Source organism: Ranitomeya imitator, chromosome 8 (genome assembly GCF_032444005.1).
Source record: "Ranitomeya imitator isolate aRanImi1 chromosome 8, aRanImi1.pri, whole genome shotgun sequence".
In the NCBI taxonomy this organism is placed as follows: Eukaryota; Metazoa; Chordata; class Amphibia; order Anura; family Dendrobatidae; genus Ranitomeya; species Ranitomeya imitator.
This window is the reverse complement of record NC_091289.1, coordinates 49,088,956-49,218,373: the sequence shown is the minus strand read 5'-3', so window position 1 is coordinate 49,218,373 and position 129,418 is coordinate 49,088,956. Positions and strand designations below refer to the sequence as shown.

General features: G+C 43.3%; 1 protein-coding gene across 2 annotated transcripts; it reads right to left on the bottom strand.

Moving 5' to 3' along the window:
* Window positions 1–7,811: 7,811 nt before the first annotated feature.
* LOC138647687 (protein kinase C delta type-like) lies at window positions 7,812–71,035 on the bottom strand. Of its 2 annotated transcripts, none has more exons than XM_069736880.1 (18): window positions 70,729–71,035; window positions 35,336–35,458; window positions 33,083–33,282; window positions 32,914–32,974; window positions 31,230–31,389; window positions 31,093–31,124; window positions 30,518–30,603; window positions 28,077–28,206; window positions 25,671–25,771; window positions 24,422–24,521; window positions 24,180–24,313; window positions 23,928–24,101; window positions 22,962–23,053; window positions 21,797–21,859; window positions 19,567–19,705; window positions 19,290–19,478; window positions 19,064–19,192; window positions 7,812–8,394 (listed from the first exon to the last, which is right to left on the bottom strand). In XM_069736880.1, the coding sequence occupies exons 2-18, from the start codon at window positions 35,448–35,450 to the stop codon at window positions 8,236–8,238; spliced, it is 2,064 nt and encodes a 687-aa protein (XP_069592981.1). In that variant the 5' UTR covers window positions 35,451–35,458; window positions 70,729–71,035; the 3' UTR covers window positions 7,812–8,235. The 2 variants fall into 2 exon arrangements, with proteins under 2 accessions (XP_069592981.1, XP_069592982.1); XM_069736881.1 differs by having other exon boundaries at window positions 24,180–24,310; window positions 70,729–70,860.
* Between the last annotated feature and the right edge of the window lie 58,383 nt (window positions 71,036–129,418).

The following is a 129,418-nucleotide window of genomic DNA, read 5'->3' as shown; positions in this document are numbered from 1 at the left end:
GCTTTATATACAGACTATACCCATGTAGCATGCTCATTACTTCAGTTACATTAGTATTTTGGTGAGAAATACCTCCTGTGTGTGCAGAATATCATCTCCTACATAGAGCAAAGGCTGCCATTTGTCATCGTAACCAATTTTTACCTTGTGCCTCAGTGTCCTCCAGTCCTAAAAATGGCTGCTGAATATAAGTGTAAAAATATGGGAGCGATGTAAAGATGTTTGTACTGTGTAGAACAATCAGATATAATGTCATCTATCTATGTGATAGCCGTAAGGCCACATTCATCCGTCTGAAACTGATCCAGTAAGCAAAAAAAAAAAAAAAAAAAACAGTGAAAGAAAAACAGATGTCTTCTCTTCAGATCCATCACCCATAAACTTCAATGTTAAAATTGCAACTGGATTTTTATTTTTTGTCCGCTTATGATTGATCGCTGCTGGATCCATTTAAAACAGGTTACTGGACGTGATTTCAGCCCAAAGAAGGTGTTCCGTCCGTTCTCTAGTCACTGTACAGAACTCTGAAATCTCTGGGTCTGTCCCTGCACTATCTGCTCTGTGTAAATGTAATTACAACGCTGCTTAGAACTGTTAAATACAATCTATCTCCAACTGTGACGGCTCCGTGTCTTATTGGTGATCATCACATCACATTAATGGTGTTAGGATGATAACATGATGTTACAGGTTAGAGCTGAGTGTCGGGACAATGATCTTATAGAACATCCGCTTCTTCCAGCAATCATGAAGAATACACTTACAGCTGCTTCTCACAAATTAACTTTTTGATGATATTCTAATTTTATTTAAAGTTCTTCAATACAAAAAGTGAAACTATTATATAGAGTCATTACAAACAGAGTGATCTACTTCAAGTGTTTATTTCTGTTAATGCTGATGATTATGGCTTACAGCCAATTAAAACCCAAAAGTCATTGTCTCAGTAAATTAGAATACTTTATAACACCAGCTTGAAAAATGATTTTAAAATCCAAAATGTTGGCCTACTGAAATGTATGTTCCGTAAATGCACTCAATACTTTGTTTTGCATCAATTACTGCATCAATGCGGCGTGGCATGGAGGAGATCAGCCTGTGGCATTGCTGAGGGGTTATGGAAGCCCAGGTTGCTTTGATAGCAGCCTTCAGCTCATCTGCATTGTTGGGTCTGGTGTCTCTCATCGTCCTCTTTACAATACCCCATAGATTCTCTATGGAGTTTGCTGCCAATCAAGCACAGTGATACTGTTGTTTGTAAACCAGGTATTGGTATTTTTGGCAGTGTGGACAGGTGCCAAGTTCTGCTGGAGAATGAAATTTCCATCTCTCCAAAAAGCTTGTCAGCAGAGGGAAACGTGAGGTGTTCTAAAATCTCCTGGTAGACGGCTGCGCTGACTTTGGTCTTGATAAAGCACAGTGGACCTACACCAGCAGATGACATGGCTCCCCATAGCATCACTGATTGTGGAAACTTCACACCAGACCTTAGAAATCAAGGTCCCAGAGTCTGGAGGAAGAGTGGAGAGGCCACAGTCCAAGCTGATTGAGGTCTAGTGTGAAGTCTCCACAATCAGTGATGGTTTGGGGAGCCATGTCATCTGCTGGTGTAATGCAATGTGTTTTATCAAGACCAAAGCACAGCCGTCTACCAGGAAGTTTTAGAGCACTTCATGCTTCCCTCTGCCGACAAGCTTTTAGGAGATGGAAATGTCAAATGTCATTCTCCAGCAGGACTTGGCACCTGTCCACACTGCCAATGTACCAATACCTGGTTTACAAACAACAGTATCACTGTGCTTGATTGGGGTTAAGGTCACGTGAGTTTGCTGGCCAAAGAGAATCTATGGGATATTGTCAAGAGGAAGATGAGACACCAGACCCCACAATGCAGACGAGCTGAAGGCTGCTATCAAAGCAACCTGGGCTTCTATAACACCTCAGCAGCACCACAGGCTGATCGCCTCCATACCGCATTGATGCAGTAAGGAGCTCCAACCAAGTATTGAGCGCATTTACTGAATATACATTTCAGTAGGCCAACATTTTGGATTTTAAAATCATTTTTCAAGCTGATGTTATAAAGTATTCTAATTTACGGAGATAATGACTTTAGGGTTTTCATTGGCTATAAGCCATAATCATTAACAGAAAAACACTTGAAATAGATCATTCTGTTTGACTCTAATATGAGTTTCACTTTTTGTATTGAAGAACTGAAATAAATGTAAACTTTTTGATGATATCCTATTTTGTGAGATGCACCTGTACGTCCCAAACCTTCCTTGTGCATGTTGCTCCTGCTAATGCCAAGTCCTTGGCATCTTCCTACAGACTGACAGAGCGCAACTGCAAGAAAAGGAAAATAACTTTTTCTTAACATTTATCACCTGTTAGAAAACACATGGCCATCCGCCTTATTACAAATCCACAGCAAGCACACTGCTGCTACACAGTTCGCTAATGCAATGTGTGACTGCTGATCAGTGTATAGTGTGGTCTGCTTCAGGTTTAGTGTGGGAAGATCAGGCCACAAGTTTGTCATCTCATGGATTCCTTGTAAGAAGTTTTGAGACCGAAGCAGCAAACTTTGCGAAAAATAACATTTGTGATAGTTTGCATTAACTATAGATTATTTTGAAAAGTAATTAGATGAATTACAAAAAATTGTAAAGCCATTACTTGCCATGAAACTTAATCATAAAAACCCATTTCCACTAAATTTCAACCCAGTCACAACGACTTGCTTACTCATTGCAGTAATTTCACTAGCTCAAGAGAAAGTGTTATCGAGGACAAGGCAGCTGATATTCTGCCATGCTAATTGAATTATAAGAGCAGACTGGTTGCTCAAAGCTGGCCACACACATAAGGCTTCTTTCACACTAGCGTCGGAATCTCCCCGTCGCAATGCGTCGGGGAGAGATTCCGACGCTAGCGTTTGCTGCATTGCACAATGGAGGCGGCGGATGCATTTTTCCGGCGCATCCGCTGCCCCATTGTAAGGTGGGGCCGGAGTTCCGGCCGCGCATGCGCGGTCGGAAAAAGCGGTCCGTCAGGAGCAAAAAAACGTTACATGTAGCGTTTTTTGCTCCCGACGGTCCGCCAAAGCACGACGCATCAGTCGCTCGACGGATGCGACGTGTGGCAATCCGTCGCAAATGCGTCGTCAATGCAAGTCTATGGGGAAAAATTGCATCCTGCAAGCACTTTTGCAGGATGCGTTTTTTCTGCAAAACGACGCATTGTGACGGATTGCAGAAAACGCTAGTGTGAAAGTAGCCTAAGATGACTCTCGGCCGAACAACACTTCAGGCTGACAGCAATCTGGGCTGACCTTCCCATACACAGGAGCGCTCAGTCCAACAAGTGTTCTCTATGAGAGAGCCGCCGAATGACACATCTGATCAATATCTCAATATTATCTGATATTATCAAGTTCATGGGGACCTGCAAATTTCCTGAAATGTGCAGGTCCCCATGAATTCAAACAATTTGATTCGATTTATGACGATTGCAAAATGTAAAAATAAAATGCCTGCCGCTATTTCATACACTGCCGAAGCATCAGAGTGGATCAATGACCTTTTGAGCAGCTGCGCAGGCTTCACCAAAAAGTCCTTGCACCTATGACTTCACATGGCGTTGCGTGGCCAATTGGATTTTAAATCAGACCTCGTATAAAAGACTAGACAGGGATTTCAGCTGCCATTTTTGGACGATTTTGAGCTAGTGTTGAAAAGTTGGAGCTCAGCAGTATGGGGGCAGGGAGACTATCTCAAACATTTCCAAATACTGTAGTCCGTATTTGTAATCAAATGACACACAGTACAGACCAAAAGTTTGGACACACCTTCTCATTTAAAGATTTTTCTGTATTTTCATGACTATGAAAATTGTACATTCACACTGAAGGCATCAAAACTATGAATTAACACATGTGGAATTATATACTTAACAAAAAAGTGTGAAACAACTGAAATTCTCTTATATTCTAGGTTCTTCAAAGTAGCCTCCTTTTGCTTTGATGACTGCTTCGCACACTCTTGGCATTCTCTTGATGAGCTTCAAGAGGTAGTCACCGGGAATGGTTTTCGCTTCACAGGTGTTCCCTGGCAGGTTTTTAATAAGTGGGATTTCTTGCCTTATAAATGCGGTTGTGCAGAAGTCTGGTGGATACACAGCTGATAGTCCTACTGAATAGACTGTTAGAATTTGTATTATGGCAAGAAAAAAGCAGCTAAGTAAAGAAAAACGAGTGGCCATCATTACTTTAAGAAATGAAGGTCAGTCAGTCCGAAAAATTGGGAAAACTTTTAAAGTGTGCCCAAGTGCAGTGGCAAAAACCATCAAGCGCTACAAAGAAACTGGCTCACATGAGGACCGCCCGAGGAAAGGAAGACCAAGAGTCACCTCTGCTTCTGAGGATAAGTTTATCCGAGTCACCAGCCTCAGAAATCGCAGGTTAACAGCAGCTCAATTTAGAGACCAGGTCAACGCCACACAGAGTTCTAGCAGCAGACGCATCTCTACAACAACTGTTAAGAGGAGACTTTGTGCAGCAGGCCTTCATGGTAAAATAGCTGCTAGGAAACCACTGCTAAGGACAGGCAACAATTAGAAGAGACTTGTTTGGGCTAAAGAGTCACAAGGAATGGACATTAGACCAGTGGAAATCTGTGCTTTGGTCTGATGAGTCCAAATTTGAGATCTTTGGTTCCAACCACCTTGTCTTTGTGCAACGCAGAAAAGGTGAACGAATGGACTCTACATGCCTGGTTCCCACCGTGAAGCATGGAGGAGGAGGTGTGATGGTGTGGGGGTGCTTTGCTGGTGACACTGTTGGGGATTTATTCAAAATTGAAGGCATACTGAACCAGCATGGCTACCACAGCATCTTGCAGCGGCATGCTATTCCATCCGGTTTGCATTTAGGCTGGTTTCACATTGGCGTTTTTTGGGGTGCGTTTTTGCGGTAAAAAATGCAAAAAACCGCATGGTGAAAAAACGCATGTAAACGCTGCGTTTTTTTGACGCATGCGTTTTTGCATGTGGTGAAAAAAAACGCGGCGTTTTGACGCGTTTACATGCGTTTTTACATGCGTTTGCGCTTTTTAAACGCATGCTGAGAAATGTGTGACAGCTGCCAATCATCAAAATAAAGTAAAAAACCCACTATAAACAGAAATAGTTAGGGGTAGGGTTAGGGGTAGGGATCATAACCCTAACCCTAAAGGGATCCTACCCCTAACCCTAAGGGATCCTAACCCTAACCATAAAGGGGTTAGGGTTAGGATCCCTTAGGGTTAGGAGTAGGGGTAGGGTTAGGATCCCTTAGGGGTAGGGTTAGGATCCCTTAGGGGTAGGGTTAGGATCCTTTAGGGGTAGGGTTAGGTTCCCTTTATCACCTTTATGTTGGGGGGTGGCATATCAGTGTGTTTTCTGTTTTTTAATAAAAAAGCATGCGTTTTTTACCGCAAAAAACGCATGCACCAAAAAACGCATGCGTCCCCATTGACTCCAATGTATTTTTTGACCCCAAAAACGCATGAAAACGCATGCGTTTTTTTTTTTGGTCCAAAAAACGCTTCTAAAAATACTACAAGTAGCATTTCAGAAAATGAACGCATGCAGTAAAAAAACGCATGCGTCACAAACGCGTACACAAAAAAACGCATGCGTTTTCAATGTTAAATATAGGAGAGAAAAAACGCATGCGTTTTTTTTTTTAAAAAACGCTGCAGACAAAAACGCAAGTGTGAAACCACCCTTAGCTAGACCATCATTTATTTTTCAACAGGACAATGACCTCAAACACACCTCCAGGCTGTGTAAGGGCTATTTGACCAAGAAGGAGAGTGATGGGATGCTACGCCAGATGACCTGGCCTCCACAGTCACCAGACCTGAACCCAATCGAGATGGTTTGGGGTGAGCTGGACCGCAGAGTGAAGGAAAAAGGGCCAACAAGTGCTAAGTATCTCTGGGAACTCCTTCAAGATTGTTGGAAGACCATTCCCGGTGACTACCTCTTGGAGCTCATCAAGAGAATGCCAAGAGTGTGCAAAGCAGTCATCAAAGCAAAAGGTGGCTACTTTGAAGAACCTAGAATATAAGACAATGTCAGTTGTTTCACACTTTTTTGTTAAGTATATAATTCCACATGTGTTAATTCATAGTTTTGATGCCTTCAGTGCGAATGTACAATTTTCATAGTCATGAAAATACAGAAAAATCTTTAAATGAGAAGGTGTGTCCAAACTTTTGGTCTGTACTGTACGTCCTCCTCACACCAGGACAACCGCTCAGAATGTCTCTCTTTCAGCTAGTTACATTGAATGAGATTGGCTTTGAGCAAATTCACTGCAAATCAAATTTTTAGGACAAATTGGCCAAACCTGAAATTCTAATTTTAAATGATTCGATCATCTCGATTTGGGACATCTGCAAGAACAATTGTCTGGAGAAGAAACGGTGAGCGCTACCATGAGTCAGTCCTGTGTCATACCAACAGTAAATTCTCCCGAGACCACTCGTGTGGGGATTTTGCATCCATGCAGGGGACTCACTCACAGTTATGTTAAAAAAAACTCTGCCATGAATAAAGAATGGGATCTAAACATTCTTCAAGAGCAACTTCTCCCACGATCCAGAAGGAATTTGGTAACGAACAATGCTTTTTCCAGCTTGATGGAGACAAAGCAGAAGGGAGCACTAAGCGACTCTGAACAAAACATTAAAATCTTGGGAAACTCTCAAATCTCAATCCCATTGAGAACCTGTGCTCAATCGTCGAAAACCAGGTGGAAAAAATAAAACACAGAAATTGTGATAAGTTAACCCATTCTCCTCTAATCAGTGCTTGGAGTTTGTCATTGGTCAGGATTTGGCCCAGAAGCTGAAATCCAGCTGCCAGGGCGAAAAGTCTGGAAAAATAAGGGTCAACATTGGAAATATTGAGTCTTTACATAAATTTAATAAATTTGTCAAAAGTAAAAAAAAAAAATGAAATGCTGATAATTGTACCTTAGTGACCATAGAAACATCAGAGTAAAAGATCTAAAAACAATGAAGCAACAAACTGTGAAAAACAAAATTTGTATTGGGCTCCAAACTTTTGACCACGACTGTACAATGTGCAGCTTTCAGACTATTAGAATACTAGTATCCTTAGGGGTGCAAATCAGCACCCGACTGTGATTCCACTAGGAAAACTACACAAAAATGTTGAGCAAAATCCAGAATAAAATGGCCTTAAAGGGAACTCGTCCACCCCAAAATGCATTTTAAATGGCCAATACAGTGTTGTAGGGGACTTAGCCTTTATAACAACCATACTAACACTGCACCTGATAAAATAATTCATACTCTAATAGGGAGGCTTCCATGCACCCTTTTGGTGGCCAGTAGCTGGGTGCACTGTTACACCTCCTTATTTGCATAGTGGGGCCCGTCTCCTGCTTCTGATGACAGTGCTCGCTTCCCAGGGCGAACAATGTCTGAATACTGATTGGGCTGCATGTGTGCAGCCGCACGAGTTCGCCTCCCTGCCTCCTTTCTTCTGACGCCGATCGCTGCACTTCCTGGTGTATTGGTGTTCCGAGCAGCGGTAGGAGACTGGCAGGAAAATGCCCCCGATCGTAGCGCATGTATCCAGCCGCGCGTACACCGCCAGCATTCAAACAGTGATCACTCTGGGAACGGTGCACCAAACTCTTAGTCACGCCAGACTCCCTTTTTTCATATATAACCCTTGTTGATGACAAGCTGTGACTGGATAATAATGATGTAAAACATGACCACTTAGACTGGTAAGGTAGATAACCATTTATTTTTTATGAACAAAGCTGGAGTGGACTGTAAAAAATATTTTAATCCAAGTCACTTAATTGCCCTAACCCTTCTGCCCATCTACAGCAAGTTTACCCCCGTAGCAGTATATACAGCAAGATTCATATATATATCCAATATTTATATTTTTTAGAACATACAAACTACATTCAAGTACAGTGCCCAGAAGGCATGAAATATTTACGCTTCTAATAAACCATGTTTGCAGCTGGAGTGATCCGAATATTAGGAAAAATAATATTATAAAAGGAGCTTGGCGACGGTCGGTCTATTCTACAGGCCGGTATTCACACTGAGGCGACTCTGGATGTTGTTCCCTTTAGTGTAAAATCTATGACTACAGTTCAGAGGTAAAAAAAAAAAAAAAAGGAATGAAGAGCTATGGTCATTTGTCCAGCATTCGGTCCATTTTGGGGTTGATGAATGAGAATCCTTGGAATGCCGCTTGATCCATGGAATCGATAAGATTTTTGTCACTGAAGGACAGTTTTGGTTTCTCACTAAGGAACTCCCGGTCAAAGTTGCTGTGATCATTGGGAGATTTCTACAGAAAGGTAAAAGAAAAACAAAATCTTTCATTTGTAAAGGAAAATTTCACACACAAAAAAAAGCAATTCATAATTTACATTTTAAGGCTAAGTTTAGACAGGTGTATTTTCGGTCTATGTGCTGTCCATGTGCGCAGTACACAATGCACGGACCAATGTGAGCCTATGTTTTATTGCACAAAGGCGCAAGTCTGGCAGCTGCACCTGACACGGGCCGTACTTGTAAGTCTGGGGGCGTAACTAGGAAAGCCAGCGCCCCAGAGAAAACTTCTGAATGTCCTTTGTCCATGTGACGTAACTTCCTGATGCCGACTACTAATGTGCAGAGCGGTCGAGGCAAATACCATATTATTTTTTAACTACAAACCTCACCTTACTAATACACACACCCCAGATATAGATAATCAAACAACAGGGAAAAACAACGTTTCCTACTCATTAAAATTTCCTGGTGTGTAAGGAGATGGAGGGGTCAATACCACTAATGTCTGTTCCAGGGGCGGACACAGACTGCAGAGGTCCCCTGTGCAAGAAATCTTCCCGGCCCCCCCCCCTCAATAGCGCAACAAAGTTATGTAAACATATAGGTAGGGGTGGGATTCAAATTTTTAACAACAGGTTCTGTGTTTGTGTAGGAAAACCACAGCCATTTTTAAGCCACACCCATTTACACACACCTTTTCCTCAAACATATACAAGTAGGGGCGCAGTTAAACCATACCTCCCAACTTTTGAAGAGGGGAAAGAGGGATAAAGTTTGCAGCGCGCACAGCGAACCACGGCAAATTTTAAGCCACGCCTCTGACCACACCCATTCATAACTAGTCACACCCATATCCACATCCCAACCACAGCCATTTAGCATTGCTGATTGAACTGTTTCATAAACAATAATTATAAACAAAATATGGCCACACAGTGCTCCATACTGTATAATGGCCACACATGATGCTCCATACTGTATAATGGCCACACATGATGCTCCATACTGTATAATGGCCACACATGATGCTCCATATTGTATAATGGCCACACATGATGCTCAATACTGTATAATGGCCACACAGTGCTCCATACTGTATAATGGCCACACATGATGCTCCATACTGTATAATGGCCACACATGATGCTCCATATTGTATAATGGCCCACATGATGCTCCATACTGTATAATGGCCACACATGATGCTCCATACTGTATAATGGCCCACATGATGCTCCATACTGTATAATGGCCACACATGATGCTCTATACTGTATAATGGCCACACATGATGCTCCATACTGTATAATGGCCACACATGATGCTCCATACTGTATAATGGCCACACATGATGCTCCATATTGTATAATGGCCCACATGATGCTCCATACTGTATAATGGCCACACATGATGCTCCATATTGTATAATGGCCCACATGATGCTCCATACTGTATAATGGCCACACATGATGCTCTATACTGTATAATGGCCACACATGATGCTCCATACTGTATAATGGCCACACATGATGCTCCATACTGTATAATGGCCACACATGATGCTCCATACTGTATAATGGCCACACATGATGCTCCATACTGTATAATGGCCACACATGATGCTCCATACTGTATAATGGCCACACATGATGCTCCATACTGTATAATGGCCACACATGATGCTCCATACTGTATAATGGCCACACATGATGCTCCATACTGTATAATGGCCACACATGATGCTCCATACTGTATAATGGCCACACATGATGCTCCATACTGTATAATGGCCACATAGTGCTCTATACTGTATAATGGCCACACAATGCTCCATACTGTATAATGGTCACACAGTGCTCCATACTGTATAATGGCCACACATGATGCTCTATACTGTATAATGGCCACACATGATGCTCCATACTGTATAATGGCCACACATGATGCTCCATACTGTATAATGGCCACACATGATGCTCCATACTGTATAATGGCCACACATGATGCTCCATACTGTATAATGGCCACACATGATGCTCCATACTGTATAATGGCCACATAGTGCTCTATAATGTATAATGGCCACACAATGCTCCATACTGTATAATGGCCACACAGTGCTCCATACTGTATAATGGCCACACATGATGCTCTATACTGTATAATGGCCACACATGATGCTCCATACTGTATAATGGCCACACATGATGCTCCATACTGTATAATGGCCACACGATGCTCCATACTGTATAATGGCCACACATGATGCTCCATACTGTATAATGGCCACACATGATGCTCCATACTGTATAATGGCCACATAGTGCTCTATACTGTATAATGGCCACACAGTGCTCCATACTGTATGATGGCCACACAGTGCTCCATACTGTATAATGGCCACACAGTGCTCCATACTGTATAATGGCCACATATGATGCTAGGTACTGTATGATGGCCCTACATGATACTACATACTGTATAATAGCCACACATGATACTGCGCACAGTATAATTGCCACGCATAGTTACTCCTACACATGCGGCTCCGCTCCGTACACCTCATACACACACGGCTCTGCTCCGTACACCTCATACACACACACGGCTCTGCTCCGTACACCTCCTAAACAAACGGCTCTGCTCCATACACCTCATACACACACACACAACTCTGCTCCGTACACTTCATACACACACGGCTCTACTCCGCACACCTCATACACACACACGGCTCTACTCCGCACACCTCATACACACACGGCTCTGCTCCATACACCTCATACACACACGGCTCCGCTCTGTACACCTCATACACACACACGGCTCCGCTCTGTACACCTCATACACACACGACTCTGCTCCATACACCTCATACACACATGGCTCTGCTCCGTACACCTCATACACATGCTTGGCTCCGCTCTGAACACCTCATACACACACACACGGCTCCGCTCCGTACACCTCGTACACACACACGGCTCTGCTACATCCACACTATAAACAACTCCGACCCCACACATAAGCTTACCGTCTAGCACCATGACAGAACAGCAGAGTCCTGCAATACACGGAGGCCCCTGATCATGTGACTCCTGACTCCTCCCCTCCTGTGACCTCATCACAGGTCCTGAGCAAGCTTCAGTGACTCACTGTGACTGAGAGGCCCTCCCCCTCCGTCCTCTCTTCCTGGTCCAGCGTCTGCCACCTGTCACCTCACCGCAGACCACAGCAGTGACAGCCGGCTGGACAGCAGCATAATATATGCTAGCAGGTGAGGAGGGGGGCCTGTTTAACTGTCATATCACATGCGTGCAGCAGAGCGGGCCCCCCTGCTTCTCCTGTTAGCAGTAATACTGCCGCCGGCTGTCATTCACCTCCTTGCTTGGTATGTCCGTCGGGGGCCCCCTCCCGCTCTGGGCCCCTGTGCGGTTGCACAGGTTGAACAGGTGGTATGTCCGCCCATGGTCTGTTCCCTAAGATAGGATAGGGAGGGCAGAGCTTACAGTAAGCTTCTTTAAATGTTTCTATGTAGCATGAGCATTTAACGCGCACAGCTCTGCAGTATTCACACTATACATAAACAGCTCAGCAGCGCACACAAACACAACACTATTGTACACACAGTAGATACACAGCTCTGCTACATACATACACAGTATATATATACACAGCTTTGCTACATACATACACACAGTTCTGCTACATACATACACACACAAACACATCTCTGCTGTTACATGCACAGACTACTCTTCTGTATGTATACATACAGTCGTGGTCGAAAAGATTGGCAACCTTGAAATTGTTCCAGAAAATGAAGTGTTTTTCACAAAAAATTATTGCAATTAACCATGTTTTGTTATACACACTTATTTCCTTTGTGTGTATTGAAACAGCACAAAAAAAAGAGAAAAAAAGTCAAATTGGACATCATTTCACACAAAACCCCCAAAATGGGCTGGACAAAACTATTGGCACCCTCAACTTAAACGATTGCCCACCCTCTGGAATAAATAACTGCAAGCAATCGCTTCCTATAACCATCAACAAGCTTCTTACACATCTCAGCTAGAATTTTGGATTACTCTTTTGCAAACTGCTCCAGGTCTCTCATATGTGAAGTCGCCTTCTCCCAACAGTAATTTTAAGTTCTCTCCATGGGTGTTCAATGGGATTTAGATCCGGACTCATTACTGCCACTTCAGAACTCCCCAGCACTTTGTTTCCGTCGATTTCTGGGTGCTTCTTCAAGTATGTTTTGGGTCATTGTCCTGCTGGAAGACCCATGACCTAGGACGCAAAGCCAGATTTCTGACACTAGGCACTACATTGCGCCCCAAAATCCTTTGGTAATCTTCAGATTTCATGATGATTTGCACACAGTTAAAGCACCCTGTGCCAGAGAAACAAAAACAACCCCAAGACATAGTTGACTATAGGTACTGGGGTAATCTTTGTAAGCCTCCTTCCATTTTCAGTAAACAGTACAATGATGTGCTTTACCAAAAAGCTGTATCTTGGTCTCATCAGTCCACAAGACACTTTCCCAGAAGGGCTTTCGCCTACTCGCGAACATTTTGGCTAACTGCAGTCTAGCTTTTTTATGTCTCTCTGTCAGTAGGGGGGTCCTCCTGAGTTTTCTGCAATAGCGTTTAATTTCATTCAAATGGCGATGGATAGTTTGCACTGACACCGATGCACCCTGAGCCTGCAGAACAGCTTGAATTTGATTGGGGCTGCTTATCAACCATCCAGACTATCCTGCCTTGCAACCTTTCATCAATTTTTGTCTGCTGTCCACATCCAGGGAGATTAACTACAGTGCCATGGGTTGTAAACTTCTTGATTATGTTGCACACCTTGGACAAAGAAACATCAAGATTTCTGGAGATAGACTTGTAAACTTGAGATTGTTGATATTTTTCAACAATTTTGGTTCTCAAGTCCTCAAACAGTTATCTTCTCTTTCTGTACTTCACGCTTACACACAATACAAAGATTGAATAAACTTCTCCCTTTTTAATCTTGTTTCAGGTGTGATTTTCATATTGCTTACATCTGTTACTTGCCACAGGCGAGTTTGAACAAGCATCACATACATGAAACAAAGTTATTTACCCACACTACTCACAGTTAGGGATATTTGGCTTTCCTGTGTAGTTTATATAAAACGTTAAAAGGTCATGCTATAGTGATATTTTTTTATCATTAAAGTCGGGCATTTGAGTAGAAGCATCAATGGCAATTTCTTCATCTCCAACAATTTATTGAATCAAAACCAACAGCAGCAGTGAGTATATCCCCAAAAATGTCACTGTTTCAATAACGTTCGATGTGGCCTTGAACGTCAATTACAGCTGACCACGACACCTCCTGCTCCTCACAAGTAAAGTTATGGTCTGCTGAGGCATGGCATCCCACTCTTCTTGAAGGGTGGCCCTCAGGTCATTGAGGTTCTGGGGTGCAGGGTTACGAGCCTCTATATGGCAACTCAGCTGGTCCCATAGGTTTTCTATGGGATTCAGGACTGGAGAAAGTGCAGGCAACTCCATTTAAGGCACCCCAGTCTATAGCAGCCGTTTCCTACTGATGTGACCTCGACGATCTGGAGAATTGTTGTCCATGAAGATGAAATTAGGCCAGTGTTGTTTGTGCAGATGCCCAATGACTCGATGTTGTTCACGTAATATGGGTTTGCCACAAAGTGCAGGGCTGTCCTTTATTGACTAGACACACCTGCCCATACTGTAACACCACACCACCAAAGGCTCATCTAGTGACAACAGTGGCTAAGTCATAGCGCTCTCTTTGACGTCTCCAACATCGTTGGCGGCAATGATTTCTGCACAGTGTGAATAGACTTTCATCAGTGAACAGCCCTGAAGACTACTGGTCCCTCGTCTAGCGTAGATCCTTGATTGCCCATGCAAGACAATGACTCCTGTGCCTAGTGGTGTGGTCAGGTACCTTGCAGGTCATACTGATGTAAACAGTTTTGAATGGTCTATCGTGACACTTGGGAGTCTCTTGCCTCCCTTACATGTGCCTGGAGTTGTGTTGGATTAATCATCCGGTTCCGAAGGGCATTGTTTACAATGAATCGGTCATCAGTGTGGCATGTGGCCAAAGTACGCCCACTTCTCTGCCTTTCTGTGACTCTTCTAGTCTCTCTCCATCTCTGTTGCAGCCAGCAGATGACTGACATTCTAAGCCCAGTGGCCACTTCCGTCTGAGAATGTCCTACTTGAAGCCTCACAATGGCGAGGTCCTGTAGATCAATTGTTGGGTGTCGTCTTGGTCTCATGACGAGGAGGACTGTTTAATACCAATTCTAATTCAGTTTTTATGCTATACACACTGCTCTGTTGCACACATATACAGCTCTGGAAAAAACTAAGAGACCACTGCAAAATTTTCAGTTTGTCTGATATTTTTGGTTATAGGTATATTTTTGAGTAAAATGTAAATTATTCTTTTATTCTATAAACTACTGACAACATGTCTCCGAAGTTCCAAGCAATACATTTTGTATTTCTTTTTTTTGAAAATGAGAAATGGTCAAAATAACAAAAAAATGCATTGCTTGCAGACCTCAAATAATGCAAAACAAAATAAGTTCTTAAAACATTAGTATTGTTGTTTCTAAATGACTAACTCAGGAAGAGTTCAGAAATCAATATTTTGTGGAATAACCATGATTTTTAATCACAACTTTCATGAGTCTTGGCATGCTTTCCACCAGTCTTTCACACCGATTTTGGGTGACCTTATGCCACTCCTGGTACAAAAATGTAAGCAGTTCTTCGATGACTTGTGACTATCCATCTTCCTCTTAATTACATTCCAGAGGTTTTCAATGGGGTTCAGGTCTGGAGATTGCCCTGGCCATGACAAGGATTTGATGTGGTGGTCCTTCATCCGCACCTTGATTGACCTAGCTGTGTGCCATGGCGCATTGTCCTGCTGCAAAAACCAGTCCTCAGAGTTGGGGAACATTACCTGAGCAGAAGGAATCAACAGTTTTTCCAGGATAACCTTGTATGCAGCTTGATTCATACGTCCTTCGCAAAGATTAACCTAACCTTCCCAATTCCAGCCTTGCTGAAGCCATCCCCAGATCAACACCAACCCTCCACCAAATTTCACAGTGGGTGCAAGACACTGTGGCTTCTACGCCTCTCCAAGTCTCCGTGTAACCATTAGATGACCAGGTGTTGGGCAAAGCTGAAAATTAGACTCATCGGAGAAGATTCCCTACTCCAGTCATCTATGGACCAATCCTTATGGTCTTTGGCAAACTTCAGCCTGGCTCGCCTTTGCTTCTCATTGATGAAAGGCTTTTTTCTAGCTTTACATGACTTGAGTCCTGCCTCTAGGAGCCTGTTACAAACTGTCCTTGCCGTGCACTTCACCCCAGCTGCCATTTGCCATTCCGTTTGTAGGTCACTTGATGTCATCCTGCAGTTGCTGATGACGGTCATCCAGGACAGCAGAGAGTCGTTTTTGCCCTCTGCCGGTCTGTAGCTTTGTTGTCCCCAATGTCTGCTGCTTGACCTTGTTGTAATGGACTCCCGTTATAGAAATTTTAAGGATGGAGTCAACATGACGCTCACTGTGTCCATCTGCTAGTAAAGCCAGAACTGAGCCCTTCTTTTCCTCACTCAAGACTTTTCTTTTCAACTCCTTTGGCATGGTTAAAAGTTATTTTTTAATTCCTTTTACTTTTGGGATATTACTAGCACTTGTTTTGCCATCCAGCTTGTCCTATTGTAAGAGGATTGTGAACACCACAGCAGGGTTGTTTTATACTTTCCTCAGTTACATAAGATTTGGTTCAGGTGATCACCTAATCAGAAGCACATTAAGTAGAATGAGGTGTACTCTGATTGGAACTCAACTGACACTGGAATGGAATGGCTGTCAGACATGTAGAGAAGCTGATTTATATAAAACTGTGCAGTGGTCTCTTAATTTTTGCCAGAGATGTACATGTACATATAAACATACACAAAGAATTCCATTACATATACCACATATACACTGCTTTGTTGCTTAACTCCTTAACGGCCGCCGATACACCCATTAAAAGCGGCAGTAACGGGTACTTATGCCTCAGAGCCACTTTTTAACGGCGCTGAGAAATAAGTGTATAGCGCCCCCAGAATTGGAATTTCTCCGGGGTCTCGGTTACCGGGGTAGCCGAGACCCCAGAGAACATGATTAGGGTCGGTTTTTATCAACCCCAGTGTTGCGATTGCCGTTATTAATGGTATAACTGCAAAAAAAAAAAAAAAGCCCAATTTCCCATTTAATTTCTCTCTCCTTTGATGTGATCGCACATCAGAGGAGAGAGAAATGGGGTCCCCCTATCCCCCACCAATACCTCCAATGTCCCTGCATCCCCCCGTGAAGTCCCCTGGTCCGCCGGCTTCTTCTGGTGGGTGCATGCGCAGTGCACCTGCCGAGATCTGCCGTCCGACACCCGGCGACAACAGGAAATTTTTCCCAATTAAAAAAGCTTACGCGAAACGTTTGTCTGGGGTCAGCCCCTGGGAAATCTGTGGTCTGTGCACCGGCACTTTACAACAGTGGTAAGTGTATGCAGCCGTTATAACTTTGGTACGGGCAGTATATTTACTTTATGCCCCTACTTTCTACATTATCAGTTTATAATTAATGGTCGATACTCTCAGCACAAGCACTTTATGATTGTTGCAATATTACTACTTTTGCACTAGGAGAGTATATGTTTACATGATCTTCCAATACTGTATACTTATGTAATTTGTGGAACCGCCTCTTACCCCAATCCCTTATTCCCAGGGCTTCTATTGTGGATCCTATCTTTTCCTTCCTCAATTTTTGTGTATAAGATTATGTATGTTACTTATCACTTTATCAATAAAATCATGTTTAATTTTTGAAGTCAGCTAGGGCTAAAGCTAGGGTTAGGGTTGGGCTAAAGTTAGAGTTGGGTTAGAGTTGTGGTTATGGTTGGGATTACGGTTAAGGTTGGGATTAGGGATAGGGGTGTGTCGGAGTTAGGGTTGGAGTTAGAATTGGGGGGGGTTTCCACTGTTTAGGTACATCAGGGGGTCTCCAAACGTGACATGGTGCCACCATTGATTCCAGCCAATTTTGCATTCAAAAAGTCAAACAGTGCTCCCTCCCTTCTGAGCCCTGTCATGCGCCCAAAAAATGGCTTTTCCCCCACATATGGGGTACTGGCGTACTCAGGAGAATTTGCACAACACATTTTATGGTCCATTTTCTCCTGATACCCTTGTGAAAATTTTTAAAAAAATTGGTTCCAAAGTAAATTTTTTGTGAAAAAAGTAAAACTGTTCATTTTTTTCCTTCCACGTTGCTTTAGTACTCGTGAAGCACCTGAAGGGTTAATAAACTTCTTGAATGTGGTATTGCGCACCTTGAGGGGTGTAGTTTTTAGAATGGTGTCACTTTTGGGTATTTAATGTTATATTGACTTCCCAAACTCACTTCAAATGTGAGCGGCTCCCTAAAAAAATGGTTTTGTAAATTTTGTTGGATAAATGAGAAATCGCTGGTCAACTTTTAACCCTTATAACTTCCTAACAAAACAAAAAAATATGCGTTCCAAAATTGTGCTGTAGTAAAGTTGACATGTGGGAAATGTTATTTATTAACTATTAAGTTTGAAAATTGCCAAATTTTCGCCAAATTTCTGTTAAATAAATAACGCAAGGTATATTGAAGAAATGTTACCACTAACAATATGTCAAGAAAAAACATTCTCAGAATCATCAGGATCCATTGAAGCGTTCCAGAGCTATAACCTCATAAAGTGACAGTGGTCAGAATTATAAAAATTGGTTCTGTCATTAAGTACCAAATTGTTCACTTGTAGTTGAAGTTGTTCTCCAATTGTACATTCTCGCTCTTGCAGCTGATCACATGCCTGAGACATGATGGATAGTCCTATAACTAGATTAAACCTGAGCAAATTCTGTTCTCCTCGTCCAGTTCTCGGCTTTGGAGGTGGGAGAGAGACGTGTGCGGCTATCTACTGCCCAAGTCGGGTTGTCCCACCCCTGCACCCGCCGTCCCGGACCCCTGCTGCTATGGCTATAGTTCCACTCCTAAGCATGTCCTACAATGGAAAGCCATTAAAGTAAATGAGGCTACGCTGTAATGCCACACACAATCTTTATATTTAGAGGATCAGTATTTTAGTGGATATAGTAGCTACATGTACTAAACATCTCCAAAAAAACATACAATACCTCAATGCATGGACAAACCTACATCAACCACATACACAAACTGTGAGCTCCAGTCTTGGGCATAAAATGTGCCTTAAAATTATTTAAAGATTTATAAGATTTGAGAAGACAACTGTGCATGGTTTACTGGGAGGGCGTTATTAATAAGAAAAAAAAATGGTGCAAATTCTGGAACAAATCCATACCTGTTAATAGCATTAAAAATGTGTAGAAAATAACCATCTGAATAAGGCACAAATCTGTCATTAGTAACTGGAGTCAACAACCAGACCCCACAGGAGGGCAGAGTCCAATAGATGATAGGCGTCTATGGTGACATTAGTGGTGGAACATCTTTGCTACATCAGAACATATCATTTATATAAGACCCAACATACAAGGGTGTAGGGACCCTGAAAGGACTGAAGCACCTACCACTTTAGGCTTGAAGGGTGGTTCCACTTCTTTTTTTTCCAAAGCAGTCCAGTTGATGGTCTTGAAGAAAGGATGTAGTTTGATGTTCCCAGTCACACCAAGTCTTCTTGTGGGGTCTCTATCAAACAGCTTAGCGAGAAAAACAAACCACAATGAGCAATTAAATGGCAGGTGCTAAACAGAAGATGTCCCCAATGTAGCTGGAAGTAGAGAGAGACATCTTTACCTTTTCTAGGAGGTCTTTGGATTCTTTGGTGATCCAGCGTGGATAGTGTGGAGTGTCTGCTCGAATTGACTCAAACAGTTCATCCTCATCGTCGCCATGGAAGGGCGACTGTCCTATCAACATCTCGTACAGCAGGACGCCAAAGGACCACCAGTCTACAGAAAAGGTGTACTTGTGCCCCTGCAGAATCTGTAGGGTTACAGCGCATGATACGTTATCACATATTTAACGTGCTACTGTATACACCGAGCACAACAATCACCGTCGGCGATCTCACCTCTGGAGCAATGTAATCTGGGGTCCCGCAGAACGTGCTGGCTTTATTATCGGCAAATACATTTTCTTTGCACATTCCAAAATCTGCAATCTTGATATGGCCATCCTTGTCCAACATTACGTTGTCCAACTTCAGATCCCTATATTTTAAAAAAATAAATAAATGTTGCAGGGGTCCCAAAATGAATATTTATAATAATAGGAAACGAGGCGGATGGACACATTAGGAACCAACCAACTGCTAACTGTGTCACTTAAACTCTGTTCACATTACATTTCATCTCTGGGAAACAAAAAACATTATCCATACGGGTTAATGACCAAGAGATGCCAAAACGAGTGCCCCCTTGCCAATCACTTTTCATAAAAGTACAGAAATGTGTAGCTGAATGTACAAATACATCTTGCAAAAAATCCTAAATCCTGAATACCAGGCATTATGCTTTTCTTTTTTACCCATTATGGAAGCCCTTTTGTAATATCGGAGATATACATTGGGGAAACCTTCCTGACATAAGGCTAACGTGTAATGTGAACAGATCCTTAGTATTTAGGTAGACTAAGGTGCCTGCATCCCCCAGCAATAATTATAGTCAAATCTATTTTGTGGCGTTCTAAAATATTTAAAGAAAACCTGTCAGCTAATTTATGCTGCTCAAAACACAGGCAGCATTAATCGGACACTGGCTGCGTTATTGCAGCCATGTAGGTTTTACTCTCAGATGACTTGTCCGAGGTAAGTCCTCAGCGGCTTCTTCCCACCCTGCTCTCCATAACTGACAGGTGTCTCCTTATAAACACATGCCTATCAAACATAGGGATCATAGCGGGGTGAAGCCCTTGGACTAGTCATCAAATTTGTATAGTGCCCGAATGGCCTGTCAAAGAATATTTTCTCTGAAATGCTCCAGTGTTACCGCGGAAAACATGCACGGCTGCTATAAAGAAGGCAGACTCCAATTCATGATGCCCCAGAGTTAGTTGACAGGTTCCCTCTGTGTGTTGCATAATGAAAACCGGGCGTGATCCCACCCAACTAACAGTTGTGCCCAGCTTGTGGACTGAGCCATGGTCAATGACTACGCAATCATGTAGATAAATAATTATCAATGGCTTTGCAATAACCTGTGAGACATCTTATCTTGAGTCAAATAAGAAATCACTCTTCTATCCATTTTGGAACAGTTACAGCTGCATTGAGAACTCAATGCATGACCCCAGCTTTACACAGAATCTGTCAGTAGGATCTATATGGACATGTAGGTCATGGGAAGATGAATAAAATGATACCTTGATATCTGCAATCTGATGTCTTATTCCAGAAAAATCCAATTTTTTTTTTATATGTAAATGAGCTGTTAAGATCTATGGGCTGGACATAGATCTCCCTGAGAATCTGCCTCCAGAGATTAATAAAAATTAAAGGAAGGAGTTACCAGTGTGATACATGTAACTATAACAGAACAGTAGAACTGAACTTTGTCTCCTCACAAACACATTTGCTGCAGCTCTCACAGCACTGCTGTATTACAACCTTGTCTGCCTGTGAGATGGAAACTAAGAGGAACCTGCAGATGTGTCTGGTATAATCACACACAGCTCTGCAGGGAGATCAGGAGAGCAGAGAGCGGCCATCACATTGGTAATTCCCCTTCATGTAATATCAGAAAAACATGGATTTCTTTGGAATAAGACATTGGATTGCAGATATCAAGATATTTTATTCAGCTCCCTATGACCTACATGCCCAATACAGACGACTTAGGCTACTTTCACACTTGCGTCGGCACGTTGTGAGATTTATGCACGAAGTGGGCAGCGGATGCAGTTTTTCAACGCATCCGCTGCCCACTCTGAAGTCCGGGGAGGAGGGGGCGGAGTTTCGGCTGCGCATGCGCGGTAGAAAATGGCGGACGCGAAGGACAAAAAAACGTTCACTTGAACGTTATTTTCGTGCCGACGGTCAGCCAAAACACGACGGATCCGTTGCACGACGGACACAACGTGTGGCCATCCGTCGCGATCCGTCACTAATACAAGTCCATGGGAAAAAAACGCATCATGCGGGCAAATTTGCAGGATCCGTTTTTTTCCCAAAACGACGGATTGCAAAAAACGCACGTGTGAAAGTAGCCTTAGGAGGGTTCATTCTACTGACAGATTCCCTTTAAGACACATTCAATCATTTGTTTTTTATTTCTGCCTATGAGAAAAAAACGGGTCGCCCTTACCTATAAATTATGCCCTTTGAGTGAAGGAACTGTAATCCACATATTATTTCGGCTCCATAAAACCTGCAGGAATAAGAAGTGGCATGGTATTAGACATTTATTCATCTACTTGGCCACAGACGTGACTTATCACAATTCTTTTATATATTTAAGCACTGTGAAATAAAATGTCTCACGACAGCTGCCCAGTGATGGACTTCAATGAAATTGTAGAGGGTGAATGCAGCAATTTAATATGTAGGACAACGTGGCAGCAGGTTTACGCGTTCTCTAGTGACACATTCACTGATTTATCAGCGGCAGGGTATCAAAACTACAGCAAGTAGCCCAGTAAGTGACACACAGGTGATTAAGGGTCTCTGCCACTACATCATGCGGATCCGGCAGTCGAATTTACAATGGCTGATCCTTTTATTTATTGGTGAGAAAAGCCATTACCAGAGAAGTCTGGGGGCCTGTCTCTTATAAAGAACAGCTGTCTGATGTATAGGGGGAGGTTTAAGGGGTTATCTACTATAATAAAGTTATAGGTGATAAGTTACTGATCAGTGGGGTCCAACCACTGGGACTCGCACCGATCAGAACAGGAAATTGTTATTCCTAGAGGGACACCTTTATCCTCACTATAGAATGGGGCAGCGAGTCAAATACCCAACCGCTGCCCCATTCATTCTCTATAGGGCTGCCGGAATAAGATTACAGGCAGTGTTTAGCAGCCCCATTGGAATGAATGTAGCATCTAACCTGCCGCACCATAAAAGTGCCCCATCTTAGATTAACCAAAGAAAAAAATCCCCATTCTGATGATCATTGCGAGTCCCAGTGGCCGGACCCCACTGTCATCAGTAAGTTATCACTCATCCTATGTGCAGGTGATAATTTGATTCATCGGACAGCCCCTTTAGGAATGACTGAGCAACGCTTACTGGGCAGTTCCTGAAGCTCTCAGTTGCAGTGGATGGGTGTACGGATTTGATGACCCGCATTTTGAAGAACCCTCTAACTCTATAGTCACACATGGAAATTTAAGGCGACTTGTACACTGGATCGGATCAGGCTGCTGAGTCCCCAAGCACAGACGTGGGGTTATAGGACTGTGGCTGTACTGTAAACGTATTGCTGTCCCCTTCTCTAGTGACTGACGCAATGTAAGAAATATACTCACGTAGCCCTGAAAAGATCAAACCGACCCTTGTCTTGTATGTGAAACATCAGATCTCCTCCATTCAGAAACTCCATCACAAAGAACAGATGTTCCTATTGGAGACATAATGAAAAAAAAAACAAATATTAGAGGAATTGTAGAATAAGATTCACATCATGGAAAAATTGCACCCAAAAATATTTGTTGCAAAACCCTTAGGTGTTTTCTGCATCTCCTCTATGAGTCCGAATGGCAATGATCCATGGGAATAAAAATGCAAATTAGCTCTCGCCTGAATGGTAAGAAACGGTGTCACTAGTATCCCATATTGGAGGTGGCGACCCTGTAAGGTCCGACTCAACTAAAAAAAACACACAAAAAATGTAAAAAATTTGGGAGTTTTCATTTATTTTTCTCTTCACCATCTCGAGTTACATTACCGTACTTTCTATTTTAATAGATCAGACTTTTGCAGATTTGGCTATACTAAATAGGTTTAATGTTCAATCTCTCAACAGAGCACAAAGATGGTGGCACCGGGTACCTTTAGCAAAACCATGCCGTCCATAGAAATCCAATCAGCCACCTGGGAACCAGCGTATCACATAAATGACGCTGTCAATCAGCAGGTATCGGGGGTATTTGTCAGTGACAGGCAATGGCTGTATAGCACATATATATGTATATGTATAGTGGACGTTGGCCAAGGGGGTTAGAGGGTTAAACTTCCAGGATAGCTATGTCCGACATTGGGCACTAGTAACACAGTTTTAATCCTACCACCAGACAGCTAATTTATACCCCTGGAAAACTGCTCATCAGTTCAGTGATTGGTCCCTGGCTGCCGCCAATTTCCCAGATAATGGCACTTGGGCCTAGAGGGCACACTAGAGTTGTAGGGTCAAATGCAATCACTTATTTCGAAGCCGGGTCCCGCGCGAACCCGCCCGCAGACCCTCGCTTATGATCCTGATCTCTGCTCATTACCTTGGTCTGGAAGCTGCAGTAAATGTGTGTGAGAAAGGGATTTTCCCAGGCCAAAGCGAGCACCCGTTTCTCTACCATAGTACACTCCACATCATCATCGATCAGAACTACGTCCTTCTTCAGGGCCTTTACCGCAAAGAACTCGTTCTTGCCCTTCAGCTCGGCTAACAGCACCTAAAGAGCAGCAGCCAGGAGAGTCAGTGGTGCACGCTGCCGAAGACGGAGATACTGCTGAACGCCACAAACTATTACCTTGCCGAAGCTGCCCTTCCCAAGGACCTTGTGAAAAACGAATTTATCTACGGTTACTCGGTTTCTGAGGCTTGAGACCCTGACAGTTGGCCGTGGACTGCTCCCCTCCCAGAGCCGGTCATACTGGTTGTCTGCTGACCCAAAAAATGAAAATCATATATATTTTTTTCCATGTACATTACTAAGACTTCACTTAATGTGAAAATAAAAATCTTTCCTTCTTCTCCACGGTTTGTACTTACCTGTTGTATCCAGTCCGGGTCCGGCAGCACCTGGGCCTTTTGGAATTACACCCTGGTATATGGCAATGTTCTCTAAGCCGGAATCGGATTTCCTGTTTTTCTTAAAAAAAAAAACAAAAAAAAAAAACACAACATTTAGAGAGACTTGGAGAAAGAGCAAGAGGAAAATAGCATGAGAGCAAAAGCAAAAGGGTGAGCGCAAGTAAGAGAAAGAGTTGGAGAGCCAGAAAGTTAAAAAAAAAAAAAAAAAAAAAGAAGGAAGTGAAAGAAGAAAGCAAAAGAAAAAAAGAGAAAGCACAAGAAAAAAGAAAAAGGAGAAAGCAAAAGAGAAAGCACAAGAAAAAAAAGCAAAAGAAAAAAGAGAAAGCAAAAGAAAAAAGAAAGAAAAAGAAAAAAGAGAAAGAAAAAAAGCAAAAAAAGAAAGCAAAAGAAAAAGCAAAAAAAAAGAAAGCACAAGAGAAAGCACAAGAAAAAAGAAAAAGGAGAAAGCAAAAGAGAAAGCACAAGAAAAAAAAGCAAAAGAAAAAGAAAAAAGCAAAAGAAAAAAGAGAAAGCAAAAGAAAAAGAAAGCACAAGAAAAAAGAGAAAGCAAAAGAAAGAAAAGAAAGCAAGAGAAAGCAAAATAGAAACCGAAAGAGAAAGTAAAAAGAGAAAAGAGAACAAAAGAGAACTAGAGGAAAAGCGAACAAGAGATCGCAAGAAAGAAAGAGAAAGCACGAATGAAACAGGAAGAGACAGAAAAAGAGAGAAAGAAAAAAAGAGAAAAAGTAGAGAGAGAAAAAAAAAACACTCCTTAAAGACCTTAAAGGGTTTGCAAATAGTGATCCTTACCTCCGTTGTCTGCGCCAAGAGCCGTTCAACCAGTCACAGGACCACTAAAGTCTGTGATAGGCTGCAATGGTCAGATGATTTAAACCTTTCAACTCAAGTCACTTGACCGTTGTAACCAATAGCAGGCAGCTATGATCCTGTGGCTGGTTGGATGGAGCAGCCATGGCTTCCAGTGCCGAGTCCAAGTGGGTGATGTCAGGCAGATGGGAGTTATTTTGTTATCTATAGAGAACCCTACCGCCAGGTATAAAACACCTTTTGCCCAGGCTACCCCTTTAACACTGCCATCAGGAATGCAATATAAGCATGTGCCCTCTAATAGCCGATATACCCAATATAATTAAAGGGATTATTCAGATCACACAACCCAAGGATCAGCTGGGTTTGCTCCCTGCACATGTTCTAGCTCATTTCTTACCACGCTGACTTGGGTCAGAGCTTCTGCTAGAAGTTTCTGGTTGATGCCACATAAATTAGCCACTTTAGTCTGACACTTGTGATGGACGTTCATAGCGCACTCTACAGAATAGAAGAGACAGACATATTATACATGGTGTGCGCTCTAAATATCATGAGAAAATTCAGTGCTTCTGCCGGTCTGTCTTTCCCTCTGTGGTAGGACATTCTCAGTGCAAGAAACCTCATAGAATACTTAAGGGCTTAATAGTAATTTAACATTGGCTAAAAATATATATATATATATATTTTGACTGCACCCTCTTAAATTAAATGTCCACTTTTAATTATAAAGTCATTTTCAAATTCAAATGAACATGCGCATTAATATATCTTCATTCTGGATTCCGAGCCATTTTTTCCCCAAGCACCAAATCTCCGGCATATACAAATTTAAACCATAACATTTTGACTGGCAGCAACCACCACTAGAGGGAGCTTTAGAGCATACTGTATACATTAGGCACACCAGCTCCCTCTAGTGGCAGCCAGAATGTTAGCTTTGCTATTTATCCATTTGATTTGGAGCTATGAATTAGGCAAATAAAAATACAACTGCTAAAACAAAATATTGAAAAATTAAATCAGCACAAAATTTGGGCCTTTTTTTTAGATATAAAAAAAATGACTGTGTGTGGAGGATAGGGAAGGAAGGTACCTTTATAAAACTTGTATAACAGTCTGACTATAAGGAAAAAAGGGTTATAAGAAGGAAACAAGTGACCAGAGTCATTGGGGTTAATGATTAAGTGTCCCTTTGAATGTGCCAGTGCTTCACTGTATTCCCTTAGCACTTGGCCACAGTACGGCATTAAAAACGTCACGCATCACCTCTGGTCTTGGCACAATACAACGGCAAAAGGCAACTGAGGACAAGAGGGGAAGTCTACAACTGAGATAATATCAATACACAAAACCACAAAAAATTACTATGTCTTAAAGAAATGAAAGATATACCAATTTTATTCACAAAAATACATATAAGATGATGACACCTAAGTACCTCAAAGCACAACTATAGACAACCAGGACAGAGGCGCACTAAACAATCAATGCTACACCCCACACATAATGACCCAGGTTTATAGTTGATAATTACCAATCAAAGTGAACCTTAGATACAGCATCAAATGCAACCACTGGCATCAAAAGCCTAAGTGGGAGACAAGCTGAAGGGACACTACTATAAGCTGTATACATAACCTAAATCATATAGGAGCGGTGATTAAAAGTGCCTATGTAGGTATATTACCTGTGGCATTCCCAAGCCTAGGTGAACGTCCCACCCCGACGCGCGTTTCGCCAGTTCTTCTTCCGGGGGCGCCCGTCGGGCGAAACGCGCGTCGGGATGGGACGTTCACCTAGGCTTGGCCACGCCACAGGTAATATACCTACATAGGCACTTTTAATCACCGCTCCTATATGATTTAGGTTATGTATACAGCTTATAGTAGTGTCCCTTCAGCTTGTCTCCCACTTAGGCTTTTGATGCCAGTGGTTGCGTTTGATGCTGTATCTAAGGTTCACTTTGATTGGTAATTATCAACTATAAACCTGGGTCATTATGTGTGTGGTGTAGCATTGATTGTTTAGTGCGCCTCAGTCCTGGTTGTCTATAGTTGTGCTTTGAGGTACTTAGGTGTCATCATTTTATATGTATTTTTGTGAATAAAATTGGTATATCTTGCATTCCTTGAGCCATAGTAATTTTTTGTGGTTTTGTGTATTGACATAGTTCTACGGAATGGGACCAAGCTATGTTTAGCTTAATATGTATGCAACAGAGATAATATGCTGCACAGATACAAAATGCAGCACACAGGGCTCATACATCTGCTTCTGTGAATTAAAATTAAATAAAAGCTATTAAATGCCCTGAATGTCATAGGTAAAGGTGTGTTTTGCATCCCCTGGATCCTTTATGGCCAGTTATATAGGATTAGTGAGATCTGCCTAAATGGCTCATCCACTAACCAACAAGTATCATTCATCCCCAGAATATATGACAACCATATGATGGCTTGGGGTCTAACAATTCATCATGAGACCACCGCTCTCATAAGCAGTGATTGGAGAGACTTAGGACGTCTAGTCACAAGGGTGTAGGCCCCAACCAGCAGTAAGACCTGTACCACACCTTATGTTGTTTGTAGCACAATCCCTTTAATACACAACGTATATGGGAGCTACTAATGAGAACTCATGGGAATTAGACAATTACAATTTCCAGACCATTGCCGTTTCCTCAGTTGAGTCTTTACAGAAGTTGTGCAGGTTCTCGTGTGAAGATCTCCATGTATCTGACCTGGTCTTACTGCAGCAGAAGCTTGAGGTAAGACATTAGAGGAACTAGGGTCGGTATACTCACCATCACATTTTAACCCTTGTTTTACCAATCCCCATAGCAGGCTGCCGCAGTGATCGCAGAAGGTAGGGCTCTTATAATTGTACACTTTGAACCGGTGAGGCATATCTATGTTAAATCTTTCCCTTTGGAACTAAAACACATAAAATACCAGTCAATTCAAATAGAATCCAAATCTAAAAAATATTACAGCAGAAAAAAAAAATCATGCAGTTTTCCTAATGGCCACTGGGGCTTTTTTAGACTAACTTCCTGTTTCAGGAAACAACCTGTGTATATAGCCACAATATTCAGATCTCAACCCTATATTTTGTTTTGAAGCGTCTCATGAGAGTGTACAAAGGTCACTGTGAAAGCAGGGGGAGCAGGTAATCTGTGATATCCCCTATTGTAAAAGGCGGTCTTGTGTTATTAGCTGTGTAAAAAGGTGTCCTGCCTCTGGTGATAATGAGACGTCTGAAAAGTGATTTGTAAAGAACAGGAAGTACAAGTATAAATAGCCCATGTGGTCTGTGTGAAAAGTGCACAATTTCTTACTTTTATATATAGATTGTGATATGAAAAATACATATAACACATAACATAAAAACACAATTGAAATGGCAAGTTGTTTTCTGATAACACAATCCTTTAAAAATGAAGTCATAAAAAGGTGGCAAAATGTAGGCTCAGAAAGAAAAGCTTGGGCATTGTGGCAAAGGAGGGGTGGTATTTGGCTTTGTGCAGCACTCATGCTTGTTACTTACATGGAGACATATCAATGTCATATAAGTTGTACACATGGCTCATGTTTCTGGAGAGGCCACATAGCCATAGGCCAAAGTCAACTATTTTAAGGGTTTGGCCCTTTTCTAAAAGAGGAGCTACCCATCATGTGGGTCCCTACAATGAGCTGCTGCTGCCGCCAGGGGGAAGACCTGTGCAATATGTGGTCGCCCCAAGTCCTCCAGACCACAAGCTTCTCATTACAGCAGCTCACCAGTCTGGATAACAGAGGACAGGTCCTAGCGCGAGAACCCCTGTAGTGAAATCTCTATGTCCCAAAAAAGCCGAAGGACAGCGGTAACAGCCTTTGTGATAGAGTGGGTAAAAACAATGCTGATGGGGACAACACAAATCGGGTTCTCACACTTCCTTAATTCACTAACTTCTTAAAAATATTAAAAGCACAAAGTGTTAAAAGCGATAATTGAGGGTTGTAGAATCAGTTCTTGTATCACTTTCACACATGTATATCATCCTGTTCATGTATATAGTCACAAGATTCCTCCTGATCTGCCTCTAGTAAGCTGCTCATTCTCTAATCTGAAGAACAGATAGAAATATCGGTTTGACGTTTCAAAGAAGAATCCGGACTATTGATTTCTTAATAAAACGGTTATGGAAAGGCCAATGAATTATATGACTGCTGGCTCAGCCAACCTAGTTATTGGCTCATTCAGATAATAGTGTCATTTACCAGAATGCTGCATACAAAAATCCTTTATAAAGGGGTTATCCAGGCCTTTATTCCATTTTCTTTAACATGTGCCTTAAAACTAAGGTTGCTTTCACACTGCATTCTGGCACCCATATGTTAGTCCAGATGGGGCTTACGTGCGACCCAAAACGGATTTTGCGTCAACGGTAGCATAAACTATAATGGTGCCAACAGAGAGAACGTACACTCTGTCGTGCGTTATTTTTGTATATGCTTACTGGAGGTGGAGACACAGATGCATTATACTACACCTCTATGTCCTCCTCCAGTAGGCATACACTCCCAAAAATGATGGGCCCCGATGCGACCAACAAAAGGGTGCCAGAAGGCAGTGTGAAAGCACCCTTACAGATGAGTAGTGGCCATCTACCTTCCTGTTCTACCCGGCGTTGGCAGAAGGCCGGTCACTGACCACTCCTGCCGGTGATCCAGCTGCTCAACATCCAAAGGGCAGCTCTTCTTCTTCTGGACTGTTCTGTTGACAAAGCAACTGATGATGTCATGCTGATTGACAGTTGGATCTCCACAGCTAGGCAGTGGGAAGCTGGCTGTCAATCAGCATGATGTTGGCAGTTACACCCTGTCAACAGAGCAGAGGGGAAGAGAATCAGCTGCTCTGTCGATGCAGCGTCATTGCAAATTGCTGAATCACAGGCGGTCCTTGACTACTCTGTGCCGGCACAGCACAACATTCAGGTAGGTAGCCTGTTTTTTTTTTACTTTGAGGATAAATCTAAGTCATGTTTAAATCCTTTAACAACAGAAGGGAAAAGTGGATAAAGTGAATCAGAAAACTTCCACTTGCGAGTAAATGTCACATAAAATACCCTATAGACAAAAGAGGCCTATATATAATTATCTGGATCCTGATAAGCTGCCTATCATATAGGGTATATACTGTATGCATCCATGTATACTAATAATGCAATGTTATGCATTAGTTTAGTGGAGACGGCTCACTCACCATGGTGTCCCGGCTGTTGGCAGCTGTGCCCGTACACCTGCCAATGATCTTTTCAATGCATTTTTTATGTATGGCAGCATTGCACTCTGCAAAGAGAAAGTTTTTATCCATATCAAGAGACATCTAGTTGGAAGCTCTCAATGACCTCATCACCGAGGAGGACAGAGACTGAAGACAAAGAAAAAATATGCAAAGGAAAATGGAAAATCGCAGCAGAACAAGAAACTACGTAGAATTATTCCTTGCAATGGAGAAAGGTAATGAGGTAGAAAGAGCAGAGACCTATGTGTGGACAATAGGCACCTGCATGTTGTAGGTGAGCGGCTGAATAAAATGGCCAGAAATGGAGCTTGAGACCCAAACTCCAGACTCTCAGCCCAAAAATGAATCCAGTGTTCAGAAATTGAAGATTCTTGCTGGATACGGCAGAATCTGATCATCCAATAATGATTATCTCGCTAGTATAATGCCGCTCACTGAACAATATCAGTTTCCTCATCCTGCACAGCATTGTAGAGTGCTCGGGATATACAGAAAGCTGTACAGATAAGCAGTAGGATAGTTTAGCAACTCACGTCTGCACTTGTATCCTTGCTTGTTCAAGCCCCTGGAGGAGGAAGAAGAAGAGACGAGTGATGAGGGGGGTGGCAGATGGCCAGATTATCGGTCGTATATTCGGATGCCGCCAGTAACGGAGGAGAGGTTTCCTTACCACACAAACTCTCTACAGACGGAGCAGAATGTTGCCTGGCCAAAAAAGGTGGCAATGAATTCATGGCTCTTAATGTAGTGTATTTTGGCCTGTTTGATGGCTCCCCGTCGCCTGTTGATGGTTTGGAGACCTTCAGATTCGCGCACAGACTGTTTGCAATCTGTCGGGAGAGAATAATGAATGCGATGAACATATCCCGAGTTACGGATGCAGCGCTGCTCAGCTGTTTCCTTAGTCCGACCACCTGTGGCTGGATCAGAGACGGATAGTCTTATCCCAGCCATGACTACTAGGATTACTACTAGTGTTTATATGCAGTTGTGCTGTAGCAAATTATCAAAAAATGCTCAAAACAGTGGAGAATTAAAAGAAATGCAGAAAAAAATTAAGAAGCAACAAACTATATAAATGATCGACTGGAAAAGATAATCTTAGAAAACACACCGCACACATGAACAGAACAGGGCTGTACACGCACGCACGCACACCGCTGTCATTCCCTCACTGTCAGGCATGCAAAGTGTGCTGCCCGACGGTAACATGCAAGCAAGCAGCGCACTGACCCCTCCGCCGGACAGACATGGTACCCTGTATGGCAGCAGAGCTATCCTGGGACTGGAATCAGCATGAACAGGACACGGACTGAGGACCTGTTCTGTGCAGCTGGGATGTGTATGAGGGAGGAGGCTACACTGCAAAAGGGAGGGAGACGAGCGAGTGCGAGGGGAAATGCAAAAAGGAAATACAGAAGATGCACCGGCTCTATATTTACTACTAACGACATATACTAATGTTAGCGCCTCCGCGGATAGAAATGCCATTCCTGCGCTGCTGCAGGCACTGTCTGCTAGGAATGTGTGTTAGCACATGGATCCGTATCTAGTATAACAGAATCCTTCATACTGTCCATTTTTTTTACGCCTTTCTATACGTCCCTAGACTTTATGGGGATACCCAGGTTTGGACTGAGAGTCTGAAATCACTTGGATTCACATCACATGGATTCAGCAGTGAAAGCGGGTGGTCTTGAGACCACAAGTATGAGATGTGAATACTTTCGGCCACATGCAGACTAGATGGGCTCGGCCTTACTAAATACAAATGAATTTAGCTCGGCCGAGCACGTCTAGTCAGCATGTGACCGCCCGCTCTAGGCGCCAGAGAATCCTGGAATAAGCGCACTGTCAGGATTCAAAAGTATGAAGTCACATAAGAGCGAACTTCATCACAAACCTGGGCAATCCCTTTAAAAAAACAAAAAAACCTGTATATAAACTGATCACTGGTTTTGCATACCTCTTTTCTCTTGCCCTTCTTCCTGTATATAAATTGTATACAGAAATGACCTCTTATCTAACCACTTGTCTGTTCTAATGACGGCAGATCTCAGTCTGCCTGAACGGCTGTGTATGATGTATGGTTTATAGCACTGATATAACATGAGACCCAAGCGTATTCATTCTGCAAGGCACCAGTCCAGCTATGGAAGAGTTACTACAGACCGTGCGGTGTCCTCCATCAACTTCCCACTGATAGCTGAGCCACATGCGAGGCGCGAGATTGTTTGCCGAGAAAACACTCGCACATAGGAGACAGAAATGAGAGCGCAGCACATCACACATGGACGCTCTGCTCCGAATCACCCACTGCACGCACTTATACAAGTGTCCTTAGGATGACCTACCCGCGTCCTCAAGGAAGTACTGCACGGACATCAGCACTTTGCCCTGGGGCTGCAGGTCCAACTGCAAAAAGACAAAACGCTCAGAGCAAAACCATCACAGACTACAAGACCGTAGAAATCCCACTAATGTAACCAGGTCATTACTCCGCTGTTTTGCTTTTTTACATACCCAGAACTCCGCTTTTCCGTTTCCTTTCTTGCAGCGCTCAGCAAGCATAGACACCCCAACTGTGGCTTCAGAGAGGGGGTCTTCAGCCGCCTTCATAAGCACGATCTGGACCACCCGACCTTCGAAGATGTGAGCATCAAATGAAGACTTCCATTCTGGATACATGGTGGGCTTCTTCTGGACAAGGGTCTTTCCTTTCTCTGTAACATACGGGATATGAAACAGAAATTACTACCGTAATTGGAAAATTGGAGCAGAGTCAGATAAAAGGTGTAAATAACAAAACTTATGGCTCCTTGAGGAGAACAAAGACCCATGGTCTGCTAAAAAAAAAAAAAAAGATGCATTGCTGCCTGTGATAAAAAAATAATAATAATAATAATAATTCAGAAGTCACTGCACTGCAGCTTCCTATGTACTTATCTACTTAGTGTAAGAGCCCGTGCTGAATTCTGTCCACTACAGAAGGTGATGTCTTTGGTTCAAAGTTGAACACTTGTTTGTTTTAGCACTTTTAATACTTTCTTTTTTTTTTTTCCTTCTTCTAACTAATAAATCAGCTAATTTCATAACAGAGACAAACACCAGGCATTATACTAATTAATCTGCACCACCATGAATGGGCACATGATCCCCAGAGGTAGACCAAGGAGACGGGGAGCAGCATGTGGACGGCCGTTGTGTCATTTACCTTGGAAAGAGATGGCACCAGGATGTATTATAGGAAGAAAGCAAGCTGGAAATAGAAGTCTGATTGCCTGGTCAGTGTTGTACTGGGAAGACATCTTGTGTCCTACAATTTACGTGGATGTTACTGCACCTTTATGGCTTAATGGCAGTGGCCTCATTTAGCCGGATAATACACCCTGCCACACTGCCAACATTGTTTCAGGAATAAGAGTTTTAGGTGACGACTTGGCTTCAACGTTACAAGAATTTCAATCTTGATTGAGCATCTGTGGGATTTCCTTGAAATTCAAGTCTGATCCACAGAGACCTCGCCGCGCAACTTACAGGACTTAAAAGAGAACATAATTTCAGAAAATGACCAATTTTTTTTAAATCAGGCTTTTGTGTTCAAGTATTTTTAAGCATATTTGGCAACTGTATTTCATTATCACACTCTGCATTTAACAAAAGAAATCTTTATATTTTCCTGTCACCCATAACAGCACCAACGAATATAAGGGTGCTGTCATGGGTTACGTAAAAACACATTACCGGTAAGTAATATACGTGTTTTCCTGGCACCCATGACAGCACCCTTATATTCGTTGGTGCGGTCATGGGTTCTATAAAAACGCATTACCGGTAAGTAATATACGTGTTTTCCTGGCACCCATGACAGCACCCTTATATTCGTTGGTGCGGTCATGGGTTCCGTAAAAACACATTACCAGTAAGTAATATACTTTTTTTTAGCACATTTTAAGCTCCTTCTTCCTGCTACATTTCAGCAGTTGCATTATCATTACAGACAGGATTACAACGACTCTATACACTGCTGATAAAAGATCCACCAATCACGACAGGCGATGTCACAGCTACCAAAAAAAAAATTGCACTTGCTCATTAGATGCTTCAATGCAAAAGATGGTGTCTGAATCAGTGCATCGCCACCAAGATTTTTAAAAAAAAATTTAAATACAGATTGTGATAAGAAAAAAATATTTGTAAAAAAAATGTCTAAAAATGTTTAAACATTAAAACCTGATTTAAACTGAACTTTCATTTTCCAATGACATAATATCTGACTGCTAAAGTCAAGGTACCAAACACCACAGAACACCTTCACAGGTCTTGTAGAGTCCACATTTCAATGAGTTAAGAGTGGAATCATGAGGGCGGCTTGCCTAATATTAGGCAGGGTTTTTTTTTTTTTTAAAGTTATGGCTAACTGGTACGTAAAAATCTTAATGGAAAAAAAATATTCTTGCATGCATCCTTTCTTTACATACATGATTATATTTTTGTGTAGATGTAATATATGGAGACTATTGGACGACTAACATCATCCATAGATTACTGCTCCTTATGAGGTAAGAGGGTCTCTGAATCAGCCCCGATACCTTGGGACACCTGCCAAGATTGGGCTGATAAATCAGTGCCTAGTATGACGCATGCATGGACCTCAAAGGTTTCGGAACAAAATAAAAAAAAAGTCATGGGAACCAACAAGAAGCCTGGCACGGATAATAAGAGTCTAGAATGGAAGGGGTTAACTCGTGAGCAACAAGTCAATTCTCCTCTTACCTGTAGGGAGGGATTCCTTCACCTTCACGGCACAGAATGGCTGGCATTGTTCAGACTGTCCTGGCATAGGTCCCAATTCAAAGGCGTTAAAGGCAATCCGCAGGAATGGAGCCATGGTGCACCCTACAGAAGATACACAATCCAGTGAAGGTCAGCGTTGGTTGTGTAGGACAACCGCACAGATGTCTATAGGTTTAGCTGAAGTGGCCACTTTCTGATTATTTCCCACTTTTTGGAGACAGGGAGATGTTCCATTTCACATATTTCTTGGCAAAACATTCGGTCTCCTGAGACCAGTGGTGCATCAGGTTTACTCTGGACAGATTCCTAATGGATAGATGAGTGCCTGCGTTCATTAAACTCCCTGGAATAAAATCCTCACCGTTTATATTGCAGCTACATAAACAGAAGAGTAAAAGCCACCTAAGTATCCACAACCCCAGCGTCCAAACCTGGTCACATCACGGGGCCGATACACATCTGTCATTCCGAGAGTGAGCCGTAATGCGCTACACCAAATCTACCCCCCCAGAAGGAGACCACACGGGGCACGCTGCATTCCTCTACCCTCCCCACCCCTCTATATATTCTCTTTACTAGGGGCAGTAATGAAAACTGCACAAATAAAAGGGTGGTTAGTACTGCAGCCTTGCAGCGCTGGGGTCCTGGGTCCAAATCCCACCAAGGAGTTTGTATGTTCTCCCCGTGTTTGCGTGGGTTTCCTCCGGGTTCTCCGGTTTCCTCCCACACTCAAAAGACATACTGATAGGGAATCTAGATTGTGAGCCCCAATGGGGACAGTGATGATAATGTATGTAAAGAGCTGTAGAATTAATGGCGCTTTATAAGTGAGTAAAATAAAAGCATAAAACACATTTTGTGATCAAGACACAAACCTAATGGCCCAATTTACCATTTGTGGGTTTGTCTTGTGGCATTTGAGGTTTTTTGCACCAAATTTTTCACAATGGCACACACAGTTTGATGAACTTTGTGCAAAGTCAAAATGCTCTTTATTTTTCTCTTTAGAAGGGAACCATACAGCTGACATATGATCCGCGATGAGCGTGGATCAGGCACTGGCTGTATGATCTCAGTCAGGTATGTCTGACACTGTAGGGTTAAAAAAAAACCAAACATACGGGAACTAGTCAGACAGGCAGGTCCTCAGTGGTTTCTCTCCACCCGCTGACAGTAAGTGACAGGTCTCTTCCATGCATGCATGTATGTATAGGAACACTGCCATATATTGCCCATAACACCATTCAGTGTCCAAATAATACTGCCATACAGTGCATGAGAAATACTCCCGTGCCTTAAAGAGACAGCGCCCAGAGCAGGTGTAATTTACCAGTTGCACCATTATCTCTAGTGCTTTCCCCGCCATGCAATGTGAGAGCACCCTGCAAACTATTGCAATGGCCATAAAACAAAATGTTTTCCAGCTCCACTCTTAAGATTTGTTCACAATTTGCGTCCACCCCATGCGTTTTTTGTGCCAGAGAAAAAAAAAAAAAAAAGCAGCAGCGTTTTACAACACCAGCAAAGTGAATGAGATTTCTGAAGTCTCCTGCAGACGATGGTTTTTCCCATACAGATCTGAACCATCAAAGTTGTTTTGTTTTTTTTTAAACCTGCAGCAAATATCAATTCTTTCAGTGTATTTCAGCCATATAAAATGAAAAAAAAAAAAAAAAAGACCCACATCAAAATCATGCAGATTTTACGCATCGTTTTTCAACACTAGTAATTTGCAGCAGAAGCATTTTCTGCAAATACCGAAAGTGTGCACACAGCCTTAGACGGCTCTTTGAAATCATCTTCTTTGGGAACCCTAGGAAACTGCCCAGTTTGCAACTTGGCCCTAAAATTCTGAAATACACTAGAAATGTAAACAATATCATTGGGGCAGCACTTAAGGCAATGGCAGATAATTATTTTTTTGTAACAATAGACAACCTAAGTATAGCTACAACTTTTCATGAAACTTTCAGAAACCTATTTTTTTTAGGGGACGATTCATTTCTCAAGTGCAGAAGGTAAATATATTAGAAGCCCACCACAAATTCCAATTTTCTTTTTTTTTTTTAAATGCACTTCCTATACACTTATAAAATAGTCTTTAATTGGACTGTTAACCCTTCAGGTGCTTCAAATGATCTAATACAAAGTGGAATAAATAATTATTTTTTTTTTATTAAAATAAAGTTTTAGCTCCATTTTTCTATATGAGCAATAGGAAAATAATAATAAAAAAAATACATTTTTATACAATTTCTATGGAAATAACATCTACAGTTGTATGAAAAAGTGTTTGCCCTTTCCTGATTTCCTATTCTTTAACATGTTTGTCTCACTTAAAGTTTTAGACAAAGATAACACCAGTAAACACAAAATGCAGTCTTTAGTATTAGGCCTCTTTCACACTTCAGTCTTTTGGCGTCAGTCTAAAACCGCCATTTTCCTCAAATAGCGGATCCGCCATTTTTTTTGTCTACGCCGAAATGGCGGTTCGCGACGGATCCGTCACATCCGCCATTCCATAGAATGGCCGCCTATGGGCGACGGATCCGTCGCGACCGTTATTTCGGCGGATCCGCCGCTCCAATCCACTTTTCCAATTGCGCATGCTCCAAAAAGTAGATACTTTTCCCTGACAACCCCCAAGTAACGGATCCGTCAAAAAAACGGATCCGTTAGAACCGTTTTCCCAACAATTGTGACGGATCCGTCACTATGTCAGAGCAGACTGACGCCAAACAACTGAAGTGTGAAAGAAGCCTTAAGGGAAAAAGAAATCCAAACCTTCAGGGTCCTGTGTGAAAAAATGATTGCCCCCTAATCCGAATAACTGGTTGGGCCACCCTTGGCAGCAACAACTGTAATCAAGCGTTTGCGATAATTGGAAATGAATATTTTACAACACTCTGGAGGAATTTTGGCCCACTCATCTTTGCAGAATTGTTGCAATACAAAAACATTGGAGGGTTTCCGAGCATGGACAGTCTTCTTAAGGTTATGCCACAGCATCTCAATCGGATTAAGGTCAGGACTTTGACTAGGCCACTCCAAAGTCCAAAGGCATATTAATCAAGTTTTATCAAAGCTCAGAAATAGAAAGTTTCCAAAATAACGCAGTTTTATTTAAAACATTACATACCAAGAGAAAATGAAAATTGCAGCTGAAAACACAATAAAAACCTTTCTTTAAAAAAAAAAAATGCATTAAAAAAAGCACAAGTAACTTAATTTACCCAATGGGTCTAGAGATGCTTCATCAAAAACTCACTATAAGAACGCAACCTAAAGAATGAGAACAGGCACAGTTGGAACAAAGTACACAGCAAAAATATAAATCGACGGTAGGAGTTTTCCAGGCTTGAGGTTGTATTTTTGCCAGTGCCAAGCGTTGGCGGGCTCATCACTGCAACTATGCAATAAGAATTAATGCGGTCATGTGCCGACTAGATGTGCACATGCCGGGACTACTCCTTTAAGATAGGCCATTACAATAGAGCACCTGACATACTGCCCTCTGCTGATGAAGCCTAGTTGTGTCTGGACATAGGATTCCCCCAGCAGGGGGCAGTAGACATATAATTATAAGCTTGCAGATAAGTAAACTAATGCGGTTGTATTGTTACATCACACAGGAATTTGTGGTGTGTGATTTTGTGGAGGAGGAAGTGCAATAACAAATATTCTCACAGAATAAATAAATAAAAAAAATAAAAAAACACATTATAATGCAAAGTTAGGCCATTTGCTTCCCCTTTAAATAGTGCGCCAGCCTCAGCAAGTAAAATATAGCTATACAGTAAAAAGTTTGGCAATTTCCTAATATACTTTGTGCATCAATTTGCTCCAGTTTTCAAGCTCTCTGCTTGTAACCCTTGCCGGACACTGGGCAGGGCTGTGACCACTCCAGCTCTGTGATGTGAGGAGACAAGTCATCCTACAGTCTCAGCCTGTCCTTGACCCCGCGTCTTCTGGATTCTCGGCCTCTGATGGCTACTGAACTATGTTCCTTGTTGTCACGCTGTTTAGTTACTTTTAATAATCTTCTCCTATCCCAGATGGTGAGCGATAGTCAATATTTGCTTTCTGGGTTTGCCGCCACTATGGTGTTATGGGGACAGATCCAATTATTTATATCTTAGGCTTCACGTCAGAAGATCGATTGTAACCTGGAGAATCGCATGATGGAAATGTAAAGATACCCGGAATCTCAGCAGTTCGCAGCTCGGCAGAATAATGATTGTACGGTAACAGAGGGAAATAGAAAACTGCTCATAGAGTAGAAGAGCAATCCCCGGAGAAGATGGGTTTATTTAGGGCAAGTTCAGCCGCGTTCACATTACAGCTGAGCCTTCCTCTGGACGTGTACTTCAAGCCTACAGACTGACGTACCCCTCCAATAAAAGCCTACACTTTCCATCTCCACATGCATGAGAGATTAATCCGCATCCAAATGGAATATTAATTAGATTTTTCACTAAGGTCTCAATCAGCCAAGTGCAGTTTACGTCTTTTTACTGCCAGGATGCAAAACGCATAGCATCCTGACCGTACACTGTGCAGTGCATTAGTTCTCCTATCTGCCGCATATATAAAAGGAAACGCTTCTGGACGAATGATTTTTTTTTTTTAGTTCAATGAAACAAAAAAACAAATGTCAAATGTACACTCTACATTTTTACTGGATCCACTGTAGTAGTTAAAAGGGTTTTCAGAAAGTTTCTTACTCTTAGGTACATTTTAAGAAAAACTAACCAAAAAAAAAAAACTGTGCCTTACTCACCCTCCCCAGGACAAGAGCCAAGTCTCCGCTGCTGCTCCCAGTTTCTGTTTTTGTCGGTACCCCTGTCGACGCGACGGCTCTGCGGCCCGTGCTGTCCATTCGGGCCAAGCTCAGTTAGGTTGACGTGATGTCAGACACCTGAAGCAGCAGCAGAGACTCACCTGGGAGGGTGAGTAAAGCACAATCTGTATTTAACTAACTGCAGCCGAAAAACGTTTTCCCAAATTAGATAACCCCTTTAACATAGGATATTGTATTTAACCTTTCATATTTTTTTTTTATTAAAAGGGAATATCCAGGACTTTGGGTTTTTATTTTTAGCAATGGAGCAAAAAAATAAATAAAAACCCTTACCAGCAGGTACTTAACTACCTGTCAGTTCTGACTTGGGGCAATCTGTCCCAGCTGAGGTTGCTTATTCTCTGGTTTCTACATCAACCGAACAACCCTTTCTGCTCTCTCTCTTTGGGGCATCACTGCCTACGTTATGCTGATTGACAGCTAGCTCCCCGCAATTAGGCAGCGGGGAGCCAGCTGTCAGTTAGCATGATGTCGCCAGTGATGCCACATATACAGAGTAGAGAGAAAGAGAAGAAACTGCTCTGTCAACTTGACGTCACCACAAGCAAAAGTTTGCCAGTAGGAGAGGTCCATGACTGCTCGGAGCCGGATCATCGCAAAGCAGAACCGGAGGATAGTTTAATAAAAAAAACTACTTGCTGTTACATTCGTAGTCCCATCGCCAAAAAAGAAAAAAAAAAGGCCTGAATAATTCCTTTAATGAAGTATAAAAACAGAAGCCATGCACATATCATATGGATGTAAAAACATTTTCCTCCAACCGCCAGAGGGATGGGATAAGGAGAAGTACAGATGAAACGTCTTTCGATATTTCTAGATGAAAAATGCATGACTTTACATGAACACAGTCAAACAACGGGCGACCCCGTTTGTAGATCTATGATGGAGCCACGTGAAACTTAACGTTGAACATGGTAAACCGGCTTTCTGAACATTTTTCATATCAAACAGCAAGAATGTTGCAGATCCCAGCAAATGATCGGAGCTGCGTGACACGTTAGCACATGATATTATGGGACAGGTTAGCAATAATGTGTCAGGATTTCCACAGCTCTCTTATCATTGTCCTGATAACACTAATCTCATCTGAAGGAAAAAGGTCAAGATCCACCCTAATGTTCACCATTCCCCAAACAGACCGTGCTATCCCCTGTGAGTGTTTCGCCACGGTGTAGCCCCTGGCGTAAATCCCCCATAGCCACAAAAAGATTGGAGAAATGACAAGACACGGACAACAGAACTCATATCCTTTCCAAAAAGTAAAAACCCACAACATTTAGCATCTAGATTTTTCACTTTTGAAGCTGAACAGTCCCAGGCCATCGTTCTTTTATACGGAGCCCTGGTAACGCACCTCCTTTACTCTTCTCGCGGTTAGTTGGCCATCGATGAAACTTAACCCGCCTTGTATTAGTGCCTAGTATAAGGAAATTATCCGGGTGAGTGATAAAATCCATCAGTCACATAAGAGATGAGCACAAATGTTTCCTGCCTCAGGGTACACAATGCATATTTGTTCAAAATGTCCTCAGATTATGCCGCAGGAGCTATGAGAGGTATGCAGGTGGCGCATCCAGGGACTAAAGAAAAGGATCGTTCTGTCACATTCCAAATGGCGAAATCTATCTCCGGAATTAGATTAGACTATTCACTGCAGTCTTAAAAGGGATTTTTTTTTCTTAATGGGAAAACCTCTATCCCCGGCCTGCAATTTGTTTAAAAAAAAGAAGAAAAAAAACACCGCCTTAATCTCCCTCCCCGATCCGGTGCTGAGACTCCACCACTGCACCCAGTGTCTGTTATTGTCTGCAGCGCTGACGTCATGTCGACAGACTACCGGAATCCGTGAGCTCAGTGACACCGAGAGGCTTGTGCCATCAACTTGGGCAGAGCCACTGAACTTAAGGTACCGTCACACTCAGCGACACTGCAGCGATATAGACAACGAGCCGATCGCTGGAGCGTCGCTGTTTAGGTCGCTGTAGAGACGTCAAACACAGCAACTCCAGATTGATGCAGGAGCGATCCAGTGACGTAACGGCGACTCACTTATCGTTCTCGCTGGTTGTTAGCTCCATGTAAAACATTTGCTGGCATCGTTGCTTTTGCTGTCAAACATGACGATACATGCCGACTAGTGTTGAGCGATACCGTCCGATATTTGAAAGTATCGGTATCGGATGGTATCGGCCGATATCCGAAAAATATCGGATATCGCCGATATCCGATACCAATACAAGTCAATTTGACACAAATATCGGAAGGTATCCTCTATGGTTCCCAGGGTCTGAAGGAGAGGAAACTCTCCTTCAGGCCCTGGGATCCATATTCATGTGTAAAATAATGAATAAAAATAAAAAAATATTGATATACTTACCCTCGGACGCACCCTGGTTGTCACGGCTGCAACCGCCATGGTTCCCTTTCTAAGAATGAGCGCGTTAAGGACCTTCGATGACGTCGCGGCTTGTGATTGGTCGCTAAGCGGTCACATGACCGCTCAGCGACCAATCACAAGCCGCGACGTCATCGAAGGTCCTTAACGCGCTCATTCTTAGGAACGGAAGCATGGCGGTTGCAGCCGTGACAATTAGGGCGTGTCCGAGGGTAAGTATATCAATATTTTTTATTTTTATTCTTTATTTTACACATGAATCTTAATCCCGATACCGATTCCCGATATCACAAAAATATCGGAACTCGGTATCGGAATTCCGATACCGCAAATATCGGCCGATACCCGATACTTGCGGTATCGGAATGCTCAACACTAATGCCGACCTGACGATGAAATAAAGTTATGGACTTCTAGCTCCGACCAGATATATCACAGCGGGATCCAGATCGCTGCTGCGTGTCAAACACAATGAGATCGCTATCCAGGACGCTGCAACGTCACAGATCGCTGTCGTTCTCGTTGTAAAGTTGCTGAGTGTGAAGGTACCTTTACTGATTGTCTGCAGAGCTGCAGATAATAACAGATACCGGAAGAAGTGGCAGAGACTCAAAGGTGAACCTGGGGAGGGTGACTAAAGCAGGCTAAAAGAAAATCCTGCACTCAAGTAACAAGGGTTTTCTGAGACAGCAAGGAATTATAGAGTTGGAAAAGTAGTCTGGTATCATTATAGAACAGGGCCAAGTGTGCAGACTGGTATTTTGGAACAATGGAGTTAAGAAGGCAGACAGGCACCTTGGCATATCCAAGCTGACAGCTCCTTGGAATAGCAGAGCCGTGTATGCAGCTAAAGCAGAGCCAAGTATGTGCTCAGGAAGAGAAAGCTTTGTGCCTGGAGGTACACTTTGTGGAAACTGTAGCAGATCCCAGTGATAGTAGAGCTGGGTTTGAATTGTGGCTCAGCAGTGATGGTAGCAGCAAAGGGGAACAACAGCCCAGCCCTTGAGCCAGGACAGGCAAGTTACACACTGCAACATCTAGTCCACCATACTGGTAAGTGAAGCAGTTTGGCTCCTTTCTACCTGCCCTAGCTAGCTGCATACACAGTATACAGAATTTGCCCTTATGGGACGTTGTCATCAATGTTTTATACTGAGCCATCAGCTTTTTCTCATTCTACACAGCCTTTGATTTTTTCTTGTAGATTGTCATAGTATCCTTAACAAATTTGATTAGTAATTAGCCATGACAAATAGAATCAAGAGACTCTTATCCAATAGATGCAGAGACTTCATCACTTCCAATTAATGGTAATTGATGACTCAACTTTTCTCTCTCCTCCATTGAAAGGTTTGTCTTCCTTTGCCCGCACTGTACACGGAGAGGATCTATAGCCCTGCTATTCTGCTTCGACTCATCCTGGGATTGCTTTGGTTCTGGACGTCTCCAACTCACGTAGCAGTTCTTACAATTACTGTGCACTGTTATGTTACACACCTTTATAACCAACTGCTCATAACGTGTATATGACAGCTATCCAATGTTTTTATAAGAGCAATATTCTTTACTGCCCTGATTTGTTTAGCATTGTGTAAAACATTCAAATGAAAAATAAAGACCATGTTTACTATTATTTACCACCCACTAATATAGCTAACCAATAAAATGATGCTACGGTATATATATACAATTCAGACCTAACAGGAAAATAATGATGACACCCTAGAAGATTGACGTATTGGTTTGGGCTACATGGACACATTTTGTGCAGCTCTGGTCCAAAAGATTGCATTAAGCTCAATTTAGTCCTCTGGACGGTAGCTGTAAGCAGGAGCTTGTAATCAAGGGACAGGGTGTTTTATATGCAAATCTTGATGAACAGGGTGCTGGAGTAAGATGTGCTAAATTCACTGAGAAGCGTTCACCTCTTGATGAATTTGGAGAAGCCTTCAGCTGCAGTGGCGCTGGAGTAAACTGATTAACTACATATAAACAGTTTAACAGTTCTAGTAGGATTTTCCTGAAATTTTCTTAGTTGCATTTTATAGCAAAATCCATGATCCCTAAACAGATAACACAGCAAAGGGATCTCATTGTTGAAAGTTATCAGTCAGGAGAAGGGTACACATTTTTTTCCCCAAGGCATTAGGCCAGTCTCACACATCCAGATAATTCCGGTACCAGAAAAATCGGTCCCGGAATTATCCGTGTCCGTGTCTCCGTGAGCTCACGTAGGCCATCCGTGTGGCACACGTACGGCACACGTGTGCCAACTGGGTACCACATGGAGCGTGCAGGAGACAGCACTAGAGATAAGCGCTGTCCCCTGCATCTGGTGCTGAAGCGGCCATTCATATCTTCTCCCCAGCAACGTTCGCTGGAAAGAAGATATGAAAAATCCTTTTTATTTGTTCTCGTGTTTAAAATAAAGATCCCTGTCCCCACCCACCTCCCACCCCCTGTGCGCCCCCCCCCCCCCCCCCGCTGTTAATAAAATACTCACCCGCCTCCCTCGCAGCGTCCTGTCCTCGCCGCACCTTCTCCTGTATGAGTGGTCACGTGGTGCCGCTTATTACAGTAATGAATATGCGGCTCCACCCCTATGGGAGGTGGAGCCGCATATTCATGACTAATCGGCGGCACCACGTGACCGCTTATACAGGAGAAGGTGCGGCGAGGACAGGACGCTGCGAGGGAGGCGGGTGAGTATTTTATTAACAGCGGGGGGGCGCACAGGGGGTGGGAGGTGGTTGGGGACAGGGATCTTTATTTTAAACACGAGAACAAAAAAACAAAAAAAAAGGATTTTTCATATCTTCTTTCCAGCGAACACTGCTGGAGAGAAGATATGAATGGCCGCTTCAGCACCACATGGGGGGACAGCGCTTACAGTAGCGCTGTCTCCTGCACGGCACACGGACAGCGTCCGTCTGCGGTACGTGTTTTACACGGACCCATTGACTTTAATGGGTCCGTGTAATCCGTGCGCTCCCACGAACACTGACATGTCTCCGTGTTTTGCACACGGACACACGGTCCGTGAAAACACGCTGACATGTGCAGTGACACATTGACTCACGTAGACACATTGAAATCAGTGTCTCCGGTACGTGAGGAAACTGTCACCTCACGTACCGGAGCCACTGACGTGTGAAACCGGCCTTAGATATACCATGGAACACTGAAGTCAACAGGAGTGGCTAAAATTTGGCACAACTGTGACATTATCTAGAACTGGACATACTCAAAAAATGATGAAAAGATAAGAAGAAAGAATAAATAAATAGGGTGTCTGAAAAAGGAAGATTGTAGCCTGAAAATTAGGCTACGTTCACACACATACAGTGCTTTTTGCTCAGCTCTTTGTTAGGGTTTCAACTCCCTCGAAAAACTGGATTCTGACAAAGTCCCTTTCCTTTTTTGTGATATTAGTTGTCGTTTTGAGCTCAAAATTTATCAAAATGACACATGTGGTTCATGAATTTGGCATAAAGTTAAAAATAGGATTTCTTTCTACCTTGAACTGTTATTTTTGTGACTTTTGGCACCAACAGTCGCACATAGGCATATGTGTAAAAAGTTTGGTGTGCTCAAAAATACACCAGGGTGGGGGGAGGGGAGGCGGTAATGCAGTTGAGCAAAGTTTAACAACTTTTTAAAAAGTCACAAGTGATGAATCAGGCAAAAACATTTGGAATCGCTAAACTCCACTCACAATGCAAAAAACAAACCAAAAATAAAAAAAACAAACACAGGTGAGCACGTATAAAATAAGACTTAAAAAGGCACAAAAATGATGCAAAAGTAGACAACAAATACACAAACAACACAAAGGCAATGATGAATCAGGACCTGTGTCTTTTTAGGACAAGCACAAAAATGTGGCGGTTTTCGTGAATGTCTGATAATGACAACCTAGCATTAGACATCTTTTGCATGGAACAAAAAAAAAAAAAGTTGTACTTTATTATTATTATTATTATTATACATTTTTATAGCGCCATTTATTCCATGGCGCTTTACATGTGAATACGGGGCAAATATAGACAAATACATTAAACATGTATTTAACTTTAGCTAATAAAAATTATTATTATTATTATTATTATTTATATAGCGCCAACATATTCCGCAGCACTTTACAATTAAGCGGGGACATGTACAGACAATAAATTCAGTATAAGTTAAGACAATTTAAACAGTGACATTAGGGGTGAGGTCCCTGCTTGGAAGCTTACAATCTACAAGGAAATGGGGGGACACAATAGGTGAAAAGTGCTTGTTATTTCAGGTCTGGCAATTATAATAAATAGGGATTTTCATATAAAGCTGCATGATCTGGTCATCAGCCCGTGTGTTTAAGTGCAATAGTCAAGTATCAAGTGCAGTTATCATGTGCATGGAGGGTGTGGAGACAGATGAGTAGTAGGGTGCAGATTCACATGCAGATAATATTTGGAAGGAGGGAACAGGACAAAATTAGTTTACTGAGTAGTTGATGTGGTAGGCTTGTTTGAAGAGATGGGTTTTCAGAGCGCGCTTGAATAGGTCGGGGCTAGGTATCAGTCTGATCGTCTGGGGAAGTGCATTCCAGAGAGCTGGCGCAGCACAAGAGAAGTCTTGGAGATGGAGGTGCGAGGTTCGGATTACGGGGAATGTTAGTCTTAGGTCATTTGTAGAACGGAGGGCACGTGTAGGGCGATAGACGGAGATGAGAGATGAGATGTAAGGCGGTGCAGAACTGTGGAGAGCTTTGTGGGTGAGAGAGATGAGTTTATACTGGACCTTGTAGCGAATGGGTAGCCAGTGTAATGACTGGCACAAGATGGAGGCATCGGTGAAGCGGTTGGACAGAAATATGACCCTGGTTGCCGCATTCAAGATGGATTGGAGAGGAGAAAGTTTGGAAAGAGGGAGACCGATTAGAAGAGAGTTGCAGTAGTCCAGACGAGAATGAATGAGAGCGACAATAAGAGTCTTAGCAGTTTCTACGGTGAGAAAAGGTCGGATTCTGGAGATGTTTTTAAGATGCAGGTGACAGGAGCGAGTGAGTGATCGGATATAGGGAGTAAAGGAAAGTTCGGTGTCGAATATGACCCCAAGACAGCGGGCATGCTGTTTGGGAGGTATGGTTGAACCCTCCAGGGTAATTTCGATGTTGGGTAGAGTGAGTTTAGTAGAAGGGAGAAACACAAGTAGTTCAGTTTTGAAGAGATTTAGTTTCAGATAGAGGGAGGACATGATGTTAGAGACAGCAGACAGACAATCCTTGGTATTTTGAATTAGGGTAGGGGTGATGTCGGGGGAAGAAGTGTATAATTGGGGGTCATCAGCATAGAGATGGTACTGGAAACCAAATCTGCTGATTATTTGTCCAATAGGGGCAGTGTATAGAGAGAAGATGAGGGGGCCCAGGACTGAGCCCTGCGGAACCCCGATAGTAAGGGGACGAGGAGAGGAAGAGGAGCCGGCAAAAGATACAGTGAAGGAGCGGTCAGAGAGGTAGGAGGAGAACCAGGAGAGGGCTGTGTCCTTGAGGCCTATGGAGCGAAGCATAGTGAGAAGGAGCTGGTGATCCACAGTATCAAATGCTAAAATACAAAGTGCCGCAAACTAACCACAACTGAATTCTGTAGGCGTGACCCTACACTTACAGGATAGAAACAATGAAGATTTTTATTACATATACACAGAAAGTGACAACTTGTGGTTCTGTGCACTCTCGAAAAGAATACACTGAACTGAAAGTGACATCTGAAGGGTTATTCTCAAAAATATTTATGTAATACTACTACTAACAAGACAAAGCAAATAAAAATTCCCCGCGGTGCATGAAATATATTTCCACTGACTCAGATATAAACAACCCGTTCCAATGAGTTCAGCAAATTCCAGCCCTAAAGTTCCATTGTCTGTTCTGCCAAAACATTAAAAAAATGTTTTCTTTTTTTTCTTGCAACTTAAACACACTCACAGTAAAAGGTAGTTACCAAACAAAAACACTCAAAAAGATAACAAAAGTAACTTAAATAATCACTATACCCCGTCCTCTAGATCCAAGAAGAGAATACATGTAGATGTGGCATTGTGCGTCCCACTATATTCAATTCTATGGAATTTAGAAAAACACCAAATAAATCTTGATTTTCCTTTATGGGAAAACCCTTTTAACGCCCATTACTCAAGTGCCATATCAAAATATACATAAGCGTTCTAGAAATTATACCTTTATTGGCTAACAGAAAGACTATTCTAGTTTGCTAATAATTGTATCGCTCCTATAATACTCGTCTTTTTACATAAAGGAACTAGAAAAGATAGAAGGTAACAAACACAAAAATAGGGGCTACATAACCACAAAACTTTTTTGACCAACATAGTCAACAATGAATAAGTATATATGAGGCCTACCACGATCAGGTGAGAAAACTCGCCGGCCAGTCTGGGTATCATGATCTGTACTCGGACCGTGTTTTATGGATGACCAAATGTGTAAAAATCTAAAAATTAGTTATTAAAAAGAAAAAAAATAGTGCTGGGTGTTAATCATTAGACCCCAAGACATGATTTCCTCTTCACTCCCATAAGCACAATTAGTTTTAATGCAGTGGCGGTGAAGCATGTGCGCTGCCACTCCATTTAAAGATCTTTAGGTCGTCACTTAAGGTGGACTCATCTCCAGAAGAAGTCAACCCCCTTTTATCAGCAATCACCTCCACTAAACGGTTCCCTGAAATTTGCCCACACGGAAATTTGCCCACACAGAAATTTGCCCACACAGAAATTTGCAGCATCACAAAATTTCAGATCTATGATATTTGAGGTGAAAGGTGAGGATGTTCACATGATGTGTGATCAACTTGTGATTTAATGCTGACCTAGTGCAAAACTGCAAACATGCTGAAGATCTGTGGTTTGTAGCAGTCTGTCATTATCAGCAATAGATAGATCTAGTCTGCTCTCATCTCTCACTGATTCTGCCTTACTCCTCCCACCAGCCCAGAACAGCAGCACATGAAGAACCAGTGGCAGTGTGACCCAGAGGAGCCATCACTGCTATCAGTACTCGCAAAAGAATCACTATTATCTGTGGAGTTACATGGGACTGCAGGTCAGATCTAATACATTATCATCTCAGTGGGAGCCCACCAAAAGCAGTGTGCTGCGGGCTGAGATAGATATGGTCCTGGAAGCCCACAAGGCACCGCAGAAATTCTTTATTATTCTTCTGCCCTGCAGAGCATCTCATGTATACATGCATATACTATTCCCCTGTACTACAGAGCATTTAACCTATAATTCAGCCTGTGGGCAATTTTCTGTGGGCATTCTTCACCTTGCACCTCAAATATCATGGATCTGAAACTTTGTGATGCTGCAATGGGCAATTTTCCGTGTGGCCAATTTTCCGTGTGGGCAATTTTCCTGGTCACCAAACAGAATATAGGATCTGATATCAAGATGTAACATAACTTAAGAGATCTCCAAGGATGTGTCTTTACTAAGACCCATGGATCACAATGGGACGGTTTACTTTCCAGAACAGAAGTAACTTTGCAAGTGTAATCAAGTGCCAAAAAAGGATTTACGGTAATTGAAGAAGCTACACACAGACCCCCGATGCGAAGGATATGTGCCATTATTATAAATGTATACGGTAATTTGGGAAAATCTCTTGACCACAAACATTTCAGTAATCACATAATAGATTAGAATCTGTTCTCTGCAATAGCCGGACAGTTTCGGGAGCGTGCACGACAGTCAGCAGAGTTTCCTCTCTGGCCAAGTTGAAGGCAATTAGCCGAGATTTTCCTTCCTGGATTGTCCTCCAAGGACATACTTGGACACAAAGCCGGAAGCTCTAAAGTAAATGGTTTCACAAGTAGATGTGACCAAGTCTATGACAATGTGGCAAAGATGGAAAATGGTTTCACATGACTAAGAGAAACCATGAGGTCACCGTCAGTCAGCACCTTAGCATGTCCCTGTATTAATCGATGAGGGACATAAGTAACCTATAAAAACACAGCAAAACAAAAACTTCCTGCTGAGTCACAAAAAAAAAATATTCCACTTTCGAAACGAATGTCCACAGAGTATAAAAGGAAACCAAGACCATGTTTCCACATTGCGTAAATGCTGCATTTATTTCACTGCTGTTTTATTTTGAGCAGAAAATCTGCTGCGTTTAACAGTCCTTGCAAAATGTATTTGATTTGATAAAAACTCAAGAGCTCTGTGCATTTAAAGACGATGTTGAATTGTGTGTTTTTTTCTCTATAAGCTTATAGGAGGAACAGGAAAAATCCCATGTTAAAAAAACAACAACAATTGTGTGTTTAAGTACAAAAAAGTATCAAAGGCAACAAATATACGTGCATGTACATATGATAATGTATATGAAGTTTATGTTACATGCATAATCTTAAATGCATATATCTTAACTAAGTGTACATATATGTATTGGACAATGAACATGAAAGAAAGGGACACTCGGTATATTAACAAGGAAGACGAGAGAGAACAGAAAACGGAGATGTGGTCACATTAATGAATAACCATAAATATAAAATTTTATTGCAAGATATACACATCAAGATATCGGCAGTGGATATGCAACAAAAAGCTGAAGGAGGCACGTGTCATGTCAAAAGGTAAAGATAAATGTAAAATAAAAAGTATAAAGCATGAAAAAAAAGGGTGGGGGGAGGGGAAGCTGCTGTCAGGTAATATGACTATATGTGTAGTTAATGTGTTGCTTGACCGTACATATAGAATGCTCAAAAAAAGACTGCATATAGAATGCTCAAAAAATTACCGTGCATACAGAATGCTTAAAAAATGACCTTTCATATAGAATGCTCAAGAAATAAGCAATGAGCATACATATAGAATGCTCAAAAAATTACCTTGCATATAGAATGCTCCAAAAATGATTGTACATACAGAATGCTCAAAAAATTACCGTGCATACAGAATGCTTAAAAAATGACCTTTCATATAGAATGCTCAAGAAATAAGCAATGAGCATACATATAGAATGCTCAAAAAATTACCTTGCATATAGAATGCTCCAAAAATGATTGTACATACAGAATGCTCAAAAAATTACCGTGCATACTGAATGCTTAAAAAATGACCTTTCATATAGAATGCTCAAGAAATAAGCAATGAGCATACATATAGAATGCTCAAAAAATTACCTTGCATATAGAATGCTCCAAAAATGATTGTACATACAGAATGCTCAAAAAATTACCGTGCATACTGAATGCTTAAAAAATGACCTTTCATATAAAATGCTCAAAAAATAAGCGTGCATATAGAATGTTCCAAAAATTACCATGCATATAGAATGCTCAAAATGACCATACGTGCAGAATGCCCCAAAATGCAGAAACTAATGCAGAGTTTATTGCAAAAATAGCATACTGGTTCTAGTGTGTTGGCCAGCTGTGATTAGTCTAGTCTAAAGGTACCGTCACATTTAGCGACGCTGCAGCGATCTAGACAACGATCCCGATCGCTGCAGCGTCGCTGTGTGGTCGCTGGAGAGCTGTCACACAGACAGCTCTCCAGCGACCAACGATGCCGGTCCCCTGGTAACCAGGGTAAATATCGGGTTACTAAGCGCAGGGCCGCGCTTAGTAACCCGATGTTTACCCTGGTTACCATTGTAAAAGTTAAAAAAAACAAACACTACATACTTACATTCCGGCGTCTGTCCTCTCCGGCGCTCTGCTTCTCTGCACTAAGCGCCGGCCGGAAAGCAGAGCACAGCTGTGACGTCACCGCTGTGCTTTCCGGCCGCTGCGCTTACACAGTGCAGAAAAGCAGAGCACCGGAGAGGACAGATGCCGGAATGTAAGTATGTAGTGTTTGGGTTTTTTACATTTACACTGGCAACCAGGGTAAACATCGGGTTACTAAGCGCGGCCCTGCACTTAGTAACCCGATGTTTACCCTGGTTACCAGTGAAGACATCGCTGAATCGGTGTCACACACGCCGATTCAGCGATGTCTGCGGGAGTCCAGCGACGAAATAAAGTTCTGGACTTTCTGCGCCGACCAACGATGGCACAGCAGGATCCTGATCGCTGCTGCCTGTCAAACTGAACGATATCGCTATCCAGGACGCTGCAACATCACGGATCGCTAGCGATATCGTTCAGTGTGAAGGTACCGTAAGTATCCACATAATGATTACCAACACAAAGACTGAGCAAACAAAAAGGAAAATATTAGAGCGACACACTCCAAAACTAATCTACCAACCTACATATGAAAACGAGTGCACACAAAGGTCTCATAAAAGCTAACAATTTATTAAATATACTTTTAAAAAGATTTAAATACAAAAGACATACATATACCAAAACAGAATGTTCCTAGAAGTGGCACCAGTGACATGTACAAAGTAAGAGATGTAAAGTAACAAGACAAATTCCACATAGGACAAAGAACCCCACTCACACAATAATTCAGGCCAACTAATAAGTGTCATGACTGGTACTAAATACACTGCTCAAAAAAATAAAGGGAACACTCAAGTAACGCATCCTAGATCTGAATGAATGAAATGTTCTCATTGAATGCTTTGTTCTGTACAAAGTTGAATGTGCTGACAACAAAATCACACAAAAATCATCAATGGAAATCAAATTTATTAACTAATGGAGGCCTGGATATGGAGTCACACACGTACAGTAGTACCAGTCATGAACCCTGGCACATTCTGTGCGCTCGCTAATACTGCAAGGAGACATGGCTTTATCTCAGAAGCACTGGATGTGCCAGCCAGCTTCAGAGCAGTGCTTGCAAGCTCTATAGCACACAGCTTGTAAGTGCTGTGCTCCTTGCTTAGGCAGTCACCTCTTAGGATATGTTCCCATAGTCTGTAAACGCTGCGGGTTGAACGCTGCGTACCTCCACAGTGTCCAACCCCCAGCGGGCAAATGTTACAGCATAGTGGATGGGATTTCAAGAAATCCCATCTCCACTATGCGTGCATGGATGCCTCCGGCTTACCTGCGTATACGCACATGCAGCCCATCTTTCCAGACCACAGCATGTCTATTTATCTTGCAGAGACGCTCAATTTCCGCAAGATAAATATCACCGTCCAATGTATTGGGCACGGTGATTCCGCATGGTTCAATGAACACATGCGGAATCACCTGCCTCAAAAGCCAGCAACACTTTGGAAGGAAGGAGCGGACACGTGCTGCGTCCAAAGCGCTGCCGATTACTGACCGTGGGCACGTAGCCTTATAGACTGAAGAGGTAACCAGTAGGGTTGAGCGAAACGGGTCGGTAATTTTAAGAAGTCGCCGACTTTTGGCAAGGTCGGGTTTCATGAAACCCGACCCGACCCCCGTGTGGGGTCGGCCATGAAGTCGGCGATCTTCTGAATCTGGAATCAGAATTCCGATACCGATTCCCGATATGTTTAACATATTGGGAATTGGTATCGGAATTCAGATTTAAGTGTAAAATAAAGAATTAAAATAAAAAATGTCGCTATACTTACCCTCTGACGCGCCCTGGTACTAACCGGGAACCTTCCTCCTTCGAATCAGCGCTTCCAGGACCTTGCGGTGACGTCCTAATAGGAATATACTCACCCTCGGACGCGCCCTGCTTCTTTCCGGCAGCCTTCCTTCCTAAGAATCAGCGCTTGAAGGACCTTCGGTGACGTCACGGCTTCTGATTGGTCGCGCGAGCGGTCACATGGGCGGCCGCGCGACCAATCACAAGCCGCGACGTCACCGCAAGGTCCTGGAAGCGCTGATTCGAAGGAGGAAGGTTCCCAGTTAGTACCAGGGCGCGTCAGAGGGTAAGTATAGCGATATTTTTTATTTTAATTCTTTATTTTACACTAAAATATGGATCGCAGGGCCTGAAGGAGAGTTTCCTCTCCTTCAGACCCTGGGAACCATGGAAACCCAATGCACTGCATTGGGTTTCGAGTTTTGGCCGACCCCGACTTTTTTATAGGATCGGCCGATTTCACTCGACCCGACTTTTGAAAAAGTCGGGTTTCGTGAAACCCGACCCGATCCTATAAAAGTAAAGGTCGCTCAACCCTAGTAACCAGTAATCTAGGTAACAAGCAAAATAATTTAAAAAAAAGTCCTTTACGTTATAAAGAACGGGGGGATTTTTAAGAGGGGCAAGATTGCAAAATTGCTTGTTTTTATATGCAACTTTGCAATTTCACCCATTTAAGAAGAAGATGAGACAACCCCTTTAATATACTTCTGATTTTTTTGAGACATAAAATCTGCAGTATATCTATATCACATGGCAACGTCCCACGAGCTGCTACAGTATAGAAACCATACTGTAATACCATGAAACATGCAAAAGTGCTAGGCAATTCTAACAATACAATAGCCAATAAATATATCCCTTTATTACGTCAGCCACAACGCTGAATACATTCTCCTCTCTTTCCTACAGCCCTATCAAATCTTTTCATCTACATTGTATGCAGCTTTATCTCGCAGGACAGGATTTATCACTCGCTATTGCCTCATATGTGAAAATAAAAAGGTTAATGCAAAGAAGAAAAAAAAACTTACAGGAGTCTTAAGAATTCAAAGTCCAAGAGCTTGAGGAAAAGGAGAGTTGTAATAAATAACCAATTCATGAATGTAGCTGAGAGAGTGAAACACATGGAGAGAAATGTAAGAGCAGTGTGGTTATGGTCATGGCCTCGACATGATACTCGCCATCTTCTAATCACAGCACATAAGCCTTATACGTGAGAACTGCACAAATACGGTACCTATAAAGGATATTGTAAAGAAATATGACTACATGACGGCGGTGGATTGGTCTGTCGTGTGGTCTCCAGTCACTGGAGAGAAAGAGAGCACTCAATAGGATAATAAACGAGCCCATTACTTATTATTACTATTTTTTGTTTTCCGCGAACTTATGAAAACTTCTTTTCGACAAATGAGTTATGTATAAAAAAAAAAAAAAAAAAAAGTTTTTGTTACCCCCTTATTTATACATGCTAAGATCCGTGATTCTGGAGGTAAAATCAAGCAAAGCGCATCACAAAGGGGCGGTCTGTATGGCAACCACCCCCAAAGTGGGAAGGTTGGGAACGTCTTTGAGGCGGAGGATTACAAGTGGGAATAATCTTCTTTTGCACTATGTATTCCTAAGACTGGCTTAATATATCCGACATTCATGAACCGAACACGGATGGGCTGCAAGTCTCCTAACTGGACGTCAGCACATATGAATCTGGCGAGTTTGGGTCCCTAGCCACCAGGCAACCCCCACATATACTTATGCTGGCTAACAGATGTAAATCATTCAGCTGCGGCAAGAAAAACTAAATCTCCGAGCACTAAAAAAATACTCGGAGGACCCCCGAGCGTGCTGGAGAAATCTCGAGTAACGAGTATATTCGCTCATCACTAGTCAGGAGTCCCGTGGTCAGCCACCTACATCATGGACTTTACTCAGATATGTGAGCTCCGCTTAACCTGGTGCCTGCACCCTCTAATGAATGAACAAGTCCGTCCTGAGATAGCATGGGATGGGGAGACATATGAACAGCAGGGAATGCCACACTTCACCAAGAATCCCAGACATTGTACATGCCACCTAACACAGAGATCTGAACATTAGACCAGGCTGCCATCAAAATCCTGCAAGTATTTACAGTACAATGGCAGTGGATAGCCTTAAAGGGAATCTGTCAGCGGGATCAACCTTCCTAAGCCATCTATATGGGCACGTAGGTCATAGGAAGCTGAATAAAATGATATATTGATATCTGCGATCTGATGTCTTATTCCAGAGAAATACACTTTTTTCTAAATATTTAAATGAGCTGTTAAGATCTATGGGCCGGACATAGATCTCCCCGAGAATCTACCTCCAGAGCTTATTTTAAATTAAAGGAGGTGTTATCAGTGTGAGACATGTAATGACTGACACCAAAGAGAAGGGCTGACAGCACTCACTAAGTGTGGACGCTCGTTTCAGCTCCAAGGAACCCACTTGGAGAATCAGCGACATAAAATAGAAAGAAAACAGCGCCCAATCCCAGGTGATGAATTTCAAAAATCAGGAAAAGTTTTATTTCGCCATCAACAGGTCTTTATTAAGTATACAAAAAAAAAAATCACCAAAGGGCTGGCTTATATAGTGTGGAGACCAAGTCTACACCAACCACCACATAGACGGCTTAGTAGAATGTTCCATATGGCATCCATTTTTTTTTTTTAATTTACGCACCTATAGACTTGTATAGGCAGTCCCGTAGGAGCCTTGAGAGACAATAGAGCATGCTGAATTTATTATTTTTTTTTTTTTCACCATGACCCTTGGTATATGTGAAAAAAAAAAGTAATCTATGTAACCCTACTGAATAACATTGATCAGTGTGCTGTGCAATTTTTACTTGGACAGCACACGTCTGTCTAGTATGCTTGTCTGTACGAGCCCCTAAGCATTTAATCATTGTATTTTGCCTATTATGGGCTTCCAGGGGATTGATATTACAGCAGTGCCTCTCGCATTGCGAGGGGGCCCCCTGGTGAGACGCCTGCCAGTTTTTGGCTGGATGTACTTTTGTCAGAAGTGATCATGTGCTGCGCAGATTTTTCTTCGGCTGCATAAATCTCTGGATTGGTAACATATTTATATGCCTATTGTACTGGAATCAGGAGACAATATAAAAATGCTGAAATTATTAACTTTATGTGTGTACACTATTCCTGACCAATAAATGACTTGTATCTTACGTTTTTCACCAGTTTTCCCCTCTGCTATCTCTCTATAATTTTCGGTGCTCCCTGAGCTGGTATACGGATACTGGATGCTCTTTGTAGCACGCACAGAAGCAGCAGCATGAAAGACATTATAGAGCAGTACTGAGACGTGTGGCTGTGAATCCAGATCTGGAGTAAGCTTAAAGGGAATCTGTCACCCCAAAAATCATATATGAGCTAAGCCCACCGGCATCAGGGGCTTATTTACAGCATTCTGTAATGCTGTAAATAAGCCCCCGATGTAACCTGAAAGGTAAGAAAAACAGGTTATATTATAGTTATCCAGGGATGGTCCCGCTGCGGTCCGGTCCGATGGCCGTCGCAATCCGGGTCCAGCGCCTCCTGTCTTTCTGCCGCGGCTTCGGCACCGGGAAAGGTCAGAGAAGCCCGGCGCCTGCGCACTGCAGTACTTTGCTCTGCCCTCAACAGGGCAGACAAAGTATGCCTGCGCTGGAGCTGCGGCGTGAAGACAAGAAGAGGACGTCATCGCATTTAGATGGGAGGCAACAGACCCGGATCGCGACGCCCATCGGACCGAACCGCAGCGGGACCGCCCCTGGGTGAGTATAATATAACCTGTTTTTACCTTTCAGGTTACATCGGGGGCTTATCTACAGTATTACAGAATGCTGTAACTATCTGAAGATTGAATTAACTCCCACTGTACACGACAGGAACCACACTTCAAACCTTTAAATTTTTTTTATTGCTCATTTTGTATACTGCATAAGGCCAGTCTCACACGTCCAGATAATTCCGGTACCGAAAAAAATCGGTACCGGAGTTATCCGTGTCCGTGTGTCCGTGAGCTCACATAGGCCATCCGTGTGGCACACGTGCGGCACACGTGTGCCACCCGTGTGCTGACTGGGTCCCACACGGAGCGTGCAGGAGACAGCGCTAGAGATAAGCACTGTCCCCTGCATCTGGTGCTGAAGCCACCATTCATATCTTCTCTCCAGCAGCGTTCGCTGGAAAGAAGATATGAAAAATCCTTTTTTTTGTTGTATTTTCATGTTTTAAATAAAGATCCCTGTCCCCACCCCCCTCCCACCCCTATGGGAGGTGGAGCCACATATTCATGACTGTAATGGGCGGCACCACGTGACCGCTCATACAGGAGAAGGTGCAGCCAGGAGAGGACGCTGCGAGGGAGCCGGGTGAGTATTTTATTAACAGCGGGCGGGCGCACAGGGAGTGGTGGGGGGGGTGGGGACAGGGATCTTTATTTTAAACACGAAAAAAAAAAAAAAAAGGATTTTTCATATCTTCTTTCCAGCGAACGCTGCTGGAGAGAAGATATGAATGGCGGCTTCAGCACCAGATGCAGGGGACAGCGCTCATCTCTAGCGCTGTCTCCTGCATGCTCCGTGTGGTACCCAGTCGGCACATGGGCGGCACATGTGTGCCGCACGTGTGCCACACGGATGGCCTACGTGAGCTCACGGACATGGATAATTCCGGTACCGATTTTCCGGTACCGGAATTATCTGAACGTGCGAGACTGGCCTTATACAGGAATACTACTGGTCTTCATAGGTCCAAGATAACGGCGTTTGGGGCCTTCAACAGGCCCCTGGCTGACACAGCCACGCATCGGCTCTTTGCAATCTAGTTGCCAAGGAAGCTAAAGAGCGCAGAAATAAAGTTTAATGATCACAAATTTCCTGTTTAGGCACAAAAAAAAAAAAAATGTACATTTTCATCTTTTACATTTTAAAAATTGCAAAATGGACCAATGAAAAAGTTTGGGCACCCTGCATAGTTAATACGTTTGCAAGTATCACAGCTTGTAAATGCTTTTTTGTAGCCAGAGAAAAGTCTTGTTTGAGGAATTTTCATACATTTTCCTTGAAAAATTCTTCCAGTTCTGTGAGATTCCTGGGTCGTCTTGCATTCTCTGCTATTTTGAGGTCTAGCTGCAGATTTTCATTGATGCTCAGTTCAAGGGACTGTGAGGGCCATTGTAAAACTTTCAGCTGCACATTTTGAGGTAGTCTATTGTGGATGTTGACGTATGTTTTGGATCATTCTCCGTTTGTAGAAGCCATCCTCTTTTCAACTTCAGCTTTTTTACAGATGGTGTTATGCTCGTATCAAGAATTTGTTGAAATTTCATAGAATCCATTCTTCTCTATATCCGTGAAATGTTCCCCGTGCCATTGGATGCAACAACCTCAAAGCTTGATTGGTCCACCCCCATGCTTAATGGTTGGTGAGATGTTCTTTTCCTGAAATTCTATGTCCTTTTTTCTCCACACGTAGTTTTGATCATTGTGGCCAAAGCGCTCTTTTTACCTCGTCTATCCACAGGACTTGTTTCTGAAATGCATCAGGCTTGTTTAGATGTTCTTTTGCATACTCTGATGCTGAATTTTATAGTGAGTACACAGAAGAGGTTTTCTTCTGATGACTCTTCCATGGAGGCCATATTTGTGCAGGTGTCTCTGAACAGTAGAACAATGTACCACAACTCCACAGTCTGCTAAATCTTTCTGAAGGTCTTTTGCCATCAAAGGGGGGGTTCTGATTTGTCTCTCTAGCAATCCTACGAGGTTTCCTGACCTTATCTTGATCTCCAATGTTTCTGTTAACTGCCATTTCTTAAATCACATTTTGAACTGAGGAAACTAAGGGCAAATTGAAAAAGCTTTGCCATCTTCTTATAGCCTTCTCCTGCTTTGTGGGTCTCCATCATTTTCAGAGGGCTAGGCAGCTGCTTAGAAGAACACATGGATGCTGTTTTTTGGCACAAGGTTAGAGGAGGCTGGGTTTTCATAAAGCTGGGAAGGTTGCATCACCTGGCCTTTCCTAACGATGATACTGAACAAGCCATAACCCTAAGGGTATGTGCACACGCTGCAGATTTTGCTGCGGATCCGCAGCTGCAGATCTGCAGCAGTTTCCCATGAGTTTACAGTAGCATGTTAACCTATGGGAAACTAAATCCGCAGTGCACATGCTGCGGAAAAAAACGTGCGGAAACGCAGTGGTTTACATTCCGCAGCATGTCAATTCTTTGTGCGTATTCCGCTGCGGTTTTACACCTGCTCCAATAGAAAACTGCAGGTGTAAAGCTGCAGCGGAATCCGCAGTAGCAACCGCGATAAATCCGCAGGAAAAACCGCAGCGGTTTTGCACTGCGGTTTTTCCAAAAAAATCCGCAGTCCTCCAGAATACGTGTGCACATACCCTTACAGGTTAATTAATGTCTGTAACCTTGGTCAAAGTTATCTGAGAACACAAATTTCCAAGGATGCCCAAGCTTTTGCATTGGACCATTTTTCATTTTTATAATTCTTAAAATGAAAAAAAAAAAACACACTATATATTTTTTATTTTTTTACCTAAAATACAAACGAAATGTGTCATCTTTACCTTTAGGCCTTTAATAGTTCATTTCATCCTCAACTTGCCTAACTATCCAAAATAACAGTAATTTTGACCAGGGGTGTACAAATTTTTACATGCCACTGTACCTGCAACTAACACGTCCCACTACTGGACACGATCACTTTTGAATGCTCCTAGTGTGCTGTATGAAAGCAAAAAGCACTCAATGGTCCAAAAATGTGATGTTATCCAGCACCAAAGGAGAGTGGCTAAAACTTAGCCTTAGATTTAACAAAAAAAAAGGGCGGTATGTGCATGTAAAAAAAACAAACAAAAAAAACAATGCTTACGCATTTTGGAAAAACTCTTATTCATAGCTGTGAAATAAGAAAAAAAAAAAAAGAATACTTACCGGTAACTTCCAAAATGGTGCCGCTCCTCCAGTCCGCGTGCTGTGAAATGGTTATGTCTGACGAAAGTGGGACTGCTGCAGCCCATCAGTGGCCGCTGATAAGCTGCAGCGCTCATGTGACAAGATCTCTGGGGGACACATTAAGTGGACAAGAATGCTTTTTTTTTGGGGGGGGGGGGAGGGGTTATTTCTTTTTTCAGCACAATGGGGTCATTCAAAAGGTTTGTCCTTTAATGTGTCTGATCCTAAAGAAAACAAAAAACCTTTAAGAGTGAACTATTTTTCATTCAGAAACTATAAAATTCAAGCAAGGATTGATCACATAAAGTCCAAACTTTGCTCATACACCGCCAAGAATATTCAGATATTAAATATTAATAAAATTTACAAAATAGACTTTTTATTAATAAAAAAATATATAATAATAATAAACACTTGGAAGGTCTGCACACCTTATGTGCTACTGTAACAGAATCTCAGCTATGACACCCACTGCCATAAACAAAGTGAAAAACAGAGGCCAAACTGGTTAAACCGGAACCCAGCTTGCTACATGCGGTAAGAAAGGAGGACAGGAGACAATTTCAAGTCTCCGCTTGCTCACTGAAAGTCAAACAAAACTTCAGAAGAGGGAAGTGAGCAGCAAAATCAGGACGCTGATTGCAAAGAAGCCAAAATGAAACTATGAAACTTTTAAAAGGAAGGCTGAAGAAATGATCATCTGACGAGCTGAGGAACAGAGGTGCGATTATGCCACAGTACGGTAACACCAAACTGTAGGAAGTTACAAAAGCCAGACAAGATTACAGCCTGGGACTTACAGTATATCCGCGCCCACATTACTGCTTGACTTTGCAGAGTGCTCATAAGTTACACGGAGTCCCTATGATTTATTCTTCCTTTTTCATACAATTTCCTCAAAAAATGAAAAATGTTGACATGCTCCGTCATATGCCGATGTACGGCTCACATATATATACTGTGAGCCCTAAAGGACCGGAGCAAAGAGACCCTCAATGAGGGATTCCAGGCACAACAGAACCCATGTTACAGAACTGCCCCGAGATCTGGAACCTTTAAATGAATAAAAGATGCGAAATATAAATTTTCCTGTATGACAGAATCACCTAAATATGGACTATTTCAGGAGTGAAACTTTCCCCGAGCTCCAGCGCTATCTAATAGTGAACTCGCACCCTTTCAGTACATGTCAGAGATAGAAGTTGAAGGATTTTGCCAATCTATACCTTCGACGGACGCCCGAGACGTTCCTTTGCCATCTGTTGTGCGAATTTGGGCATATGGACGCATTTTGTGTATAATCGGAGCATAAACTAATATCACAGTCTGAACACACCCTCGGGATTCGTATGCATGGCAATGCCTTGCAAGCAAATAATCTACTGACGAATAAGGGGTCTGTTATGATAGACACACTTGGGGGGGGATTTATCATTGCTTTTTTAAACTGGTGTAGGTGCAAACAAAAAAAGAAATAAAATGATGGCACACGACATATCAGTCATCACGATGCTTTATAATGAGCGGATAATCACCCTCCAGCCACAGAACGGTCAGGAAGTCTGTCCCAGACTGCAAATTTCCATTACTCCAGGGATAAAGCTAAAATAAGATAATGACCAGAACTAAAGCAACAGATCAGATAAGCGGCACATAAAGCCTCCATAAAAGCGAATCTTCCGTTCCTTTTGCAGCCATCCAAAAACAATAAAAAGTAAATGACAGAGACCTCCATCCATTTCCTCAGCGGGCTGTGAGCGGAGATTAGTCCTGACTGACTAGCGGGCTCTTATTTTCCTACTGTGTGTGAACAAGAATAGTATTTTCCTACTGCTCTTATCCTCGTACTTCAATCCACCTCGATACGGACTGTTTGATTTGCTGCCATCTAACAGGAGATTAGATTACAAAATAATTCAAACCTAACCAAATCTGATCTCCTACTTTGCACAGATGAGGGGAAAACACCCTGAAACACGTGTCTGAAAAATGGAATTTTTAGTTTGACTTGTTATCCTAAGTCATGTTGCAAGTTCCTTTAAAACAGCGGTGGGGAATCTCAGGCCCACGGGCCGTTAGTGGCACTCGATGACCTTTTTTTATCCAGGGCCCCCCACCCCCACCCTCACCCCCGGGCAGAATCCCATGGACCACAATGCTTGAGCCGGCAGCTGTATTTTGATGGTCGCCGGCCTATTAATTTCTTCTTGCTCCGTGAAACCTCACAGACTGAACGTAGATGCACGCGCAATGAAAGATTACGTTCTGACACCAGTGTCCGCGTAAGGACGTACCTTGTGGGCAGAATTAGTGCACAATTTGTACAGTCCCCAAAGGATGGTAATAAATATCCAAATAGCCCTTGGCGGAAAAGAAGATTCCCCATCCGTGCTCAAATGGGTGAATAGTGACTCTTTGGATTGCTGCTTCCAGAGGAGCACTGCATGGCCTACAAGTCTCCTTACACTGATTTGGTACTCTCCACAAGGGAAAACTTTAGCCTTTAGTCCCCCTGTCAGAAGCCTCTCACCCAACCAAATCAGATCTCCTGGTTTGGACTGATGCAACCGGAAACACATACGAGTGTCTGGTTTGGCTTCTCAACCTAAGTCATGTAGCAAGGCTCATTAAAGGGTCGATATTGACTTTCCGGACGCTACATCCCATAGGTGGCACTAGAGTTTGTCCTCTTCCTTTCTGAAGAGGCTATTTGAATATTAAAAGATTTTAACACTGCAGGGTACAAGTTTTAGTTTGGATGACAAGCCACTCTGGGTGAAACGTGCTTGCATTAACCACAAAGTCCAAATCTAGGACATCTTTCCACATAATGTTATATTGTGTTGATCCTGTTATTTATCTTAGAAATGGTTTTGTTTTGTTTTTGTTTTAAATCCAAAGCATAATTTTATCCTGTGTATTATCACTACAGCATTTCTATAGCAAAATCTGTAAAGTTTCCACAGCGGAAAAACCGCAATAGCAAAAACTGCTGCAGATTTGAATGTGGTAATCCCGCAGATTTGCTGCCCATCTCACCCACTGTATCAGCAGCATACATTGACATACGGTAGATTTAAAAAAAATCACAGTTCCAAGGGGTTGTAATGAGATATTGTGACAAACCCATTAAAAGAAATACCCATGAAAAACGTTTTTGAAAACAGCATGTTTGTTGGTACGGCTACAATAAAAACATCATCAGCCATAATGATGGCACCTGCAAATGCCCCAGAAGTCTGCATACCGTTACTGTGGACAGAACAGCTGCTACTGAACTGCCAAATTTTATTTGGCAAGGGCAGAAGACATTCCTTTTTTACAACACGCTGCTTCCAAGGTAATACACAATGCTCCCGACAGATGCCCAAACAAAGAGCGAGGAGTTAATAGCGTAATTACAGCAGCGCTGACACCCCATTCTTTTGCCAAGCATAGATCCCCCACCTATAGCACATACTCATACCCATAGATCCCCCACCTATAGCACATACTCATACCCATAGATCCCCCACCTATAGCACATACTCATACCCATAGATCCCCCACCTATAGCACATACTCATACCCATAGATCCCCCACCTATAGCACATACTCATACCCATAGATCCCCCACCTATAGCACATACTCATACCCATAGATCCCCCACCTATAGCACATACTCATACCCATAGATCCCCCACCTATAGCACATACTCATACCCATAGATCCCCCACCTATAGCACATACTCATACCCATAGATCCCCCACCTATAGCACATACTCATACCCATAGATCCCCCACCTATAGCACATACTCATACCCATAGATCCCCCACCTATAGCACATACTCATACCCATAGATCCCCCACCTATAGCATACACTCATACCCATAGATCCCCCACCTATAGCATACTCATACCTATAGATCCCCCACCTATAGCACATACTCATACCCATAGATCCCCCACCTATAGCATACTCATACCTATAGATCCCCCACCTATAGCACATACTCATACCCATAGATCCACCTATAGCACATACTCATACCTATAGATCCCCCACCTATAGCACATACTCATACCCATAGATCCCCCAGCTATAGCACATACTCATACCCATAGATCCACCTATAGCACATACTCATACCTATAGATCCCCCACCTATAGCATATACTCATACCCATAGATCCCCCACCGCTCCTGCATCCTGCTGGTCGGGTCCCCCACTTGGATGGCGCCAATTATTGACCGGTCCAGAAGAGAAGGCAAGATCTGCAGGGAACGGGTCAGCAGGATGGAGGAGTTGGGAAGTATCCATCAGGGAGTTGTTTTTTGTGTTTTTTTTTTTTTTTCTTTTAAAAAGCACACTTGGGCCATATGGTCACGGTTCTCCAAATACTGGTGGAAAATCCCTTTAAGTGTTCATCTTAGAGGCCAGAGCTGCAAATGGGTGACATTTTTTATGTGCTACCCTCAAAGCAAACTGTTCTACATGGAATTCAGTTTGTAGGTTTCCAGCAGATTACATATCCCTTACCTTATATTTGAGTCAGCAGGTAATAGTTTTTTTTTTGCACGGGGCCAGAAAAGAGCAGCTGGATACTGGAATATGATTATCGCTCATTGGCAGCTGTCGATCTGCGGATCAATCAATGCTGACACTCAAATGGTTAAAACGCTAATCAAGGAGTAAAGGCTTTAGGCCAGCGTTATACAATGAAATCATTCTGCATATGTAACCTCCAGCGCCCCCTCTGGTCAGAACTACTATTACAATAGTGGCCTTTAGTCTCAGGCACATCGAGCTTCTTACAGCCCAGAGCAGAGACATGATATTTAGCATCAGAGACGGATCAGATCTGATCCAGAGAAAGCTGTGCCGATCTCTCAGGAGACATAGATCACATGTACCGTTCATGCATGGAGTTGTGCATGAGCCCCAGACCTGCAAAACCCAGCAAAAATCTTTCAGATGTTTTCATTCTGTACTTGATGGACGTAAAAAAATAAATAAATTAAAAAATCAGGCAAGCACTAAGCTTTATTAATCTGAGATTAGATGTCCGTTTCATACCGGGACTGAATAGGACCAGAAGAAGCACAGACCAGTGCGAAACTGCAGTATCCTTTAACTAGCTTTTTTTGCACTTTATTGGAAGAAAAAGTCTAATTTTTTTTTTTTATTGGCGAGCGCCATCCCTTTCCTTATTCTATGGAGTAATCTACTATACAATTGTCTAAGGGTCTCTTCCGTCTTTCTGTCTGTCCTTTTTTCTGTCACGGATATTCATTGGTCGCGGCCTCTGTCTGTCATGGAAATCCAAGTCGCTGATTGGTCGTGGCTGTTTTGCCGCGACCAATTAGCGACGGGCACAGTCCGGAAGAAAATGGCAGCTCCTTACTCCCTGCAGTCAGTGCCCGGCGCCCGCATACTCCCCTCCGGTCACCGCTCACACAGGGTTAATGCCGGCGGTAACGGACAGCGTTATGCCGCTGGTAACGCACTCCGTTACCGCCGCTATTAACCCTGTGTGTCCCCAACTTTTTACTATTGATGCTGCCTATGCGGTCTCGCGAGACTGCTAAGTCATCTGGGTAATTTCTCAATGTATCCTTGGAACGGAAGATGGCGGAACCATGCGCGTATCGCCGGAGCTTCGGTGGATCCTAGGGGGTGAGTATATAACTATTTTTTATTTTAATTATTTTTAACAGGGATATGGTGCACACACTGCTGTATACTACGTGAAAGAGAGCAGTCACGTAAATAGTAGAACAGAACAAGAAAAAAATCCAGCTTCCAAAAATAGTCCAATTTATTGAGAGTAAAATGCAAAGTCCAAAAACATGGTGAACAACAAGAGAGTGAGTAGCAGCAGGCTACGCGTTTCGAACAGTGTGTTCTTTTTCGACACACTGTTCGAAACGCGTAGCCTGCTGCTACTCACTCTCTTGTTCATGTTTTTGGACTTTGCATTTTACTCTCAATAAACTGGACTATTTTTGGAAGCTGGATTTTTTTCTTGTTCTGTATACTACGTGGGCTGTGTTACATACTGCGTGGCTACTATATACTACATAGGCAGTGTTATATACTGTGTGGGCTGTGCTATATATTATGTGGCCACTGTTATATACTGCGTGGGCAGTGTTATATACTGCGTGGGCAGTGTTATATACTACGTGGCTGCTATATACTGAGTGGGATGTGCTATATATTACGTGGCCAGTGTTATATACTGCGTGGCCTGTGTTATATACTACGTCGCCTGTGTTATATACTACGTCGCCTGTGTTATATACTGCGTGGCTGCTATATACTGCGTGGGCTGTGTTATATAGTAAGTCGCTGTGTTATATACTGCGTGGCTGCTATATACTGCGTGGGCTGTGTTATATAGTAAGTCGCTGTGTTATATACTGCGCCGCCACTGTTATATATTGTGTGGCCTGTATTAACGCATCGGGTATTCTACAATATGTATGTATATAGCAGCCACATAGTATATAGCACAGGCCACGTAGTATTTGTCTGCTGTATACTACATGGCTCCTATATACTACGTGGCCTGTGCTATATACTATGTGGCTGCTATATACATACATAAATACATATTCTAGAATACCCGATGCGTTAGAATCGGGCCACTATCTAGTTTTATATATTGACTGTAGGGATTTAAGTACCGCCTTCTAAAGACCATACCTTTTTCCTATGCAGGTTAGTCAGCCTCTTTACACATGTGGTCTCAGATTTCTTTGCAGTGTAGCGCCATCTTGTTTCTTATGCTAGCGCACTGTTCATTTATTCTGAGATGATATTGTTACATTGTATCTCACAGCCCTCTGACCGGACAGTTCTCACACACTCAGAGACTTGTATGTGACTTTTTTCACATATTTTCTGGGGTCATTAATGGGGCAGTAAAGGTTTGCATGGTGCATCCCTGAAATGCCACATTAGAATATTTCTGGAATGCAGGATCAAAGTCTGATCGTTTGATCCCCTGATCAATCCCCCAAGCATGACAAATGTAATAAAATCCTATGAGAAATAAAAAAAAGAAAGCAAATTGCCAAAAATAAAAAATCCTACAACTGATTATCACTAAGGTTTGTTCTTCGTCTTGGTGCAGCAGGGCCGTCCAGATTTTTCTAGGTAATTGCTGCACTTGTTCACTCTCCTCCGGGCTGCTGTAAAAAGCACCAAACACACAAAATCTCAGGAATCAGCTAAAACAATGGAAACCTTGTCAAGAAGAAGAAATACTCAAAACAGGAAGAAGACGGAACACAGACGTCTTTATACAGAGGTTTCCATTACACAACATGGGTCATCCAATATTAAATATACATTAGTTATATCATCAGAGCGGTCACACGAGGGACACAAAGTATAGGAGCAAAGTTACGAGAACATGAGACACTTCTCCTTCTGACTTTTAAGATGCTGAGGATCATCAACCTGATTACTGTGTTATTTTACAGCATTCATTGTACAGTCCGCAGGTGGTTATTACACTATTAACCCTAATAACTGCCGACACGCCTTCTTACGAATCATTAATGGGCTTTATTCTAGAGCACTGTGCTTCTGCAGCACTTTAAAGTAACGGGTGCAAGGGAAAATTAATGCTCTCCTTATCGTTCTATGAACAGCACTCCTCATATGAGGGATGTGTAAGCAATGAGGGCAGCAATGCTGCCGCTACTTCCACTGATCCCATTAATTAGTGGTGACTTGCCCAATGACGACGCTGCTGGATCTAATGATGTTGCTGGATCTAACTAGACCCACTTGGATGGTTTCAATGTCTGCTGTCCCGAACACGACCACCTGACACACGCCTAGGAGAGTGCTGAGCTCGGGTCAGGAGATCTACGACCTATCCGTGATTCACAATTCATACTGTGACCGGGAAACACAAAATGTGATCATAAGGAACAGCTTTGTAACAAGGTGTTATAATGAGGGCACCTGTCCAGGTCCGATCACTTCTGTACGTGGGATCTGACCCTCCGGAGATCTGCTTTACTATGTGCTCGGATTGGAAAATGTGGCTGTACACGTATTCTGCAGACAGAAGCCAGATCCAGGAAGACAAGCAGCTTCTGGGAGCCGCTTCACCCGGCACACCACACCTGGCAATGCCCACCACACCTGGCAATGCCCACCACACCTGGCGATGCCCCACCACACCGGGCGATGCCCCACCACACCGGGCGATGCCCCATCACACCAGGCGATGCCCCACCACACCGGGCGATGCCCCCACACCGGGCAATACCCACCACACCAGGCAATACCCTCCACACCTGGCGATGCCCACCACACCTGGTGATGCCCACCACACCTGGCAATGCCCACCACACCTGGCAATACCCACCACACCTGGCAATACCCACCACACCTGGCAATGCCCACCACACCAGGCGATGCCCACCACACCGGGTGATGCCCACCACACCGGGCGATGCCCCACCACACCGGGCGATGCCCCCACACCTGGCGATGCCCACCACACCAGGCAATGCCCCTACACCTGGCGATGCCTCGTCTCTGCTCCCAGTCATCTTGTTCCTTAGATCTGACCATCACCCTGTCATACTACACCAGCAAAACAACACAAGGGCTGCGGAACATGGAAGAGGACCATTATTATTATTATTATCAGTCTACATGGGGAATGCTCCATCCTAACAGATCCCATTGTCAGCACTCAGCACAGTGCACGCTACATGTCCAGAGTGGGAACATTTACTGATTTTGGCCGAAATGTATCTTGTGAGTTTTGCTGACCACGAATTTTCCTCCTTTTCATCCATTGCTACCGTCCTCCTCCACTCCTCTTCCAACCTGCTGCCGTCCTCCTCCTCTCCCTACCTCTGACTGCTGCTGTCCTCTCCCTACCTGTTAAGGTCATCCTATTCTCCTCTCCCTACCTGCTGCTGTCCTCCTCCTCTCCCTACCTGCCGTCTTCCACCTCCTCCTCTCCCTACCTGCCGTCTTCCACCTCCTCCTCTCCCTACCTGCCGTCTTCCACCTCCTCCTCTCCCTACCTGCTGCCGTCCTCCTCCTCTCCCTACCTGCCGTCTTCCACCTCCTCCTCTCCCTACCTGCCGTCTTCCACCTCCTCCTCTCCCTACCTGCCGTCTTCCACCTCCTCCTCTCCCTACCTGCCGTCTTCCACCTTCTCCTCTCCCTACCTGCTGCCGTCCTCCTCCTCTCCCTACCTGCCGTCTTCCACCTCCTCCTCTCCCTACCTGCTGCCGTCCTCCTCCTCTCCCTACCTGCCGTCTTCCACCTCCTCCTCTCCCTACCTGCCGTCTTCCACCTCCTCCTCTCCCTACCTGCCGTCTTCCACCTCCTCCTCTCCCTACCTGCCGTCTTCCACCTCCTCTCCCTACCTGCCGCCGTTCTCCTCCTCCTCTCCCTACCTGCCGCCGCCGTCCCCCTCCTCCTCTGTGGATACTCTCTGGCACTTCCTCGTCTCCTCCCGTGCTCGGTCTCCCTCACCCCGGTCCCCCGGCGCCACTTTCTGTCACTTTGCTGCCCCCGTACCTGCAGTGTCGGCGGCCTCTCCAGGTGACGGCTCCGGTCCGGTACTAGTCGGGGGATCCCCGGGGTGACGGCGCTTCCTTATTCCGCTGTGTGTGAAGTGTCCGGGCTCTGCCTCCTCCTCCTCCTGCCGCCGCTGCTGCCGGCTACACCCTCCTCCTCCTCCCGGCACCTCCCCGCGTCCTGTGCGGCCCCCAGTCTCCGACCGGCGCGCGTCTCCTCCTGCTCCGGGCTCCGTCCTGTGTAATGGCGCTCCTGTCACCTCAGCGGCATTTCTACAGCCTCGTTATTACACGAACTCCATTTCCTTACTTTTACCACAGAACCTTCCTCCTGCCCCGCACTCCTCCGCCGTCCTCCTCCTGCCCCGCACTCCTCCGCCGTCCTCCTCCTCCTGCCCCGCACTCCTCCGCCGTCCTCCTCCTGCCCCGCACTCCTCCTCCTCCTCCTCCTCGTCCCTTTTTGCCTCACGGTGTAAACATCTCGGCACCTGAGGGAAGCGCCGTCCGTGCGCTGAGCTGTGCGACATTACAGTTCATCTCTATTCTTTTTTTTTTTGTTTCTCCAAAACTTGTATAGTTTTATTTTGGGAGTTTTTTTAAATTATTCATTTTATTTTATTTTTAAGTGATGAACAAAAAAAAAAAACATTTATAATCAATAAATAAACAGCTCAGTGTTACTGTTTCCTGTGGAGCATTTACAGATGATGTTTTCTGGTAATATTTGTATCTTTTGCTTACACTTGGATTACATTTTAGATCAATTGTTTTTTTGCGGATGCTGCAATACAAAATATGGTTTTGGTTATTTTTGTAACTTTTTTTTTTTTACAAAAATTTAAACTTTTCTCTTAATATTTTTAACTCTTTAAAAAAAAAATGTATCTATTAACCCCTTCATGACCGGAACTTTTTTGTTTTTTTGCTCCCCCCCCCCCCCTTTCCCAGAGCCATATCTTTTTTTATTTTTCCGTCAATATGGCCATGTGAGGGCTTGTTTTTTGCGGAACGAGTTGTACTTTTAAACGACACCATTGGTTTTACCATGTCGTGTACTAGAAAGCGGGAAAGAAATTCAAAGTGCGGCGAAATTGCCAAAAAAAGTGCAGTCCCACACTTGTTTTTTGTTTGGCTTTTTTTGCAAGGTTCACTAAATGATAAAACTGACCTGCCATTGTGATTCTCCAGGTCAGTACGAGTTCATAGACACCTAACATGTCGAGATTCTTTTTCATCTAAGTAGTGAAAAAAAAATTCAAAGTGTGCTAAGAAAAAAATTGCGCCATTTTCCGATACCCGTAGCGTCTCCATTTTTCATGATCTCAGGTCAGGTGGGGGCTTAATTTTTGCATTCTGAGCTTACGTTTTTAATGATATCACTTTTGTGCACATGCGATCTTTTGATCACCCGTTATTGCATTTTAATGTAATGTCACGGCAACCAAAAAAATGTAATTCTGGCGTTTCTATTTTTTTCTCACTACGCTGTTTAGCGATCAGGTTAATCCTTTTTTTTATTAATAGATCGGGCGATTCTGAACACGGTGATACCAAATATGTGTAGGTTTGATTTTTTTTGTTTTATTTTGAATGGGGCGAAAGGGAGGTGATTTAAAATTTAATATTTAAAAAAAAATGTATATTTTTAAAACTATTTATTTTTTTTGGCATGCTTCAGTAGTCTCCATGGGAGGCTAGAAGCTGCCACAACTTGATCGGCTCTGCTACATAGGAGCGATGCACAGATCGCCCCTATGTAGGAAAATTACTGCATTGTTATGAGCGCCGACCACAGGGTGGCGCTCATAGTAATCCGGCATCAACAACCATAGAGGTCTCAAGGAGTCCTCTGGTTGTTATGCCGACGAACCAATGACCCCCGATCACATGACAGGGGTCAGTGGTGCACTTATTTCCGGCCTAATAGCCGGGAGCGCGCATTAAATGCTGCTAACAGAGTTTGACAGCGGCATTTAAATAGTTAATAGGGTCTGTTGGATTGCGATTCCACCCGCGCCTATTTCAGGCACATGTCAGCTGTTTAAAACAGCTGACATGTCCCAGCTTTGATGCGGGCTCATCGCCGGAGCCCACATCAAAGCGGGGGTACTGCCATTGGAAGTACTATCCCGTCCAATGGCAGTAAGGGGTTAATATTCTTTTTTTTTTAGTCCCCATTGAGAACTTAGAAGTTTTCCACTACTGGGACAACCCCTTCTCATACCCCACGCTTGACCCCGATAAAATAAAAAAGCCTATAATCACCTCCCCTGCTGGCACCGTTCAAACCGTGTCGGCACTCGCGGTCTCGGGACCCTCATGTAGTTGTTGTGACAGGTGACCCCGGCGCCCAATCAGCCTGTCCAATTGAGCAGTTAGAGATCAGACGCAGCCCCGACTTCCTCTTCATGTTCAATTCGAAAGGAGGCGGGGACAGTGACACCGGCACTGATTGGGTGCCAGGGTCATGTGTCAAAACAACCGGACGAGAGTTCCGGGACCGCGAGAGCAGGAATGGCGCCAGCATGAAAGGGAAGTATAGGCTCTTTTAATTTATCGGAGTCAAGCCTGGGGTATGAGAAGGGATTGTCCTAGTAGTGGAAAACTTAAATGTGCAATCATCGCTTGCACTAATGCAATAAATGGCATAAATCACAGTCTCCTATGAAGCTCGAGACTTCGCAGGGGTAACAAGACAGCAGTACCGTGTGGATCATGTGCCATAAATGTGGCTGTCAGATATTGACAGTGGAGTTAAGCAGCAATAGGATTTAGCTCCAGTTGCTGCAGTTTGCACCAAATAGCAGCTGTATAACACAGCCGGTGCCCCCAGGTGTTCAGGAGGATCAGGGTTGTACACCCACACCAGCCACACCTGATATATAGGACGTTACGTACTATTATATCCTATATTTGAGAAAGGGGTTAAAAATCCAGACAAATGCAACATTCCCCCTGTATCATATCTGCTACATTTATGGAGTGTGTTGATACTTTCGCTCATGTTTCATATTGAAGCCAGGGAGACAAACCTCCTAATCCCTCAATGGCCCTCGCTTCACTTGTGATACATTGCATCCTAAAAGTACAGCAATACACAGGGGTGCGGGGGGTTGGGATTCTGTCCACGGCATTTGGGGGGGTCACTGGTCGACGCAGTTGGAGAACCATTAGGCGATATTTATGCGGCGCCCCAGGGTCCTGGTCGTTGCAGTGGTATTGCTTTCCTCTCGGGGAGAGTGATGCTAGGTTTGGAGGCAAAGAAGGATAACTGCATCCAGGTATCACAAACATGCAACACATTTCACAATCCAGGCCACTAGGGGGAGCTTCTGCTCCTATTTATTAGGTCACTCCCCACATAGGTAAAACTGGTCGCCTGTAGGGAAAGTTAGTCAGTTGCTGGCTGAGCTCCGCTCAGTTAGTTGGTCCCTGGCAGGGGTGGGATCCTGTCAGAGAACAAAGGAGAATGACACAGAGCTGTGCATGCCCTCAGAGCTGCAGCTCTTAGAAAGACACATCGAAGGCAGAATTGGATTGCAGCGAGTGTGCAAGGAAGTCGTAGCAAAGGAGTGGATACCAGAAGGGGACCAGCCCTACACAGGCTGCCTCCTTCTGAGGTGCAGATGCCCGGTAGCTGGAACACCGAGGGAGTAAGGAACTTTATGCTTTGCTCCAGAGACCAGCAGGACAGCTAATTTCAAGTTACCTGTCCGCCCTACACCCAGGAGGCACGGTGGCACCCCTCAGAGGCTGGATCATGATAGAGTCCCTCCTCAAGCCACCAGTCATACGGGTTTGTCCTATCCTATCTGGGGAACAGAGAGAGGCCGGCCTCACACTAGCGAGTTTTACGGACGTATGAGAGGTGCAGAAAATACAGATTGCATACAATGATTCTCTATGCCCCAGCTCCTATCTGCCGTATTTTACTGATCCGTATTATACGGTCTTCTACGGTTGTAGAAAATAGCAGCATGCTGCGTTTGTCACCGTATTGCACACAAAATATGCCAATGAAAGTCTATGGGGTCGAGAAAAATACGGATTGCACATGGACCAACAGTGTGACTTGCGGGAAATACACAGCGGTGTTCTATAGAAAAGCCGGCAATTCAGTGCGGTGTACAGTAAAATCACACTGACAGGTTAGAATAGAATAGCTAAGATAAATGTCTACACATAGTATAGGGGTATATATATATATATGTCAGTGAGACATATATATATTAATATTTCATACATCGCTACATAGCTTTAAAGCCGGTAATTCAATTGCTGGCTTTTCCTATCTCCTTCACAAACCCGACATGATATAAGACATGGTTTACATACAGTAAACCATCTCATATCTCCTTTTTTTATTTGCATATTCCACACTACTAATGTTAGTAGTGTGTATGTGCAAAATTTGGGCGCTCTAGCTATTAAATTAAAGGGTTAAATCACGGAAAAAATTGGCGTGGGCTCCCGCGCAATTTTCTCTGCCAGAATGGTAAAGCCAGTGACTGAGGGCAGATATTAATAGCCTGGAGAGGGGCCATGGTTATTGCCCCCCCGGCTAAAAACATCTATCCCCAGCCACCCCAGAAAAGGCACATCTATAAGATGTGCCTATTCTGGCACTTGGCCACTCTCTTTCCATTCCCTTGTAGTGGTGGGATATGGGGTAATGGAGGGTTAATGTCACCTTGCTATTGTAAGGTGACATTAAGCCAGATTAATAATGGAGAGGCGTCAATTACGACACCTATCCATTATTAATACAATAGTATGAAATGGTTTAAAAACACACACATTATTACAAAGTATTTTAATGAAATAAATACACAGGTTGTTGTAATATTTTATTATACTGGTAATTCACCTGAAGACCCTTGTCACCAGGAACAAATGTAAAAAAAAAACAACAATATCCCATACCTTCCGACAATCAGTCTCGTCCCACGCTGTAAATCCATCTGAAAGGGTTAACTAATTTTACAAGCAGAAGCCTGCTAATGCAGCCACCCCTGTCTGTAAAAACCTGGCAAATGAATAGAATGTAGGTGAATGACCTGTAGTTACAGTACCTCGAGATGCGGTGATGCGCCCTCTGCTGGATGTCCTCATATGAACTCGAGCCTGGAAAAATATTCTGAGAGCGATCGTGGCATTTGGAAGGTCGTGAGAGGGAGGGGGTTCTCTTTCTCACTCCCATTGGCACTCCAATGACAAAATCACGGGGAGCCGATGGTTGTCATGGCACCTGGAGGTCAAACAATGACCTCCTGGTATGCCAGGTATGGTGGTCTGTTGCACCCAGCCACCAGCAGGGTCTAACAGGCAATATGCCTGTGTAATATCACAGGTCTCATTCATTGCAGTGCTGATGTATTGCAATGCATGATGTAAAAATAAAAATAAACAAAAGAAATTCACACATTTGATATCATTGCATCCAGAACAACATGACTTATAAACCTGTCTCATTAGTTAGTCCCTTCAGTGTACACTATAAAAAAAAAATAAAAAAAATTGCAAAAAAACTATGTTTTTTCATCATACCACTGGAAAAAAGTGGAATAAAATGCAATCAAAAAGACTAATGGAAATAAAAATGGTATTGCTGAAAATATCATCTTGTCCCGCAAAAAAACAAGCCACCATACAGTGCCATCAGCGGAAAAATAAAAAAGTTATAGCTCTCAGAATAAAGCGATGCAAAAACAATATTTTTTCTATAAAATTGTTTATTGTGTACAAAACATAAAAAATGTGGTATCGCTGTAATCATAGTAACTTGAAGAATAAAGCTGTGTTATCATTTTTACCACACGGTGAATGTCATAAGAAAAAAAAAACAATTGCTGATTTTTGTTCATTCTGCTTCCCATGAAGCAGAATATAAAGTGATTAAAAAAAATAATGTGTCTGAAAATGGTACCGATCAAAATGTCAATTCTTCCCGCAAAATACAAGAAGTCACATGACTCTGTAGGCTGAAATATGGAAAAATAATAGCTCTCAAAATATGGCGATGTAAAACTTCATTTTGCAAAGAAAGTAGCCAAACATAAAAACCCAATATAAATGTGATATCGCTGTAAATCGCACTGACTCGAATAATAAAGTTGCTTAATCACTTATACCACATGAGGAATAGCATGAAAAATAAATAGAACCAATTCTTCACCTGCTGTTGATTTTTTTCATTCTGCCTCCCAAAGATCTCAGTAAAGTTTGTCTCTCATTTATCCTGTGCTCTGCACTGAGCGCTTACACTGGGGTTTCCGTGTCAGTCTCTGAAATATGTGATTCAGTCAGAACCTCTGGCAGAAGATTCCCTATAATGAAGTAGATGGAGGCACTAGAGACGCTGTCTGGCCTGTGATATGGCGGTGTACGTCTTTTTTAGTCATGCATAAATAGGCAGTTGGACACAGTTTGTTCACTTCTGAAAAGCAGGATACTGCCAAACAGAAGACAGGTGGAGTCCAGAGTAACTCTGCTGCCTCATTAGTGAATGGATCCCTCGGGGTTTCAACTGAATCACATATTTTCTAGATTTAGATGGAAACCCTGGTGTAAGTGCTCAGCGTAGTGCTCAGGATAAATGTGATCCAAAATGTTCTGTACTGTAAAATGTCACCAATAAAAGATTCTATTCATCTCACAAAGCAACATGTCCCCACTCAGGTCCATCATCTGCTAAACAGAAACTTAGGGGGCTTCCACATTACTGGTAGCATAAAGGGTCTGGAAAAGTGATGTGGCTCCCACCAAAAGAAATCCAGCTAAATCTGCTCTCCCAAATCCAAATGCTCCCATCCTCCTGAGCCCCACAGTGTGCCTAAACCGAAGTTAGGGTCCACATCTTTGGCATTACTGTAGACCACTTAATTTACAGGGTTTGTGCCTCCAGAAGAATGAGCTGGGAACTACAACTTACTGGGCACAACAATGTACTGGGCACTAAAATCGAATATTTGCATTTGCACTTAGCAACATCTACTGCTGCTCATTTCTGGAAAACACCCATGGAGTCAAAATCCTCACTACAACTGGTTAATTGAGGGGGGATTCTGCTCTTCTGGCACTAAGAGTATCTGTATATGAAGACTGCAAACTATTCTATGAAAATTTGTTCTCCAAGAATCAAATAGCAATCCTTCCCACCTGAGTCTCGCCATGTGGCAAAACAGTACTGTATAGTCACATAAGGTGGTATTGTCATTCACGTGAAGTTATGTAACAAATTATGTGATCATTTTTACTTTTTTTCTCCTTATGAAAATGTAAAATCTGGGCCTAATATAACATGATAGTGGTAAATACATTTTTACCACTATCATGTTGTATTAGGCCCCGATTTTACAGTTTCATAAGGAGAAAAAAGGAAAAATTATTTTGTTTTCTTCACTGCTCAATGGTATAAAATTTAGTGAAACCCAGTGGTGTTAATATGATCACTGCACTCCTAGATGATTTCATTAAAGGCCCCTTCACATTAAGCGACGCTGCAGCGATACCGACAACGATCCGGATCGCTGCAGCGTCGCTGTTTGGTCGCTGGAGAGCTGTCACACAGACCGCTCTCCAGCGACCAACGATGCCGGTAACCAGGGTAAACATCGGGTAACTAAGCGCAGGGCCGCGCTTAGTAACCCGATGTTTACCCTGGTTACCATGCTAAAAGTAAAAAAAAACAAACACTAGATACTTACCTACCGCTGTCTGTCCTCCAGCGCTGCGCTCTGCTTCTCTGCACTCCTCCTGTACTGGCTGTGAGCCGGAAAGCAGAGCGGTGACGTCACCGCTCTGCTTTCCGGCTCACAGCCAGTACAGGAGGAGTGCAGACAAGCAGAGCTGGAGGACAGACGGCTGTAGGTAAGTATCTAGTGTTTGTTTTTTTTTTACTTTTAGCATGGTAACCAGGGTAAACATCGGGTTACTAAGCGCGGCCCTGCGCTTAGTTACCCGATGTTTACCCTGGTTACCAGTGAAGACATCGCTGGATCGGTGTCACACACGCCGATCCAGCGATGTCAGCAGGAGTCCAGCGACGAAATAAAGTTCTGGACTTTATTCAGCGACCAACGATCTCCCAGCAGGGGCCTGATCGTTGGTCGCTGTCACACATAACGATTTCATTAACGATATCGTTGCTACGTCACAAATAGCAACGATATCGTTAACAATATCGTTATGTGTGAAGGTACCTTAAGAGTAGTATATAAAATGGGGTCACTTATGGGGGTACTACTGTCATTTTTTTCCCAGAGTTATTACCATATAAAGTGATACTTGTCAGAATTGGAAATTAAGTCTTAGTCATTAACATACTAAGTGACTCAGTCCATAGGGGTTAACCAAGTCATGACCAATTGTTTATTAAGCTGATTAGTAAAAAATAGTGTATTGACCTTAGATGGAACCATCATTTTAATTGTTCTTTCATCAATCAATAGTAGACATGAAAATGAGCAACTCTGTAATATATCTTATCAGAGAAATCTGCTTCTGTCTCCTTCTGGACTGATCTTTCACTCTCAAACCATGGAAAAAATCTGTATTCAGTGAAGACAGATTTTTCCATTACTAAAGAGGTGACAGTTGGTGCTTTAAAAATTCTATTCAGGGAGGAGCTAGAGGCAGACGTTCTGCTGCAAGACCCCTGAAACAACAGTTACAGTTCTCCATAGAACATTATGAGCACCATCCTATCCTCCTATTTCAGGATTGGGAAAGTCTGTGTTAACTGAAGACAGATTTTACCTGTGAATTGAAATTTTTGAGATCAGTTCAGAAGGAGAAAGCAGCATGTTTCTCTAATAAGATACATTACAAAGGTTCTTATTTTCACTTGTACTATTTATAAAATAAGACAAACAAAAATGGTTACTCTTTAACTGCTTTTGATGTATTGATTTCAGTCATGAGCACAATACTTGAAAATTATAGGAGTGGCGTGCAAGTTAATGTTTCATAGCATTCCAAGAGTTAATGACCCAGTGTGAATATATACAGTATGTCTCCGGTCAGGTTCACGTTAGAAGGCTCCGTCTCAGACTCCATTGTTATAGCAGAACAAATAACATTCAACTATTTTTTCTGGCCAATTGATGTAGACCCCAACATAAACCTGGCAGAGTCCTTTACATGACCGGTTCTTAGAATAAATTCTATTATTCTCAAAAAAAGCTATCAATCAGGAACTTTCTTTTACTAGTTACAATGTAGACAGACCCAGGACAGGCTTTATTTTTCTGATCCCGCCAATTTGATATTGCCACTGACAAGATACAGTGCCTTGCGAAAGTATTCGGCCCCCTGGAACTTTTCAACTTTTTCCCACATATCATGCTTCAAACATAAAGATGCCAAATGTCAATTTTTGGTGAAGAATCAACAACAAGTGGAACACAGTTGTGAAGTTGAATGAAATTTATTGGTTATTTAAAATTTTTGTGGAAATTCAAAAACTGAAATGTTGGGCGTACAATATTATTCAGCCCCTTTAACTTAATACTTTGTTGCGCCTCCTTTTGTTGCGATTACAGCTGCAAGTCGCTTGGGGTATGTCTATCAGTTTTGTACATCGAGAGACTGAAATTCTTGCCCATTCTTCCTTGGCAAACAGCTCGAGCTCAGTGAAGTTTGATGGAGATCGTTTGTGAACAGCAGCTTTCAGCTCTTTCCACAGATTGTCGATTGGATTGAGGTCTGGACTTTGACTTTGCCATTCTAACACCTGGATATATTTATTTGTGAACCATTCCATTGTAGATTTTGCTTTATGTTTGGGATCATTGTCTTGTTGGAAGACAAATCTCCGTCCCAGTCTCAGGTCTTTTGCAGACTCCAACAGGTTTTCTTCAAGAATGGTCCTGTATTTGGCTCCATCCATCTTCCCATCAATTTTAGCCATCTTCCCTGTCCCTGCTGAAGAAAAGCAGGCCCAAACCATGATGCTGCCACCACCATGTTTGACAGTGGGGATGGTGTATTCACGGTGATGAGCTGTGTTGCCTTTATGCCAAACATATAGTTTGGCATTGATGCCAAAAAGTTCGATTTTGGTTTCATCTGACCAGAGCACCTTCTTCCACATGTTTGGTGTGTCTCCCAGGTGGCTTGTTGTAAACTTTAAACAACACTTTTTATGGATATCTTTGAGAAATAGCTTACTTCTTGCCACTCTTCCATAAAGGCCAGTCTATCAGCCCAAATTGACTATTTGCACAGATTTGCAGGGGATATAGTATGCATAGTATGCAGATAATGTATGCAACCTGTAAAGCGCTGCGGAATATGTTAGCGCTATATAAAAAATAAAGATTATTATTATTATTATTATTATATACAGTGGGGCAAAAAAGTATTTAGTCAGTCAGCAATAGTGCAAGTTCCACCACTTAAAAAGATGAGAGGCGTCTGTAATTTAGCCTGGTGCAGGGCTACAATTTTGTTTCTGGTGTCCTTTGACAGCTCTTTGGTCTTCACCATAGTGGAGTTTGGAGTCAGACTGTTTGAGGGTGTGCACAGGTGTCTTTTTATACTGATAACAAGTTTAAACAGGTGCCATTACTACAGGTAATGAGTGGAGGAAAGAGGAGACTCTTAAAGAAGAAGTTACAGGTCTGTGAGAGCCAGAAATCTTGATTGTTTGTTTCTGACCAAATACTTATTTTCCACCATAATATGCAAATAAAATGTTAAAAAAACAGACAATGTGATTTTCTGGATTTTTTTTTCTCAGTTTGTCTCCCATAGTTGAGGTCTACCTATGATGTAAATTACAGACGCCTCTCATCTTTTTAAGTGGTGGAACTTGCACTATTGCTGACTGACTAAATACTTTTTTGCCCCACTGTAGCTCTATAAATATTGCATATTTAGTTTTCTAATCACTGTCTTTATTTTGCAAAACAAAAAAGTATGTATTCTAAGTAGGGTGCTTGGTGCACCCTTGGTGTAGCCAAGAAGCTCAATACACCATTCCACCCACTTCCCTGATCGACAGCGCTGGATTGCTTGAGTTGTCTCTTTAGACGGGGCTGTCAATCACCAATGAGGGAGGCAGGGGCATGTAAAACCAGGGGGTGTAATGGACCAAGCACCCTAATTAATATATGCTTGATTAAACTTCAGTGTCTGCAAAACAGAGGCAGCAATTAGAAAACCACAGGTTAGATTTTTGAACTGGCCATATCCCCTGCAATGCTATGTGTTTACTTTACAGTGTCAGTTTGGGATGAGAGACCCCTTTTAAATTACCCAGAAGACACATGTGAACACATTATTCTACACAGCTGATTAGCCATCTACTACTGAGAGGCATGCAGACTGGTAGGGGGTCTGTGGAAGAGCATGGCAGAAGAGCGTATATGGGCAGAAGAGCGTATATAGGCAGAAGAGCGTATATAGGCAGGAGAGGGTATATAGGCAGAAGAGCGTATATAGGCAGAAGAGCGTATATGGGCAGAAGAGCGTATATAGGCAGAAGAGCGTACAGTATATGGGCAGAAGAGCGTATATGGGCAGAAGAGCGTACAGTATATGGGCAAAAAGAGCGTATATGGGCAGAAGAGCGTATATAGGCAGAAGAGTGTATATGGGCAGAAGAGCGTACAGTATATGGGCAGAAGAGCGTATATGGGCAGAAGAGCGTATATGGGCAGAAGAGTGTATATGGGCAGAAGAGAGTATATGGGCAGAAGAGCGTACAGTATATGAGCAGAAGAGCGTATATAGGCAGAAGAGCGTATATGGGCAGAAGAGCGTACAGTATATGAGCAGAAGAGCGTATATGGGCAGAAGAGCGTATATGGGCAGAAGAGCGTACAGTATATGGGCAGAAGAGCGTATATGGGCAGAAGAGCGTACAGTATATGGGCAGAAGAGCGTATATGGGCAGAAGAGCGTACAGTATATGGGCAGAAGAGCGTATATGGGCAGAAGAGCGTATATGGGCAGAAGAGCGTACAGTATATGGGCAGAAGAGCGTACAGTATATGGGCAGAAGAGCGTACAGTATATGAGCAGAAGAGTGTATATGGGCAGAAGAGCGTATGTAGGCAGAAGAGCGTATATGGGCAGAAGAGCGTACAGTATATGGGCAGAAGAGTGTATATGGGCAGAAGAGCGTACAGTATATGGGCAGAAGAGCGTATATGGGCAGAAGAGCGTACAGTATATGGGCAGAAGAGCGTATAAAGGCAGAAGAGCGTATATGGGCAGAAGAGCGTACAGTATATGGGCAGAAGAGAGTATATAGGCAGAAGAGCGTATATGGGCAGAATAGCGTACAGTATATGGGCAGAAGAGCGTACAGTATATGGGCAGAAGAGCGTACAGTATATGAGCAGAAGAGTGTATATGGGCAGAAGAGCGTATGTAGGCAGAAGAGTGTATATGGGCAGAAGAGCGTACAGTATATGGGCAGAAGAGTGTATATGGGCAGAAGAGCGTACAGTATATGGGCAGAAGAGCGTATATGGGCAGAAGAGCGTACAGTATATGGGCAGAAGAGCGTATAAAGGCAGAAGAGCGTATATGGGCAGAAGAGCGTACAGTATATGGGCAGAAGAGAGTATATAGGCAGAAGAGCGTATATGGGCAGAAGAGCGTACAGTATATGGGCAGAAGAGCGTACATGGGCAGAAGAGCGTATATGGGCAGAAGAGCGTATATGGGCAGAAGAGCGTATATGGGCAGAAGAGCGTATATAGGCAGAAGAGCGTATATGGGCAGAAGAGCGTACAGTATATGGGCAGAAGAGCGTATATAAGCAGAAGAGCTTATATTTGGCAGAGATTCAGCCATAGGGTATGGGAGAGAGACAAAGTATCAGGGCTTTATGGGTAAAATGAGAGGGCTGGAGATATGAGATGTGGGGAAATTAGAGAGGGTCTCTGTGGAGGAGCAGGGGGATAGAGTATGTCTAGGCTCCTTGGAAGTGTAGAGGGTGCAACATCAAAAATTCCTCCATTCAAGCTGCCTCCTGTACACAGCTCATCAAGATGCAGTGCTGGCTGCTTCTCGTGGCTCCCACAGGCTCTAAGGCTATATTCACAGGCACAATTTTTGCAGCATTTTTTTACCCGCAGCCATAACCTGCTCTCTTGGCAGTAACAACGTTGCATTAAAAATGCGTTGCTTTGCTTTCTATGGGTAAAAAAATGCTGAAAGTAGTGTCAGGCTGCAGATTTAAAAAAAAACCCGCTGCATGTGAAGATAGCCGCAATTATCATCCACTGCGGTACGGCTGGATGGAGTCCGTACAATCTATTTACACTAGGCAGACATCAGACTAGATGACTAAATTAATTGAGACCCCTAAATAAAATCTTGCCCTTCCCGGACCAGCGCCATAGATTTAGAACCCTGATTAGAGCCCAAAAATAATTCAGACTTCCCTCCAGTATTGATCAATGTTAATAAACTAGGAAACTAGGACACAAAAACTGGGGCAAAAAGAAAACTACCAGACTGGACTGTTTCTTGCACCCTTTGGCGTTTCTACAACCAGCACTAGATCCATACATTGGGACCACAGTGCCATACACCCCCTGGACAAAGGGAATCATAGTCCCTAATTTTCAATATATTCATTTCCCGGAGGAATAAATGAATAATGGTGCAGAGTTCTAAGACAAGATCTTACAAAGTCTTTCTTTTATGTAGAATGTAAATATTTACAATCAGGAAAGATGAAAGATTCTCTAAAAATAAATAAGTAATATATTTTCTTTTACAGTGGAATTTAAACCCACGACTGTCACTGTCAGAAAGTCACGAAACTACATAAACATTGTTGATGTTTAATCTGACCCGTAGTTTGTCTCATCCTGGCATCTCGATGTCATCGCATTAAGTTACTCCAGTCTCCTAATTTTGTTTTGTGTAAACTGCAGAGCAATAAAACACGTGGACTTGACGTATAAAGAATAACCTGTGCAGGAGCAAGTTAACACTTTATTGCTGAAAATACATTAAAAAGTTATATTTCCTACTGAAAAGCGCCATTGTTTTTAGGCACAGTGCCCCTTTTAGCGGGAATGAACTATTCATCAGTCAACTTGTACCAAGAAACATGAGAGGTTTGTACTGAGCTTCTCCGCACACTCATCGAAGTCTGGTCTGTACCAACTTTTTCTCATCTCACTGCGCTTATATATAAATAATGAGGCTGTGTTCTGAGAACAGTGGATTTCATGTGCTGGGATTGAGGGTAAAAGAGAGAGGCTTAGGCTACAGAGGGCCATTCATTTGCAGTACTAGTAGACCATTATAACGGCTGGTATGTCCCTGAATGTTACCACTATTGCTGCAGGATCGTGCACATGTGAGCCCAGTTGTAGGCATTAGGCCTCATTCACACGTCAGTATTTTCCATGTACGAGAAAAACAGACCGATTTTTTTTAAATCAGCGTTTGATAAGAGTTCGGTCTGAGTGTCATCAGTTTGTTTTCGTACGCGTATAAAAAAAATACGTTTCTTCACCTTCTCCAAAAGAAAGAAAATATGAACAGCAAATCATTTTTACATTGCAGTGCATAAGTTTATCCTTTTTTACATTTATTAAGTGCTTTTTCAGGAGGGTTACGGAGCATACCTGTCTGTAAAAGATATTGTATCCTCACAGCAGTGACCTGAGTCAGCTCTGATTGCTGCTATTTAATCACTTACATGATGCTGTCAATCTCCCATAATGGCCTTTAAAGGGAACCTGTCACCTGAATTTGGCGGGATCGGTTCTCGGTCATATGGGCGGGGTTTTCGGGTGTTTGATTCACCCTTTCGTTACCCCCTGGCTGCAATATTGGATTGAAGTTCATTCTCTGTCCTCCGTAGAACACGCCTGCGCAAGGCAATCTTGCCTTGCGCACGCGCAGTATGCTTTGCCCAACTGCGGGCAAAGCTGAAAAGCATTAGTGCGCATGCGCCGGTGCACTATGTCCCGGAACACAGCGAAATACTTCCGGGACATAGTGTGCCGGCGCATGCGCACTAATGCTTTTTGGCTTTGCCCGCAGTTGGGCAAAGCATACTGCGTGTGCGCAAGGAAAGATTGCCTTGCGCCGGCGTGTACTATGGAGGACAGAAAATGAACTTCAATCCAATATTGCGGGTAACGAAAGGGTGAATCAAACACCCGAAAACCCCGCCCATATGACTGAAAACCGGTCCCGCCAAATTCAGGTGACAGGTTCCCTTTAATTAGCACGGCGCCAGTGCACACACATTTGCAGGGTATTGATGGTTGACACTGGCAGTCAGGAGTTACGGAAATTCCCCGTTCCTCCGTTTCAGGGTTGGACAGACCTCTTCATCAGGAAAACTTCACATGGGTATTGCATTATAAAAGTAGACGAAGTGTTTTGGAAAAATCTTGGAGATAAGATGCTACTTTCCCACGATGAATTTTTGGTGAAGTTTTTACACTGCCTAGTTTCAAAGAAATGAAAGTAATTTATTTTACTTAGTGGGTGCAGAAAATTTGCAACATTGGACCGGACCGCAGCGGGACCGCCTCTGGGTGAGTATAATCTAACCTGTTTTTCTTATCTTTCAGGTGACATCGGGGATTTATTGGGGCATTCTGTAATGCTGTAGATAAGCCCCTGATGGCGGTGGCCTTAACTTATAGGCGAATTTTGGGGTGACAGGTTCCCACTGCGCAGCCACCATCTAATATAAACAATTTAGAAAAACAGATATTGGCGGCAAAGCTACTGCAAAGACAACTAGGACACTTCAGGACAGGATAAACTACGCTGGCAATTTCTTGAAGCGTCTTCTGCCTAAAACCTAAGCTAGTATGCCTGTGTCTAAAAAGGCTTCGTGTACACAAATACATACCGAATAATATTGGAGTGGTTGAGCTCTGTTTGAGTTAGGCTACGTTCCCACAGTGAGTTTTGGTTGAGTTTTGTACGCTGCATATTTAAAAAAAAATGTAAGTAACCTATTTTACTTAGTGGGTGCAGAAATGGTGCAGAAAATCTGCAGCATCAATAGCTCTCCAAAAGCTCATTGTGTGAATGTAGCTTTAAAGGGCTTATCCAGGACTTTATTTTGTATTACAATGTGCCTAAGCACTAACAGTCGAGTAATTGCGCTGATCTATGCCGGCATAGAGTAGTCGCAGATCACTCCTGCCCGCGATTCATTGGCTTGCGTTGTTGATGTCACGGCTTCTTTTCCACTCTACCAACGTGATGCTGGCTGACCACCGGCTCCCGGATGGGGTGTGACTGCCGACGTGATGCTGACTGACCACCGGCTCCCGGATGGGGTGTGACTGCCAACGTGATGCTGACTGACCACCAGCTCCCGGATGGGGTTTGACTGCCGACGTGATGCTGACTGAGCACCGGCTCCCGGATGGGGTGTGACTGCCAACATGATGCTGACTGACCACCGGCTCCCGGATGGGGTGTGACTGCCAACGTGATGCTGACTGACCACCAGCTCCCGGATGGGGTGTGACTGCCGACGTGATACTGACTGACCACCGGCTCCTGGATGGGGTGTGACTGCCAACGTGATGCTGACTGACCACCGGCTCCCGGATGGGGTGTGACTGCCAAATTGATGCTGACTGACCACCGGCTCCCGGATGGGGTGTGACTGCCAACGTGATGCTGACTGACCACCGGCTCCCGGATAGGGTGTGACTGCCAACGTGATGCTGACTGACCACCGGCTCCCGGATGGGGTGTGACTGCCGACGTGATGCTGACTGACCACCAGCTCCCGGATGGGGTGTGACTGCCGACGTGATACTGACTGACCACCGGCTCCTGGATGGGGTGTGACTGCCGACGTGATGCTGACTGACCACCGGCTCCCGGATGGGGTGTGACTGCCAAAATGATGCTGACTGACCACCGGCTCCCCGATGGGGTGTGACTGCCTACGTGAGGCTGACTGACCACCGGCTCCCGGATGGGGTGTTACTGCCAACGTGATGCTGACTGACCACCGGCTCCCGGATGGGGTGTGACTGCCGACGTGATGCTGACTGACCACCGGCTCCCGGATGGGGTGTGACTGCCGACATGAGGCTGACTGACCACCGGCTCCCGGATGGGGTGTGACTGCCGACGTGAGGCTGACTAACCGCCGTCTCCTGGATGGGGTGTGACTGCCGACGTGATGCTGACTGACAACCAGCTCCCTGCTGTCTAACTGCGGGAAGCCAGCTGTCAATCAACATAACTCCAGCAGTCACATCTCGTCAAAAACGCACAGTCTGGAAGAATAGAAGATACTCTGTTGACATGGAGCAGCTGAATCGCCAGCAGGGCGCTCAGTGACTGCTCTAAGCCAGCGCCGGGTTCATCAGGCAGGTAGTTGCCTTTGCAACGGTATCCATTAAAATGAGTTTGTTTTTTATTTTTTTAACGTAAATCTACAGGCAACATATGCCACTGTACAGAGAGCCGTATGACTAGTTAGGCTTCCAACAAAAATATATGTTGAGAAATCCTCCTGATGTTTACCTTGGTCTTAGCATAGCTTAATTTTGGTTTCTTCCTCTGAAATTGTACTTTTAGCTTAATCAGAGTTTATTGGTTATAAATAACAAAACATAACATAAAAAAAAAATTTTCATTTGGGCCACGAAGGGCCTCACTGCATACAATAACCAGGGAATTATAATACCGCTCTTGTATATCCAAGTGATCACAGATGCATTTAAGATAATTTATACACTATACTCTTTCTCTGTGTTATGCAAAAGATATATCAAGTAGAAAAGAAAAAAAAAAAGACAAACGGAAAACATACCACAACATTGGTGAATATCGCTACCTAAGATGGATATATAAATTCTATTAGATATAAAAGGAAGAAGAAGAAGAAGGAGAAGGAGATAGAGGAGAAGAAGAAGAAGATCAATATTTTCCCTATTCGGAAAGATAAATAGTGGGGATCAAACAAGTGTCTAGGATGGGTGAGCAAATCAATTATTTCCCAGTATTGTGAAGCCTTTTCTCGTCAGGAAAATAAGGAAAATAATTTGGGTGAGTTCCTAAAGAGAATCCAGGGTTGATACAACAGAACAAACCTTTCATATGATAAACATACGAAAATTTGTCCTGCCATTCTGACATAGATGGAGTGACTGATGTCTGCCTGGACGCAGTTCAGAATCTCACTAGCCAGGTGGGGTTGGGGGCCTCCGTACTGTGCTGTACTTTGGTGGTGTGTACTTGTAGTTCTCCTCAAGTCCTTCTCTCAGTCTGTCCTTCAGGTGGAACACTACCCGCATGGCAGGAAGCTTGAGCCTTTTCCAGGTGTCACTCCCTCGTGGTGACTCTGGGCTCTTGTATGCGGCTGTGCCTTCGGGTGTCAGCTGGAGCCCGGAGACCTGCAATCTCCTGTCCTCCGGATTTGGCTGCGGGGCCTGCAGTTCCCACACAACCACGGACTCCAGTGTCCGGTCCGTTGTGCTCAATCCTGGGGTGAGCTCAGTCGCAGCTCCACTCCCAGTCTCTCTCCTCACACGCTTCCTCTCCCTTCACTGTCTCACACTGAATTCCCACTGACTAACCACCCCTACAGACCAGAACTTATAGGGAAGTTCCCCTAAAACCAGGTTTAGAGCTTCCCCTTCTGGTCTGGAGTCAGGAAAGGTGTTGTATGCCAGCGTACCTGCTAGGGGAATCCCTTCTTGCTTCCAGGCATGACATCACCCCCTGTGAGGGAAGTATTGCCACTGTGGCATCTGGACTCCTGGGGTGCCACACATAGATAAAAGGGGAATCTGGGGGAGGGAGTGATTCTTTCCTCTGAGATCTTACAATATGTATTAACTACCCCATCCCAAAAAGGTCTGATTTGGTCACAAATCCACCAAATGTGCGACATTGTGCCCCTATCTGTTCCACAACGCCAACACACCTCCGACACCGAAGGGAAGATCACATGCAACTTTGTTGGGAGCCGATACCATCTTGTCAAGATCTTGTAATTCCTCTCCTGAAAGTACCCGTCCTCCGACATCTTGTGCTTAAATAAAAATGCTTTCTGTATATAATCTTCCGAAAAGATAGTATCCATTTCGGTTTCCCATGCATGCACAAATCCAGGGTCCTTTGAACAAAGTGAATGGCTTAATAGTCTACATACAAGGGAAATCAAATGGGAGGGCAGTGAGCTCTGAAGGAATAGGTTCTCAAATGGTGTTGGTGACACTGGTAAGGAAGGAGTGCTGTCCCCTCTTCTTCCAAAGATTTATAAACGATTTCAACTGTTCGTATTCTAGCCCTGAAATTGTAGTTTTAAAATGCAAGAAATAAATCTGAAGATATAGTTTATGCAAATACCGCGCCATTTCTCGGTCTCTTCACCGCTTGACATTTATTTTTACTGCACAATCATTCTAATATTTTAAAAAGCTTAAAAATTGTGAATAGTTTGTTACCTCGGCTCCTGTTCCTGGCGCTCCGCCTGCTGCCGCCGGGTCCAGGTCAGTAGCTTTCCCCGCTGCGTCCTCCTCACTCCGGGGCTCGGTGCTGACATCCCGGCACGTGTCCTCCCTCAGTTGCACGCTCCTGTGGGTTGCGCAGGCGCAGTAGGTTCTGGCCGCACGCGCTCCCTTTGCTCTTCTCTTCCTGCGTGACCTGAAGCGGCAGAACATCCTGGCCAATCGGTGTCTGGTGTCAGGTATTTCAGGCCCTCCTCCCTTAGTGGAGGCGCCTGATTATCGTGTATTCCCTACCATAGTTAGGCCGCATTGTTACCTTGTGCTTCGCCAGTCTAGTTGTTGTTTAACCCCATGTTTTCCTTTCTCTCTTTCAGTACCTGCTCCCATGTTCCTCGGTTCCAGTGATCTCCTTTCCTCAGTCCGGTTCTCATCTTCTCTTCGGTCTCTTCCTTCAGTTTTCTGGCTCTCCTTGTCCTCAGCTCCATTACTTCTCACCCAGGTTTCCCTCCGTCTCTTCCTTCCTGTTTTTCCTTGCCTGGCTTCCCACCGTTCCTTCCCTCTTAGTTCTTCTCCCCGATTCTCCCTGTTGCTTTTTCTTGGAGCTGATCCCTAGTCCTGGCCTCCCTGGTACGTGATATCCCTGTGCTTGCCTCCTAACAGTCCCTGTATAGGGGTTGGTCGCACTCTGGAGTGCTCGCTCGGGGGAGGTTCGGTTCCACGGTCCAGTGGGTCCACTCTTTGTACCCGTCGCCTTCGGCGTAACAGTTTATGCATATATTTGCAAGAGTCCACAATGAAGCAATAATTTCTATTTAAATTTTATAGAAAGCATTTAGCATTCTTGACTAGCTGGAAACACGATGGAGCATTGATTCTTTGTAGCAACATCTAAGAACAGGAGTTTATAATAGTTTGAAAAAAAAAATATCTGTATGTGTCCAATAGACATTTTGTTACTACTCTTCTTCCTACAGCTTGTACCTTTTTGAAAAGTAGTAAGACTCTGGACTCATACAGACTTCATTTTTTGAAATGTAGGAGTTCTATCCAGGTTTTTCATGGGTAGAACATGTATTATAGTCTATGGGGCTGTTCACATGTCCACGTATTTTTGTGGACTGATGAGTCCGTCCCAAAATCTGAGTCCAATTTTTAACTGAGTCTCTTATCCTTGTTATGTTATTACAAGGGGTAATCAGGTCTGTTTAATCTCCTAGAGCTCTCAATCCTGAATTGTTTCAGTTGTTCTGAGTTGGCCACTCCTCTCAGGTATTGCTGGTGATAGTTTACACCTTCCTGGTTTGGTGGTGAAGGAGAGTTCTGAATTAGTAGCAGTCAGTTGATGTAGTTTACACGAGATATCTGCATGGATTTGATATTGTGTGTTTATACTAATTCTTTACCCATTTGGTTTACCCCACTTACTGATCTCTTGATTTCCACTTTGTAGTTTGTGAGTGCATTTGTATGAGTGCAGTTTTCTTTTATTCCTGTCTGTTTCCCCTGTCTGTCCCGGGTTGGGGGAGGAAACAGATGAGTGTGCATATAAGAGCATAGCAAGGTACGAGATCCTAGCATCTCCACCTTCTAGGGTACAGGGATAGCGTAGTGTCTTCCAAGCTTAAGGGACAGGGAAGAAGCCAATTTTCCCATGAAAATCCTGCTACAGTATTGTGACAGCCAGTTTCATAAGCAAGAAGTGAGAACTTGAAAGTAGAGATGAGTGAACACAGGGCCATATTTAGAGTTTCTGCTGCCCCAGGCACTTTTAGTGCTGCCTTCCCCATTGTTGAGTATGACACTATCGGCAGTGACTTTGGCAAAAATCGCTGATGTGAAAGTAGCCTTTTGCAGCAGATCCGGCAGTTTTTCTGCATTTGCCGCGTAATGGATCACTTACGGCAACATTGCATTCAGCCTCATTCATTCCCTATGGGACTTGCGAACATGTGCGGCACTTGCGGTTTTGCAGCGATCCGGCAAATGCGGTACTTGCAGCAATGGAAAAAAAATGTTGCTAGCAGTATTTTTTTGTCTCACTGCAAGTGCAAAACTACAAGTGCCGCACATGTCCACAAGTAGCCATCACTACCTGTCCCTGCACCTTGCTAGCTCATCCCTAACCATCCCTCTCTGACCTAAAACTACACTATAAAGCTTTAGAAAAACAATTTATTAACTGCCATATTCCTATGATAATGAGGGCTCCAGGCTACGGCGTAGACAGGAACGGGCAGTCTCTGGGTCTCCATTCTCTCTGTGCACACCCTCAGTCCCTGCCTCACTGCCTGTGCACAGACTTCCCTCCACCGGACCCGGTAACCACCGCTCGCAGTGGCATACCGGCACAGGTGTATCTAGGGTTTCTGGCACCAGGGGCAATAATTCATTTTGGTGCCCTCCCCCCTCAGGACATATGTGATTTGCACACTTAGTCATGTACCCACGAGCTCCTCTCCCTAATGCTCTCAATGTTCAGTGAAAAACAGAAGCAGAAGAGAAGCTCGTTGTCACAGGACCATAAGTGTGAAAGTCACATATGAGTGAAGTGTCCATGTGACGACTACTGGAACCTGCAGAGCCGAATCCTGACATCACAGCTACTGAATTCTCACAACGAATGCACTGCACACTTTTAGGATTCTCCCTTGCCGGTGGACAGTCATGTCAGCACAAGTATGTGATTTGTATACCTCTGACCACATTCTGACTAGACGTGCCCGGCCTCACTCAGTTCATTTTCATTGAGTGAGGCCACACATGTCTAGTCAGCATTAATGTAAATCGCCAGCACGAAAGAATCCTGACAGCGTGCAGTGTGCACTGTGAGAACTCAGAAGTCTGCAATCACATAGAATGACTGCAGACTCATTACAAACCTGGACATCCCCTTTAATGCGCCGAAGATAAATAAAAACATGAGAATTAATCAGTATCACAAATAACATTTACATCCAGGTACCTTATAGATGACGTCGCCTGTGGAGCCGTTCTTCTTTTCTTCATCTTGTCCAGACCCCATGATGAGTTTTCTAATCCACAGCCGTCTCTGCAGACTTCCATCTTCTTTTGCAGAAAATCTCCACATGATGCCCTTAAAGGGACTCTGTCACCTGAATTTGGAGGGAACAATCTTCAGCCATAGGGGCGGGGTTTTTGGGTGTTTGATTCACCCTTTCCTTACCCGCTGGCTGCATGCTGGCTGCAATATTGGATTGAAGTTTATTCTCTGTCCTCCATAGTACATGCCTGCGCAAGGCAAGATTGCACCTTGTGCAGGCGTGTACTATGGAGGACAGAGAATGAACTTCAATCCAATATTGCAGCCAGCATGCAGTCAGCGGGTAAGGAAAGGGTGAATCAAACACCTGAAAACCCCGCCCCTATGGCTGAAAATTGTTCCCTCCAAATTCAGGTGACAGAGTCCCTTTAAAGATACAAGTGTCATTATAATGCTCCTGAATAAAAAATTGCCCCTCACTATATTGTCTGCACAAGTTATGAGCCCCACACTCAGAGGCATAGCTAGGGTTTTGGTTCGGGGGTGAAGCTTCTGAGTGGGCCCCTAACCAGGTAACCTTGATTACAGATTACACACAGTATGCGTCCATATTCATCACCTTAATTAGCGGTACCACGTGACCAGTCACACAGGACGAGCTGCAGGCGTTGAGACCAGGCATCGCTGGAGTAGGGTGAGTATGACGTCCTCAAGCGGTCGGGCGGGCGCACGGGGGGTGGGGTGAGGTGGTGGGCGGGAGAAGATCCCGGACTTTAATTTAAAAAAAAAAAAACAGAACAAAAAAACTTGCTCAGGTGCCGCCCCCCGCATTGTCCAGCCCTAGGCACGTGCCCTCAAGTGCCTAGTGGCAAATATGGCCCTGAGTGAACACAAACTGGAGACCATTTTAAATTACCAAAGTTTGGGTCCTCATTTACTTCTATGAGGTTCAAGTTTAGGTTCAAGTTCAGTGAGTGTTCTGCTACCTGAAATGAACTTTGGACTGAAGTTCGGATGAACCCGAACATCCACGGGTCTGCTCTCCCTACATGCAAGCTGTTTGCGTTACAGCTTGTGGGCACCAAGCTGGAGCTGGATGGATTGCTGGATCCGGTCAGCATTAGTGCCCCTGTGTTCTCCTATGCAGCAGAGACTAAGCTGCCTTTGGGCCCGTAGCTCAGCCATGCCACCGTCTCAAACTGTCAAGTGTTAAGGCACACCCCATACCCGTCAAGCAAGAAGCCAGGCTAGACTGAGGAATCCTGTGCTCCTCAAGATAGGAAATTGAGACAATTCCTTTCATTACAACAAGGTCCATAATAAAATTAAAAGTGCATATGCACAAGGCAGCAAGATGGATCAGTGGTCAGTACTGTTGCTTTGCAGCGCTTGGGTCATGGGTTGAAATCCCACCAAGGACAACATCTGTGAGGAGTTTGTATGTTCTCATGTTTGCATGGGTTTCCTCCCCCACTTCAAAGACTGATAAGGAATCTCCAGGCTGTCCCTAAAGTCTGGACACATAGGCAACATTTTATTTAATTGAAATATTAAATAACTTCTTCAATTTGATTTCCATAATTTGATTTGCGATACAAAGGTTGATGCGCTTTGCATAATTCTATTATTATTAATTAAATTAAATTACGGTAATTAAAATTAAAAAGTTCCTATGTGTCCAGACTTTAGGGACACCATGTAGATTGTGAGCCCTATCGGGGACAGTGTTGATAATGTCTGTAAAGCTCTATGGAATGAATGGCGCTTTATGAGTGAAATAAATATATAGACAGCATGGACATAGAGTGGCCTTAGAAAACTATCCTCTGGGGGCCCAATGAATGGCTGTCGGTCAATGGGTGAAACGGACAGATACACTGAATCATCACAAATACAGAATATAAATATCGTTAAAGAAACAAAGCATTTTGTGACATTTAATGTAAGAAATTAACACTAAAAGTAAGGAAACCGTTTCCCCTTCAGTAACTTTGGATCTTATCAAGTATCACGGGAAATATGGATAGATTGCATTCTTCTGCTTGTGTCCCAGGAGGTCATTTACTTCTTTTTTCAAACTTCAGATAAACTCTATCTCTCTATATCTGTATGGCGAACAAGCGCAGCAGGAGTTCTCCCCCACATCTATCTGCAATAGATGGGACAGCTAATCCCGGCCAACCATTAATCATCTCCAAACTCAAAGTAGAAAGTATCAAGAGGAAATTAAAACGCGTTGTCTGTAAAATATCTACAAATTTGATTTCTTTTAAAGAGCATGCAAAAAATCCTGCAGACTGACTAAAGTCAGGGAACACATTTGCATTTACTTCTATTGTTTATTTCTAGGTGCACTGTTCTTATAACTTGTGACAAATGTTTTCCATTGTTGCTTCAGATGAAAGATGGTGAAATACGATGAAGAATCTCACAGAAATGATACGAAGTCCGTTAATCTACAGTATGTTCTGCTATTTCCTCACTGCAGGTAAGACTGATATTAGGCAAGTAGTAATAGTAGATGTGTATCAGCGGAGTTCCTTGTGAGGAAGTGGCAACCTCTGTGGGCAGAGAGGACTAGGCTGGGCTTACCTCTGTGCTATAAAGCTAAGCACTTGCTATTTTAGTCATACCATTCCTGACTAGGACAGGAATTGCCTAACAGAAGGTGACACGAGAATGATGAAAACACTCTGCTAACACATACAGTACAGACCAAAAGTTTGGACACACCTTCTCATTTAAAGATTTTTCTGTATTTTGATGACTATGAAAATTGTACATTCACACTGAAGGCATCAAAACTATGAATTAACACATGTGGAATCATATACTTAACAAAAAAGTGTGAAACAACTGAAATTATGTCTTATATTCTAGGTTCTTCAAAGTAGCCACCTTTTGCTTTGATGACTGCTTTGCACACTCTTGGCATTCTCTTGATGAGCTTCAAGAGGTAGTCACCGAGAATGGTTTTCACTTCACAGGTGTGCCCTGTCAGGTTTAATAAGTGGGATTTCTTGCCTTATAAATGGGGTTGGGACCATCAGTTGTGTTGTGCAGAAGTCTGATAGATACACAGCTGATAGTCCTACTGAATAGACTGTTAGAATTTGTATTATGGCAAGAAAAAAGCAGCTAAGTAAAGAAAAACGAGTGGCCATCATTACTTTAAGAAATGAAGGTCAGTCAGTCTGAAAAATTGTGAAAGCTTTGAAAGTGTCCCCAAGTGCAGTGGCAAAAACCATCAAGCGCTACAAAAAAACTGTCTCACATGAGGACCGCCCCAGGAAAGTAAGACCAAGAGTCACCTCTGCTTCTGAGGATAAGTTTATCCGAGTCACCAGCCTCAGAAATCGCAGGTTAACCGCAGCTCAGATTAGAGACCAGGTCAATGCCACACAGAGTTCTAGCAGCAGACACATCTCTACAACAAATGTTAAGAGGAGACTTTGTGCAGCAGGCCTTCATGGTAAAATAGCTGCTAGGAAACCACTGCTAACGACAAGCAACAAGCAGAGGAGAGTTGTTTGGGCTAAAGAACACAAGGAATGGACATTAGACCAGTGGAAATCTGTGCTTTGGTCTGATGAGTCCAAATTTGAGATCTTTGGTTCCAACCACCGTGTCTTTGTGCGACGCAGATAAGGTGAACAGATGGACTCTACATTAGTGATGAGCGAATATACTCGTTACTCGAGAATTCCCGAGCACGCGTGGGTGACCTCCGAGTATTTTTTAGTGTATCACAAGTGAATCGACAGCCATTGCGGGATAAGGAGTAGTGATGAGCGAGTATACTCGTTGCTCTGGCTTTCCCGAGCACTCTCGGGTGACCTCGAGTATTTGTGACTGCTCGGAGATTTAGTTTTCGTCTCCGCAGCTGAATGATTTACAGCTATTAGCCAGCTTGATTACATGTGGGGATTCCCTAGCAACCAGGCAACCCCCACATGTATTTATGCTTGCTAACAGATGTAAATCATTCAGCCGCGGCGATGAAAACTAAATCTCCGAGCACTAAAAAATACTTGGAGGACACCCGCGCGTGCTCGGGAAATCTTGAGTAACGAGTATATTCGCTCATCACTTCTTTACATGCCTGGTTCCCACTGTGAAGCATGGAGGAGGAGGTGTGATGGTGTGGGGGTGCTTTGCTGGTGACACTGTTGGGGATTTATTCAAAATTGAAGGCATACTGAACCAGCATGGCTACCACAGGATACATACTGGCAATTCGCGCGCGTGTGATCGCCGCCGGGTGTTCCGCTAACATGATAGTTGGCATCACTCCCAGCAGATTAATCCCCTAATTTCTGAGATTGATATCGATTGCAGCATTTAGAAGGCAAGGAGAGGGAGGGAACTCCCTCTACCGTCCAATCATCGCAGGAGCGTGATCGTTGCCATGGTGACCCGAGGTCATCATGACAATGTCCAGGTCACCAGGTTAGCAAGCTTGTTAGAACATGCTCAGAGTATTGTCTAACAAGCTTGTGTGTCAGTGCAGCACTGATAGTTTATAAAGTATAGCACTGCTTGTGCATTGCTATGATTTATAACAGCGATCAAAGTGAAAAAAGTAAAAGTCCCAAAGAGGGACTAAGTAATAAAAAAACAAACCCTCACATGACTCTGTCTTCCAAAATATGGAAAAATTATAGCTCTCAAAATATGGTGGCGCACTTGTTTTTGCAAAAAAGTGTCTTTTAGTGTGTGACAGAAGCAAGGAATAAAAAATTATACAAATCTGGTATCGCTGCAATCGCACCGATCTGAAGAATAAAGTCGTCACTCAGAGATTTTGATGGAAACCCCAAAGGAAGTGCTCAGCGTAGAGCGCAGGATAAATGTGATCCAAACCTTATGTAAAATGTTCCCAACAAAAGCTTCAACTCAATCCACAAAAAAAGCAAGTCACCACTCATGTCTGTCATCTGGTAACGGAAATATAGGGGGCTTTCAGGTTATTGGTAACATAAAGGCTCTGGAAAAGTGAAATAGCTCCTCACCCGCTAAAAGAAATTTCCTTTCTGAGCCCCACAGTGTACCTAAACTACAGAGTAGGCCATGTATATGGATACACCTAAATACAGTAAAATGGGAATGGTTGTTATCAACTTTCTGTTTGTGGCACAATAGTATATGGGAGGGGGAAAACTTTTCAAGCTTGGTGGTGACGAGTGATGAGCGAGTATATTCGTTGCTCGGTTGACCTCAGAGTATTTATGACGGCTCGGAGATTTAATTTTCATCATTGCAGCTGAATGATTTACAGCTATTAGCCAGCTTGATTACATGTGGGGATTCCCTAGCAACCAGGCAACCCCCACATGAACTCGTGCTGGCTAGTAGCTGTAAATCATTCAGCTGCCGCGATGGAAACTAAATCTCCGAACACTAACAAATACTCGGAGGTCACCCGAGCGTGCTCAGGAAAACCCAAGCAACGAGTACACTCGCTCCTCACTAGTGGTGACCATGGCGGCCATTTTGAAGTCGGACATTTTGGATCCAACTTTATTTTTTCCAATGGGAAGAAGGTCAAGTGACACCTCAAACTTATTGAGAATTTCACAAGAAAAACAATGGTGTGCTCGGTTTTAACGTAACTTTATTATTTCATGACTTATTTACAAGTTTCTCTTTGTTTACAGCCATTGACATGTTGCAGAGGTTAACACGTGAGGAGCGGATAGAAATTATGGTGTTGTCTCGTGAAGACAGTACCCGGGTCATTGCAGCAGATTTCAATGCAAGACACCCCTACGCAAGAAAACTGTGATCATTCCCATGTTATTTAGGTGTATCCATATAAATGGCCAACCCAAAAACGTTTGCCTCATCACTGAACATAATGTTCTATGTAAACTGAGGGTCCTGTTCCAATTTTTGTTTTGCCCATTCTACAAATTCAGTGCGGCGATCTGGCATCAGTCGAACGTCCCTTCGGTGGATATTGGCTACTCACAAATGGCACCCTTACAAATCCAGCTGCTGCAGCATCTCGGCGAGGATGACGCAGATCGGCGCACTGTATAGGCACATCAGGGGCTCACCAAACCCGACATGGCATCCGCTAACGATTCCAACCAATTTTGCGTTCAAAAAGTCAAATGGTGCTTCTTCATTTCCGAGCCCTGCCCTGCGCCCAAACAGTAGGTTTCCCCCACATATAAGGTATCAGCGTACTCAGGAGTAATTGCACAACAAATTGTATTGTGCAATTTCTCCTGTTATACTTGTGAAAATAAAATTGGGAATAAAAGAACATTTTGGTGGGAAAAATGTGATTTTATTTTTTTTTTAATTTTCACAACTCAATCTTATAAAATTTTGTGAAGCACATGAGAATCTAGATAGGTTCCTTAAGGGGTGTAGTTTCCAAAATGGGGTAACTTTGGGGTAATTTCTCTTACATTTAAGTCATTTTAAATGTAATGTGACCTTGAAAAAAATTTTTTTTTTTTTTTTTAAATGAGAACTCGCTGGTCAACTTTTAACCTTTCTAACATCCTAACAAAAAAAATATGCTTAAAAAATAATGCAGATGTAAAGTAGACATGTGGGAAATGTTATTTATTAACTATTTTGTGTGTTTTACCACTATCATGAAGTACAATATGCCATGAGAAAACATTCTCAGAATCATCGGGATCCGTTGAAGCATTCGAGAGTTATAACCTTATAAAGTGACACTGGCCAGAATTGTAAAATTTGGCCTGGTCATGAAGGTGAATACTGGCTCGGGGGTTAAGGAGTTAAAGAATAAATGTTGTTTCACTTAATCTTTTTTCATAAATCAATAGTACACATTAAACTAAGAAACTTCTCCTCCTGAATTGATCTTTCAATTTCAAAATGCTCAATTCAAGGGTAAAGTCTGTGTCTAGTGAACACATTTCCGATTGTTGAGAGAGGAGGTGACAGTTGGTGCTCATAAAATGTTATGGAGACCTGCAAATGTCACTTCAGGAGAACTTGCAGCAGAATGCCTGTGTCTGCCTCTAGCTTCTCCCCTTCCTCCATAGAGTCTTATAAGCAGCAATTGTCATCTCCTATCTCAGTTATAGGAAAGTCTTTTTTTTCGCTGATTAGAAATTTTACCATTAAATTGAGAGTGAATGATCAGTCCAAGAGGTGAAAAAAGCAGATTTCCCTGATAAGATAAATTACAAAGTTACTTATTTCCATGTGTACTATTGATTTATTAAATACAAATTAAAAAGACTTTACTCTTTAAAGAGGTTTTTCCTTTGCAGCTTCATGCTCCATTGGCCTGCTCCTGTAAAATCATCTGTTTCTCACCCTCCTCAGGTCCAGTGCTGCCTCTTTGCCACTGATTCAGGCGGCAGCAAAGCGATCACGTCAGCAGCGTCCGTCACGGCTGTAAATAATTACTAAACTCAGCGGCTCTGCCCAGTGATTGACTGCAGCAGTGATGTGCACTGTTGATGTGACGTCACCACTGCATTCTGCAGTCAGTAGCAAAGTAGAAGCGCTGGACCTGGGGAAGGTGAGTAGCCGCTGATGTTATTTTTTTTTAATGCGGGCACGCATGGAGTAAAAAGAGTTCAAAAGTGAAAGCCCTTTTGAGTAAAAGGGTGGTGGGCTTTTGTTTATTTGTTTGGGGAAGGGCAGAGTCAGGAAAAGGAGAATAAGGGTAGAGCCATAGGGTGAATATAAGGGGCACAGGTGTTGATGAAGTGGCATGATTTGCTTTTCTGATCCAAAGTTCCGAATCCTCAGTTCCTTTACACAGCCATTCAATTAAAGGGAATCTGTCAGCATTTTTTTGCTCTATAATCTGAGAGCAGCATAATGTGGACACAGAGACCCCGATTCCAGTGATGTGTCACTTACTAGGCTGTGCTTTGCTGTTTTAGTACAATCAGTATTTTATCTGCAGGAGATTATCACTACAGGACTAGTTGTCTCATGCTTCCTGGTCCAGCCCGCCCCCAGCACTGATTTGCCGAAATCTGCCAATCAGAAGCGTGGGCGGGGTTATACAGGGCTCAGCATTCAGAGAACTGCTAGATCTGTGGCAGAAGGAACCGTTTTAAATAAAAAGCCTGCAGCACCCTTTAAAGAGAGTGACATATCACTGGAGTCAGGGTCTCTACCCCTACATCTTACTGCTCTCAGATTACATAGCAAAGCCTTCTGACAGATTCTTTTAAATGGTAACATTTTTCCAACATTACTACTTTATTAACTTTTCTTTGCCACAGCCGCAACCACTTGCAACATCAATCCTGGTGCTCCCCCGCCACTATACGTCTACTACACCTACAAACATATTGTACCGCAACGAATCTGGCGCTGCACCACACCTACCACCTCCGAACCAGCACAAGTTGTGCGCCTGTCAATGTTTCTACATCTACACAACCACTAAACACTGCTACAATAAGACTTTTATCTTCCATCCCATTGTCTGATTTTGAGGCTTATTGCACTGTTCTAGCATATTCCAAGCTGTTCTTGATTTTATACATTTTTTACTATTTTTCCGTAACACAGGCTAATGTTACCTACTGTCTATTACGGCAAATTATGGACCTAAACTACAAAGTGATAATGGTGATCTCTGTGTAAAGAACTGCAGAATTACCATAACTTGTCTCATGAGTGATTGGATCATGCATATGTGTGCATGAAAAAAAAAATAGCAATTTCATAAAGTATCCCTGGGCAGACAACATTTGCCTAATAGCCTGAAAAAAAGAAAAATGTCCTGATATACCGTGCACACGCTGATCATGTGGGAGCAGGAGCTGGAATGTGCTCTGGGGCAGTTCAGTACTGACACTGTACCTTAGATATCCCTCTGGCAACAAGTTCGGACCCGAAAATCCACATTCCACCTGACCAAATAGTCGTAACTGCTTCACAAGAAATCTGTCAATTAATAAATTGGCAATTTTTTTTAAATGAAATGAAAAACTTATCAGAAGTAAATGACAAATTTGTTGTTCTGATTGGATAAAAACTTCTTTTTTTTTTTTTTTAATGAAAACTTTTAAAAGTTTTTTTAACTTTTAACTTAAAAAAAACCCTTTGTTTTAGGCATTAATACTGAAACTTCAAATTTTGCCACGGGACAATCTCTCACTTTCAAAAAGATTACAGTTAATACAAGAGAAGATAGTATTCTGCTACAGATGGATCTGGATAAGTTGGAAACTTGGGCTGAAAGGTGGCAGATGAGGTTTAACAATGATAAATGTAAGGTTATACACATGGGAAGAAGGAATCAATGTCACCATTACACACTGAATGGGAAACCACTGGGTAAATCTGACAGGGAGAAGGACTTGGGGATCCTAGTTAATGATAAACTTACCTGGAGCAGCCAGTGCCAGGCAGCAGCTGCCAAGGCAAACAGGATCATGGGGTGCATTAAAAGAGGTCTGGATACACATGATGAGAGCATTATACTGCCTCTGTACAAATCCCTAGTTAGACCGCACATGGAGTACTGTGTCCAGTTTTGGGCACCGGTGCTCAGGAAGGATATAATGGAACTAGAGAGAGTACAAAGGAGGGCAACAAAATTAATAAAGGGGATGGGAGAACTACAATACCCAGATAGATTAGCGAAATTAGGATTATTTAGTCTAGAAAAAAGACGACTGAGGGGCGATCTAATAACCATGTATAAGTATATAAGGGGACAATACAAATATCTCGCTGAGGATCTGTTTATACCAAGGAAGGTGACGGGCACAAGGGGGCATTCTTTGCGTCTGGAGGAGAGAAGGTTTTTCCACCAACATAGAAGAGGATTCTTTACTGTTAGGGCAGTGAGAATCTGGAATTGCTTGCCTGAGGAGGTGGTGATGGCGAACTCAGTCGAGGGGTTCAAGAGAGGCCTGGATGTCTTCCTGGAGCAGAACAATATTGTATCATACAATTATTAGGTTCTGTAGAAGGACGTAGATCTGGGGATTTATTATGATGGAATATAGGCTGAACTGGATGGACAAATGTCTTTTTTTGGCCTTACTAACTATGTTACTATGTTACTATGTTACTATGTTACTTGGAGGACAGCACGGTGGCTCAGTGGTCAGCCTTGCAGCACTGGGGTCCTCGGTTCAAATCCCACCATGGCCAACATCTGCAAGGAGTTTGTATGTTCTCCCAGTGTTTGCGGGGGTTTCCTCTGGGTTCTCCAGTTTCTTCCCACATTCCAAAGACATACTGATAGGGAATCTAGATTGTGAACCCCAACGGGGACAGTGATGATAATGTCTGTAAAGCGCCGTGGAATTAATGGCAAAATATAATTGAGTTACGTGACATCTCCTGCAATTTATAGGGGCTGTAAAAGTTTACACAAAGAACAGGCATGTATCACGACAACACTCCGTGCAGGCTTTGAAAGCTTCTTTCACTTTTGATCTTTAGAAATAATGAAAGGCATGACAATTCCTGACATTTACATTACTGCATACTTTTTCACTGTTATTCCACTTGTAGTGATAGAGGGTACTATTACTGTGCAGGGCTCGGGGGGGCATTATTACTGTCTAGGGCACTGGATTTATCACTACCTGGTTTGTGTAGAGGTGGGGGGAATGTGACGAGGGGGCTGAAAAAGCATTAAAAGCAAAGATGTTTCTTTGTTATATTTTGCCGAGTTATGGATGGAAGAAGAGGTCATGGTGCTCTTGGACAAATGGAAAAAGAAAGGGAAATGATATGACAGCAATGAAGGAGCATCACTGCCGAGTATCTGTACAGTACACACACATATGGTCTGCAGAGCCCTGGTGTAAAACTGATATTATCATTACCGGTATATGATCATTGAATGGTGGAATAGTGCTTTTTATTAGTGATCAGTGTGGCGGTAATATCACTAACTACAGTATGTTGTTATGGTCTGATGGTATTTGTCTGTTATATTGCAATATTTTTGCTTCTATAATATTATTATTATGATAATATTTAATTTTACATAGTGGAATTATTGGTACCGTAATATAGGTCTTGAAGAAAATCTTGATTTCCTATTAAGACGCAAAAAAAACTTTGCAGTCATATTCTGAAACTTGTTCTGTCACTGGAGCTGCAGGAGGGCTTGTTTTTCTCATGTAATGAGCTATGCTTTTTATTGGTATCATTTTTGGATCGATTTGGCTTTTTAATCACTTCTTCAGACAGCTGTAGAAATCGGACGTAGATCAGAACACAGTGCGCGGACTGGCTGGCGGCTCTCCCAATCTGAATGTGACCTCTTCATGTATTTCTATGCAGCTGTCACGCTTGGGTCGGGAGAGCCGCCAACACTGCGTTCCGATCCTGCTCTCATTGATACGGCTGTCTGACTGTGCCCTTGGGCCTATTATTTTTTATTTTCAAAATAAAACCATTTTTTTTATTGGGAAAACTAAGATTTTTTTTTCCTTTTTAAACACTTACAAATTTAATTTTTTTTTTTCACTATCATTTTTAGTCAAACGTAGGGATTAGAACATGCGATCCTTTGATCATTCAGATGATACACTGTACTCCCCATTATCCCAGCCTGCCAGTGTTATGGTATATGCACACAATGTCTTTTCCAGGGAGGTCCGCTCCGTAAACCACCTAAAAAAGCATTAAACAAATGCTAAAAGAATGCACAATTTGCTGTTCATATGTTCAGTTCTTTAACCGTCGTTTAATTGCTTCAGGTTTCCAAAGAAGCCAAGGAAGAAAAACACATTCACACGTTCAGTGTTTGGTGAGTTTTTTACCTCAGTATTTGTAAACCAAAACCAGGAGTGGGTGATAAATACAGAAGTGGTGACGTGTTTCTATTATACTTTTTCTCTGATTGTTCCATTCCTGGTTTTGGCTTACAAATACTGAGGTAAAATACTGACTAAATACTAAACACATGAACGTGTGTTGAGACGTTATCAATACCATTAATCAAGTGGCTTCTGTTTGGAAGTCGCTCACTAGTCTATCCATTACAAGTTTTTTTGTTTTTTGTTTTTTTTTAAATCAAGCAGCCAAAGATGTCTCCAAAAACGACTGAAAAGTCTTTTCAAGACAAAAGAATTTCCTGACGCGTCTTCCCCTTTAAAGACTCGTCAGGCTCTCATACGTCTAAAATACATGATGCATACGTACCCTTAGGCCGGGGTCATACTTGCGAGTGTAATGCGAGAAACTCACGCATCAATACCCGGCACTGCCACCGAAACTCGGGACTGGAGCATGCGGCTGCATAGATATACATGCAGCTGCATGCTCCAGTCCTGATTGCCGGCGTCAGTGCCGGGTATTGATGCGAGATACTCGCGCGAGTTTCTCGCATGGCACTCGCAAGTGTGACCCAGGCCTTAGGGTTTCAGTTGCCATGTCAACACATTTGCATGCCGTAGTGATGCTGCTAGGGTGCTGATGGGCTGACAGAGGGAGCACTCTCCCTCTGTCAAACCCCTCGAATTGTGCAGTCGGTATCGACTTAATCTGGGCTCTTATTGCGGGAGTGCATAGACAGTACCTGTTCAAGAAACATACTGTATGTAGAAGTCATGGAGCACTAATTGACGGGAGCATTAAGGGCTTAACATACAAGATATCCAATGTGGTTTATTGCTAACCGTGTTCTTGAGTCTTTCCATGAAGTGTGTTACTGACATGCCACGTGGTGATGTTCTGCGTCACTTAGGATCTTCCATTGACCTTCCGATCCTGTCTGTCACTATAGCAGCTAGATCTGGGCAGACATGATTACTAAAACAAGAAGAGAGGCAAAGAATTGGCGGTAATATCTGACTTACCCGTATTCTCATGATGGTGGTGTAGTGTTACTACCTCGTGATTTGTCAGTACTACTACGCACACATAGGCTTTTGTGTTCTAGGAAATAGTGACTCAGAAGTCACAAGCTCTCATTAAGCATTTCCACCCGTATATAGGTGATACGGGTGCTGGCCGTCACAATTTCCAAGGAAATAGTAATTTGGAGGATTTCACAATAAATACTGATCTTCCGAGAAGCTGCAAAATTACAGGGAAAAATTGGGAAATGTCTGTTTAGTGAAAAAAATTATGTACAAGAGCTGTCTAGAAAATCCAAGACTTTCCCATTGGATAATAGTATTGAAAATGGGGAAAAATTAATTCTAAACAGGAAAATTCCATAAAATATCAAAAAAGATCCTGAAAAATTTTCTGTCGCTAGAGCACGGCGGCTCCACTGCTCACTACCAGTCTGTTTTTATAAGTGTTCCATGATATATGTGATGGAGGGTGTACATTATGTACTGGTGTATCAGAGGGTGTACACATATGAGGCCATTAGAAATTATATACTGATATGAGGTTGTGGGATATTTTTTTAAAAGGTGATATTCTTGGGCAAAAGTAGTAAAACATAAAAAAAATGATATAAATTATGTATACCTGTAATCATGTTGACCCATAATATAAAACTATAAAATTATGTATCCTGCATAGTAAACTCTGTAAATAAAAAGGCAATAGCAGATTTTTTTTTTTTTATCTAATGATAGAAAAATTGATAAAAAAAATAAATCTAACAAAAAATGCCATAAACTTACTGCATAAGAACATAGCAAGAGACCTGTCAATTAACTGGAGCCTGGTGGTGAGAGCCCGGGACTGCATCGGACTAGTCAGTCTAAACACAAAGTCCCTGGCAGCTTTTCAAAGTATATTTACATTGCAAGGGTGGCCGCAGTTTCTCCAGCAAAATGGGAAATGGTCTTGGTTAAAGTGGGTTAATCTAATGGGAGAATAATACCACCTAGTGAGTACCTTATACAATGATTCGTGTATGTATATCGAAATATTCGATGCATAAGAGGTTTTTAGTGCTTTTCCCATTGTTCAGAATGAAAGGACGACACAAGATGTCATTCCCATTTTAGCATATAGGAATTTTTGGAGAATACAGAGTCGGAATGAAATCAATTATATAAGAATTTTGTGCTCCAAAATATCTTATAATTGATGTTATTTAGGAGCGTGCCAATTATCTCAAAGACAGAGGATTTATTATTCAGTAAGTTATGTACCAGATCTTTAATAAATAAAAAGTGTAAAAAAATCACTCGATGGGAGATTACATTTTGTTTTAAGTTCCTTAAAGGGAATAAAGTTAGTTCCATTATGAATGACCCTTAAGGTACCTTCACACTAAACGACGCTGCAGCGATCCAGACAACGACCTGGATCGCTGCAGCGTCGCTGTTTGGTCGCTGGAGAGCTGTCACACAGACAGCTCTCCAGCGACCAACGATGCCGGTAACCAGGGTAAACATCGGGTTACTAAGCGCAGGGCCGCGCTTAGTAACCCGATGTTTACCCTGGTTACCATCCTAAAAGTAAAAAAAACAAATGCTTCATACTTACCTTCCGCTGTCTGTCCTCGGCGCTGTGCTTCTCTGTACTGGCTGTGAGCACAGCGGCCGGAAAGCAGATCGGTGACGTCACCGCTCTGCTTTCCGGCCGCTGTGCTCACAGTGAGTGCAGGAAAGCACAGCGCCGGGGACAGACAGCCGAAGGTAAATATGAAGCGTTTGGTTTTTTTACTTTTAGGATGGTAACCAGGGTAAACATCGGGTTACTAAGCGCGGCCCTGCGCTTAGTAACCCGATGTTTACCCTGGTTACCAGCGAAGACATCGCTGAATCGGCGTCACACACGCCGATTCAGCGATGTCAGCGGGAGAGCCAGCGACCAAATAAAGTTCTGTCCTTCTAGCCCCGACCAACGACATCACGGCAGGATTCTGATCGCTGCTGCGTGTCAAACTGAACGATATCGCTAGCCAGGATGCTGCAACGTCACGGATCGCTAGCGATATCGTTTAGTGTAAAGGTACCTTTAAGCCCCCGTCACACAAAGCGAGATCGCTAGCGAGATCGCTGCTGAGTCACAAGTTTTGTGACGCAACAGCGACCTCAGTAGCGATCTCGCTATGTGTGACACGTAGCAGCGACCAGGCCCCTGCTGTGAGATCGCTGGTCGTGTCAGAATGGCCTGGACCTTTTTTTGATCGTTGAGGTCCCGCTGGGTAGCACACATCGCTGTGTTTGACACCTTACCAACGACCTCGTTAACAGGACGTCCCTCATTGAGGTCTGAATCGTCATGAAATAGCTGCCATGTGACATCGTTGTACAGGTCGCCGCATCGCTGCTGCGTCGTTGGGGAGATCTCGCTGTTTGACATCTCACCAGCGACCACATAGCAACGCAGCAACGATCCCTGACAGGTCGTATCGTTGTCGGGATCGCTTTAGCGTCGCTAAGTGTGATGGGGCCTTTACTCTTTTTTTTTTATTCCAATTTGGGGCCAGGAAGGAAGGAACAGTGGATTCATTCATAGTCGAGATTAAGTTTAAGTGGAAATTTTTTATTTATTCATATTTGTTGGATCTTTTAATTGGCTTTGCCAATTTAATCCAAGCGTAAATGATAGCTGAGAAAATTAAATGGTAAGGTTCATGCTTCATATATAATTGGCCCTATATACTGCTCCAAATGTAATTGGCCCCATATACTGCTCCGTATGTAATTGGTCCCATATACTGCTCCATATGTAATTGGCCCAATATACTGCGCCATAAGTAATTGGCCCCATATACTGTTCTATATGTAATTGGACCCATATAATGCTCCATATGTAATTGGCCCCATATACTTCTCCATATATAATTGGCCCCATATAATGCTCCATATATAATTGGCCCCATATAATGCTCCATATATAATTGGCCCCATATAATGCTCCATATATAATTGGCCCCATATAATGCTCCATATATAATTGGCCCCATATACTGCTCCATAAGTAATTGGCCCCATATACTGCTCCATATGTAATTGGCCCCATATACTGCTCCATATGTAATTGGCCCCATATACTGCTCCATATGTAATTGGCTCCATATGTAATTGGCCGCATATACTGCTACATATGTAATTGGACCCATATACTGCTCCATATGTAATTGGCTCCATATGTAATTGGCCGCATATACTGCTCCATATGTAATTGGCCCCATATACTGCTCCATATATAATTGGCCCCATATGATGCTCCATATATAATTGGCCCCATATACTGCTCCATAAGTAATTGGCCCCATATACTGCTCCAAATGTAATTGGCTCCATATGTAATTGGCCGCATATACTGCTACATATGTAATTGGACCCATATACTGCTCCATATGTAATTGGCTCCATATGTAATTGGCCGCATATACTGCTCCATATGTAATTGGCCCCATATACTGCTCCATATATAATTGGCCCCATATGATGCTCCATATATAATTGGCCCCATATACTGCTCCATAAGTAATTGGCCCCATATACTGCTCCATATGTAATTGGCTCCATATGTAATTGGCCGCATATACTGCTCCATATGTAATTGGTCCCATATAATTCTCCATATGTAATTGGCCCCATATACTGCTCCATATGCAATTGGCCCCATATACTGCTCCATATGTAATTGGCTCCATATGTAATTGGCTGCATATACTGCTCCATATGTAATTGGACCCATATACTGCTCCATATGTAATTGGACCCATATACTGCTCCATATGTAATTGGATCCATATACTGCTCCATATATAATTGGACTCATATACTGCTCCATATATAATTGGCCCCATATACTGCTCCATATGTAATTGGCCCCATATACTGCTCCATATATAATTGGCCCCATATACTGCTCCATATGTAATTGGCTCCATATGTAATTGGCTGCATATACTGCTCCATATGTAATTGGCCCCATATAATGCTCCATATGTAAAATATTCACACAATAGAAAAAGAAAGAGAAATCTTATAAAAAAGTGTCCCAGTCTCAGTCTTTAACTAAAACAATGGTCGCTGACAGGATGACAATATATTCGTTTGACACAGGCAATAGTAGTTCAGAGCACTCAGCAGTAGTTCCTACCTGTACCATAGGATAAGAAGTCTTGAGCGCTCCCGTTGACAAAAAGTCCTTCAGCGGACATAGAAAGTCTGATCCAGTGGCTGCCCCGGCCGGCGGCAAGCCACAAAGCAGCTGGTCTCCGGGAGGAGACGAAGATCCTGAAGAGCCGACGCCGCGTGTGTAAGCGGCAGTGCGTGCCGGCTGTGCGCAGGACCTGGGTGACGTAACGAGTCACGTGACCGTAACCCCCGGTGACCAGACAAGTGAGTACGGAGTGCGAACGGCCCCATTCGCACTCCGTACTCACTTGTCTGGTCACCGGGGGTTACGGTCACGTGACTCGTTACGTCACCCAGGTCCTGCGCACAGCCGGCACGCACTGCCGCTTACACACGCGGCGTCGGCTCTTCAGGATCTTCGTCTCCTCCCGGAGACCAGCTGCTTTGTGGCTTGCCGCCGGCCGGGGCAGCCACTGGATCAGACTTTCTATGTCCGCTGAAGGACTTTTTGTCAACGGGAGCGCTCAAGACTTCTTATCCTATGGTACAGGTAGGAACTACTGCTGAGTGCTCTGAACTACTATTGCCTGTGTCAAACGAATATATTGTCATCCTGTCAGCGACCATTGTTTTAGTTAAAGACTGAGACTGGGACACTTTTTTATAAGATTTCTCTTTCTTTTTCTATTGTGTGAATATTTTATTTATTTCTTTTACCATTCTCCGTTATTTTCCTAGCGCCTACCAGTATATATCACTATTGTATATATACATATCTATACGTTTTGCATTTTTTACAGACTTAGAAGTGGAAGTCTGTTGGTAGTGCTGCTGGATTACTTATAACGGTGACACTTTGCGCCACCTTTGTTTACACTTTTTTAAATGCTCCATATGTAATTGGCCCCATATAATGCTCCATATGTAATTGGCCCCATATACTGCTCCATATGTAATTGGCCCCATATACTGCTCCATATTTAATTGGCCCCATATACTGCTCCATATATAATTGGCCCCATATACTGCTCCATATGTAATTGGCCCCATATAATGCTCCATATGTAATTGGCCCCATATACTGCTCCATATGTAATTGGCCCCATATACTACTCCATATATTATTGGACCCATATACTGCTCCATATATAATTGGACCCATATACTGCTCCATATGTAAGTGGTCCCATATACTGCTCCATATGTAATTGGACCCATATACTGCTCCATATGTAATTGGTCCCATATAATTCTCCCATAAGATGCTCCAAACATTTTTTTTAAAAAATGAAATACCTCTTCTTGCTGGCCGCTGCCCTGCTCTGGACTGCTCAGCGTTGCTGTCTTCCGGCTCTCAGCACTGTGACTGTTCAGGCAGAGGATGCACACTAGTGAAGTCATCGCGCCCTCTGACCTGAACGTCACAGAGTTACCTACAGAAGGGAAAATATGCTGAAAAATAAAGATTCCAGAGAGAGTGAAACAAACCACAAAATATAAACTAAAGGATTAAGTATCTACTGAGAATATATGCCGTCTACTGGCTAAAAAGAAACAGAAGACAGGTGCAGGGTAAAGAACATAAACAGCAGAGAGATAAACCCTAGCTGGTCTTTCACTGACTGGCTTAATCTACAGCAGTAAGGCTGGAGATCCAAATGAGACTATCACCAACCGGAAATACCATCAGGAGAAAGTACATAAGCTGCACCCGGAAGCTGATAGGGCAGACAAATGAGTAAAAGAAAACAGCTGTTACCCTAAAAAGAATTCCCTTTTCACTCCCTACAATGTGATTTAAATTACACTGCTCTGGTTGTAATACCAGTGCGCTTATGTAATAACTTACAGTGCCTCCAAACTAGTCTGCTTTCTGCAAGCATGGAGAACGGATTTTTTTAACACACTGCCATTACACGTGGAAACAAAAGTGGGTCCTTCTAACATATATTCAGGCAGTGAACATCAGCCTACCATTGTTACTTTATTTAGAGGCTTAGTCATTTGAATTTTTTAACTTAAAGGGATCCTCTTAAAAAAGCATACCACTCACACATACGGTGAGAAAAATGCTCACTCCATGTGTAGCGTTGCATGGCAGCACCATATTACTTGGATATTCCCCCCTAGAATTAATGTATGCCGCAGTTTTTATATTTAGATTCATATGGAATCCGACAGTGAAAACTATATTTACTTCACCTCCATGTAGAGACACAGTAGGTCACCTGTGTATAACATATGGCCGTGAAAAGTCTACAGACGCCTCATGGCAGATGATGACCTTGGCAGGAGGAACATTCATTTTAGGTCATGTAATGCACACTTTCTATGGTACATTGCATTGGTTTTGCACTCTTAGCAGGAACAAATGCCAAATGCTGAATTATCATTTCTGCATCCTGTTATTGTGACGGTGCAATGTGCTTACTCAATACCTTCCTCTTATATATAGAAGACATTCAGATACTGCAGACAAAAAAATGGAGCTGTTGCTTCTAGAAACTTATCTGACCACTTCCAATTTCTAATCTTGCACTGAAAAAAAAATGAGAGCTGGAATTTGAATGGTTGCTGAGTGAACACTTCATTTTATTTTGCCAGAATTACTTACCATATATGTACACCACTTGGGGCATCTTTACATGGGGCATCGTGTTCCAAATTATGCAAATTGGATTTAAGTGTTATAGAGATTTAATTGTTTTGTTTTTCAAATAAACTCATGGATGGTATTGTGTCTCAGGGCTCAATGGATCACTGAAATCAATCTTAAACACATGTGATAATTAGTTTTCCAGGTGATTCTAAATAAAGGAAAACTACTTAAAAATGATGTTCCACATTATTAAGCAGGCCACAGGTTTCAAGCAATATGGGAAATAAAAAGGATCTCTCTGCTGCTGAAAAGCATTAAATAGTGCAATGCCTTGGACAAGGTATGAAAACATTAGATATTTCATGAAAACTTAAGAGTGATCATCATACTGTGAAGAGATTTGTGACTGAAACAAAGCACAGACAGAGTTCATGCAGATAAAGGCATAATGAGGAAGGTTTCTGCCAGACAAATTCATTGGATTAAGAGAGCAGCTGCCAAAATACCATTACAAAGCAGCAAAGAGTTATTTGAAGCTGCTGGGGCCTCTGGAGTCCCTCAAACCTCAAGGTGTAGGATCCTTCAAAGGCTTGCAAAGGCTACTATTTGGCCACCCCTAAACAGTGTTCACAAGGAGAAATGGTTGCAGTGAGCCAGGCATACAATACAGACCAAAAGTTTGGACTTATTGGGCTAAAGAACCAGAGGAATGGACATTAGACCAGTGGAAATCTGTACTTTGGTCTGATGAGTCCAAATTTGTGATCTTTGGTTCCAACCACCGTGTCTTTGTGCGATGCAGAAAAGGTGAACGGATGGACTCTACATGCCTGGTTCCCACCGTGAAGCCTGGAGGAGGAGGTGTGATGGTGTGGGGGTGCTTTGCTGATGACACTGTTGGGGATTTATTCAAAATTGAAGGCATACTGAACCAGCATGGCTACCACAGCATCTTGCATTGGCATGCTATTCCATTCGGTTTGCGTTTAGTTGGACCATCATTTATTTTTCAACAGGACAATGACCCCAAACACACCTCCAGGCTGTGTAAGGGCTATTTGACCAAGAAGGAGAGTGATGGGGTGCTACGCCAGATGACCTGGCCTCCATAGTCACCAGACCTGAACCCAATCAAGATGGTTTGGGGTGAGCTGGACCACAGAGTGAAGGCAAAAGGGCCAACAAGTGCTAAGCATCTCTGGGAACTCCTTCAAAATTGTTGGAAGACCATTCCCGGTGACTACTTCTTGAAGCTCATCAAGAGACTGCCAAGAGTGTACAAAGCAGTCATCAAAGCAAAAGGTGGCTACTTTGAAGAACCTAGAATATAAGACATATTTTCAGTTGTTTCACACTTTTTTGTTAAGTATATGATTCCACATGTGTTAATTCATAGTTTTGATGCCTTCAGTGTGAATGTACAATTTTCATAGTCATGAAAATACAGAAAAATCTTTAAATGAGAAGGTGTGCCCAAACTTTTGGTCTGTACTGTACATGAAGACTAATTTCCAAACAGTCTTGTTTACTGATGAGTATCGAGCAACCCTAGATGGTCCAGATGTATGGAGTAGTAGATGGTTGGTGGATGGCCACCATGTCCCAACAAGGCTGTGACGTCAGCAAGGAGGTGGAGGGAGTCAAGTTTTGGGCCGGAATCATGGGGAAACAGCTGGTAGGGCCCTTTAAGGTTCCTGAAGGTGTGAAAATGACCTCTGCAAAGTATATAGAGTTTCTGACTGACAACTTTCTTCCATGGTATAAAAAGCAGAAACGTGCCTTCAGGAGCAAAATCATCTTCATACAGGACAATGCACCATCTCATGCTGCAAAGAATACCTCTGAGTCATTGGCTGCTATGGGCATAAAATGAGATAAACTCATGGTGTGGCCACCATCTTCCCCTGAACTCAACCCTACAGAGAACCTTTGGAGTATCATCAAGCAAAAGATCTATGAGGGTGGGAGGCAGTTCACATCAAAACAGCGGCTCTGGGAGGCTATTCTGACTTCATGCAAAGAAATACAAGCAGAAACTCTCCAAAACTCACAAGTTCAATGGATGCAAGAATTGTGAAGGAGAAATCAAAAAAGGGGTCCTGTGTTAACATGTAACTTGGCCTGTTAGGATGTTTTGGAGTTAAATAGCTTTTTTGTTCAGTGAATGTGACCTCCTAATGCTGCAATTTCCACAAATGAGCATTTTCAGTTCTTTAAAACACATCAAATGTATAGAAATTCTACTGTGCCTAATAATTTGGAACAGTGCATTTTGAGTTTTTATTCAGATTATACTGTTATCATTGGGAGGTTTCTTTAATAAAATTCAATGTATAATCTGACGGGCGATGACTGTCACATACACTGACTGTCATTTGCACCGACCATTTAGGAAAATCTGAGAAAAATATAATTTGCATAATAATTTGGAACATGGTGTATAAGCCACAATGGAATGCCATTGCAAAGACCTTTCTAATCTCTGGAAGACTCATTATCACTTTGTTATTATATGGTTGCCCATTCGTTTATTTGGAGGCCATAAAATACTACATTATTCCCATAGCTTCCCCCTGTAGAAAATTGGCTCGATTGGTAGCACTGTTGAAGATATTGGCTCACCTGGTAAGGTGGATTCTCTAATCCATAGATCAAGATAAGAAACACAGACCAGAAGCAATTGTGCAGCAGAGCTGAGATTGCAGAACATCACGTGGATCAGTGAGGACTAGGACAGCATGGTATGCAGATGGGCAAGCGTAGCTGAGAGCACTAGATGCAGCTGAACCAGATGTGCAGATTTTACATTAATAGTAGAGATGTATCGGCAACTATTATCTTGCTGCAGAAGTACAATTATGCAGGAACAGCACAGATGTATAGGCAATTGGTATCCTGCTGTAGGTGTGTGGTTATACACAGGAATGTCAGAGATGTATAGGCAAACTGGTATTTTTCTAACAGAAGTGTTGTTGATCATAGGAATAGCAGAGATATTTAGATAAACTGGTACCTTGCTAGCAGAGACCAAGTAGTGAAAAACACCAAAAATAGTTGAGAGAAGTTGATATTCTGGAATCTTGATTCATCAGAAATGTAGATGTGGGGAACACCAACGGAATCTTGGAGTGAGCATGGAACTCTGGTATCTTGATAGAAGTCAAGAGTAGCTGAGGAGACAATTAGACACATTGCTGGATCTAAACAAAATGTAAGGTGAACGTAAACTCATGAAAAACAAATTGTAGCAGAGCACTATATTACCTCAGTATTCAGGCAGTGCCTGAGCTGGCCCCAAAAGGCTTTTGGTCATGATGACATCAGAAGTTCTCACTAGTGTAACCCGGCACAGATTAGGGCCGGTTTCACACGTCAGTGGCTCCGGTACGTGAGGTGACAGTTTCCTCACGTACTGGAGACACTGACTCACGTAGACACATTAAAATAAATGTGTCTCTGCACATGTCAGCGTGTTTTCACGGACCGTGTGTCCGTTTGAAAAACACGGAGACATGTCAGTGTTCGTGGGAGCGCACGGATCACACGGACCCATTAAAGTCAATGGGTCCATGTAAAACACGTACTGCACACGGATGCTGTCCGTGTGCAGTCCGTGTGCCGTGCAGGAGACCGCACTACAGTAAGTGCTGTCCCCCCAGCTTGTGGTGCTGAAGCCCCATTCATTTCTTCTCTCCAGCAGCATTCGCTGGAGCGAAGGAATGAAAAATCATTTTTTTATTTATTTTTTGTTAAAATAAAGTTCCCGGTAAGCTCCCCCCTCCCTCCCCCTGTGCGCCCGCCCGCTCACTGGCATTAAAATAGTTACCCAGCTCCCTCGATGCTTCCTCTCAGCGTCGCAGCTTTTCCTGTATGAGCGGTCACGTGGTGCCGCTTATTACAGGGATGAATATGCGGCTCCACCCCTATGGGAGGTGGACCCGCATATTCATCACTGTAATGTGCGGCACCACGTGACCGCTCATACAGGAAGAGCTGCGACGCTGAGAGGAAGCATCAAGGGAGCTGGGTAAGTATTTTAATGCCAGCGGGCGGGCGCACAGGGGGAGGGAAAGAGATTACCAGGAACTTCATTTTAACAACAAAAAAAAAAAGATTTTTCATTCCTTCGCTCCAGCGAACGCTGCTGGGAAGAAGGAATGAATTTTGGATTCAGCACCCAAAGCAGGGGACAGCGCTTACTGTAGCGCTGTCTCCTGCACGGTGCGTGTGGTACCCAGTCGGCACACGGACAGCACACGGCTGCCGCACGTGCGCCACACTGATGTGCCACATGAGCACACGGACACGGATAACTCTGCTACCGATTTTTCCGGTACCGGAATTATCTGGACGTGTGGGACAGGCCTAGCACAGAGGGATCCAGCCATACGGGAAGGAAGCAAAGCGCGGCATTGGAGCCTGGCCAGGTGAGTAAAAGTTGCCTAGCAGCAATGGGCTCTTGTGTAGAATCCAACTAAAGGCATCATCAAAAGAAAGGAGGCAATTCCCATTTTTGGCTTTTATTTATATTACATGTTCTACAATACAAACATGTGATTAGTTGTGGAATACATTATCTAAAAGCAACAAATACCAAACAATTACTGACACGTCTTCTATTATTCCCATATTGTTAGACACAAACAACAAAAAAGGATCATTAGATAAAGGGATGGTCAACTCTGAAAACCAAATATGATCCTTTTCAAAGCATTTCATACAATGTGAGGCAAGGTTTCTATGGGAAAAAAAAACTCCAATCCTCAGTCCTGATCCAACAGATGGAAAAATTTTCAATATCTCCTTTAGGAGTAAATATTAATGGGATTGTGTATTTTTAAAACATGCAGCACAATGGAGATTAATGGTTCTGTCTGATGTCTCCTAGTGTTTACCTCTCCTTGTCCTAACCTTCTAACTATTGCAGTAATGTAAATGTTGATATTACTGCTTGCTCTGGGGTTGCTATGGTAGCATAAAACAGACTAACTTTTCTGTGCAGGGGCAGCCTGTCATGTTACCACCATCCTTCCAAATGTGTCCAGATTTTCTATGCATTATTTCTAAATATGGATCTATATGGATAAATCCGCATATTTTATATTTGCTGCAGTTTTTAAGAGCAGATTTCAGTGTGCAAAATCTGCAGCATAATGCAGTACCAGTTAAAGTACAATTATGGCCGAAAGTGTTGGCACCCTTGAAATTGTTCCAGAAAATGAAGTATTTCACCCAGAAAATTATTACAACTACGCATATTTTGTTATACACATGTTTACTTCCATTGTATGCATTGGAACAAAACAAAACAAAAAAGGGCAAATTGGACATAATTAAACACAAAACCCCAATGATGGGCTGGATTAGATTGTTGGTACCCTCAACTTAATATTTGGTTGCGCACCCTTTGGAAAAAATAATTGCAATCAATTGCTTCCTATAACCATCAACAAGCTTCTTACACCTCCCAACTAGAATTTTAGAACATTCCTCTTTAGCAAACTGCTCCAGGTCTCTCATATGTGAAGGCGCCTTCTCTCAACAGCAATTTTAAGATCTGTCAACAGATGTTCAATGGGATTTAGATTTCCAGTCATTGCTGGCCACTCCAGAACTCTCCAGTGCTTTGTTTACATCCAATTCTGGGGGCTTCTTGATGTATATTTGGGGTCATTGTCCTGTTGGAAGACCCATGACATATGACACAAACCCAGCTAATCTTCAGATTTCATGATGCCTTGCACACAGTTAAAGTATCCAGTACCAGAGTCCCAAAATATCTTTGAACCTCCACCATATTTGACTGTAGGTACTGTGTTCTTTTCTTTGTAGGCCTCATTCCGCTTTCGGTAAAGAGCAGTGTGACGCTGTAAGAATCTGGCTGCACTCGGATGTCACCCGAGTGCAGTCCGATTAGAGCATGTATATTCAAACGGAGAGTGGACCCACTGGACCGTGATGACGAACCCCTCTCGGACGAGCTGACCAGGTGGACCGCCCCCTATACAGGGAGAGTTAGGGGCAGGCCCGTGAGGGACTATCGCCACGGAAGCTGGAGGGTCGACTGAGAACAGATGGGAACACAGCAGGCACAAAGGGAAAGAGGGAACAGAAAGGAAATACTGAGACAAGGGAGAAGATGGGAACGCTACAGAGGCACGGAGACTGGCAGGACAATATGGAGAGACCGAGGCTGACGGGAGCAAGGAAAAGATATAGGAGCCGGGCAGGTACTGCAGAGGAAAAGGAACTGAAGGAACAAGGCAGGAACACAGGAAACAGGCAGGCACTGCAGAGGGCGGAGGAGACCCAAAATCAGAGAGCTAGGAACGCTCAGAGACCACAGGTGGCCAGAAGCACTTGTAAACACAAATGAACATCAGGCACAGAGAAGCAGCAGGAAGCAGTTTACATAGCAGCATGGGAGCTACTTCCGGGTTACAGTCCTCCAGGATGACAGAGAGGACAGGAAAGAGCGCCAACAGAGGAATCAGATGTGCGCACGCGCAGAGCTGAATGCGACGCGCGCGCGCACCCGGCGAGCTGCAGTGGGAAGAGGCGGCGGCAGCAACGGCATGACAGTACCCCCACCTTTACGCCCCTCCTTTTTAAGAGTAGAAAGAAACCGGGACAAAATACGAGGAGCCCGAATGTTCTCTCGAGGCTCCCAGGACCTCTCCTCAGGACCAAAACCCTTCCAGTCAACCAAAAACAAAGTTCTCCCTCTAAGTTTTTTCATGGCTAAGATGTCCCTAACCTCAAAGACATCATCCTCGGAAACAGGCGAAGGAGAACAAAGGTTAGAAGAATGAAACTGATTAAAAACTACAGGTTTAAGGAGAGACACATGAAAAGAATTAGAAATACGCAGAGAGGCAGGCAACTTAAGTTTGTAAGAAACGTCATTAATACGAGAGAAAACTTCGAATGGACCGATATAGCGAGGACCCAGCTTATGTGAAGGGATTTTGAGACGGATAAATTTAGAAGAAACCCAAACCTTGTCCCCAGGATGGAATATAGGAGAATCAAGACGTCTTTTGTCCGCATGTCTCTTCATCCTAACTTGAGTCAACTCAAGGGCGGACTTGGTCTCCTGCCAGACCCTGGAGAACTCTCTAGACAGAAGATCAGCCGCTGGTACAGTAGAGACAGGAGGAACCGGAAGAGGAAGACCAGGATGTTGACCGTAGACGATAAAAAATGGAGATTTGTTAGTAGCTTCGCTGGGATGGTTATTGTAAGAAAACTCAGCCCATGGCAGTAAGTCAGACCAATCATTCTGATGAGAATTGGAGAAATGGCGGAGATAAGTTACCAAGGTCTGATTAGTACGTTCCACCTGGCCATTGGACTGTGGATGGTAGGCCGAAGAAAAATCAAGCGAAATGTTCATAGATCTGCAGAGGGATCTCCAGAAGCGGGCGGTGAATTGAACACCTCGGTCAGAAACAATATGTAAAGGAAGACCATGAAGACGAAAAATATGGTGAACAAAAATCTTTGCCAATTCGGGAGCAGAAGGTAAACCTGGGAGAGCGATGAAATGAGCCATCTTGGAGAAACGGTCCATGACCACGAAGATGACGGTGGAACCAGAAGAATGAGGCAGATCAGTGATGAAATCCATAGATAAATGTTGCCACGGAGAGGAAGGTACTGGCAAAGGATGTAGAAGCCCAGAAGGTAGTTGCCTGGGAATCTTATTCTTGGCACAGGAAGGACAAGAGGCGACAAAACTTTGGACATCCTTAGACAACGTTGGCCACCAGTAAAAACGAGAGATCAAACGAAAGGTTTTTTTGAAACCAACATGTCCAGCCAGTTTGGAGGCGTGACCCCAAAGTAAGACACGTCTCCTGTTCCCTTCAGCGACAAAGGTCTTACCCGGAGGCAACGAAGTAAGAGAGACTGGAGCAACTGTGATGACTCTGGCAGGATCAATGATGTGTGCAGGCTCGTCCTCCAAATCCACCACCTGGAATGACCTAGACAGAGCGTCGGCTTTGGAGTTTTTATTTCCTGGCAAAAAACGAAGTTCGAAGTCAAACCTGGCGAAAAACAAGGCCCACCTGGCCTGCCGAGGATTAAGTCTTTGCGCAGAACGAATATACACCAGATTCTTGTGATCGCTGTAGATTATAAAACGATGTAAAGCCCCTTCTAAGAGGTACCGCCACTCCTCTAATGCCAGCTTGATTGCCAACAGTTCTTTATCACCGATGGAATAATTTTTTTCCGAGGAGGAGAAGATCTTTGAGAAAAAACCACAAGGCACAAGATGACCAGAAGAGGATTTCTGCGAGAGCACAGCTCCAGCTCCAATTGCAGAAGCATCTACTTCAAGGATGAAGGGTTTATTGGCCACTGGACGATGAAGAATAGGAGCTGAGGCAAAGGCTTGCTTGATGGACCGGAAAGCCTATTCGGCCTCAGACGACCACAGATGAGGATTGGCACCCTTCCGAATCATGGAGGAGATTGGAGCTGAAAGAGAGGAAAAGTGAGGTATAAACTGCCGATAGTAGTTAGCAAATCCAAGAAATCGCTGAATTGCTTTCACTCCAAGAGGACGCGGCCAGTTGAGCACGGCAGAAACTTTTCCCGGATCCATACACAAACCAGCGTCAGAAATGATGAAACCCAAGAAGGGTAGAGATGACTGTTCGAAGACACATTTTTCCAGTTTTGCATACAGCCGATTCTCTCTCAAACGCTGAAGTACTTGCCGTACATCTCTTCTGTGAGTAGACAGATCTGGAGAGAACACAAGGATATCGTCCAAGTACACTACAACACAGGTGTAAAGTAGATCCCGAAAAACATCATTTACGAACTCCTGGAAGACTGCGGGTGCATTGCATAAACCGAAGGGCATAACCAAATATTCATAATGACCATCTCTGGTATTAAACGCAGTCTTCCACTCGTCACCAGAACGGATACGGATCAAATTATAAGCTCCTCTGAGATCCAATTTGGTAAAGATTCGTGCTCCACGCAGACGATCAAAGAGTTCTGGTATGAGAGGAAGTGGGTACTTGTTTTTGATCGTGATGGTGTTGAGACCCCGGTAGTCTATACATGGGCGAAGAGAACCGTCCTTCTTTTTAACGAAGAAGAACCCAGCTCCTGCAGGTGAGGAAGACTTTCGAATGAAGCCTCTGGCCAGATTCTCTTGAATATATTCGGACATGGCTTGCGTCTCGGTAGGAGACAATGGGTAAATACGACCCCTAGGTGGAGTAGAACCAGGAACAAGGTCTATCGGGCAGTCATAAGAACGGTGCGGCGGCAAAATCTCCGCTTCCTTCTTGTTAAAGACGTCCGAGAAAGTGCAATAGGCTTGAGGAATTCCCATGGATTCCGAAGCAGACCAAGAGGAGGACGCAGGCTTGACGGGAAGCAGGCACCTGTTCAGACAAGACTGTCCCCACCGTAGAACATCTCCAGTACGCCAGTCCAGCGTGGGTTCGTGATCTCTCAACCAAGGAAGACCCAAAAGGAAAGAATGAGACAAAGAAGGTAAAACATAAAAGGCCAGTTTCTCACGATGAAGTGCTCCAATCTGAAGTTCGACTTCCTCCGTAACCAAGTTGACGGTCTCCCGCAAAGGCTGACCATCGACAGAAGCTATTTGTCTAGGAGTCTCCAAGGGTCTAACAGGTATCCCAAGCCTGTTAACAACCTCGAGCTGAACAAAGTTCCCAGCCGCTCCTGAATCAACATAAGCCTCCAGAGAAAAGTGATGGGAACCTAAATGAAGAATAACAGACAAAACCAGAGGCGGAGAGGAATCATAACCACCTAGGAAGGCCTCTCTTACCTGTCCTAGGCGGATGCGTTTCCCGACTTCTGAGGACACGCGCGTAAGAGATGAGAGGCACTGCCGCAGTAAAAACAAAGACCTTGTGCGAGTCTCTCTTTGCGGCGTTGCTCAGAAGACTTAAGGCGATCGACCTGCATGGGTTCAGGAGAAGATGAAGAAGCCACCGGGGCTGCTTGAGAAAAGGAAGTCCCTCGAGCAACAGTGGTCTGGCGAAGAGGTCTCCTCTCTCTGGCAAGCTCACGAGTGCGCTCCTGAAAGCGCAGATCAATGCGTATGGCCAAGGAGATAAGATCATCCAAAGAGGTGGGAGTGTCCTGTCCCGCCAACTCATCCTTAATCCGTGAAGACAAACCACGCCAAAACGCTCCAACCAAAGCCTCATTATTCCACCCAAGGTCTGAGGACAGAGTCCGGAAACGGATGGCGTACTGGGCTACTGAGAGAGTACCCTGGTAAAGGTTAAAGAGGGACTCAGTGGTAGAGACCAGACGACCAGGTTCATCAAAAACCTTACGGAAGGTATCCAGGAACGGATTGAGTTGGGAGACCAAAGGATCATCACGCTCCCAGAGGGGATTAACCCATGCCAAAGCCTCACCCTCCAAATGGGATACTATAAAAGCAACCTTAGCTCGGTCGGTAGGATAAAGTAGCGGAGACAATTCAAAATGCAACTGGCATTGATTAAGAAAGCCACGGCACGCTTTAGAATCCCCACCATACCGAGGAGGTCTAGCAAGTCGGGGAGAGGGTTGTGGCGCAGAGACAGGAGTGGAACCAGAGGCCACATTCTGGAGGGAGCGAAGCCGATCATTAATGGAGGCCATAAAATTCAAAATATGGGACCGAGTGTCCCGTTGTTGACCTAGCTCCTGCTGAAGGGCAACCAACTGCGGAGCAATACCAGGATCAGAAGGCTGTAAAGCCGCTAGGCGAGACTCCATATTCTTTAAAAATGACATGATCCTAGTCTGGTTTTCACGCAAAAAGAGTAACTCCTTTTGAGTGGCAGAGACTCCAGCGGGGTCCATGGCCTGATGTTACTGTGACGCTGTAAGAATCTGGCTGCACTCGGATGTCACCCGAGTGCAGTCCGATTAGAGCATGTATATTCAAACGGAGAGTGGACCCACTGGACCGTGATGACGAACCCCTCTCGGACGAGCTGACCAGGTGGACCGCCCACTATACAGGGAGAGTTAGGGGCAGGCCCGTGAGGGACTATCGCCACGGAAGCTGGAGGGTCGACTGAGAACAGATGGGAACACAGCAGGCACAAAGGGAAAGAGGGAACAGAAAGGAAATACTGAGACAAGGGAGAAGATGGGAACGCTACAGAGGCACGGAGACTGGCAGGACAATATGGAGAGACCGAGGCTGACGGGAGCAAGGAAAAGATATAGGAGCCAGGCAGGTACTGCAGAGGAAAAGGAACTGAAGGAACAAGGCAGGAACACAGGAAACAGGCAGGCACTGCAGAGGGCGGAGGAGACCCAAAGTCAGAGAGCTAGGAACGCTCAGAGACCACAGGTGGCCAGAAGCACTTGTAAACACAAATGAACATCAGGCACAGAGAAGCAGCAGGAAGCAGTTTACATAGCAGCATGGGAGCTACTTCCGGGTTACAGTCCTCCAGGATGACAGAGAGGACAGGAAAGAGCGCCAACAGAGGAATCAGATGTGCGCACGCGCAGAGCTGAATGCGACGCGCGCGCGCACCCGGCGAGCTGCAGTGGGAAGAGGCGGCGGCAGCAACGGCATGACAAGCAGAATGATGTCGTTTACCAAAAAGCTCTATCTTAGTCTCATTTGTCCACAAGACGCTTTCCCAGAAGGATTTTGAATTACTCATGTACATTTTGACAAAATACTGTCTAGCTTTTTTATGTCTCTGTGTCAGCATTGGGGTCCTCCTGAGTTTTCTGCAATAGCGTTTCATTTCATTCAAATGTCGATGGGTAGTTCTCGCTGACACTGATGCACCCTGAGCCTGCAAGACAGCTTAAATTTCTATGGAACTTGATTGAAGCTGCTCATCCTCCATCCAGACTATCCTGCATTGCAACCTTTCATCAGTTTTTCTCTGACTTCTACATCCAGTGAGATTAGCCATAGTGCCATGGGTTGTAAACTTCTTGATTATGTTGCACACTGTGGACAAAGGAACATCGAGATCTCTGGAGATGGACTTGTAAACTTGAGATTGTTGACATTGTTCAATAATTTTGGTTCTCATGTCCTCAGACAGTTCTCTTTTCCTCTTTTTTTGTTATCCATGCTTAGTGTGGCACACACAAACACACAATGCAAAGATTGAGTCAACTTCTCCCCTTTTTATCTGTTTTCAGGTGTGATTTTCATATTGCCCACATCTGTTACTTGCCACAGGTGAATTTTAACGCACATCACATGCTTTAAACAAAGTTGTTTATCCACAATTTTGGAAAAATGCCAACAATTTGGGGGTTTTGTACGACATTATGGCCAATTTGCCTTTTTTTCTCTTTTTTTGTGTTGTTCCAATATACACCATGGAAAGAAGCATGTGTTTAACAGGACATGTGTAATTGCAATACATTTCAGAGAGAAATACTTCATTTTCTGGAACAATTTAAAGAGTACCAAGTCACTTTCTGCCATGACTGTAATTTGATTTTAATTTTAGTCCAGATGATAAGGAAAATTTTCAAGAGGATATTGACACGCAGTGCTGATTTTACCCTCCTTGATGTGAAGTCAAAGCTGTAATTGCTGACCATATTGAGGTTACTATCCTGCAAAATATATGCATGGATAATTCTCCTCTCCCTCCTTCAGTGAGCTTTCTTCTCAAGATCCCCATACACATTAGACTAATGTCGCTTGACAATCTAAGGTTTAGGATTATTGTCGGAGGGAGTTAAAGGGAACCTGTCACCAGGTTTGGCCGATACAGGTTACGGCCACCGCCTTTCAGGGCTGATGTACAGCATTCTATAATGCTGTAGATAAGCCCCTGATCTGACCTGTAAGAGAAGAAAAATAACTTTTATTATACTCAGCTGCAGGGCGGTCCTGTCCGATGGGTATCGCAGGTCCTGGTCCGGCGCCACCCATCTTCTTGCGATGTCGCCCTCCTGCTTGCTTCATGTGGATGACGCATCCCTGCATCATCCACATGGGCACCTGGCATCGCGCTCTTGCGCAGGAATACTTTTCTGCTCTGTTGAGGGCAGAGCAAAGTACTGAAGTGCGCAGGCGCCGGGAAAAGTCAGAGAGGCCCGGCACCTGCATACACTAGGAATTTGCTCTGCCCTCAACAGGGCAAAGAAGTACGCCTGCGCAGGAGCACGATGCCATGGAGCCTGTGAAGCAAGCAGGAGGGCAGCATCGCAAGAAGATGGGAGGCACTGGACCCACGACACCCATCGGACCGCCCCGCCCCGCAGGTGAGTATAATAAAAGTTATTTTTCTTCTCTTGCAGGTCAAATCGGGAGGCGATTTACAGCATTATAGAATGCTGTAGATAAGCCCTGAAAGGCAGTGGCCGTAACTCGTATCGGCCAAACCCAGTGACATGTTCCCTATAAGGATACTGGCAGCGACTTTCTCATAGAGAACACAGGCGTGCTCCTAAGTATGGTTGACACGGGCAAGAGAGCTGCCGGCTGAATTATCAGCCAAACCAGATATCTAATGTGTATGGGGGCTTAATGTGATCAGGAACAGTACTTTACTCTGCCTGAACACATCGAAACGCAAACATAAGGGTTTTCTATCATCCCTTCCATTCATCTTGCTCTCATTTAGCTGATGAGTCCAAAGAAGGAACATGAAACTAATGAACTGCATTCATCTTCCTGTAAGAGAGTAGATGTTGCAGCAGCATGCGGAGGTGAGTAACGATACCTCCTAACTTTTGAATAATTGAAAGAGGGATACATTCTGAGTATCTAAAATTTGGGGCACATCTGTAAGCTCACATCCCCTAGCCAACCCATTTACCATTTATTTCTCTGCACTCACATTTACAAGTTATTAGAAAGTGACGGACAGCCATTTCTATGCATTCACACTACTGAAAAACCATCCCGTCCTGTTCAATTATAGGAATAGAGTAACAGAAAGCAGCTGGGGATGGATTCACCGTTAGACCCTAACCAGTGAAGCCGGACTGCCCCCAATGAGTTCCATCACTGATCTGTTAAGACGCCATCATAATTTACAATTAAGTTCTCATTCTTATAAATTCAAACTCATTACTACTCCTCTGTGTTTCCTTTTTACCCTTAGTCCAAGGCATCTTAGAATGATACATGTCCTGGTGCAAGGGCAGAGAAGGGCATCTTAAAAGGGTCTATTTTCACAGTATAAACTTTAAAGATGTCTCCCATTTTAATTTTCTTTTCACCATCAGCGTGCACATGATAAAAATAACATTATCAACATTATTCATCTTCCCCTTCTCCAACGCTTCCCCTGTGCCGCTGCTTCCGGTGGTAGTTTACAGGCTGAAGCCATAACATCACAAAAACAAGGAATGTGATGACTGCAGCCAATATCTAGGCTTAGAAGTAATGGCGTTTTAGACAGCTCAACCTACTGAGCCCAGTTATTGTCAGCAGCCCCCACTTAGGGGTGTACTCACTTTTGTTGCCAGCCATTTATACATTAATGGCTGTGTGTTGCGTTACTTAGAAGGCACATCAAATCTACACTGTTATACAAGCTGTACACTGAGTACTTTACATTGTATCAAATTGTTAGATCTTCAGTGTTGTCCTATGAAAAGATACAGGTCCTTCTCAAAAAATTAGCATATAGTGTTAAATTTCATTATTTACCAAAATGTAATGATTACAATTAAACTTTCATATATTATAGATTCATTATCCACCAACTGAAATTTGTCAGGTCTTTTATTGTTTTAATACTGATGATTTTGGCATACAACTCCTGATAACCCAAAAAACCTGTCTCAATAAATTAGCATATTTCACCCATCCAATCAAATAAAAGTGTTTTTTAATAACAAACAAAAAAACCATCAAATAATAATGTTCAGTTATGCACTCAATACTTGGTCGGGAATCCTTTGGCAGAAATGACTGCTTCAATGCGGCGTGGCATGGAGGCAATCAGCCTGTGACACTGCTGAGATGTTATGGAGGCCCAGGATGCTTCAATAGCGGCCTTAAGCTCATCCAGAGTGTTGGGTCTTGCGTCTCTCAACTTTCTCTTCACAATATCCCACAGATTCTCTATGGGGTTCAGGTCAGGAGAGTTGGCAGGCCAATTGAGCACAGTAATACCATGGTCAGTAAACCATTTACCAGTGGTTTTGGCACTGTGAGCAGGTGCCAGGTCGTGCTGAAAAATGAAATCTTCATCACCATAAAGCATTGACCCTGCCCTTGATGAAACACAGTGGACCAACACCAGCAGCTGACATGGCACCCCACACCATCACTGACTGTGGGTACTTGACACTGGACTTCAGGCATTTTGGCATTTCCTTCTCCCCAGTCTTCCTCCAGACTCTGGCACCTTGATTTCCGAATGACATGCAAAATTTGCTTTCATCAGAAAAAAGTACTTGGGACCACTTAGCAACAGTCCAGTGCTGCTTCTCTGTAGCCCAGGTCAGGCGCTTCTGCCGCTGTTTATGGTTCAAAAGTGGCTTTACCTGGGGAATGCGGCACCTGTAGCCCATTTCCTGCACACGCCTGTGCACGGTGGCTCTGGATGTTTCCACACCAGACTCAGTCCACTGCTTCCTCAGGTTCCCCAAGGTCTGGAATCGGTCCTTCTCCACAATCTTCCTCAGGGTCCGGTCTCCTCTTCTCGTTGTACAGCGTTTTCTGCCACATTGTTTCCTTCCAACAGACTTACCATTGAGGTGCCTTGATACAGCACTCTGGGAACAGCCTATTTGTTGAGAAATTTCTTTCTGGGTCTTACCCTCTTGCTTGAGGGTGTCAATGATGGCCTTCTTGACATCTGTCAGGTCGCTAGTCTTACCCATGATGGGGGTTTTGAGTAATGAACCAGGCAGGGAGTTTATATAAGCCTCAGGTATCTTTTGCATGTGTTTAGAGTTAATTAGTTGATTCAGAAGATTAGGGTAATAGGTCGTTTAGAGAACCTTTTCTTGATATGCTAATTTATTGAGACAGGTTTTTTGGGTTATCAGGAGTTGTATGCCAAAATCATCAGTATTAAAACAATAAAAGACCTGACAAATTTCAGTTGGTGGATAATGAATCTATAATATATGAAAGTTTAATTGTAATCATTACAATATGGTAAATAAAGAAATTTAACACTATATGCTAATTTTTTGAGAAGGACCTGTATACCGTAATAAAATACTTACAAAAATGTGAGGGGTGCACTCACTATTGTGATACACTGTATATATACATATTCTATTTGTAAGCTGTTGCTGTGAACCCACAACATGGAACAATCATAAAAACCCTAATTTCAAAATATTAAATTTTTGGGTATTAAAAAGTATAAAAACCATCATAAATTGATCCACGCACACCACAAAGGTGTGACCTTTTTCTAGCAATAGTGTCTCCCTTAGTATTTGTGTGGGGATTATAAGGATCCGCTATAGGGCACATCTAGAGAATTAAAGGGGTAGCTGTCGCTGAGCAGGGAGCACCACAACGCTACGCCCCTAGGGTGCCAACCACCGCTGTTAGGAAGGTAAGAGCATAGGTGGAACACCAGGGACCTGTAGTGCATCGATTTCCAAGGTTTTTGTTTGTTTTTGTTTTTTTCACAGTGTGTTTTTCTTTGTGGTGTTAGTGTACCAATTTATTGTGGTTTTTATAGTTGTTAATAAATAAAAATTGAATCTTTTAAAATCAGGGCTTCTATATGATTGTCCCAATTAATTACTACCCT

Coding starts and splice junctions, on each gene's coding strand:
- LOC138647687 (XM_069736880.1), bottom strand. CDS start 35,450: ATGGCTCCATTCCTGCGGATTGCCTTTAACGCCTTTGAATTGGGACCT. Junction 21,860..22,961: donor TTTGATCTTTTCAGGGCTAC/GTGAGTATATTT, acceptor TTATTCCTGCAG/GTTTTATGGAGCCGAAATAA. Junction 8,395..19,063: donor CACCCTTCAAGCCTAAAGTG/GTAGGTGCTTCA, acceptor ACCTTTCTGTAG/AAATCTCCCAATGATCACAG.